This window comes from Melanotaenia boesemani, chromosome 3 (assembly GCF_017639745.1).
Source record: "Melanotaenia boesemani isolate fMelBoe1 chromosome 3, fMelBoe1.pri, whole genome shotgun sequence".
NCBI lineage: Eukaryota > Metazoa > Chordata > Actinopteri > Atheriniformes > Melanotaeniidae > Melanotaenia > Melanotaenia boesemani.
In genome coordinates this window covers 22,873,875-22,980,395 of record NC_055684.1, presented here as the reverse complement: position 1 = coordinate 22,980,395, position 106,521 = coordinate 22,873,875, and the positions used below count along the sequence as shown (strand labels likewise).

Here is a 106,521-nt window from a genome sequence, read left to right as displayed (position 1 = left end):
AGTTTTTTTTATTTTATTTTCTCCACATTTGTTTGTTCATTGATTCATTTGTTTTGCGTTGACTCTCTTCTGGTTTATATAATAGAAAAAGAAAATTAGGAAAAAAAAAAAAAAAAGATAATCCGACACACCGCATTAATGTCGTGTAGTGAAAGACACTGAACCCCGACATGGTTGTCATCCAGGTTTCATTTGATCTCCATCAGCAACACCTGCAAACATCTTCAAAAGGTGTCAGTTTGTGCAAAGTGGTGGGTGTTAACCTTTTATTTTAGCTTTAACGCCTTTGAAGAAGAGGGAAATATCCAGTTGCAAAACATTGCTTGTTTCTACATAAACCAAATTCTTTTTGCTTAAACAAAAGGAAACAGCTGTATTAGTGTTTGGTTCATTCTCAGGCCTGTCAGACCCTCATCTTTAGTTCGCATCAAACATGGTTTTTAGGCATAGTTGAGTTAATGCAGTCTAGCAAAACAGTTCAGGAAAAAAAATCCTTCTTTCAAAAAGGTTAGTGTTAAATGGTCAGCTGTCTTTTGTAGCCTCTGCAGCCTGTTTATACTGATTGGGCTTGACAAGTGTATTCATTTAATATTTACAAATGCAACTTCAGAGGAACAACACATGACATGTAGGTCGTCATTATGTATTTGATTAAAAATTTATCCACAAAGTGAAAGCAGTGTGTGAAAAACAAATCCTTCCCTTATAGCTTCCACAGGAATAAAGAGGGTAAGTTGCAGCCAGGTAATGCCAAACAAACACACTTAATAAACTGATCATCAGCAGGTGTGTGTTATGGCTCCAGTACGGAGCTTTCAGGTTTGTGTTGATGTCAAGAGGAAATGCAGCTATGAAGATAGAGAAAAAAATGTGGCTGCCCATTAATCTGGGAAGGGTTATAAACATGTTTCCAAATAATGTTGAGTCCATTCTACAGTGAAAAAGGTTATTCACAACTGGATAACATTTAAGACGTTAAAGCGAAGGTCTGACTGTAGCTCTTAAGAGAAATTGCAAAAACACAAATGCTACATCTCAGACTCTGCAGGCCTCGGGTAGCATGCTAAATGTTGAAGTTCATGTCAGTACAGCAACAAAAAAATTAATAAGTATGACTTGTTTGGAAAGGTTGCAAGGACTAAGAGCAAGACAGCACAGTTTAGGTTTTCCAAATGACTGTACATCTACAGTACTAACACCCAAGGCCTGGTACCTTGCAGCCATCTGTATATCAAAGTAATATCTGTCTGGCAACTAAAGCTTGGCCACATTAGCTCATGCAACAAGACATTTATCCCAAACACAGCCGCAAACCTGTATTAGAGTGGCTGAAAAGGAGAATCAAGATGTTGCAGAGACCTAATTGATGTCCAAACCTCAACTAGATTAAAATGATGTGATAGAACTTTATGAAAGCTGTGCATTAATGAATACTCTCAGAACTTCAGTGGACTGAATAAATGTGAAGAAGAGTGGGGCAAAATTCTTTCACAACAATGTTATAGATTATTATATAATTATGGGGTGTGTATAGTTTTTCACATGCTGCTTCTGGGTTTGATTATTTTTGCCAACAATGATACAGTATAATGTCTTGTGTTGTTCATATTCATCTCTTTTACTAACTGGAAAGAACTAAATCATTTATTATCAGGATAACTTTTTAAATTATTATTATGCCCTGATAAAAAGAAAAAATTAAAAATCTTAGAACAGAAAGAGAGTAAACTTTGTTTCCCATGTTTGTAAAACAGTTCTGCACTTAACCATTACATGAATTATTAAATCAATCTCAATACAAATAAGGACTCAAACTAAATCAGGTCCTGAAGTCTTGGTGCCACAATCTGCAATTGAGTCAAAAACATTTTAACCTTCCCTGGATTTTCTTCAGAGGCTGGCGATCGCAGCGGTTTAAAATAGGTGAACAGTCAACAAGGTGTCAGATATTCTGTTTTGACACCCACCAGTCAGATTTTATCTTCTAAGTTTTCACCAAAGTCATGTCCTGCACAATAGCTCATATGTTTGTTTGTTTAACATGTTGGCTAGATTTAAATCAAGCATACTGAAGCGGTTCAGGCAGCAATGTTCAGTATGTGCTGATTGTTTTTTTTTTCCTCAAGCAGATGATTTATGGCAGTTTTCATTAGCAATACAAGTATGACCGCCAATTTAACAATGAAGACAGCAGCAGAGGGTTATCTCTCAAGTCTGAGTGGTATTATCATTTTCTCTCAACTGTAAGGCAACCCTGTGTACAATTTTCTGAGCTGACAACTGACAAGGCCAGAGTGTAATATACAGCAAGCTAATATGTGTCCCTGGAGTGTATTATAATTGTAATATTCACGTATGAAATTTTTTAAACTTGCTTTCAGAGCACCGCAGGCCCTCAGGGTTGCTTCTGTGTTTTAATCCAGTGAGACTGTGTGAAACGTGACATATGCCTTTTGTTTTTATGTCAGCAAACTCACTTGTGTTCTTAAATTCACACAGGCTGCATTGGTGAGTGAGACCACTTTAATTCAATTTCAGCAAGAAACTGGATTATTTTCAGCATTTACCTCTTATGTTTTAAAGAACTATGAGACAGGTAATTGAGGTTCAGTAGATTTTAACTGATAGCTTTTGCTAATTTTTCCAAGTGTTTTAAAGAGCTCAAACAAACTAAATCCAGTCTGCACATCCATTGTTTACTGATGACAGCATGCAGTAAAGTACAAAAAGAGTAACCCAACTTAAAGAAGAACAGAACATTTACAAAAGATATTTGATATTTTATTTTCATGTTAGAGGATTATGAGATAAAGCTTGTAGTTCTTCCTTCAATGACACTTCCATGGTGATGGTATGTGCAGACTGATGTTCAGGCCTCAATAAGAAGCATTACTGTTTAACTCAATCATAGTGTAATATTACTGTTGCCTATGCAAATGCATACAGGTATGGGAATTCAGAAATGAAAGTTCAAGCACTGCTGGAAAAACACCTGAATCATACTAACATGCATGACTGCTGCACAACTCACTCGTATAAACATTCGAACAGGATTTAACATATTGCATCAGTCCTCTGGGAACACTGATTCTGGATTTTGACCATCTGGAACAACACCACCACCAGGAGCTGGGAAGGTCACTTCTTTTATTTAATTGTTTGTTTGTTTTGTTTGGGGGGGGGGGGGGGGGGGTATCATTATGGTAAGACATGATAAGAGTTGGTTCAAATAAGCCTAAAATATTAAGATTGTGTCCACATAAGAGTAAAGCAGATAAGTATAGTATAGTAAGTATGCTTGGAATATCTTTTTTTTTTGTCATATAATGCATATTTGGTTTATTTCCACAGTCTGTTAAAGGCATAACAAGAATAACAAGATAAAAGACAACAGGGCAAAGTTTAGCCACGCATTTACCCACTTAAACAATTTATCTGCTACAGCTTATAAAATTTAGGCGCAACTCACTATGGAAATGTAGTTTCCCTTCTATAGTAGGTCTGACAGTTATTTTCCCCCGTACCACAAGAGGGAGCCAGAGTTTAACAACAAAGCCATATGGGGGAGGGGAACACGTGGCCTGAACCGGACGACTGAGACTGAACGGGCTTCCTCCAGCAAAACCCCGCCTCCGCTTTTCCATGCATTGGCGCGCTTCGCCGCTCTGTGTTCGTGTGTTTCTGCTCCTCCCCGAGTGGTGGTGGATTCACTATAGCGGGCTGCGAAAGGAAACACAGCAGGCATGAGTGCGGCGGGTAACGCTCAGCCCGGTTCGGCCGCCGGTCTCGTCCAGCAAGGACTGAAAGAAGCTCTTATCGAGACGCTGACAGCCATCCTGTCCCCAGTCCAAGAAGTGCGCGCTGCCGCGGAGGAGCAGATCAAAGTGCTGGAAGTAACTGAAGGTAAAGGATAGTCCATGTTTTTAACGTTATTTTCAGAAGTTTACGATCATAAGCTACACGCTGTTGTCACTTTTTAAAGACTTGGGCCCCTGTACAGATTAGCAGCATGTGCACAGCTGACTGCTGTTTACGGTGTTGACTAAGCTAACAGTCAAAACGTTAGCATGGTAACTGCGCCGAGTCTCTTTAGCTAACGTTAGGCCATAATTTCGGAAGTTATTAGTGGCCAAGTTAGCTCGCAAGCTCGTGAAAAGGCGCACTGTTCTCTCTTGTTTTGTTGTGGTTTAATTGCTTTTAGCCCGATGGGACCCGCTAAGTCGCAGCTAGTAATATTGTAGGTGTAATAAGTAGAGGTAACCTAGCTCTGAAGTTACATCCAGCACATGGAGAATGTGTGGACCCCCGGCCTCAGCAGCCCAACCGCAGTGTAAAAATCTTCTTCACTTTAAAACACCCTGATGCGAGTTGTCCGTCTTGTGTGCGCGGAAATCCCGGTTTTACGTTGTTACAGTACAGCCATAAAGAAGCAACATTTGCTACTTTTATCTAGAGCGCATCGGAATCTAAAAATGTCACTTGAAAAAGGTGGAATGTCGACATCAACGTAACAGCATCTTAAGTACCAAACGATTCCAGAAGAAGCTTTTAGAAAGAGCCATTCTTAAGACTCAATGATAGATTCCGTGGTCGCCATGGCAACCGCCGAACGCCCAGTTGACAGATTTTCCCGCTAAGTTGTCCCTCAGGGGGCTTCTCTCGCGGATCCCGCCGAACAAGCTGCCAGTTTTCCGCATCATGTGGACTACTAACGCCAGAGAGGGAAGGGGAAGGCAAGGAGGAAGACTACAGCCTCAAGTTGCCATCTGTGTCACACTGTGGTTGTTGCACTAATTAATAGCCCAAAAAGAGTTAGCTGTCAAAGCACAGCTGCATCCAGACTGAAGATGACACTCAATCAAGAATTATATTTAATGTTTAAGAGTGCAAGTAAAATGGCAGAAACTGTGTATTTTGGATTTGTCAGTACTGAAAAATACTGAGATGTCTAACTGTAAATTCTGTATACTGTGGAAATGGGGCTGAAATGGTCCTCTATACTATGAGATAAAACTTTTTGACACTGGATTAAACAATATTTTAGTAATCCTAAAGTCAAATTAGATTACTGTAGTTGTGTGATTCATAAATACTATTTCATTCAGCATCACATTTTCCTGTTCATAATCTACAGATGGACAATAATTTGATCTCTGCAACAAACATGGTTCATTTTCTGATTTGAAAATATAGTCATCAACTTTGCAGACACTCTGATGTATCTATTAATTAAAAATTGGCGTTCTGGGAGGATTATGACATTTGAATAAAGACATGATACGGTGTAAATGTATACAGTGGCTGTAGTTAATATGCTCCACCAGACTTTTCATTGTCCTGAAGTCCTCACGCCAGTGATGAAAAGCTAATTGTACACACTGTCTGTCAGCCATGCAACAGCATCACAGCGAGGCCAACCCTTTTCACTGGCCCCTCTCTAAGGCAGCTGTTCTGTAGGATTGTCAGCAATAACATTGTCTTCTGGCGCCTGATGTCACTCTTGGTAAAACCCAGTTACAGGGCCAGATGGTGATCCTGAATTGTGTTCATCTCACATTCCACAATGCCTGGCACATCAGGTTCAAACGAGTCTGTTAATTCTGGGCAGTGTTTTCAGTCATTTATCAAATTATGTTAATGTATGCAGGAACACTAGAATTCTTCTTTCTGTTGCCTCTTCTGCCTTTATGTTGTATTTAGCCATTTTTCTTTCTGAAACCTCACAGCATTTTTTTCTATCATCATGTGTCAGTTGCTGTTTTATAAACTACAAAAAAGAACGTTGAGTTATATTATTTTTTTAACAAACTTTTGTGACAGTGAAAATAAATGTTGGAACCTTAATGATTAGGTTCAGCTGAGTCAAGTCAGTGCTTAGAGTGGCATGGAAATGACTCCTCCATTTATTATACCTCCTCTCTCCATGCTCTCACCCTACTTTTGTGTAATTCTGTGTACTATGACGATTAAACGTTCATTTCTGTCTTCTCCAATGTTCATGTTATAGAGTTTGGCGTCCACCTGGCAGAACTCACGGTTGACCCTCAGGGAGCACTCGCTATCCGTCAGGTTAGCAGATGTATAGTAAAACAGAAATTTTTGGGACATGAAGTCCATTCCACTGCAGTTCTGGTCTAAAGTTTTTCTTCTTTTTTTTTTGCTATTGTCCGTTTCCCTCACTGTGACTCCATGCATCACTTATGTGCTGTTTTACACATATCTGCCTGTTTGTGCTTGCAGTTAGCATCTGTCATCCTAAAGCAGTATGTGGAGACTCATTGGTGTTCCCAGTCAGAGAAGTTCAGACCTCCTGAAACCTCAGAACAGGTACGCCATCCCTGCTGGATATGATTGATCTAAAAAAAAAAATATTTTTTCACTTTGTACATAAGTTGATGTATGTGAATTTTTAGAGAACTACTTCTGGGATAAAATTAGCTTTGATAATTATTACAGCGTGAAGGGGGTGACGAATGTGCCAAATAGATTTACTTTTCAGACAGTCTTGGCTCATCTTTTTTTTTAAATTACATACTTAATTTGTTATTTACTGAAATAGGGGTTTCGGGGGTTTTGTTTTTGTTTTTACCTTCTAGGCTAAAGCTGCCATCAGGGAGCTACTGCCGAGTGGTTTGCAAGAATCAATGAGCAAAGTTCGCTCCAGTGTTGCGTATGCTGTTTCAGCCATCGCCCACTGGGACTGGCCTGAGGCTTGGCCGCAGCTCTTCACGCTCCTCATGGAGATGCTGGTCAGTGGAGACGTCAGTGCCGTACACGGAGCCATGAGGGTCCTCACAGGTGTGTAAAATGATAAACATGAAGATTGACGTGGCATAAATAACAGATAATAGCCAGGATTTTTTTTTATTTATTTATTTTTTATTGGTTGGAATGTACATTTCATCAGCTCTCAAATGCATTTGTTTGCACTCACAACCAAACTTCCTCAGTTAAATAGGTTTTTTATTTAAACTTAATTTAGTTCTTATGCACAGATCTTATTCTGGACATGATTTTCACTCCATTAAACCAGCATAATTAATATTTGCACAGCCTAAAAAATCGTACTTTGTTTTCTGGGTTGTGGCTGCAATTCTCCGTGCAGGTGATAAAAACTGGGTCGCTGGGAGTGGTGTTTTGTTGCAAAAGTAGGGAACTTCAAAGGATATAGCAGCAAACTTAAGTTATTTTTTTTCCCATTTTAATTAGAAAGTCTCAATCTGTGATTGATTTTGTTTCATGTTCACACTCATGTAACAACCTCTTGTGTCCAGAGTTCACTCGAGAAGTGACAGATACCCAGATGCCCCTGGTGGCTCCAGTCATCTTACCTGAGATGTACAAAATTTTCACCATGGCTGAGGTACTGTCATACTATTACTGATTTACAGCAGTGATGCTGCAGTGGTCGCTCACTTAAGGGATTATTTTTATTTGATTTTTGTTGCACAATGCAGTATTTTAGTACTGATGATGCACATGACAGAGAGTTGTGACATCTGTGTTCTTTCTCTGTGATACTTGTATATCTCCCAGACAAGCTGCATTCATTTGTAACATGATGCCTGTTTTACTGATATTTATTTCCTGTTGTAGGTTTATAGTATTCGTACCCGCTCCAGAGCAGTGGAGATATTTACCACCTGTGCCAACCTCATTTGTGCTATTGAAGAGCTTGAAAAGGTGAAGCAATATAATCAGATTTGTTTGAATTGTCTGGTTTCACTTTTGATTAAACCTTATATCTGACTATCAAAAGAAATTTATAAAGATTTGTAATGTTCTGCTCTTTAATCCAGTATCATGTCACAGAAGAGGAAGACGCATTGAGAATTTACCTGTCTGTATTATGGTCTGTCATTTTTCTATTTTTGTATGTATCAATAACTTCTTGCTCATCATAATCTGTGTTTAGGGTGCAGCCAAAGCATTAATCTTCCCAGTGGTCCAGCAGTTCACAGAGGCGTTTGTGCAGGCTCTACAGATGCCGGATGGACCCTCATCAGATAGTGGCCTCAAGATGGAAGTTCTCAAGGTGAGAGTAGTTAGTTAGATGAGAGCCTCAAATTTCTTAAACAATGGGCAGAAACTGGTCGGTTAAGCTGAGTAGATTAGATCTTGGTGAAGTTGTTTCATGCTAGAGTTGTTAGTCTTACACACGAATTTAGAGATATGTGTAGTTTCCATATGTATAGCAGATATAATTGAGGTTTAAACAGGGCTTAAAGTATTCGAGCATCGGCCTGCTAATTAGCCTGCTGAGTTTTTGCATCTAAAAAAATTAGAAAAAGACTATTTAATGATTTAATGTGCACAAATGTGGACTATTGTTACATTGTGTTCATCTATCAACGGTGAGAGTTGAACGCAGCTTTGCTCTCAAACACATGAACAACCGATCAGAAGCTGAGCTGGGTCTTGGAAAACATGTGGTTGTGGGACCCAGCTGCAATTTAAATCTTTGCTAGACCACAGATTGATAAGATAGAGCAGAGACGTTGATGAATAGCTGTAAGGGTTAAATAAAACTACGGTACATCAGTTTCCCAACACACTGTCTGCTGGTGTGTGTGCTCGCCTGTGTGTGCACATGTGTCTTTGCACATCGGGGCAGAGGAGAATTGTGAACGTGCGACCAGGTAGAGTCAGAAAGGACACGCCATCATTGACATAAGGTAAATAACATCACGCTGAATAGGTTTTAAACGCCAGTGTTGAGCGTGAAATGAAGACATTTTTAGAGAAGCAGCCTGACGTTGCTGAAGTTAGCTTCTGATGTGTGATTTTAAAAGACCTTTTCCCCCACTCTTTGGGGACTTTGGCCACATTAGACCAGGTCCTGGTGAAAAACTACATGTCTTTGGATGTTCAAATCTACATATTCTGCAGAGCATGAAGATTTGTTAACACGCAGTTCAGTTTATGATTTGTGAAACCTTTTATTTGTGAAAATGCAAATAGGAGTTTTTTTTTTTTTTTTTTTTATTTGCATCAAGAGTACCTTAGCCCAAGTCCTTCTGAAAACCTGCAAGACTTCAGATGTTCATATAGACTAAATTATTCTACAAAGCTGACAGATTCATTAAAACACAGTTCCTGATTTTAGAAACCTTAATTCTATTTATGAAAATACATAAGGCCCATTTATTTATTTCTGTATTGTTTGCACATCGACCATCCAGGGGCAGTTCCTGAAAGCTGCCCCCCCCCTCCCCCCTCCTCTTTTTTAAATTTTTTTTTAAATCTGTATTTCTTCTTATTTCTCTCGCAGGCAGTAACAGCTTTAGTGAAAAATTTTCCCAAACCCATGGTGTCCTCCATGCAGCAGATCTTACCCATCGTATGGAACACACTGACTGAAAGTGCAGCTTTATATCCTTTTTAATGCCTTCTGTGTATTCACTAGTTATGTGTAAACCCTTTTGTCAGTAAGCGTTACTGCAGCAGCTAATTCTGCTGTATGGGTCATAACACTGTTATGTGTTTAAGATGTTGCCGCAAGAGATGATGTAATGGCTCATATTTATACTGTATTTTACACAAGCTGTTAATCTTCTGACAGAAATGCAAAAATTAAAAGGAAATACAAAAAGCTAAGGGACTGTTATTCCTTAGCTTCTTGCTTACTTATGTAAGAACAGAAGTCAACTACACAGAGGAAGTGGAGGATCCTGTTGACTCAGATGGTAAGCAGAATTTAAATTATCTTCCTCTCACTGCAGCACGTCTGGTGTCAGTGATCGTGTTCTGAATTAATTGGTTTTCTTGTGGTTTTTGTTTCTTTTTTTTAAGGGGAAGTTTTGGGTTTTGAGAATCTGGTGTTCAGCATTTTTGAGTTTGTCCACACGCTGCTAGAGAACAACAAGTTTAAGAGCACAGTGAAGAAAGCTCTGCCTGAACTGATCTACTACATCATTCTGTATATGCAGATCACAGAAGACCAGGTAAGAAACAACTGAAACATGTCAACAATGCTGTTGAAAGGGTGGATGTATAAAGGGCAAAGAGAAATGTAAATTCTTTTTCTTTCTTTTTTTTTAAAGATCAAAGTGTGGACGGCTAACCCTCAGCAGTTTGTAGAGGATGAGGATGATGACACCTTTTCCTACTCTGTCAGGATCTCGGCTCAGGACCTTCTGCTGGTGAGATGGAAACATAGAACTGCAAACCATGCTGAATGAAAACAACAGGCCAGTTTTATCTCGCTGAAGTCCTTTGGCACAGGTAGAATGATTAGCGTTGATAGGTTGGGTTTTTAAATGCCCACCACAGAGACAGTTTAAGTCGCTTTCCTCACCCATTTTACCCTTTTCCTTGCAGTTTTTTCCACTCTTCATGTAGAGTTAGAAGGACACAGAAACAGTGTTGAACAGTTTTAAGGAACAGCTGGTTGAGGCAACAAGTATAAATATCTATACAACACATTTAGATATATGTAGATTCTGCCCACTGGTCCTTTAACCAATTAAAATTAAAAACTTTTGCCTAAAACGGGTTTTACAAAAGACTGTCGACCAATGAATTTACTAGACTATTTTTACTTGTTACTGATGTAACAGGACCATTGATGCAGTATCATCTGCATAGATATCATTCAGTCTTAGCTTTCCAGTGGTGTATAACGTGTAGGTCCTCTGAGGGGAAACTGAGTTAAATACATATTAATTTGTCGTCCTGCCCACAAGACGTCTGATACCAACGGGTTAACATTATTTTCTGGCCAATATTAGATCATCCTGACTGACCTATGCTGTATGCCTTACCAAAACATAATCATTTTAGGCGTCTTTTTTTTTTTTTTTTTTTCTTCAGATGCAAGTCTTTACTGTAAAGATAGCTGCATAGTGTGTGATGTTAATTGTCTTAAAAGTTGACTTCAAGTTGCTCGGCGCGACAGGCATCTGTTGGATTTGACTCCAGCACCATGTTTTATGTATGCAGACTGTATGATAATGATACCTGCAAAATCGTCACAGGCGCCGTCTGTAAAGAGCAACTCACATTTTAAGTGTTACATTAATGTAAAGTCATTTTTATGAGCCGGCTCTGTTTCCTAGTGGGTGGCGGTAGTTTAGGAGGGAGAATAATTGTCCGCTTCCCCTGACTACATGCCATAGTGTGCTTGGGCAAGAAACTGAACCCCAATTTGTCCCTCAATGTGTCTGTTGGGGTTTGAATTTGTGAGACAGATGATAGATAACAACAGAAGTGCTGTATAAGTGTGTGTTTGAATGTGTAAAATCGTTTTGAGTGGTTAACATGACAAGAAAACCAGATTAGCTTCTTTGTTTGATTTCCACAAGTTAGGTTGGGCTTGTTTGGTTTGTTGGACTTTTGTTTTGGGTTTTTAAAGAATCGACATTATGTTAACACATCATAGAAAAGTTCAGAGCAGTAGTCACGCTGCAGGTCATAATCCTAAATTTTTGACAGTCATTAATCCCTGATTGTCTATCTGTAGTTTCAAGCCTGAGGTCTCAACATCACACACTAAAGTAGGAAAGTTGCTTTTAGTTTTGATAAAAGACATTCATGAGGTACTTTAACACATCGGCCATCTTTCACCTGCGCCTATAAAAACACTGCATCCTGGGCTATAGTCCCTGCTACCCCTCCCTTTATCCAGACTTTACTGACACTGGAAGTGGCAAAAAACAATGTTGTTTGTTTTTTTTGTTTGTTTTTTTTTTTTAAAACAAGACCGTTGTTTACCATGGTCAGCCTGTGTTTTTTGTGCTGTTGGATAGACCTAAGCAATGCTGAAAAATGTAAAACAGGTCAAAATATCTGGATATCATAGTCTTATTTCACTGTGACAGTGAATCTTAATCGTTGGCTCTTTTTTTCAGCTTCTGGTTCTCCCGGCGAGTGTGTTTAGCAATGTTTACTCTTGACCTCTGGTTTCAGGCTGTGGCTGCAGAGTTTCAGAATGAGAGTGCAGCAGCGTTGGCAGCAGCTGCTACCAGACACCTCCAGGAGGCAGAGCAGGACAAAAACAGTGGCAATGAGCACTGGTGAGGATACACTCACACACACTGACAACAGAAGATTGGCACTGTATTGTCTCTATACAGTGTGTACTCATTCTTCTTTTAACTGACGATGATGCTTTTTAATCAGGTGGAAGATCCACGAGGCCTCCATGTTGGCCCTCGGTTCAGTCAAGACAATCATTACAGAGAATGTGAAGAACGGCCGTATCCAGTTTGATATGCATGGTTTTCTGGCTGGTGTCATCCTGGCTGATCTTAACCTGGCAGGTGAGATTTAACAACCATTAATGCTGTAAATATGTAGTTACCGTTCAGGTCAGAGCAGAATAAAATGCTGAACTAAAACACTATAAAGCGCTGTAACGCGTTACCTCTGGATGCACAGCTGCATGAACAACCAGCCCAGGCTTCAACTGAAGTTTTAGCTATACTCAAAGCACTTTAAGCCTGTATCCTTTGCATGTCATGCTAAAAAATAAATAAATTAAAAATTTGATTTTCCATTTTACATATATAGGGTTTAAAGTATTCTGGCGACCTGGTATTCTGGCATGCAGATTGTTTTGCAGCGAAAAAAAGGGAGACAATGTAAAAACTCCCTGTGTGCTCGTATGTGGGCTTTCACCACAATAGACCAGGTCCTGCTGGAAAAACTACATCTTAGGAAAATTTTTTGCTTTAACCCCTGCATATAATGTAAAAGAGTATATTTCTCAGTTATTTTAACATCACTATGTTCATTTTAAAAAGAAGATATTTGGATTAACTAGATCTCTCCATGCTGGAGAGGATGTCTTTGTTTTCATTTTCTTCTTTTTATATGTTTCTCACTTGGCCTTTGTTCCTTTTCCTTGCTCATAGCGGCGTCTCCGTTCCTCCTCGGCCGGGCTCTGTGGGCGGCCAGTCGCTTCACAGCAGCCATGTCTCCTGAACTCATCCAGCAGTTCCTCCAGGCCACTGTCAGTGGCCTCCATGACAGCCAGCCACCATCCGTCCGTATCTCTGCCGTCAGGGCCATCTGGGGGTGAGCTTGCTGTGTTTCTAATTATTTCTGTGTCTCAATCCCACACATGCATCTTTGATTTGCTTTGCTGTTTGTTCCACTATCAAAGCAAATAAATCTTGTAAGCATCTTGTTATAGATTTTTCATCCTTGGCTGATTAAAAATGAGATTTTGGAAGACGGTTGGGCATTCACAGGCTCCCCATATCCCCGTCATTTTTCAGGTACTGTGATCAGTTAAAGCTGTCAGAGAGTACGCATGTCCTTCAGCCCTTCCTACCCAGTATCCTTGAGGGACTGGTCCAACTGGCGGCCCAGTTCAGCTCAGAGGTGCTCACACTCGTCATGGAGACACTGTGCATCGTCTGCACCGTCGACCCAGCCTTTACCACCAGTGCTGAGAATAAGATCTGCCCCCTCACCATTGCCATTTTCCTTAAATATAACAATGGTACTAATGCACATCCTCTGTCTTTATACTCTATACTTCTTGTACGTCGCTCATACCAGTGGGGAGAAATTAATGTTTCTCTTGGCAAAGTTCAGCACTTTTTCAAGTTATACAGGTGAAACTAAATAAAAATTAGACTATCGTGCAGAACTTAATTTATTTCAGTAATTCAACTTAAAAAGGTAAACTAATATTATATAGACTCACTAAATGCAAAGTGAGATGATTATGGCTTACAGCTTATGAAAACCCAAAAATCTAAATCTCAGAAAATTAAAATAGTTTGAAAAGATTCAATGTTGTAGCCTCTAAGTTTCACATACTGATCAGCTAATTAACCCAAGACATCAACAAAGTACTCCTGAGCATTCAAATGGTCTCTCAGTCTATTTCAGTAGAATTCACAATGTTGGGGAAGATTGCTGACCTGACAGTTCTGCAGAAAATCCTCATTAACATCCTCCACAAGCAGGGGAAGTCTCAAAAGATAATTGCAAAAGAAGTTAGATGCGCTCAAAGCACATCAATAAAAAGTTGAGTGGAAGGAAAAAGTGTGGAAGAAAAAGGTGAACAACCAGCAGGGATGAACGCAGCCTGGAGAGGATCATCCGGAAAAGGCCTTTTAAAAATGTGGGGAAGATTCACAAGGATGAGACTGAGGCTGGAGTTAGTGCTTCGAGAGCCACCACACAGACAGATCCTGAACACGGGCTTCAAATGTCGTATAATGTCAAGCTGCTCCTGAACAAAACATGTCAGAAGCATCTTACCTGGGCTAAAGGAAAAAATGAACTGGCCTGTTAAGCAGTGGTCCAGAGTGCTCTTTTCTGATGTGCAAATTTTGCATCTCATTTGGAAATCAAGGTTCCAGAGTCTGGAGGAAGAATAGAGAGGCACACAACCAGTTAAAGTGCAGTGTGAAGTTTCCACAGTCTGTTGATTTGAGGAGCCGTGTCATCTGCCGGTGTTGGTCCACTGTGCTTTAAGTCCAGAGTCAATGCAGCCCTCTACCAGAAGATTTTGGAGCACTTCATGCTTCCTTCAGCAGAAAAGCTTTTTGGAGAAGCTGACTTTATTTTCCAGTAGGACTTGGCACCTGCCCACACTGCCAAAAGAACCAAAACCTGGTTCAATGACCAAGGGATTGCTGTGCTTGACTGGCCATAAAACTCCTGAGCTGAACCCCATAGAAAATCTGTGGGGCATTGTCAAGAGAAAGATGAGACACATGAGACCGAGCAATGCAGAAGAATTGAAGGATTCTGGTCTTCTATTACATCCCAGCAGAGAAACAGGCTGATAACATCCATGCCACGCTGCATTGAGGCTGGACATTTATACAAAAGGGGCTCAAACCAAGAATTGAATTTATATGCATGACTATACTCTTCAGATGGTCAACATTTCTGTGTTCAAAATCCCCCCCCCCCCCCCCCCCCCCCCTTTTTTTTTTCTTTTTTTTGTTTGAGGTAATATTCTATTTTTCTGAGATTTATATTTTTGGGTTTTCATAGGCTGTAAGCCAGAACCATCAAAATGATAAATAAATGCTTGAAATATCTCACTTTGCATGCATGAGTCTATATAGTAATTTACCTTTTTAAGTTGAATTACTGAAATTAATTTTGTGCAGTATTCTTTTTGTTTTTATTTTATTTTTTTGTTTGTTTGTTTCACATGTATTGCTTCAAAAAAGTGCTTCCTAGAAGATTTGAGTAAAGAAAACAAAGATTTGATCCCCTATCTTTTCTCAGGCTGGGTCTCCTCTCTTTCCCTCAGACCCCGTGGTGGCCTCCCTCGCTCAGGACATCTTCAAAGAACTGGCTCAAATCGAAGGTTGCCAGGGACCGATGCAGATGCGTCTCATCCCCACGCTGGTCAGCATTATGCAGGCTCCCTCTGACAAAATCCCCACTGGACTCTGTGCTGTAAGTAAGAAGTCTCTCAAAGAGATCATCTTTCAGAGAAGATGGTGTTAAAACAAATCTGTTTGTTGTCCTTCTGTAAGACTTCTGTAAGACTGCTTTATGATTACTAAACAAGTTTGAATATTTTTTCATAATCTATTGATCAACAACCAGGTCCAATGTGGTTTGAGAGTATCTAAAACAAAATACATTTTTTTACTTAAAAGCAAAAGGAAATGCTGTTTTTTTTCCCCCAGTTCATCCTGTTGTAAACAGCAGTTTGTAAGAAGTTACCATCATCACAAAATGGCAGTAATGCACCAAGCCATAAGCCAACTGCATGAAATTACATGACTATAGAAAACACATTATTATTATTTATTTCTTACACACTGTGACATTGGATGCTAATATTCTAGAGGGATAAACATCCAAAGACAAAGACCGCAGCTGTCACAAAGTTCTGTGTTGAATAATGAATAAAATGAGAGCAAGTGCTAACTCTGCAAGGTGAAGGTAGCACATAAGTCTGCTCTTGCACATCATTTGAGAGCTTAACATCCAGCACATGTATTCGGTGGTAGCTAAAGCAAGATGTACTCAAGATAATGTAATCCTCTTGCTATAGTGGGCAGCAGGATTAATTCAGTGAGCGATTATTTAAGGGGAAAAAGCACTGACCCTAGAAAATATAATCAGCCTTATCCTAACATCTTTTTCACCCCCTTAGGCTCACACTAAACAACATCCCAGGTAGTTTTCCTGAGGCAGTCTGAGGACCATGTTCAAATTAGAATTTGTTTATTGTATTAACTTTTTTCTTCTTCTGTCCTTTAATGGATTTCCTCATGCTTCTCTGTCCAGACTTCCATAGACATCCTGACTACTGTGGTCCGAAACACAAAACCCCCTCTGTCAGAGATGTTGGTGTGTCAGGCATTTCCTGTGGTTGCACAGTGTATCTTACACACTGACGACAACACAATAATGCAGGTAAATTACAACAGGATTTTCTATTTGTGATTTTTTTTTTTTTTTTTTGTTGGACTGATGCTGAAAACTATGTGGTATGAATTTCCTCTTTAGAATGGGGGTGAGTGTCTACGGGCGTACGTCTCTGTCGCCCTCGAGCAGATTGCCCAATGGAGGGACGAGCAGGGAAACGGCGGGCTCTGGTACGTCATGCAGGTGGTCAACCAGCTGCTGGACCCCCGGACCTCAGAATTTACAGCGGCCTTCGTGGGCAGGCTGGTGTCAACGCTGATCTCTCGGGCGGGAACTGAGCTTGGGGAACAACTGGACCAGATCCTCAGAGCGATTCTGAGCAAAATGCAACAAGCTGAGACTCTGAGTGTCATGCAGGTAGAGAGGAAGACAACATGACATGTGATGATGCAAATTTCCCTGAAGCCAAAAAAAAAAAATCTGTTGATAGTTTCATACCTTCTACATCTAACTTTGTCCTCTTGTGTGTTCCTCCTCATCCTCCTCTTTAGTCTCTGATTATGGTTTTTGCCCACCTGGTTCACTCTCAGCTGGAGCCTCTACTGGAGTTTTTATGCAGTCTGCCAGGGCCGACAGGGAAACCCGCCCTGGAGTTTGTTATGACTGAGTGGATGAGCAGGCAACATCTTTTCTACGGACAGTATGAGGGTAAAGTCAGGTCAGGCATTCTTTTTTTTTTAATCATAATTTATTTAAATGCAACAGTTTTAGTGAATTTAATAATATCTGAGGCAGTAATACCTGAACTTTGCTACCAGCTACAGGTAGTATAAAAACCAGGTATAGCTTGAACATTTTAATGGTAACTAACTTGTCTTTGTGGTAAACAGAAGGTAACTAGTGGTAAATCAGTGCAGTGCCATCCAGACGATGTATAAGCAAAGCTTGCATACTTTCCCTAACATTTTATTATATCTTTAAGTGTTTATTTGCAGTTTTTTTCAAACACAAAAATCTATAATTAATCTGTTGTTGTTCATGATACACACAACAGTTCCTATCCCTCTTTGTTGTGTGTAAAAAATGCTACAGTGTCAAAACGTGGTAGCAAAATATTTGCAGTTTCATACTCATGTAAAACAAATGCCCCTCTCCTGCCTCTATAATAGCCAATTTGCAACTTTATTTCGACTGTAAACACTTTATAAATCACTTGTTTCCAGCATAGTTCAGCAGTTCAGCTAAAACTGGCTGTGTCTGCTTTAAGTGCTATATACACACAGTTATCAGGTATTGTTTTATAGTCTTAAGTTTTCTGCTCCAGGTTCACAGCTGAAAAATGCTTCTTTTTTGCGTTTTATACCTGCAGCACTGTGGCTCTTTGTAAGCTGCTGCAGCACGGTCTCAACACCGATGACAAACGCCTTCAAGACATCGTTGTGAAGGGAGAAGAAATCTACAACCCCGACGACGGCATCCGCACACGCTCCAAATCTGCCAAAAGTAAGAAGCAAAAATGTCCTAATTCCTTATTTATATTGTAAATGTCTGGATTTTAAATCATTGGATAAGTAAATGTGTTGCTTTTAGCACAGCAAAATGTTTGTTTTTTTTAAAGGCCTTGACAATGCTTTTCATTTCAACAGACCCAGAGCGCTGGACCAACATTCCTTTGCTCGTTAAGATCTTTAAACTGATCATCAATGAGCTGTCGACTGTGGTGGAGGCAAACGCAAGCAGGGCCAACGCACCAGACTGGAGCCAAGGTGAATAAAAACATGGAAATGCAGAAAAGTCATGTTGTTTTTCAACAGTTATAGCAACTTAATTTATAAATAGTGTTTCTTTTTATATTCCCAATTGCTGTTGAAAACATTTATAAACCCAGTTTATATAGGTGGATATAAATATAATCAATGTTGCAAACACCAATAACTGTTGTTTGCAACTGTTTTTCTAAATGACACCTAGAAATGGCAAGATTATAAACCATAAATGTCAATAAATACTCTGCTGTTAGGGTTTCTAAATCTGCTGTTTCTGTGTGGCTCAGATTCCAGTGGCATGTGGGAGGAGCAGGAGGATGAAGAAGGGGATGATGACGATGAGGATGAAGGGCTGGCAGGACAGTTGCTCTCTGATCTTATTGCCTCAAATAAATATGGTAAAAATACCTTTTGAATATCTCTGAACTTTTTCTCTCGTTAGTCTAGAACACAGTGTGATCTGACCTTGCTGGTTTTTTTTAAACTTACAGATGATGATTATTATGAGGATGATGAAGAGGACGATCCAGATGCCTTGAAAGACCCTATATATCAGATTGATATGCAGGTAAGCATTAAACTTAATTTTTCTGTCTTATTTTAAGTGTGTTCAGTCAGGTAGGGTCTGATCCTCCTGATGGTGTAGAGAGCAAATCGGCAAGACCCGGTAACCGAGGCAACATGGTCCTTAAAGAGCAGCTGACAACTTATTCATCGTGCCTTGTTATGCAGCATTGTACAAATGGAAAACTGGAATGGTTCCTATTTTTCATAACTAATCCACAAGTAGAGTTCATTACAAGCCTTTACTCATGCTTTTTGATGTGCTAGGGTTGTTTTGTCGCTGTTGAGTGAAGCTGTATTTATAACCGCGCAGCATCTGCGTACGGTATGGCCGGCATAGCTGACGCTGGTGAAGTGTGCTCTCGCACTCAAGCATCGGGGTACGATGTTGTGTTGCAGTTTCTCTTCCAGTTATGGCAGAAATTCAGCAAGAAGGTCCAGAAATCCAGGAAACGTGTAATCACGAACTGATCAATCATAAAGGAGTACTTCCCTGTAACTGTACTGCATTACAGGTGCATGTGTGGTCTGGAAGAGGTGCGCGTCAAGGCTCTGCAGAGCCTATGCCGATGGTGCCGTAACTGCTCTTACACAGATGCTGTGCGAGTATAAATCCAATTTAAGATTGAGCCTCCGCATGCAAGTTGATTATGACTAAGGAATGGGTGAAATATGCTGTGATTGAATATTGGGTTGCAAAAAATAATTTTTCACCTGCATGTTAGCTGGATGTGACCGGATTGTACTACCTGACTTTATACCTGCAGCAGGCTTGGCAATCTACCAATATTCTGATTAAGCCCCATGCAGGATTTGATCACTTTTTACCCCTTAATTTGTCTTTAATCTTTCCTTTTCAGGCATACCTGACAGACTTCCTGACACAGTTTGCCCAGCAGCCATGTTATAGTATGTTCTCAGGCCACCTCAACAACACTGAGAGACAAACTCTGCAATCTATAGGCCTCTAGCCCCATTGTATACCCCTCCAACGCATCATCTTCCATCAGCAACACCTTGAAAGGTTCCTCTATTGCCCTGTCACTTAACTGTCACGATGAATTTATAAAATGATGAAAGAACAGAAGAAAACTGGCAGCAGAGGGGAACCAGGTGGGAACAGACTTGTGCACTTACCCCTGTTTCTACATAAGAGTGACAGGATGAAGCACGTAAGAACTTTTCAGATGTTAAAGTGAGGATGAGGAGGTAAGAGACTGCAGGTCTCTTGCTGATGAAGGTTCGATGTCCCTTGGATTTGGAGAAACTTCAAACTGGACAAGAAGATTAAAGTCTCTTCATAGACTGGGACAGGTGAATGAAGACATGAACTATTTTGCCATGTCCTGTTTGTAAATTAGCTGGTCATATTTGTGTTTCTGTATAAACAGTGAAAGGCAACATGGAAAACGATTCCAGGAGACGTAAAACATCAATTGAAGAGGAAAAAAAAACCTTAATATGATGTTTAATGGAGAAAATTTTCAGCGGCCTTATATTCCAGAAAACAATGACTGCTTCCGACGGGAAATGACAAGCTCTTAGACCAGCTGTCATGTCTCTGGTTATGGTGGGTATTTGGGAATACACACTGACGCCATGGTGACTCAGTTTTGTCATTTCCTTTTATCAATTACTGGAAAAATTTCTAAATAAAAATCTTAAAATGAGATTTCCAGATTTTTATTTATTTTATGTATGTGTGTGTCATTTAACTAAACCCTAAAAGTTGTAAAAATCACGGTGCTTCCTTTCAGGGGGACAAGATCCGTGCTCATTCAGCTTCAGACTGGCTTGTTATTGTCCTGGATGCATTTTATAAACGATACTGATCCCAAGTGAAACCTTTTAACAAACTTATTAACGTATTATTGAGGTTGCACTGCAAATTCTTCAGTTCAAAATAATCCTAACTGAACAGACATATTTTTCTTAAGCTAGAAATGTGAAATGGTGAAATGAAAGTAATTTACACAACTGCTTAATAATTCCGAAATATCTCAAAAGCAACAAAAGAAAAGAAAGAATTTTCTGCATGATCTATAAATATGTAGAGCATTGAATCGATTTTTTTCTATTTACACTCCCCTTTATGTGCACAGTTCTGCCTTTCATTAGTGGTTAAACAAATACACAGATATATCCTGTCCATTGTCTAACACTGAGTAGTCTTCCCCATGCCACCAAAAGCGCTCTTATCAATAAGGGAGTGGACGGAGTGGAATGAGGCTACAGAAACACTGGCAAGAGAGGAGCAAACTCTGCCCTCTGGTGTCAAAACCAACAAGACAAAATCCTTCCAGGGCATGGCTCACCATGGTTCTTGGGAGTCACAGAGCTGGAACGGAACAAGAGCCGCAATGCTCCCAGCACACAACTGTTCATGGCATTTAACGCTCTTCTACCTTCACCTCACTGTTCACTGCAGAAACGTTTGCTTCCTACTTCAATGGAAAGGTTGCTACCATCACTAACCAATTCCCTGAGCCTGACCAACTCCGCCTACCCCAACCAGCTACTGGTGCCTCTTTCCGCTCTCTAAATGGGGATGAAGTCTCTAAACTTCTAGTTAACTCAAAACTCACGACATGTCCTCCTAATCCTGTCCCTACCGACATCCTGCAGAGCATTCTCTCTACAATCAAATCTGCAGTAACCCATATTAACTCCTCTTAAATATGGTATCTTTCCCTCTTTCTTCAAGCAAGCTCGGGTTACACCACACTCAACGCAGCCCAGGTTGAAAACTACCGGCCAGTCTCACAGCTTCCATTCATGTCTAAACTACTAGAGCGTGCCGTCTTCAGTCAGGTCTCACAGTTCCTCCAAGACTTGTTTGATCCATATCAGTCTGGCTATAGGCAAGGCCCCTCTACTGAAATTGCTCTCCTGTCAGTTACTGATTCCCTATGGCTTGCCAGATCCGCTGGTCAATCCTCAGTCCTTATTCTGCTGAACCTGTCCGCTGCCTCTCTGAGCTTGGCATCTCAGGATCTGGCCTCTCGTGGTTCATGTCCTACCTCACATGAAGATCCTTCAGAGTATCTTGGTGTGGAGGAGTGTCCAGATCACACAGGCTGATAACAGGGTTGCCTCAGGGGTCAGGGCTTGGCCCTCTTCTCTTTTCACATTACACCTCCTCACTCGGTGCAGTCATTAACTCTCATGGCATCTCCTAACTACTATGCAGATGACTCTCAGCTTTTCCTTCCCTTCCCACCTGACGACACAACCGTCTCAATGCCAATATCGGCATACCTTGCTGATATCTCCACATGGATGAAGGATCGCCACCTTCAGCTAAATCTGTCCAAGATCCAGCTTGTTGTCTGTCCAGCCAATCCTTCCTTACCTCCACAGATAAGCGTGCAGCTTGACTCTATCACACTTGTGCCTACATCTTCTACCAGGAATCTTGGTGTCATGGTAGACAACCAGATTTTTAAGGACCATGTTGCCTCTGTTGCCTGGTCTTGCTGATTTGCTCTCTACAACATCAAGAGAATCAGACCCTACCTGACTGAACATGTGGTACAGCTCTTGGTCCAGGCTCTGGTCATTTCATGCATTGACTACTACAACGCCTTACTGGCAGGCCTCCCTGCATGCTCAGTAAAACCTCTGCAGATGATTCAGAATGCAGCAGCACGTCTGGTAAAGCTAAAGACTCACCTGTTTAAGGAGCATTTCCACACTTAGCATAACTCTTCTACTCTTCTAAATGAGTTAGATTTGTCCAGTTCTTTGGCACAACTCAGTACTAAATAAGCTGTGCGTACTTACGCCCACGATGACATTGTGTCACGAAATCGTGACCTTGTAATTAAACAAAAGACTATTATAGAGAGGAGAAGAAAAAAAACACTGCCTCTAATCCTGTTTGAATTCTTGCTTGCTTGTGTTGTTCTTACTCTCGGGTGTGATTGTGTCTTGAGCTGTCTAGTACAAGGATGCTGGTCTTGTGGGTTGTGCTTGCTACTCGTCAGACCCTCGCTGCTGTCTAGGAGCATATAAGAAGTGAATAATTTTCATTTCATGTTGCTCACAAGAGGAAGCTGTTAGCTACGGAAGCCGAGAGCGAGCCCTTATGTCGTCATTTAAAACCGTTATCACGAGATCACGTTATTCCGTAATCTCGAGAACACGAAACTCGTTTTCACATAATTCAAAATTCTGCTAAAGAAAAAAATATATATATTATTTTTGCGACATCACGAGATGGCCACGGTCAGCTAAATGTTCTTTTTCCAAGTATAGCTGCTTTTGGCTTCTGTACAGTTTAGTTAGGTTTAGTGGCATTTTTATATTTATAATTAGGCTCTGGTTTTATAGTTTGACATTCAAGCGTTTTTTTTTTATTATTTATTTATTTTTTGTTTGTTTTTTGAGTGGTCAAATTGAGACTGGCTAAATCCTATGTGGAGTGAAATGGGGGAGATGCATTCAGTGTTACTCGAAAACCTAAGCAACACAACAAGATATTAAGAAAATAGATTACTGTTCATATTCATAATCAACTATTAAAATAATGACATGCATAATTCTGAATGAGCACTTAAAAATGATATATACACATGTATATAGCGTGTAAATCAGTTAAACGTAGGATGCCAAATTAAATTTTGTTGGAAGATTTTATTTATTTTTATAATAAAGTAGCTTGGTACTTTGAATTCACATTACTAACAATTAATTTACTTAATAATATTTAGCTGTTACTTAATAGAAATGGTTTGTATTATACATATAAGGATTGATTCCGATGTTTTTTTCTAGGACGTAAAGGTAGCATCCTTCTCATTTTGGCTGAACGGCGTCACAGTCGCAGTGTGTCATTTCAAGGCATAAATAACAGACGCTCAAGCCCGTCCCGTCTCCCATGCCGTTCCGACGCCAGGATAATGCCTGACAGCCACCACTCGATGAAAACACTCGTTTTTTAAACCCCTTCCCCAAAGCTTGGTACAAATTCAGGATGGAAATTGTTGCTACGGGCAACATGTCCCTCCTGTCGTTGACTTTGGCGCTTCTCGCCGTCGTCCTCTGCACTTCTCCGGGTAAGATTACGGCTCTCCATCCGGGCCTAGCAGCTAGCTAACAATAACGGTTTATCGTTAGAGCTCGGCTACAGTTTTCTGTGTGCGATTGTCATGTATCCCATCTGTTACCCGCAGACCGCTAGCATGGACTCGGCTAAGCCTCCGTAGCTGTGGGCATGATGTTCTTATGCCTTCTGGCCGTTTACTTGTGAGATCCAAAACTCGATGTTTATTATATGCCTGGATAACTAAAACCCTGTTAGGTCTCCAGTCACAGTTCATATCAGTTAGTGCAGTCTAATTGGAGTTAGTCTGACTGGTTTTAGTGTTTTTAAAACTCTCATTTATACAATGAAGCTTATATTAACTATGGCTAGCTACATGCCAATTTACATATTGTACAGCAGTTGCTCTTTTCAAGCACTGCAGAAATAACTATTTACCACATAAATAATTAACATTATGCAGGCTATAAAAGGTGTTGGCTTGATATTACTAAGTTATTCCTGAGCAAAGTATACACTGGAAGAAAGTCACAGCACAAGCCTAAATCTAAGTTTAGTTTGTACCTCCCTAATAATTAACCTGCAATGAATGCCACCTTCACGACAGGCATTATGTTCTCCTGTGTTTTGATGCTTCAGCTTATATGAATTGGCATATTAACATTTTTCTTTCTGCTATCCAGGCTTCCCATATTGATTCTAAAAGGATGAAATGGATAATAATGTACCTGCCAGTTTGATGCATTACACTATGATTTTACAACAAACTGCGGTAGTTATTATTTCTTTAAAACAATTTTATAACAAAACTATAATCTTAAGGTCAGTTTATTGTACATCCTGTTGCTCAACAAGGACAGACATTTGACAAAAAGAGCAACATGTGAGACAAATTCTCAAATATAGGCAGTGCTGCAGAGTAATAAGAGTTTGTTCAAATTAAAGCTTATATAAAAGTGCAGAATGTGCACTGTCAATGCCACCATCTAGAGGCCATAGTCCAAATTTAGTCTCAACATTTTCAAGAGCCAAGGCTAGATTAGTATTGTTTTGACGCTTTACTTCAGGCCACCTCAGTTGGAGTTGTCTGACGCTTTAATATGCTCAGGTCAAGACAGAAACGCAGCTCTCTGGGAATAAATATGTGGTTCAATTTGCATACAGAATATACTTAGATTGTGTGGTATAAGATAGTTAAAACTATGTGTCTGTTTTTCCCCCACCTCAATGAGTACCTAAGCTTTTAGCAGCCTACACCCATTGGCGGCTGTTGTGTCCAGCTATAATCTGATTTTATCTTAAATTATATGTTGCTGAAAGCATAATCATGTGTGGACTTTAAAGCTTTACTTACAAGGGCTTACAAGAACTCTTACTCTCCAAGTTCATGGAATATCATAATTTGGGTGTTTTGGATAACTCAAAAGAAAAAGTAATCAGTAGTTAACATTCTCTTTAGACATTGGAAATTAAATATATCCCTGACCTTTTTGTTCTTTCGTCATCATCAGTCACTTGGTATGAAATTAATTGGTAGGTATTTGAGTCTGAAAGTTATATTAAGTTGTATTTGTAGAAGTATCTTTAAATCTTTTCAGTAAGTTTTAGTACTTGAGCTTGAATCATTTTCATCCTCTGCCACAGAGAAGTGTTGAATAATGCACTGTGTCTCTGACTGGTCTGGAATAAGAATGATGTAAAAAAAAAAAAAAAGTCAGTAAAGGTTTGAAAGACGTGGGTTCTTTTTTAAGATTCGGCTCAGAAAGTGAACATTCACAGCTTCTCCTGCTGTGAAAAAACAAACCTCATGTCTATAAAGAAAATAAGAAAGAACACAGAGCACACTGGAACTTTGTTTTCTTCATTATTTCTTAACTGTATTCCTATTTTTTTTTTCTTGTCTTTTTTTAATCAGCATGCCTGTTATGTCATTCTCACTCACGTTTTGCATTGCTTTTGCTTTGCAGTCAGCGGGAACGAAGACTGTCTGTGGTATGTGGACAAAAACGGCACCTGGCACAACGGCTTCGACTGCCCTCTCATCACATTCTGCTGCGGGAACTGCCACCGGCGTTACTGCTGTCTGGACGCCTTCAAGATGATTACGGAGAGGGAGCAGAAACGCTGCATGCTCTTCCAGTTCAGGTGGGGGCAAGAAGCAGAAACAGGGGATTCATTTATTTGCTGATCCCAGGGGTGCCCAAGTCCAGTCCTTGAGGGATACTATCCTGCAACTTATAGATGCATTCCTTTTCTAACACACCTGACTCAAATGGCTGAATTACCTCATCCACATGTCATTCAGCTCTGCAGAAGCCTGGTAACAACCCATTCATTTGATTCACATGTGTTGCAGGACTTGGGCACCCCTGGCTTTGTTGTCTGTGATTTAAGGCTATTGCTTCACAAACACATACCATTTAGTTTCTTTTGGCAGTCTGGTTCTTTGTTGTTTTTCAGGAGGATATTTGAACTCAAATGTCTTTGCTAAAAGATAAAAACATTTGTTTCACAGCAAATCACTGCATTGAATATATAAAAACACACCTTGTTTATAAATAAAGATATAAAGCAATAGAGGTGGTAGATTTTTTTATACTTAGTTAAAAAACTAATTCTCTTTATATCGACAAAGTGTTTAAAAAAATTTTTTGATTATAAAAAGGAAATTACATCTTGATGGCTGCGCACACACACCAGTCCCCAAAGTACAGTGGCTGCACATGGTGAAGTTACTCTAATATCTTCTCATTAGTGGTTCTGTCACATCAGCTATCTGTGTGTTCACTGATGTTTAATGCCAGAGTCCCACAAAAGTGATTGTAATAATGCTAGACTACGCAAGCTTGTACCTGAGAGGCTGCAACATAGCACTTTTCTTCCACATTACCGAAAATCATCCATCACTCTCCAGCAGCGAGCAGACAACCTGCAGCTCATTGAGCCCTGTGGGAGATCAGATCAGTGGGCGTCAGAGGCTGAGATGAAATGGAGGGCTTTGTTGTTTCACTGAGATTATGAGGTAATGGAATCTGGATTCAGACAAAGAAACTGAGGGTGCACATCATTTACTGAGACTATATCAGGGTCAGTCTTTGGTTAAGAGTTTTGTCTGAATCTAAAGCTTCTCATCTCAGCCATCTCTACTTTAATCCTTTCTAAATGAGTTGTAATTAGCCAGATACAGGAGCAGGAGCAACACAAGTCTAGATGATCAAAGTGAGAAGGAGAATTCTTTGTGACTTAAGTTTTCCTCTTCCTCCTCTCTTAGCCCCACCACTTTAGCTGGCATTGCGTCCTCCATCCTCCTCTTTGTGGCCATTATTGCGACCATGGTCTGCTGCTTCATGTGTTCCTGCTGTTACCTCTATCAGAGAAGGCAGCAAAGGGGCAGAACACCTTATGATGGTAAGACCCTTGTTCTTTATGTCCAGGTTTGTGCAGATGACTACTGAGTTAAAATTTCCTTTTTATAGCTCTTGGTGTGTTTTTTCAACCCACAGCTCAGCAGATCCCCATGGCCAGCTACCCAGTAGAGCCCATGTATGATGCTTATGGAAAACCACTTGGACCCTCAGAGTATCCACATGCAGGTTATCCTATGGCACCTCAGTATCCTGGCATGCCCCCACAGTACGCCATGATGCAGCCGGGACCTTACCCACCACACATGATGGATCCTGCATTCAGCCAGGGTAAGAAAAATAAAAACATCAGTTAAACAACGCTGAAGTCTCGTACAATCTGGGCTGTGGAGTTTCCTGGCCATGATTTATGTCCATGTTACTTGATAACCATTACAAGGGAAAGAAATATGTTCACACACTGTTTCTAACAGTAATTGTGTTGGTAATTGTGGGAAATAGAGTAGCTACAGTATATTTATTATAGTATTCTGAGGAATAAGGATAATGTTTTCATGATTTTTACTGTTAATATAGTTTGTTGGACCCCTCATCTTTCCTGTTACACTAACAACAGAAACCAGCGGGTATTTCATCATGAGGTGGATTGAATCATTTTGCTCAGCATATGACTGTTTTCAGTTTGGAAAATATTCTTCCTTGTTGATCTTTTATCAGTAAGTGGACAAAATGCCATGAAATCGTTCAATGCCAATAAGTCTCCATTGTTTCTACAAACTTATCTTTGAGACAAATACATGTTTTAGGTGCTCATTCTAACTTGGACAGAATCTTGATAATGAATCTTACTGAATATGGTAGTTTTCTGGCAGTGTGTCTTTCCTCTTGCTTTACTATAAGACTAACATTTAGGGTTTTTTATGTTTTTGACTGCTCCAGACTCCCCCTTATCTCCACATAATAATAGGCTTCACCATCACTAAAATTGTCTGTGTTTTCTTTATGCAATCAGCCACATCATTAAAACCAACTTTAATAAATATGTTGTATATGTACCCAGAAGGACTCTCAATCACTCTGGGCTATTCTGAAGTGTCTTTCACTTGATGTTGACATCAGATCCTTTTCTTCTGTGGGCTGTGGATTGAAGCCTCTGTACTTTGTGGGAGAAGCTCGGTTGCAGGTGAAGCTTTGGCCTAGCTGACCTAAGAGATAGTATGTACAGGACCATGTGCACATGTGCAGAGTCCCAGTTGGTTTGTTCATGTGGACACTGAAACCATAAACACAGCTTCAAATGCCTTGGGCTGTTTGTCCTGCTGGGGAAGGCAGTCACTGGGAGTACTGTTGATGATGGGTATGTGCTTGGTCTGCACAGTGTTTGGGTTCAGTTAACAACTAAATGAATGTGGGAACCAAGGCTTCCCTGCAGGGCATTGCACTGAAATAGGATAATCAACATCATTAATATTGTGGCTGATCAGTGTTATATGATATGTTCCTGAACTATTTTAAATCTGTATGGTTATTTATGACTTATGTGAATCTAGAAGGGGTTTCTTTTGTAAATATATATAAAAGTCATTGGTATAACACACATTTTGGGCAAAAGATTCTAGCACCACAAAAAATTCAACATAAAAATTACATTAGACTTTATATTCTTAACAAAAAAAAGTTGTTTACTGATTTAATTTTGTTTTTGTCTCCCTGTTTCTTTTTAGCCCCACCACCTTACTCACCACCTCAGTATCCTGGCCACTGATGGATTCATCTTCACACACAATTAAAAGGAAACATCTGCAAATGAGAGGAATGACTGTTTGAAAAAGAGAAGGCAGCAACACTCGTACACACATGTACAGTCTAACACATTCAAAACTACTAAGTTGACAAACAGGTTATTCAAAGGAGGGAAACCAGAGACACTTTTAAGTTTTTTTTCTTTTTGTTTTACCTTGTTTATTTACAGCACTATCCTACTTTCCCACAGTACTAACGCAAATCAGATTCTATCCTACAGCCTGACTCTTGATGGCTCCAGGCATGATTCACAGCAGGTGTCACATCATCCTTTAAACGAAAAGAAGTGTGTGTCAAGATACTTCCACTTTTCTGACGCACTCACCTCAATGACAGGGTGTCATCTAAAGACAGGGTCCATTGGTTGGTGTGTCTGAGGGGTGTGCAAAAACCATAATGCATTCCTTTATTTGTTGAAGAGAACAATGCTTTGCTTCCTCATGTTTGTTAGAATTGAATAAATTGACTGTCATTACATTCCATATATTCTCCATCTCTCAAACAAATTCTGCAGCTATAATACGACATCTTTATGTCTTTATCTGTGTTTTTCTCACGTTGTGGTAGAGGCTGAAGTTGAAAAAAAAAAACTAGAAATGAGCTGAATTTTTTTCTTTTTTTATGATGATCTGTTTGGATCAAAGTGAGATGCGTTAACTTATTTTATTAAAATTTCTGTTTTGTCTAAGAAGCCATTTGTTACCTGTTACTTTGAACTTTGTTTAATCTTGTTTTGGTATTTAACTCAAACAATGAATTCTCTGTAGTTTTCTCTAGTGGCACCCTTCTCGTGTATCACCTTAGCATCAGCATGCTGAGCAGTCAGTGCCCTGTCCTCCTCTGCTTCTTTTCTGGTTTGAAATAATAAGGAATTTATAATAAGATAAGAGTCACACTGCCACAATGAAATCCATGAAGAAAAAAGTATATTTCTTGTAACATATCAGTTCAAGGGAGTTGCAGGTGTCGCTGCTTGATTGAACCTAATGTCCCGCCTTACAATTACTAACCATGGAAAAGAAGAGATTTAACTATTTAAATACATATTTTGTAAATCTGCTCTTCAGTTTAATAATTTATGACATTGTAATAAGTTGTTTAAAAAGCAGTGTACTGTTATTGTAACATGAGATGTAATTTGATGTTTTGACATCTTCCATTTAATATTTATTTTTACTGAGGTTACCTCTGTCTGAATGGCTTTAACTGACTGGACTAAGCTACAAAGCCAAAAATGAAAACTATTGAACACTTTTAATGAGATGTTTGACATGATTGGAAATTGGTTTATTTGTTTTCTTTTCTTTTTTTTTGTAGCTAAAATTTGGATGAGAACATTGATACCACTCTTATATCTTTAAAGTACAGTTTTTATATTCAAACGTTTTAGCAGCAAAATGGCAAAACTTGAGTTACTGCACCTTGGGCCATTGTAGAATTTCTTTTATGTTATATTTTAATTAATTAATTAGTGTGTATTAATGGTTATAATATGTTATAGCTAAAGTAGACTGAAAAAGGTAATGGTAAGTAGTTAAGGTTTGAGATTAAAACCAGAGACTTACTTCTGATTCATACTCTGTGAGTCCACAGCCATCTGTTGCCGCCTGTAACCGCTTGTTTGATCAATAGAAAGAAATAAAAACCTCCTATCAGAATCTATAGAACAGAAGTGAAACTGAAGCATAAACAGAATGTTGCACAGAAATTTAAGATAAGTCGGCTGTAGCGTTGAAGGTGATCCGTTTCTCCTTTCAGCTTGTAGTGACTAAGCTAGTACTCGGTGCAAAACAAAGGGGTTTCCTTTAATAATGCTAAAATTATGACTCATCTGTTTTCTAGGACATTATGACTTTCATTGCTACCAATATTATAGTTGGGAGTTCTGCAAAAAGAAAGTGAATGCGAGTGGATTTTGTTTCTCTCAGCCAGACTCAGATGCCTGAATTAAGCTGGATGATGTTAGTTTCCAAGGAAGGCAAAATTTGTTTCCTCTGCCAACATGAATTTCTCTGGAACGTAACCTCAGGCTGTCCCGATCGATACGTAATTCTAATTCATCTGTCTAATGGTGCTTTAACAAATGGTGCAGTCTTCTCATCTAGTCTTTTTTTTTTTTTTTTTTTTGACAAGAAAGCAAATGAATCGATTTCCCAAAATGTCAAACTGTTCTGTTAAATTTAAATTAGCAAGTTTTATCTACAGGTACGTTGTAAGCTGAAATCTTGGGTTGAAGTATTTAGCAACTAAAACTTAATGTCACATGAGGCACATATTCAGTATGTTAAAAAAAAAAAAAAAGGATACTGCTGATAAAGTTGACTATTAAACCGGAGACCGGCTGCTGCATCTTGTCTCTCTGCTAATGAATCAGACTGGGACCATTAATGCTCTTTACAACAAATGATTCGCTCCCACAGCGACGTCCACTTGTACAGATTTGTTGAGACTTCTTAAAGCACAAGGAGAACGCTGGGATTTTCTTGGTGTGATACTTTCATATGTAGTTGAATTTTAACATTTGTTCAATGATGTTTCTGTTTATTTGTGCTTCTAAGTCATTTCCATGAGTGTGTTTTAATGAAACTGACATCAGGTGGAGAAGTAACACGTCTAGATATGGCTTTTGTCTGTTGTCACTTGAATGGTATGACATTGTAAAATAAAGTGGAAAAAGAGATTTCTATTAACATAAAATTTAACTTTGGAATGTAAAATAGTTGTGCTTGTTGTTTTTTTTTTTTTAAAGCATCTATTGCCCAAACATTCATCCATTCACTAATTTTGTGTGTAAAATCTGTAAAGCAGGGTTAGAATGTGTTTTTGGCCACTAGATGTCCATATTACCATCCAGGCAGTTCAATGTTCAAATGTTTGAACTGATTCGCTGAAAACCATCTCCTCTTTCATGTGTAATGCAGTTGTTTGAAATAAGGTTAGGGATAGGGGCTACACAAAACAAAACCAAAAAAAAAAAAAACATGGCAAGATTGTATAATACTAAAGCAATCACCTGATGGAACAAGTTACAACTAATGATATATTTATCTACTCCAGGTAGGTGACACACAGTGATGCTTTAAAGCTAATCTGACCAACTCCGATAAAGTGGTTTAGCAATTTAAGAATAATCAACATTAAGCTGTAATTAGTTCAGCCATCATTTTTATCTTCCATGATTCTTAAAATATTCACAAAATATGAGAATGAAAGTTAGTAATACAGAGAAAAATCAAATATCGGGATTTACAGATCCTGTCACAGCATATCGCATAACTTTTTAAAAATCTGTTCCCAGCAAAACAATTGTAAAATTAACATTTTTTTAATGACTTAAAAAATTTAATATAGGGATGTTTACAAATCAATTCATTCTATTCCTTTTTACATTTTACAGTTTCCCAACATTTTTCGCAGTATTACAACAATACAAATAAATTTGTTTTAAAATTGGCATCAATAAGCTTTTTTTGCACATCAATCTTTCAGATTTAAACTCATATTTTAGAGTGACTACATCAGTTTTTTTGTATCCCATTCATTTGTTTTCACACTGGCTTTAAACCGTAGTCTTGTCAAATAAAACTACAGATTTTGCTTGTATGCTTTGCTCAAAATTATTAAGACAGTTTTCAGAAAACGTCCTAAATGAACTAGAAAAATAAACAGCAACTGGTCTCTGTAAACACAAAATGTGTACTAGGAAGTCTGTGTGAGTCTGCTCTGTAAACTTCAGCCCTTCCCATTACCTTTAAAGGAGTGTGTACCCTGAACTAAATATGGACATGCACTTTAACAAGATTTCAAAGAATGTCCCAGCCTCACAGTCCGCTTTCATGATGTGAGCTTCTTGCAGTTCGTCACTGGTACCCCTCACTGCAAGACTGAGCGCAGCCTGTTTGCACCAGGATTGATGCCTTTGGTGGGTTTTTGGTGAGGGGGGTGCAGCAGGACATAAGGATTACTAGATTTTTCCTCATAGGAAAGAAGTGTTTAGATTGAACATCAAAGGTTAACACCATTAGCTCCCCAGAAGAAGACACAAGCATCCTTATGTCTAGGCGAAAGGTGAGAGGCCTGACCCGTACGGGTCGTCAGGTCAGCGAGGACCCAGACCTGGACAACCTGCTGTCCACCCTCTCCCCGGAGGAGATGGAGGAGCTGGATAAGGATTTGATGAATGTGCCAGACATCAACCCAGATGATGGGAAGATCATCGTCCAAGGGGAGAACCAGGCTGTGCAGCCACCTCTGAGCAACAATGTGACGACCCGAAGCGACACCAAAGGGAGGCTCAGTCAGAGGGAACAGTCGTTTGAGGTTAGTAAGAAAACATCCCTTCAAGTTTCGTGGTGAGTTTAAAGCGAGATCTGCATGCTTCTATGGTGCATTGCATTCTTCTTATGTTTGTATTTGAGCTCCTTGTATCAGTTTTTACTGAAAAATCTGAAGCTAGAGGATTTTAAATTAGCGAGAGTGTGAGCTATAGATGACAGCATTGCATAATATCCATTATCACTGGGTATTTTAATGATAGCTGCTTTTCATTTAGCTTGAAGCAGCTGGACCTTGTTCACCCAGAGTCCATCTGTTCAAAAATAGTGGTCCCCAGAGTTGACTCCTCTGCCAGGAAAAAACATTGTTGTCCCACTGAGGCTTGCCTATATCCACTCCACACTCCTTAATCATAACCACTAGCAGAAAAAACAGCCTCTCAGACATGTAGAGTCATTTTCACTATTCCACTTACAAGCTTTAATGGTTTTTAGTCATCAAATACAGAAAGGGCCCCTTATATGATTAGAATTTCTAGCAGTTTGTGTATTTAAAAGAGACACTTCTATTGGTGGAGTGGCGGCTCTTCTGAGTGTCTTCGGAGCTTTAATCCTGGCCTGATAGAATTCCTTGGTTGATTGCTTCTACGCTCACTGCCTTTTAAGGATACATCTGCCAGGGCTACAGCCTCACATAGCAAAACAGATGGAGGCTCACAAATCAAACACTTAGCAAGCTATTTGCTGCAAATGTATCTCTGCACTGTAAAAAGTGGCCTGCTGTCCTTTTCCTGACTGCTAACACACTTGCCATGTTGTGCCTGAGAAAGTTTGTGTTTATCGTGAACAGTTCATAGTGAATTATGCATCACACACACTGTACACACCAAATGACACAAATGTAAAAGTGCAGACTCTACTCTTTTAAGACAATAAATAGTTTGAATATTGAGACATAAATATAAACAGAACGATTGTGAATTTTTTTATGTTGTGGTTTATTTTCGTCTTTGGTCTTGTCACATTCACATATGTAATTTATTGCTTTACTTTCTGTGTAAATTCCATGTTTCACTGCTTGTTTTCATTCTCCTGCAGAGTGAGCCAAAGAAAGAGAGCCGGAAGCAGGAATACCTGAGGAAGATGGGCCTCAGTCAGGAGGGAAATGATGACATGAAAGTAGGAGTGCGGAGACAGTCTAGTGTCTCAAGAGAAAGAGATAACAAGGTGGAAGATAGAAACAGCAAAGGTCCAGAAAGTTTAAAAGAGGAGAGAAGTTGGTGCTCAAGTAGAAACAAGAAACAGCTTGGTAGAGAGGGTGATATGAAGGAGGAGAGGAATGAGAAAGAGAAATACGAGGACAATAGGTTAAGAGACAGAAGAGACAACAGAGAGAGCACGGGTAGCAAAACAAAAGATATGATTTCCAGGTTACAGGAAAAAAAGGATGACAGCAAAGAGAAGGAAAGGAAAGAAGATTGCAGGAGAAGTTATGAGAGCAAAACCAAAGACATTATCTCAAAGCTGCGGGAAAAAGGCGAGAAGGATGTGGTAAAGGAAAGGGAGAGAAAAAGCGAGGGCATCAGGACACAAGGGCTCGTCTCCAAAATGGTTGAGAAGCAGAGCAAAACACAGGAGAGCCAGGCTCAAGAGAGTAAAACAGAAGAGAAGAAACCCAAAGTGGAGGACAAAAACAAACCTGATGTCAAACTCCAGCATCAACCATCTGAGAAGGGTGAGGTGAGGGTAAAATGTGACAAGGCAGAAAACAGACCTGATAGGGAAGAGCTGTTTAACCACAGTGACCATGTGAAAGAGAAAGACATGAAGATTAGCACAGAAAAGAAAGCAGAGGAGAAAAAGAAAAGAGAGGATCGTTCAGCAAAACCTGTAAAAGCTGAGGAGAAGGAGAAACTTGGTAACTGCGTGGCCAAAAACAGTCCAAACAGCAAGGCAAAGCAGGAGGAAGAGGAGGATGAAGACTCAAGCATGTTCGATGAACTGATGCAACAGGTTCGAAGCAATGACCCCACCCTAACTGAGCTCATTGTCAACAACTCAGAGGTCATCAAGACCAAAACACTCATCGAGTTCGCAGAGGCTTTGCAAAATAACACCAGTGTTAAGATATTTGCTCTGGCCAACTGCCGTGCGGATGATCACGTGGCGTATGCCATCGCTGGCACGCTACGCAGCAACAAGGCCATCACCAGCATCAACCTTGACTCCAACCATCTAACTGGCAAGGGAATCCTGTCTCTTATTCAGGCGCTGCAGCACAACTCCACACTGACCGAGCTCCGCTTTCAAAACCAGCGCCACATCTGTGGAGGGAAGACCGAGATGGAGATGGTTAAGATCTTGAAAGAAAACACTACTCTGCTCAAGCTGGGCTACCACTTTGAGTTAGCAGGACCCAGGATGACCACCACAAACATACTAAGTCGGAACATGGACAGGCAGAGGCAGAGGCGCCTGCAGGAGCAGAAGCAGGCCCAGGCTAATGGGGAGAAGAAGGGGACACTGGAGGTGCCCAAGACAGGAAGTGGGGGGTCTTTGAGGAGCTCACCCAAGTCCTCCCCCAAACCGTCTCCCATTCCTTCTCCTATGCCTTCACCAAAGCTGAATCCTAAAAGAGGAGCTGGTGGTCTAGCTCCACCACCACCTCCACCTCCTCCTGGGGGTGGACCTCCACCTCCACCACCTCCTGTACTGGATGGAGACCGCTCATACAAAAGCAGGAACTCAAGGGACCAACTGCTAGCCTCAATCCGAGGAAGTAATATTAAACAGCTGAAGAAGGTAGGTACAGGGCAGAGTAGATGGAAAAGTTAGCTCCACCAGGCTGCATTTAGATATCCCCACATCTTTGTTTCCCCACAGGTGCCGGTGCCGAAGTGGCTGCAGTAATGCTTCCTGATGGAAAAACAAAGTGGACAAGAAGCAAGGGACAACAGACATCTCACCACAGGGTTTTTAGGAGAGGAACTCTACAGAAACAGGAGACTGACTTGCCTTTACTACGAGTTCTCCTCTCTAACACTGGACCAAAAGGACTCTGTGGAGGAGTGATGCAGTGCTCTCTATAAGCTGACGGCAGGGGGCACAATGAGTTTTGTGGCTGTCTGTCTTTAGTTCATATTGACGCTTTTGCACTAGATAATATGAAGTCGATCATATAACATGTTGGCTTGCATATGCGTATGAATGTGAGTGTTGAGAGTGCATGTGATGTGCTTAGATTCACATAACTATAAAAATCTCTTTTAAGACAAAAAATACATTAATTTGACCATTTATTTATTAGTGGAGAGGGACTCCGCATTAAACTGGTCAACTAAGTCTGTTCAGACTGGGTGGAAATATCAGGGAATCAACAAATATGGTGGCCTGACAATAGACAATCTGGGTACTTTAAAAAAAAAAAAGGTTAAGGTAGCTTTTGATTGTGTGTCATATTATCAAATCTCAAGACATCTCAGGCAGTCATGGAAATCAGCCCAGTGACATGCTAGTGCAAGATGAAGGATTTTCTTTTTTTATTCAGAAATATTTACATAATACAGTTGATCAGGAAGAGCAAATGGATGTACTTCAGTGCCTGTTGTTGGGTTTTGTACTAAATCATTCTAGCCTGGGTGTTTGATTATATTACATAACTTTTATGTAATAAAGCTACACGTCTTAACTTTACCAGGAGGATTTATAAAACCATTACAGGATTATTTCAGCACTCCTGTTTATCTCTTGTGTGTTAATGCTGCAATTTTAAGTGAATGTCATGCTGAGAGATACTACAATGTGATGAACAAAAATCAGAGGGGTATAAAGAGGGAAACACATGTCTTGTTCTACACACAGCCTGTATGTCTTCAATAAAAAAAATTCTGGTATGTTTTCAAATGTAATGCTATGCCTGGATGATAACATTAAGTATATTGTGCTCAGCATACACATGGTTAAATAAGAATGACACTGAATAAATCACCTCTCAGTATATGTTGAGCTGGTTTATGGTCAAGATCAAATCACATGTTGAATAATACACTCATTTATTTCCACTGTGTACATTCCACTTCACTCTAGCTGTTGCTAGGGAATCATAATAGCCATGTCCCAACAGCAAACAACTGAAATCCAGTACTGATCATATTGAAGGGCGTGACTACATATGAACCCTGAGTTGCTTTAAATGTGTTTTTTCATGTAATTCTTGTGTTGCTGAGTTTGACCTGCTCACAGTTTTATCTTCTGGAGCAAAACATATCAGTTAGTCCAGTCTACATATGCTGAAATGAGACTTCCTTGTGAAGCAGGAGACCTATTGTGTCTAGTACTTCTGAAATGAACAATATTAGCATATTTCTCAACTCTTGACTATTCTTTTTTTATTGATTGATTGATTGACAGAACAGATCTAGTTTAAATGATGCCATTTCCCCTTTCTTGGAGAAAAAAACCTTAACATAGACTAACTATATCCAGCACAGCATTTTTTATGTCTTATAAATTGTGTGGTAGGTTCTTTATCATCTATGAATCTGCTGCAGTGATAAGGAAACAGTTGGAGCTGTTTAGTGTCTACCAACTAGCTGAAAAGGTAACCATCACCCTGACTGCTATGAGGAGAGGGGAGCGGCTCCAACAACAGGCCAGTTTATCCCTCTGTGTCCATGAAATGTCCGTATTTGGTCATTTCTCAATGAAGGCTTGCTCTGCAAGTCATTCCTTTCCCCTTTCTAATAATGGGCTGTGTGCCAGCTGTCTGTCTCTGGGCTGTAGTTGCTCCTCTGACCAGAAGAAAACAGTCATCATTTGAGTGCAGAAAAGTACTCAGCCAACACTATAATGTCATATATTTCTGGTTTACCTCAGGTTTAATATGAGGTATATTAAGATTCCTTCCTCTCTGTAGCTTGGCTACTCTATAATAATCCAAGTACTCACACTTCCAAATGAAACACACAATAATTTAATCAGCTTATATAATTTTTAACCAGATAACAAAGGAGGTACATTAATTGCTGTGAGATTATTTCTCTAAACAGTTTTACATTTGTTTAACACTACCACAAACAGCCTGCCATACATCAAAATTGCAGCAAATTCAACTCCTGCTTTAGTGTTTTCAGAATGACTGTCATGGGATGTTTCAGTCTAACAGTCTTGCTCAGGTTTCAGCTGTAAGATGATTTGTTAATGCTGCTCCAGTATTGTTGCATGCTGGTTCAGTGTTTTAGTTGGAAATGTTAATCACACTTGTGCCTTCCCCACTATTACATGTAAGAAATGTTAATTGTGCAAAAGATCAGTCTAATTAAGCTTTTTAGATACTGGACCTCCATTCAGGTGTACAGATGAATCACTATTCAGATGAGTCACAGGTCTATAATCCAAAAATATGGTCTTTGTCATTAGTTTGAATACTATACTTTATCACCAATTATTACAGTCTGACATCTACGGAAGCTCCACGCTTCCGTAGACATCAGATCCATCCATCCATTTTTAATATTTCAATGCAGGGTCGCGGGGTTTAAAGTCTTGTTGGTAAATTACAACTGCACGCAAGGTGTGATTCCACAGCTTGACTTGACAGGTGGCGGTATTAACATATAAAGTTGGTTAGTGACCAGCCAATAGACAAGAAGAAGAAGAAGAAGGAACAACTTACGTCACGTGGTTAAAACGTTACGTTAGGGGGAACAGCGAAAGAACAAAATGGAGGAGTATGCCAGAGAGCCATGGTGAGTCTTAAAGCAAGATGAAAATGTTTTTTCGCGAAATGTTGAAGAGGTTCTTACAGTGTCTCAAGTTTATGTTACTCCCACGTTCAATGTGTGTTTTCAATTTTATGTCGCGTTATGTGGAACATTTCAAAATAGCTTAAATAACACCGGCTAACCAGCTTACGTTAGCTGAAATGCTAAAATTGCCTTAGAAATGTATTGGAGACTTGGGCTAACAGTGGACCGTCACTGCTAAATCACGTTGTGACCTTGTCGGCTTTTTTGCCCACATGGCAATACAGTGACTTGTCTGATGACAGTAACTGAGTAGAAACAAAGTGGCAGTCAACATTTTAAACTAACTGCTGATATTAACTTAAGTGTTTTCCGGGGAAGTTAAATTACGTACAAAAATTATGTTAGCCGCTGGCTTAGTTAGCTTCTTCTCTGCTATGTTTGGGCTGCCTCAAGATTTCACAACAAATCGAGACGTGTACCTCGAGACCAATTGCACACAAATATATAACATTAATATAACATTAACACACACACACATTATATACACACACACACACACACACATATATATATATATATATATATATATATATATATATATATATATATAAATAAATAAATTAGTGTGTGTGTATACTTTAATTGGCACGTTTCAAATATATGCCTAGTTTATTGACCTGATGGGACTAATAGTGAAAAATACCTTTTAAAGGAACTTTCCCAAAGTATTTTATGGCCTTGTATATGTCCGCTTTATAGATTTTTTAAAATGAAGTGAAAAGTGAATACACAAAATTTAGAAGAAGAAGTAATGTATAAAGTGTTATAATGCATTACAATAACATGCTGACATTTGTTAAACAGGAGACAGGATTGTTTTTCTCATTAATTTGCTATAGCCTATGAACTTTGATGAATTCCTGTGTCTTTTTTTTCTTTTTCTTTATTTTTGTCGTATTGCATTCTTATTTTCTGCAGTATTGGCTGCAGGATTAGTGTCAACTTCAACTTTTATCTTTAACCTCATTTGTGATTAAACCTATGCCACCTAGTGAACTGAAATATAAAAAATACTTAAAATTTTTTTTTTCTTATCTTATGTGTCATATTTTACATTTAACTGGCATTTTGCATAAAAATGTATTTCATCCAAAACTTTTTCACACTTTTTCACTTGTCTGCACCAACATTTTGTTTCTCAAAATTGGGAATTTGAAGACATTAATGTGGATTTTTTATTTGTAATCGCTACATTAACAATATTAGATGCCTGTTTCTTCAAAATCATTCTAAAAAGCATTTATGGTGGAACCAGGTTTCATACTGGGTGATGTGAAAACACCTCACACTTTGAATGCAATGTGAGATTAAGTTTTGTTAAATTATTTGTTCTACTCCTAGCCCCTGGAGGATTGTGGATGACTGTGGTGGAGCTTTCACCATGGGAGCTATTGGAGGTGGAATATTTCAGGCAGTGAAGGGCTTCAGAAATGCTCCCTCAGTAAGTTCATTCGCTTGTCAGCACTTTCATAATATCTGTAGAAAATTACATTTATTACAATTTTATAAGAACTGAACTACACTTACATGCCAGGGGTGGCACAGCTGCCATTTAAATAATTGGCCTTGTGGGGGAACATGTTGCTCAAGGACACTGATATATAGACCAAGGCCTAAGTTTGTCTCAGTAGAAAAAGTATTAGCTGAAATTTGACTCATAGATATTTTGAGCTGATAAATCAGTGTTCACAAATGACTTGTTGTGTGTGTTATAAATGAAGCTTTGTCACCTGGATAAATAAATTTGGAAGTGCCTCTGAGAGCATTTGAAATGCAAGTCAAACTTGATGAATTAAGTTCCCATACTGCAAGTGATAGAAGTTATGGGTGTTCATTTTTAGCCTGTATTTATTTCTCAGACTGATTTGGATTGATTACATATCAACCTCTCCCTGTCAGAGGACAGATTATTTCGTTGTCTTCTACTACTGTCAGAGGTCCTACAAATTATGTAGATTTAAAAGCTTGGCAATCCTGCCAGTCCCTCTCATATATGGGTGAATTCTGCTTTGTGATGTGATGGAAATTAAAGGTAGTGTTTTAAACTAAACAGCTACCTAAGATATTCAGGTTTCTCACAGAGAAAATTAGACATTTACTTTGCACAGTGACAAAACTTCATTTGCAACTACAACCTCTACAATCATTTGTTAACATTCATATACAAGCTACTGATATGCATAGATAAAAATATGAGCTTGATTTGATCCTTTAGAGGAGCAGTTTTAGGAGCAGACTCCTCTCTGTCTGAAGGAACGATGCAGGACGTTGTTCCTACCTGCTGCTGTCAGGCTTTACAACAGTGGAGTCCAAGCCTCGTCCTCAAGGTCTACCATCCTGCAACTTTTAGATGCAACCCTCCTCCAACAGACCTGGATCAAATGTCATCTGCACGTTATTCAGTGCTGCCGTGGCCTGGTAACGAGCCAGTCATTTGATTCAGGTGTGTTGGAGAAGGGTTGCATCTAAAAGTTGCAGGATGGTAGACCTTGAGGCCGGACTTGGACACCCCTGTTTTACAACACTCCTAACACCACCCACCCTGGATAGAGACACATTCAGGACTATGTATGTGTTTATATATGTATAAAATGCACCGAAAATATGTTGCTGCACGGTCGTGTGGTGGTTAGCATTGTGGCCTCACAGCAAGAAGGTCTTCTGGTTCGCTTGTGTATGCGTGGGTTGTCCCAGGGTACCCCAGCTTCCTCCCACCATCCAAAGACATGCATGTCAGGTTGATTGGTCACTAGGAGAAAATGAGAGCATGCATGCATATATTCTAGAGGTGTCTATTAACACACTTCAAATTTTGGTGTTTGACTTCACCAAGAAAATACAAATCCTGAGCTGACAATTAATTTCCACTGCTGTTTTTGATATTGTGATCTGTAGGGAATGAGCCACAGAATGAGGGGTAGTTTGACAGCCATCAAGACGAGGGCCCCTCAGCTTGGAGGTAAAAAAAAAAAAAAAATACTGAAAAGCATGAAAGTTCATGATTTCTTCTTTTGTAGTAAACATTGGCTGTTATCAGTTTGGCATCATGTTGTTTAGTGTTCATCTTTTTAATGTTAAGTTCATCTCGTTTGCTAAGATGTCTTCTGCTTCAGTATGATACACTCGTGCACTATTTATTAATTGCAATCAATCATCATTGTGCATTGATCTGCCCTATGAGCCTTTCTTCAAGTAAAGGCGTTGACATATTCAGATGCTTCACACTGAGGAAAGTAAACATGAATCCTCTCCTACAAATAACTGGAGAATGTGGCCTTTTCAGATCTTACAGTGTTTTTTTTTTCTGCTCCAACCTGTTTGAATGTTTGTGGGGATGGGTGTGTTGCAGGTAGCTTTGCAGTGTGGGGAGGACTCTTCTCCATGATTGACTGTGGTCTAGTAAAAGTACGAGGGAAGGAGGATCCCTGGAATTCAATAACAAGTGGGGCAATGACAGGAGCTATCCTTGCTGCAAGAAGTGAGTATGCTTGGAAGGAGGTGGGATTCAACTTCCAACAGAAAGCACACACACACGCTTTATGCAAACACTTGTTAGAGTAATTAATATTTAAGTCTACAATTAATTTGTTATAATTCTCTTTTTTTTTAACTTGTCTTGTCCAGCATCATAGCAAGCAGGATGGCTGTGGTGTTGTTAAATTTGTTTTGCCAAGACAAGCTTTATTGATATAAGGCCCCTCTTGATAATTAAGTATTATTCTTTGTTTTTAAATGTGTTTATTGCTAAATTTACATATTGACCTAACAAGAAGGTTAGGGGCTAAAAGAAAGGGGAGCGTAAAGAGAAGAAAAAAGGAGACATGGAGATACTAAGTAGAAAGTAACAGCATTAGCTGTTTAAACAGAAAAACCCAGAGCACCAGCTGTTACACCTGTAAAGAAACAGAGAACCATCTGCAACATCTTCCAAGAAAAAAATGCTGACAATCATCAGGAGCCCCTTTTAAAAACACAAACAAGCTGAAAAAAATCACAAATTTCAGCAACACAAATAACATGAACATAACTGTAGTTATTGTTGATTAAACCCACAAGACAACACAATGACTATCAGCATGCAGGTTAGTAAATGTGGGGGCAAAATATCAGGCATCAAGTGTGATCAGTGATCATGCAAATGCAACCGGGCCCCTGCACAGATCAAAGGCAGACCAGGAGGCCCCGCCTAGGACGTGAGAGACCAGCTACCACCCCAGCACAAAACTCCCAGCCATCTAGCCCATTACAGAGATGACTATGCATCTGCCCAGAAGGCAGCAGAGGAATGCACCGCAGCCATGAAGCATAGGCCCCAGAAGGCCAGGGGACAAGTCACAGTGGTCTGAAAGCGGTTGTCCCCTTCCTGATATTTTTTTGCATGTTTGTTACACTTAAATGTTTCAGATCAAATTAATTTAAATATTAGTCAAAGACAGCCCAGGTAAACGCAAAATCTAGTTTTTAAATGAAAAGGTTTTAATTATTAAGGGAGAAAAAATCTAAACCTACATGGCCCTGTGTGAAAAAGTGTATGCCCCCTAACCCTAATAAGTGGTTGGGCCACCCTTACAAGCAACAACTGCATGTAAGAGTTTGCTATAACTTGCGAGTAGTCAATTATAGCACTGTGGAGTAGTGATGGTTTAATGAAGCCCCGTGAATGTGTTGAATCTTTCTGGCCAATTGCATCGCCAAATGTCTCATTACTCGAGGCCCCATTTAACAGCTCACTTGGTAGTACTGACATCTGCTGGTCATTTGATGCCCAGCAGTCCACCTGTCAAATTAAATGTTATCCACACACCAGTTGATATGTAAACTGTATTGTAAATTAATCTATATATATATATATATATATATATATATATATATATATATATATATATATATATATATATATATATATATATATATATATATATGTTGTTTTTCTCTCCTATATATACAGACCGCCATGTTCATGCATTTATATATGTATATATGTGTATATATACATATATATATATATATATGTATATATATATACACACACACACACACATTATATATATATATATATATATATATATATATATTCACATACTCAGTACATTTTCTCAATTTCCCGCGGCTTTTTCAGCGTCTCTACGCACACAACGAGGCACTCACGTGATTTACGACAAGCGGGGCCTCGTTTGTCTTTGGTCACGTGATATTCAGGAAACTGATACGGGCCTCGCTACAGGCCTCATTTGGACACGCCCCCTTTACTCGATGCAGTCCTCGGGGCTTTGGTGTCAGACGTAACATCATTACTGTGGAGGAATTTTGGCCCACTCATTTTGCAGAATTGTTGTAATTCAGCCACATTGGTTGGTTTGAGCATGAACGGCCTTTTTAAGGTCATGCCACAGCATCACAATAGGATTCGGGTCAAGACTTTGCCCAAGCAGATTTTTTTTTCCCCAGCCATTCAGTGGTGGACTTGGTGTTTTTTGGATCAGAGTCCTGCTACAGAATCCAAAGTTGTTTCAGCTTGAGGTCACGAACAAATGGCCAGACATTTTCCTTCATGATTTTTCGGTAGATGGAATTTATGACTCCATTTATCACAGCAAGTCTTCCAGGTCCTGAAGAGCAACACAGCCCCAGACCATCACACAACCACTACCGCCATATTTAACTGTTGGTATGTTCTTTTTCTGAAATGCAGTGTTACCATTTAGAAATGGCTTTATAAAGCTTTTCCAGACTGATAGATCTCAATTACTTTTTTTCTCATTTGTTCCTCAATTTCTTTGTATCTCGGCATGAGGTCAAGGTTTTGAGGATCTTTTGGTCTACTTCACTTTGTCAGGCAGGTCCAATTTAAGTGATTTCTTGATTGAGAGCAGGTGTGGCGGTAATCAGGCCTAGAGAAATTGAACTCAGGTGTGATTACCCACAGTTATGTTTCAACAGGGAGGGGCAATCACTTTTTCACACAAGGACATGTTAGTTTGGATTATTTTCTCCCTTAATAATAAAAACCTTCATTTAAAAACTGGATTTTGTGTGTACTTGTGTTGTCTTTGACTATTTAAATTTGTTCTGATTTAAGTTTGACAAACATGCAAGGGAATAAGTAATCAGGAAGGGGGCAAATACTTTTTCACACCACTGTATGAGAACCTGATGCACCATATGGAAGCTGTTATGGGAACATTAAGTTGTCCATATTCACTCCCACAACCATCTATGTGTAGCCTGTTAAAAACATGACAAAGGACAGTTGGACATATTTAACATTGGAAAATAATCTTAGCTTTCCTGTTGAATCTTTTATATGAGTTGTTGATATTAATGTTCTGTGTGTGTGTATTACTTTGTAGATGGACCTGTAGCCATGGTTGGCTCTGCAGCCATGGGAGGTATTCTCCTGGCTTTGATAGAGGGCGCTGGAATCCTGCTTACGAGGTTTGCCTCCTCACAGTTCCCAACTGGTGAGTAATACCAGTATTTTGAGCCTTTAAAGTGACTGATAGGCACTGTAGAATGTTATATGTAAAGAAAAAACATAAATCTCCCTCCTGTAAACTATTAAGGCCATCTGTTAAGTTGTGTGGATAATGTAAGATTTAACACTATCCACAGACTTTTTTTATATGTGGACTACTTGTTATGCCACCATTTAAAATCACTCAAAGACCAGGTATGCATTTGATAGGCTTGGTCTCAGTGTTTTTTTTTCTTCTTCACATTATAGATGGCAGCATAACAAGTAAATAAAACACAAAAACCTCCTTGCTTAAAGGATAACATGTGCTGTGGCATGAGAAAAATCTTTGCTGTAGACCAGCTTTACCTCTGGTTGCCCAACATCTGACATGTTTGTTTACTGTACTGTAGACATATTCATCACCTCCCTACCTGCTAGTTTGCTTTGCACAAAAATGGCATCCAGCCATTAGGCACATGGGAATATGCGTTATAAATAGCAGTCCTAATGTATTCTTTATGTCAAACTTAAGGGGTGAGAATCAGATTTTAAAGTTCATTTAGTAAGTTAAGCTGGTGGCTTTGAAGCTGTATAAAAACTATAGGCAACATAAGATCAAATTAAACAGCAAAAAAAACATTACAAGGTTTTTGACTGAGAATAATGTCAAAGATGTTATCATTTATGATATTAGCTGTGCAAAATTAAAATTTGTCCGCTTCAGTATCAATCACGTGTCCTAGTTACAAAGTACATGCTAATTATAGCTCAGTTCATGCTATAAAAGAATTGTATAACACTATTTGATTTGGAAAAAAAAAAAGTCTTGTGGTACTCAGAATTTTCCCCAAGATCTAAAACTTTTGTCAGTGTTTGTTCAAACTGAAGGTGAAATGATGAAAGTAAGACAAGAATCTTGGCTCATACATAATTATGGACATAGTCCATAATTGGACTAAACAGGCTGTGTGAACTTGCGATAGTAACATAATTACAATACATCCTGAGAGTTGAGTCCTGGTTTAGTATGCTGCCATATGTGTTGCTGTAGACCAGGGTAGGCAACTCTGGTCCTTGAGAGCTGCAGTTCTGGAAGTTTTAGATGTTTTCCTATTTCAACACACGTGATTAAAATTATTGAGCCACTGAGCAACACATGATAAGATGTTGGAGCCATTTAATTAAAATCGAATGTGTTAGAGCAGTAAAACATCTAAAACTTGCAGGACTGTGGCTCTTGAGGACTGCAGTTGCAAACCCCTGCTTTACTCTGTTGTTCAGCTTTTAACTCGTTCCAATGCTGTTTTTTTATTTTTTCTCTCTCTCCAGGGCCCCAGTTTGCTGAGGAACCTGCCCCAGCTTCTATGCCCAGTGCTCCCTTTGGAGACTACAGACAATATCAGTGAGAGGGCTTCCCACTCCTTCATCCTATAGACCTTTTTGAATTCCTTGCTGAAGTTACAAAGAAGAAATGGAGGTGCAGAATTCCATCGTATCACACAGTAGAAACTCTACTAAACTTTATGAACTGTTTCAGAGAAGGACAGAACTCATCTTCATTTTCCTCTTCTAAGAGCCATGTACAGATCTGCCTTTTGCCATTCTCAGCCTTTTTATGTGCATCTGTGTCACCCAATACTGGCTCAGGGCAGATATGTGGTGGGAGCAGTTTGACATTTGTGGAGACATGATGTGCTTTTTCAGTTCACCTACACCATGTATTGCACATATCCTGGCAGATGAACTCTTGATAGTGTTGAATCTCAGAAAACATGTCAAAGATTAAACATAAATAATTATATGAATATACAGTAAATACGTTCCACTTGTATACACCTATCTTAGTCTTTATTTGCCATTAATGTGTCACATGCTTGGGTTGGCCAACAACACTTGGCTGGCCTTTTAATTTGCTTTTGTTCACAGTTATGAAGGCAAACTTCTATCGGAAACTATTCCATTCCTGGGATTTTAGATTATTTTAAAGTGGTTTATTTATTTTAGATTGTGAAGAGTTGTATCGGGTTGTTCTGTTTAATGTGACAGTGATTTTACATTCAGCACGCAGGTGTGGAAGAGACTGCTAACGACGAAGGATGGCACAGGCAGTTCAAATGAATGGAGAAACTGAAGCAAGGGATTGATGCATATTGTATTAAATATGTATAACAGAATGTACTAAGGTACAATAAAGACGTAAAGTTGTAAAGTGTGTCTGTTTGAGCTGTTAAATGCAGTCATACCAGTTATATCAGTCCATCCTCCCTGAATATAATTATTTCCCCACTAGAGGGAACTCCTTGCAAAAACATCTCGATGAGTTCATATCTCACTGCACAACTTCCTCTTCAAGATGTACATGAGGGACTACTTTCCTTTTACATTCTTTTATGTTTGTGTCACACACCTCATGTCTCTTTAAAGCCATGCATTTTGTACTGAAGGATTCAGGATGGAAAAATGGATGTAAAAGCATTATGAGGCAACTATCATGGCATATAAGCTGTTTGATTTGTGATTGGGCTCAGTGATTATTACTGGGAAATCTATGCTGGGAGCTTAAACCATGAAAGTTAGACATTAGATGTTGGAGTGTTTCATCAATCTTTTTTTGTCTGCACCTGACGCTTGTATCAAAAGGAACTGGACCTCACTTTGTCTAAGAATCCTCTGTTGTCTGAGATACAGGGCCATCCAGCCCTCGCAAAAAAATTCTATATGCTTACATAAAGACAGCAGCAAATATAGAATTGGGATTTCAAGTATTGTTCCCTCTTAGGGAGGATATGGTTTTATGTATAGTCAAATTAATATTGAGCTTTCAATGGAAATATCTATGAGAATATGTAAAAATGTGATTTGTTACTCTACATCTGTAGTGTATATATATAACAAATATATTTGAAAAGCTGAAACTAACAGGTGATTGGTATTCTGCTTATGAGAGGGCATTTCTTGTTAAAACCCTGCCTAGACTATTGATGGATACACATTTTGTAACAGTGGTATTTCAAGTAAAAAATTCAAATGATGTTTGTTCCCTTGGGTGCTTAAAACTTAATTTAGTGTTGTTCTATAACACCTAAAACTGCTGCAACTTGGTGAACTGGGTGACAGGAAATGGTCTCAGATCAGTGGATAAAGAAGTATTTTGATCCCATGGCAAAATCTGTAGCTGGAAGTGGATTTGAGTTTAACTACTTTATATTCAGAGAAATTGGATAATACTGAGCTGATAATTAGGAGAGGACAGTAAAACAAAAAAATCACAAAAAGTGGACAAGTGTTCACATTTTGGACTCTTCTCAGATCTTTGATTTTGACTTAAATAATGGATCATTAGAACATATATTTGAAACCTTGAAAAAATCTATTTGTGTTCTATTTGTATTTTAAATGCTATTAGAGTCCTATCTGTTGTGGAGAGTATTAAAAAATATCTAAACCTTTCAAGTACATGCCATAAAGGATAGCAGGTCCTATAGTGTAATGGAGTGCAACCATGATGTAGCTACCTCAAAATGTTATTACTGTATTTTTGAACATCTTTGAGTAATGTTTTAATGGGAACAAGGGAAATGTGTAATTGCTTTGCAAAATAGGATGAATAAATCCACTTGTATGCGTGTGTAATACTGTTGACAGTCATCGTTAATATGCAGCCCGTTGTCATGCAAACGATGCGCTCCATGTGTCATGGCCTTTTAAGAAAAACGTGAAACAGCCGGAGTGACGTCCGCTGCGCACAGACGCTGCTGGAGGCGAACTGACGAACTGACACTTGCGGAGCTGCGAGAGACAGCGAGCCAGAAACGGTGAGTGCAATGCCAAACTTTACTACATGCTAAACGCGGTCAAATAAGTCATTTGCGTGTTAACTCTTGGCGTGGACACTTGCCGGACAGTAGGCAAACAAAGCAAAGTGCACGGCGATAGCTTTACTTATCGGGTTAATATAAATAATTGTCCTCAAGTAAAAACCAGAGTGTGCACTCCCATTTTAGTCAAGGCCAGGCGGAAGGGCAGGTAACGTTAGCTATCGGTTGTGTCTTTCTTAATAAACTACATTGTAATATGACTTAATTTAAGGTCTGCCGTGTCTGGTTGGTGTTTGAATTATGACACGGGCTTGGTTGCAGCACGTTTCAGACAGGCTAGCTGTGTTTTGAAAACACACATTAAAAGGAATGTGTCGGCTAGTTAGCTAGCCTGCTAACGAGCCGCAGCTAACGGTGTGTGAAGTGTCGGCGGCCCGTAGCAGGCATTTAAGCTAGCTAGTTAGCGGAATTTAGCTAACAAGCTTCATAACGGTACTTATGGTTGCTGCTTTGCCGAATTTAGATTGATTGTTTGTGAGCAGATGTTGTCCTGGATTGCCTGGATTATAGATTTGTGATATTGTAAGGATTAATCTGTAAGCAGGCTTAAGATTTGTACAGAATTTGATTAATGTTATGGAAAAAATGTTGTAATGATAACACATCGATGCCGCGTTGGTCATCGCTCTGTGGTGTAGTTAGAGCCACAGATTGCAGGGACTTAGCATGACCTGGAGTGATAACCATATGCTACTGCCGTAAGCAAATTAGGTAGAATCACAGTGAGATAACCCAAGAGCTCAAGTGACTTTCCCTTGTCCAAGCCTTATGCCAGCCTGAGACATGTTATTATTTTATGCTACATGGACAGTGTTTTGATACAGGAAAGTGCACTCCATCATCAAATTATAAAGCAGGCCAGTAGTGTTATATATTTGTTAACACGATTTTCTAGCGAAGTAGCCCTTTCTACAAAGATGCTAATTGTAAATGATCCCCCATTTGATTGATTTTGTTCTTTGTATCTCACATTAGCCAGTTTTTGAAATCGTAATATAGTTTATCAACCCCTTTACTTGCGTTTGGAGTTTTGAACAGGAACAGAGATTGACAGGGGTTATTTTAGTTGGTAGCTACTCCTTTTCCATCCTATCAGCATGAAGCCTTCTTGCGCTTTGGAAAGAGGATGTGGTTACAAGTCAAGGGCCCCGTGAGACAGATGCATTTGGCTGACAGTGTTTGTCAGTTACAGGTCTTTGTCAGAATTAAGTCACAGTGAAGTTTTTGGTGCTTAGTTGCAGTTTTGATCTGACTCATGGGGGTATTTCGGGATTGCAGTGGATCTGAAAGAGATGCAAGACTTAGAGAAAGGGATAAGTAGGTTCTTTAGCATCATATTTCGTATATAAGTGTTATTTTGATGAAGAGACTGACTTCAGAGAGTTGAACTAATGTCTGAATTTATCTTGTCTATCTAAGGTCAATGGCAAATACAGATTGTTAACCAAGAAACCTTAATTTCCATATTACTTAAAGGGACTCTATGTTCAGTCACAAATGTGAATACATCATCCCTCACCCCTGGAGTTGGCTCTGGTGGTGTATTTTCTAAGCTTGTAAATTCCTAATTTCCTGGAGAAGTTTACAAGGAAAAACCATGGAAGTAATTATAGTAAATTGGAGGAAGGGTTCAGTTGTTAAGACTACAAATTAATTAATCCAGTTATTGGCATAATTAGTCAGACTTTTTTAAATCAGAACACAAAAAGCCCATTTTCTGTACAGCCAAATATTCAATTTAACATTTTTAAAGACAAAAATTTGAACAATGAAGATTTTATTTCTCTTTACATGGGAGACTTTGTTCAGTAAACCTTTTCTGTACAGTTCACACATTAAATTAAAAAGAATTAGGATACTGGTACAAAAAATGTTTTGATGTTTTTCTGTTAGTAGCAAGTTAATCCCCCTACGTTTAGCTTAAACTTGGCTTGAACAAGTGGTAAGAACTGTGGTCTTTGCATAGGTAATGAATAACTAGATGCTTATCAGCATAAAAAAAAAACAAACAAAAAAAAAAACCCACACTGCTCTACCACCACTGTCTCACAATTTTTTTTCTTTGTTTTTCTTCTGTCACTCAACCTTAAATGGATGTATTTTAACCAGCATAGCTCCTGTAAGTTACATGTGGGTTAACAACTAAGAATATTCACACAAAAGTTGGTATCGTTGGTGCTAGTTTAACCAGCGGATGTGTGCAGTTTCACTATTTGCAATAGCTGGAAGATACAGAGGAAGGCTGTCAGTCATGTCCTGCTGAGTCAGTTAATGTGACATCTTCTTCGCTGTCCGATTAGCCTCTGTAGACCAGGAAATAGTGGATTGTGGGTTTGTCACAAAACATTCCATTAAATAGGTTTTGCAGTTCATCCAGACTTGCATTCGCTGCTTGTTCTTGCTACCAGTGAGACCTAATCCAATTTCCAGCCTTAGATGGATACATACCTTTGGCTTTAGTGGGTGAGTGATGCTGTGATGTCATGGTGGGGCATGTTTTCTGTGGCATGTGGCTTTCCCTCATTCCTTATTTGCTGTCATTACTATGAGAGAAACGGCAGCAGTGTGTTTGTTTTGCTGGAAATTACAGTGTGTAGTTGAAGGGTAGAGAAGAGAGGGTGAGATTTTTGTTTTAAAAACTGATGTCCTTAAATGGCTTTGGGGCTGTGTATATGTGGTGAGTGTGTTGGCGTGGAGGTGATGGCATACAGTGTAGTGTGTAGTTTTCCTGGTATGGTAGTTTGTATACACGATGAAGTCAAAACAAGGACTTCCTATTCACTCATGCTATATTCACATGTAGGAGAGGCTTTTCTTATGGGTGGAAGCTAAGTAAGAGAGAGGGTGAAGCTTTACTGGCCAACTGTAAGTAGAGTTTATTAAGCTGTAATCGATAAGGTCATTTAAACTGGTCGTATAAGTTTCTAGAAGAGCAAGCATCCTACATTATGTCTGAAGCAATTGCATTATAATCCAACTCCCCCTGTCAGAGAGTAGCCTCCTGACATCGTCTGCCTTAACAAGAGTCAGGCCACAGCTTTCATACAAGAAACGTGACGTGCAGATAGCTGACAAGTGAATCCTAGCCTAAATCTAAGTATGACATTGTCTGGATGACATTTGTATATGTGACACTGTGCACACACTTGACTTTGAGCTTGAAAGTTTACATGAAGGAACAGCCATGTGTGTTTGCATAGCACTCATGCAGTCCTGTTCTTTTTCCTTCTGTGTTCACTGGCTTCTCCCAAACTGTGCAAGGAGAATTTCTGTTTCTGTGAAAAGGATTAGAGAAAATGAATTATTCACAGTCCAGGCTTCATATTCCAGTGGCCACTGCTTGTGATTGAAGATGGAGGTCTTAGTCCTTTGTGCCCACCCCCCTGAGAATTTTGATGAATTGAGCTTTAAAATGAATGATGTGGGAGAGGATAATCATCCTCCCAGAATGACTGATGATTAGCTTTTGATAGTTGACAAAAATGGTTGATTATTAAATGAGGCTATACTTTGGGACCCTGACTGGAGCACAAGCTACTTTCTGATTATCTACACAGCCTTGATGTCTCTGAGCTGCACTTTTCATCTCATCACCACAAAGTACAAGTCTGTACTTTCACGGCTAAGGTGGTGTAAAACCTAATTTTGTCAAGCCTCAGATATCAGCTTGACCATGCAAATATTATTAACAGGAAAAATGTTGATGAGTATGGCACAATCATGCGCAGAGTTAAAACTGTTTCTTGTTTGGGAAGGAAAACTGAAACAAAACAAACAAAAAGCAGAATCTTGTTTTTGGCTTTGATTTGATCCCAGCTTCTGTGGGGCTCTGCAGCCTAGCTTGTAGTGACCCAGTTGGCAAGCCCAACTGACTTTAGACTCCAGTGTGCCAGTGAATCCTTCACATCGCTTAAAGGGGTATTCCAGTGAATTCACAATTTCCTCCCGTCCCAGTTTTCCCTTCCCTCAGCTGTTTTCTGTCAGTTGACAAGGAGATAGACAACATAATGGTTCCATTACAAACACCAAAATTTAGTGAATGTTTGACTGTTCTGACAGCAGAGTGTGTTTTGGTGTGTGAACGCCAAATGATTGCGTCATTTGGAGAAGAATCTTGCCAGGTTCTTGTATCATCTCCCGTTCGGATCCCTCTTTACTCATATTCACCACAGCTGGTTTGTGTTAGAGAAGGGTCACATACGCTTCACCTCCTCCACCCTGAAGCAGCTCCACTTATGGGTGTTCCCTCCATTGTTGTGCTCCTTCTTGTCCATAACCTCCAGGAATGGCTAGAATCCTTCCTTTCTGGAGTGAAAAAACTTGGAGATCAGACCTTTATTTCATATGAAAACAAAGTTTCTTTGAGCAGTCTGTGTTTTTTTTATATATAATTTTTATCCCAGTCTTTATATTTCACAGTTATTCTTTTTTCTTTGTTCTGTTTTGCTTCTTCCTGTTTGTCCAGTGCAGACTGTTGGGCTGTCCCGTGAAGCAATCCCGCCATGCGTGAATACAAGCTAGTGGTGTTAGGCTCTGGAGGTGTGGGCAAGTCCGCTCTGGTGAGTATGGCCTCCTGATCCCCTTCCTGTCCACCCTACATCTAATTCCCCTGCAGAGAGTTTCCCAAATACTTTGTAGATAATTGCCAGTTAAACAGCAAGACATTTGACCAACTTTTGAAGGAAACTAATTGGTTAAATAAGTGAAAAAAGAAAGTTAGGCAGATCAAAGCAAATTATGTTAATGAAGAACTACAGTGATGGAACTATCATTCTTGTAAATTACCAACTTATTTTTGCTTGTGTTTACTGACAAGTGTTAATGTCTTCCTTTTTGCTAGTGTCTTGACACAGCTATATTTTTGTGTGTTTGTGCCTGTCGTCAGCTAAAATTGGACAACTGCAACAACTCTCCAATTGTTGCTTAAGAAAGGATTGATAATTGAAACAAAAACTCAGTAAGACCAGATTTTAACCACTGGTTATCTCATTTGTGATATAAAACAAACTGACCTTGAGCATTAATGTATAGTTTTGTCATTACAAGATTCTCAAGAGACCATGTGTAAAATGTTGCTTTCTCCCACTAGCTAACTTTGACCAGGTGTCTGAGTCAGTTTAATCCCTTGAACTGGCAGGATTAGCTTGTTATCAGGTTTAACTGGTCGACACCCCTCGATGCAAACGTGCCACTCGGCACTGAGCTTTATATAGCACAGTTCACACTTTGTGCAGTTACACATCAGTAAAATGGGAACTATGGGCTTTAGTCTTCTGTAACCATCATGACTATAATGCCCATCACTTCATGGACATCCTTGTTCCACATGTCCTGCTTTGTTGCAGTGATTGTAGATGGACTGTGTGCCAGTAGAGATATTTGAATAGGGATGTGACATTTTCTTTCTCTGTAACTTCTCTTACAGACAGTTCAGTTTGTACAAGGAATCTTTGTGGAAAAATATGACCCTACAATAGAAGACTCGTACAGAAAGGTGAGTTGCCTCTCGAGGAGGGAAGAGGCAGATTGCTGGATCTGAAATGAGACTGATTGTTTGCAGCTGCTCTGCAGATTCACATCATGGTAATGGGCTTGTGAATGCTTCAGTTTAACCCTACTCACTACTTCATGCATTATCCTTTACTGTGCACACTATCTTAGCCCATTTAGAATGGATTAAGCACATCTCTGTATAAACAACAAAAGGTCTCAGTGTCCTCAAATTAAGCTTCACACAAGTGCAATTTTTAATTTTTTTTTTCTCTTACAGCAAGTGGAGGTAGATGGGCAGCAATGTATGCTTGAAATTCTCGACACAGCCGGCACAGTAAGTGAACTTTGTGCTATTGAAATACCCATCCTACTGCTCTTAGATGAAATTATTGAACACGAGTAGCATTGAACCTGATTCAAGAAATTCTCTTCCAGAGTAGTACGTTTAGCAAAATAAAAAACTGTCAGATAAATTACACCAAATTATTACGTAAGAAAGTTTAATGAAATATATCCTAAAACAAGCAGTTTAATCACACTATGGGCTAAATGAACTGGAATTGCATTCAGAGATTTTTACAACAAGGGATCATGATGACTTCACTGCAATACAGTCAATAAATGCCCTTCTCATACCTCTACAGTATGATGTGCTATCATTATTATTCTTATTGTTGTTATTATTATTAAAGGTGGACAAGCAGTTCAAATGCTGACATTAGGTTTTAGATGAAAATTAAATTACGTTTTTGTGTTTGTTTGCAGCGTGCTAATGTAAAAAAAACAAAACCAAATGAAACAAAGGACAAAAAGAACTTGAGTCCCGTCTATTATGATATGAACTAGCCCATATACTTAAGTTATTATTTGGTTTGTAAAACATCTCAAAATGGTTAAATATTAGTATGTTGTTTTTACACAGTCTAATTCAGGGATCTCCATCTCTGGTCCTTGCGAGCTCATGTCCTGCATGTTTTAGGTGTTTCCCTGCTGCAACACACCTGACTCAAATAAGTGGGTCATTAACATCTAAACAGTGCAGGGCAATAGCTCTCGAGGACTGGAGTTTGACGTCCCTGGTCTAATCCAATGTTCTCAGTTTTTATTTTTTTATTTAACTTTTATTTATGCCGGTAGTCACATTGAGAGACACATTATTACAAGATTATTATTAATTATTTACAAGAGAAACATGTTTTAGATACACAAAACAATATTTAGTTACAGTTACAGAAAGTTCTCTTTTTTTCTGTAGCAAATGGTACATGTAGTCCACACAGCTCCAAAAAGATTTTTATATTGTAAAACAAACTAATGAGAAAAAAAGGAGGCAAAGCTACAAATCCTAACATTACAGAATATGAAGCTTCCAAATATTTTACTTTAGCTTATTTATTATTTCAGTTTAAAGCTGGTTCCACAAATGCAAATTTCATAGAATGTGGAAGGAAATTGTTCATTGGTACAAGTGATTTCTAAAAAGGCAGAAAGTTGATAGGGTGTATGCAACTGTTTTTATTAATTTTTTTTCCCATCCCCTTCCCATTTAGGAACAATTCACAGCAATGAGGGACTTGTACATGAAGAATGGCCAAGGTTTTGCCCTGGTATACTCCATCACAGCACAGTCCACCTTCAATGACCTCCAAGATCTGAGAGAACAGATTCTACGAGTAAAGGACACAGAGGATGTAAGAAAACTGTTTTCATGTGTAATCGACTAAGCATTTTTGTTTAAACACAGAACATGGATACTCTCAACTAAAAATCTAGTAAAATGTACTATAATTTTGCATACACTTTCTCTTGGTATTATCAGATGCAGTGCAGGTTTCTTCTTTAAAACTGCCCCTAGTCTGGATCTGTAACACAGAGAAAAGGAAAAAGAAAAAAGGTGTCATCTCATTATTTTTCTAAAGTTACTGTTTGTCGGCAGCACATTTCCATCTCTGTTCCTCTGGCAAATTGTGAAGCTGTTGAAGTGAGTAAGCACTCCATCCCCTTTCTGGTGGAGCAGATAATGCGTCAGCAGGATCTAAGATGCCCTTTTTTGGTGATCTCTGAAGGGAGGGAATGTTGCCATAACCCTCTCTCTTGCTTCCCCCCTCCACACTCTCCCAATCAATCATCCATATTACCCCTCTGTAGCCCACATTGTACCACCCTTTTCTGTCCTTTTAGCTTCTGTTGCTCTCTATCTGTGCCAATATTCTATGCCCTTTTTTTCTTTTGACTAGGCTTACCCAAGCCTTTGTGCACCCTGCTCTCTTCTTTATGGCTTTCCTTGTGGTCTTACTGTGGCCTGGCACTTTGTTCGGGTGATTGGACATTCAGGGGTGATGTGCAAGGAAAGCCTCAGCTCATCAAAAGCACACTGGATTGTTAGGCTGTGGTGCTTCATTAGAGCCTCTGTGGTTTAGGGACTGAGGTTAGCCTCAGGCTAACAGCTGGATTGCAGGATCAGTGGCTTCTCCACATGCAAGGAATCAGTTCATGTTCCTTTTCTACTGGAAATGTGTTTCTTTTGATTACATAGTTCAGTTCCAACAGTTTTGCTTACCTTGCTGTTACGGATACTCTATCAGCCATCAACTCCGGGGTGATTTAAGCTTTTACCTATAATAGCCGTGACATCTGTTTATCTTTCTTTGCCCCTTGCAGGAATGCACAAGCAAAGGAAATGTTAAGCACATTTTCCTTTAATCATCTACAAAGACTGATTTTTCTTATTTGGAGAAAATTTCCAAGCTTTTTCAGAGCTAAAGCAGAGAATGTGGTTGTTGCTACAGCTGCTCTTTTCTCAGCTCTGCCATGCACCATTTACTGCAAAGCTAGCAAAATGCACAGATGCGTTTATTGCAAAGCTGAATAAAAAAACAAATCCTTTTTAAGAACTCGAGGCTGAACATGATATGGTCAAAATCCAACACTTTACAGAAATCATTAGGAGAGAAAAATAAAGTAAGCAGTCACCAGGATATTAAAAGCTTGCTTCCTTTACTTCCTTCCACAGTTCTTATGTAAGAGCGGTCTTATGACTTTTCTGGGCCATTCCTATCTCTGCTTGTGTGACTGGCATAGTACTAACTCAATGCATAGATAGCTAGATTACTTTATTGTCATTCAAAAACAGTAAACCAGAGATGCACTGCAGAATGAAATTACATTGCAAGTGCCACATAAAAACACTGTAAAAGAAAAAAGTAAAAAGCTAAAAGTAAACAATAGTTATGAGAATATAAAAGCCATTTAAAAAGAAATTGATACTTGTGACTCACTGCTACATTTGGAAGGACTATCTCCATCAGTTGGCACTATTTTATATGCTTCTGTATTCCCTGCTATCCGTTCTTTAGCATGCTGTTGTGAGCGTGATAGGACTTGTCTGTACTATGTTAACAGTGTCTGAACAGATTGTCTGTGGGCTGTGTGGATTCTTCAAGTAGGTTGCTGCCTTGTGTGCTGCTGACACTGAACATTTTTTTTCTTCACTGCATACCTCCATCCATCCAACCATTTTGCCATACTTTGTATTCCCAGCTTGGCTTACAGTTTGTGTTAGCAGAGCATACCACTGGTTCTCCCAGGACCCCTGGGAGAAATGTCACTCGGCAGTCCAGTGTGAGGGCTTGTTTGGATATCAAACATCAAGAACCAACCTCTGTGGGATTAATCTAAACATCTCAGTTTCCTGTCGTCTGCCTCTTGGACAAAGCAACAGAAATACAGGGGGAAAAAAGGGATCTCCTGGACATTCTTTATTCAGGGAGTGTGACCACACTACTTGAAAAGCAACCCATGACAGTAGACCTGTGGATACGGAAAATGGCTGACGTATGAGCAAGTTTAAGCATGCCAGGATATGAACATATTCCTAATAAATTTCTAGTGCTTCCTCATCTACAAGACACGTCTGGTGGCCATTTGTCAACCTGATGAAGGCTGTGAAAGCATGATTTCTCAAGCATAAATCTATTTATTTTGGGCTTCAACTAATACCTTATGGGTGCCTCTTGTCCTGAATGCAAAACTTTCCATCATCTGATTGTTGCTAAGTTATAGCACAAACAGATATATCACATGAACTCTGTGACAAAGTCTTCTGTAAACTTGACTCTTAAGCCCTTTCGTCACTATAATTTTCCAGTAAGTGTTTTTAGAAGCTAAGTTAAACTGTGAAACTACAATGCATACCAGGAAAAAAAAGTGCACGCACACAAACAGTTTTACACTATCATAATTCCTGAGAGCAGCTGGAGCATGGAATCCAGCTGATATGTTTGAAAATATTCAGGAAGGAAGGCGATGTTATCCTGGCTGGGCGGGGCTGCCATGACTTCCTCCGGGCCAGCATTCTCCCTAGATAGCTGGTCAGGAAACAGCAGGCAGGATGAGACGCATCCCGACACCCTCTCTGCTCTGTCTTTGCTGACTGTGACGGTCAGGGCAGGAATTAAGCCAAAAATATTCTCTCTTCCTTCAAACATTTGTTTTGATGATCTGCTAAATCATTTCAATGCACAAAAGAAGTGTTGGTAGATTCTGCAACTAGCTGCACTTTCATTTTTTCTCAAGAATTTTCTTTTAGAAAAAAAGTTGACTATGAAAAAAGACTATGGAATGAATTATTTAAACTTCATTATGCCTTCGGAAAGCACCTGCAAAGTGCAAGTATTTGTTTTCTCTTTAGTTGTTAGTACACTAGGATGGAATACAACTTTCATCCCTTTGAGTATTTTCATATGCTAAGATGTGACCTGAAGAGGGTTGTTCAGTCTAGACACACAAAATGTAGCTGAACATTTAATAGTTTTGTAGGTTGCAATCAAGAGTGTTGATTCTCTAATATCTTTGTTCAAATGTGTTCTCTAATTTATCCTTGAATTGCAAGTCTTGCTGTTTTTGCACTTGCAGAATGCTTAATTTGTTTATTTGACAAATATACTGTCACATCTGTCCCAAGCCTCTTTTAGCATGTAACTTTTTTCATGATCTTTATGCTTAATAAGAATGTGTTTTTAGGGCTTTTAGTAGTTTTACGGAGATTGAGGCAGCATGAAACTTTTGCCATTTATGGAAAGTTGTCTGATAAAATATGCATCTTACTGTATGAATGTTGGAGTGATTTCAAGAGGTTGAAGGAACTGCAAATCTTTCTTGTAAAAGTTTGAAGTATCAACAGAGGTTTTAGCAAAAGCTCACTCCCCTACAGAAAATAGCTGGAGTTTCTGTTGCAGCAGTCAAGGATAGAACACAACATTGTGTTACGACTGCTGTGGGTGAGGTTCGTTATGGACGTGTGATGCGCTGTTGTACTTTGTTCATCAGCTACAAAGTCCACACATGGCCCTCCACCGGATGAACATTGATGTCAGGAATGAGTGACATACATCTTTATAGTCTTTCATCCTGCCATTATTGACAAATATACTAAAGCTAGAGTACAGTGTACAGTATGTAAACCAATTTACTGTATATATTCTTTAAGTGCAATCATCACTAGATGTGCTATGAGGGAATTTGCATTTTGTAGTATTTTGCTTATCACTGATGTGAATTTGGGGCTGCACCTAATTAGAGCAATAACTGATTTGTGCATAATTTTTATGTAAATCATTTTAAAACATCTTGCAGGATACACTGGGTTTTAAGGAATCTTAACTTAAAACTTTAGATATGGTGTCATGTATGTTTACATTTGACTGTATTTATAATTTTTTTTTAAAAAAAAGTGCCAACATACAAGATATTTTACAGCATTAGAAGTTTAGATGCAACATTCATACAGATTTATTTGCTCTTGTGTGTCTCAGGTGCCGATGATCTTGGTAGGGAACAAGTGCGACTTGGAAGATGAGCGTGTGGTGGGGAAGGAGCAGGGCCAGAATCTGGCCAGACAGTGGAACAACTGTGCCTTTTTAGAGTCCTCTGCTAAGTCAAAGATCAACGTCCTTGATGTGAGTAAACACGCAGAAAATGGTGACATCAACCACAATACTATTATTGTTAATGAAGTTCATTGAAAGGGAGGGGATGTCGATAATTTATGTCATTACTTTTAATAAATATTATATTCATCAGTAGAATTATATTTAGCAAAGACAACTACAGCTTAGTCAGATGCTCTATGGCCTTGTTAAACCCTTTGACTCATGTAACCACTTAAAGCTACAACAGTGTGGTAGGTCTGCGTTGTGTAAAGGGTACACATTTACTAGTGTTACTTAACCGATTCTGGTCACCTTTTATCTCTTTTAGATCTTCTATGACCTGGTCAGACAGATAAATAGGAAAACACCAGTGGAAAAGAAGAAGGCAAAAAAGAAATCTAACTGTGTCCTGCTTTAAAAATCCCCCCACCTCCAGCCCCTGCAGCAGCTCTGAGCCAGGTGAGTGTGCCCACAATTTAAAAAGAATTAGTCATGAACACCCACGCTGCTAGCATATTAATGAGGTCATGATTCATAGACTGTCAGGTTAATGAATGTTATGTAATAGTTTTGATCTTTCTCTGCTGTCTAATGATATTGCTTCCTAGCTTAGTTGTAGTTAATCATTGATCACGGTCTGTCACGGGTTTCATTACTGCAGCTAAGTTAGATTTGTTCAGTGTAAATAAGTTGTGTAAACAGTGGTTAGTCTCCCTCCTGAACAACCTGAGCAGACAGAATTTCAGAAACGAGAGATGCAGTTTAGAGAGAGAGCTCCCTCTATAGGTAGCTAAAGGCATAGCAGAGGTTTCAAGAAGAGACAATTACTATAAAAATAGAAGTAGCAAACAAACCTACAGTAATACAAGCTTAGAAACACCTGACCTAACCCGGATTCATCTAACGGGACACGGGGAAATTCATTTCATGTGGCTTGTGATGTGATGCAGAACTTCTGTTTGGTTAAACTGATTGAACTGGAACTTTATCATGTCACATTAGAAATTTGAGGTATATGTTATGTTATTTCTGTCAAAAGCTACCACCAGTGGTCCTGCAGTAAATGTTTTTAGATATGCTAACATTCATGAGTTACTCTTGAAAATCTCTGAAATGCTCTCATTAGCACTTTTTTTGCACTACTCTTGAATGAATGAGCCACAGTCTGTTTGCTTGATATAAATTGCAGACATCAGCAGATTGCAGCAGCTGATCATGTCTGAGGAAGTCCTGAGCTGCTGTCATGCGATTTCCCCCCAAAAACCAAAACCATTCTCTTTTTATAAACATTTTTCCGAGCATTTCTCTTCTTTTGTCAGTCTGGTCGGATATAAGTAAAGGAGGAAGTCTGAAACCAGACACACTCACTAAACCAATCTATTACTTCTGCAGATCCTTCTAAATAGACACACATATTTAATTATTTTAGCTGCAATGCTCTTTCATTCATGATGCATTAAATGGTGGGTCGAAGCTTGGAAGAAAAGCTGGAGTGATTAATACTGGCTCTCTGTGGGAATGTTGAACATACACATACGATGTCAGATTGTTTCTAATTTTAACTCCCAATACTTTTCTAGGCCCGAGTTCACGTTCACTACGAACTCCTGATAAGACCAAATTTTACTAAACTCATCCAACACTAATATAAAGTCAAAGGAAAGAATGTTTCCACCCCAATGTGGAAAATTTCCTTCAGCTGACTCCAGGTTTGATCAGTTGAGTAAATCTTTTGAGATCTGGCATGTATCACCCACACATAGAGATTACTGAGTTGGGTCTCCGTGTTTCCAAACACTGAAGGGAATAAAGTCTAAAGGAGGCAGAATATTTGAAACACACTAGGCTGCATAACATGTAATTAGGCCTTCTATTAAAGGCCAAAGTATTTGTGGCTTCTTGTCTTTAAAGTGTTGAATGGTTGACAGTCTCAGAGTATTTCCTTGAGGCTCTAAAAGTGAAAGCGTGAGCAGTGTTAAGAATAAAAGACTGACAGAAAAGGTCATTCAGGACCAGGGATCGTGAAGGGAAGAGTCAGTTGCTGCGTTTACATGGAGCACTTTTAATCCGATTGAACGTCCAGTCAGAATAAAAATGTGTCATGTAAACACGTCAGCTGTACCAGTCAGCCTCAATCAGAAAGAATTGTCAGTCTGATCGAGGTTTAAACCTTTTCACGATCGGATCGGCAGGAAAAAACAACCATGCTTGAACCACGTGGGGGGTTATGTGACGTAATGAGTTTGGGGAAGACTTGAAAAATGGCGGCAGCAAAACAGAACAGGACTGTGGTGGACACAATGCTTTTGCTAGAAACTGAAAGAGTTGAGGATGATTAAGCATTTCGACAGTCAAAAGGAGAAAAAGAAACAAAAAGAAAACGGTTCTTCTGAAGTAGTAGGCACTGTCACATTAAATCTGTCCATGATGTAAATACAACTGATCAGATCACTTCATCTGGCGCCATGTAAACATGTCAGCTGGAATCTCTGATTAGATTGATTTTAATTGGATAGATTAAATATTTGTCCATGTAATGTAGCTAGTGTTTGTAATGTTAGAAATCATGTAATGGGTTTTAAATATTTTTTGTTTTTAGTTACTGGTTAGCCTTGTTTGTTGACAAGCTATGAGCTTTTTTCCCCTCAAAGGGCTATCGTGACTTAATTAAAGCAATAAAAGGGTCAGACATTGAATTGAATTGAAACTTGAATTGTAGTTTGCTTCAATCTTGCAGACTGAAATGTAAGTGAACTTTCCTAGTGAATTACATTTGAACATAGACCCAGTTTACTTGCTTTGTCTTCAGAGTGCCTTGAGATGAGTTGTGAATTGGCTTTATATAAATAAACCGAACCGATTCTATTCCACTTGTATGTTGCTAATTTTCATTGCAGATTTTTTGATCGGTCACTTATTTGTAAAAAAAGGTGTTTTGCTTTTCAGTCATGTTAAAATAAAGGGCTTTTTCTTATTTCTTGCTCTGCTATTAGTTAAAAATAAACAGGTTTTTGGTTCTTTCAGCACAAAGGCTCACCACAATGTTCAAGTCCCTGTTTAAACTGCTCAGTACTTTGTTACTGCCATTGCAGTTAAACTATTTGACCAAAATTCTCTCATCATTCTCCATGAAACATACAGGTCAGAAGAAGGAATTTCACATTGGGCTGTCATCTTTGAGTCATTGTTTTAGCAATGAATCATTTGTAATGCAAAAATAAATATATAAAAAAGTTATTTGCAAGAATAGTTAAAACACTGATATGAGTAAAAGTTGATATACTGGGTAGTACCAATTAAAACTGACCTGCCTTATAAAAATATCAATATTATGAGACTGTTGTTTCGAATTTAAAAAGGTGTTGCTAAACAAACCTTTCCAGTGTAGGAAGAGCCCCTCTGTATACACAATTAAACTAAAGTTGTCACAGCAAAACCTCAGAGTTCCCAGACCAACACACCACAACCCACTGCAGAGATTTTACATTTACCTTCTAAAATTATCATTAACTTTCAGAATAGGATTTAAAAAAAAACAAAAAACAAACAACCTTTAAATTGCAGATAACGTTGGATTAGTAAAACAGACAGTGCCATTATGCCCAGCCCAGACATCAGGGTCACTAAAGCACCCACTGCTTTCCATTCTGAATCCATCTGTGTTGGTCAGTTAGAAGTCCAGAGTGTGTGAGAGTGGGGCCTCTTGTCAGCATGCCCGGGGCGGTGTCTGCACCCCTACCAAATCCAGCTCACATGCCGGCCAGCCCAGTGAACCAGCACTAACAGGATTTTAGATTCACTGTTCTGCTGCTCACAGCACACCAGTTCATGCTCTGTCTGTGGCAGGCACTGTAACGCCTCCATCTCTTGCAAACACAGTTGATGGAACTTTTCACTTGGTGGCTGTTTTCCATCACGCTGACCTCATGCGCTCTGAACCACGAGTCTCTTTTTTTTTTTTTTAGTTATCGCTGGGACAGAAATGTTCATGGAGCTGATAGAATGGTATATTGGTATAATGGTATATATTTATGTGTGTGTGTATATATATATATATATATATATATATATATATATATATATATATATATATATATGTGTGTATATGTATAAAACCAGTTACATTAATATGGCTGATATCCATGTATGCCCCTCAGTAAGTCATGTCAGGGAACATATGGCATGGCCCTGGGCAACACCTAAATTAAATACACACATCTTTTTTTTTTTATAGAACTTTTTTTCTCTATAAAATTTAATTTAAAAGAGATTATTTTAAAAAAGGGAATTTCATTTGTTGTGTTTCACTAGTTATCACAGTCTACAAACCATTAGGTGGCATTTCTGTGCCTACATCAGTTTTTTTTCTGTTTTCTTGTTCATGGTAAGTCTTTACATCTCAAAACCAGTCAAATTTTGTGATTTTTTTTTTCCCTTCTTTTGGATAGTGTCATGCTGTACGAAATGGATTTATAAACTCAGCCAATCAGGTTGTCAGATGGGCATGAACTTGGCATTCTGCTTTCTTAGTGCTCTAAACCCAAAGCCATTAGAACTGCCTCCCAGCAACTCTGTGTCAAGCCACACAAACTTTTCAATTACAAAAAAGCCTGATGCACAACCTGAATTAAGCGAGCACTTTCTGTGAAAAGCACTAAATGAAGACTCAGATTTCACTGCCACATTAGAACCAGACAGATCTTTTTTCTTTTTTCAGTGCAACATGTTAACAGTCTCTGTATACTTTTAAATTGTCCCACCAAACATATATTTTTTTAAGTACCGGCATCTGCATCAGTATGGACAAGTAGGGCCCTGGCAGCTGGTCAGAAATTTTGAACTAGGTATATGATCTCTTCTCCTCACTTTTTACTCTCTAAGACAGTAGATGTCAAATGGAAAACTGGGATGAAATTCATTGTGATGTTTTTTATTGTTTGCTTGTTGCAATACATGTCATATTTTGAAGATTGCTATAGCAGGGGTAAGCACATTGATCATAAATGCTGTATCCTGTCTTGCAGAAATGCTGTAATGAAGAACTGTTGCCCTGATTGGAACGTGCCAGCATTCCAACAGCCCCGCCCCCTCCCTCCATCAGCCATAAACAGTGAATCAGCTGACTGAACTGCTCCTATCAAAGCCGAGGATGACCTACAGGAGAGAGTAAAGAAAGACAGTAAGAGAGAGAGAAGACTCTAGTCTCTCACCTCTGAGGACCTTCCTCTGTGTCAGTATCAGTGTGAACCCTGAATGGACAGTCTCCACTTCTGCACCAACAAACAGCACCACAAACTGATGATGTTAAGATGCAGCAAAGTCTGAAAGTAAAACAAAGTCCATGAGCCGCCTACATGGCCAGAGAGCAGCCCCTTATTTTTATTTTTATTTTTTTCTTTATCTTTTGACAGTTTAAAAAAAAAAACAGCATCTAAGAAGGAAAACAAAGTTAGAACATGGATTCAGTATTTCATCTTTTTCAATATTGTATTTGGAAGATATGGAAGTCGACCTCCTTTAGTTGTATGATTATAAATATTCTTCAAAAACAAGCATGAAAAAATTACGTGTAGATGTTTTCAAGTGAAATCAAGTGGAAAAGTGAGAATTTTTTTTATAGCCATACACCTATTCTCCATGCCTGTCATGTCAGTGATGATAGATCAAGGTCTATAATATGTGTTATTATTTTTATTATATATTTTTTCTTTGTTCGCCCTGTTGTTCATGGACTTCTCTTCTGCAAATCTCTCTCTCTGATGTGACTTAATTTTATACTCAGTCACGGGGATTTCATAGTTCCCATAATATATTCTAATGCCATTTTTTGCATAATACTTCAGAAAATGGATCTTTTATAGAAGAAATATGGGGAAAAATAAGGATTGATTTCTATGTCTCTTGAAGCTGAAATATATTATACTAAACCAACTCTAATATTGCTTCTTGTGTTTTTTCTGTCAATGATGTTTCAGCTTTTATGGATTATTAAAGTACATTTTAGTACATTTTTTCATTATACTGGTCAATGTATTTTTGTGAATTAAACTTTTATTCAAAATGTATTTGACTTATTTGAGAAAAATTATATTTTTTTAGGTTAAACTTTACATTTAATAGGAAATTGGGAAGTTGGTAAGTACGGATTCTACTCAGCGTTGAGTAGTAGTAGGTATTTTACAGTTACGCTGCAATACCCTTAATGACCATTAGATGTCAGTATATGAACAGACATGACTGTGTCTCTAGAACCTGAGCGTATTTAAAAGCCTGCTTCCTATATTACCTTACATAATGTGGCTCGCTGGGATAGTCCATAAAGTGGGACACAGTGCAATCTGAAGATGAAGAGAAATGGTGCAGAGGAAAGGTTGAGAGTGTAACCCTGAAGAAAAAGAATGTGTCAACACTAACCATTGAAAAATGATTTCCTTGAATGTTTTATGTTACTGTAATAAATCTTGGAATTGAAAATTCAATATAACCTAAAACAATTTAAAATGATCAAAGCTGATAGAATGACGCTTCAAAGTACAGATAGCCAATTTCTGAATATTCTGCGAAAGCAACTCAGGATTTTTAAAGGGTAGAACAGTGGAATATGGTCAAGTTGTTCTGAAGCTGCAATTTATCTGCTGAAGATGAATTACAGATAAATGCAGAAAGACACAATAGCAAAGATCTACTCGAGTCTTGGGACATCCTTGTAAACTTCAGACTTCAGGTAGTCATTACCTGCAAAGATTTTGCAGCAAAGTATTGAAATTTAAGATTTTATTTATGGATATGTTTTCCTGTCGGGGTTTTGAAAAAGAGGGTTTATGTATTGAAGAGCTGTGACCCTTTGTTCAAACAAGGCTTTTGATGTACATGTAAAACCTGAATCTTCACACCAAGCCCACATTTATTGATTCAGTCTGAGAAAAACAGACTAAAACAGTAACATTGCAAAACAATTACCTAAATATTTCTCTAGCTAACAGTCTGAGATGCTTCGATTAACATGTTAGCAGAGATATGATGGGAAAGTTTACCACTGGGTTGTATCTCTATTTCTTTTAAACTGTTTAAATGAGTCAGAGATCAGCTGCTGTCATTTAAAAAATGACAAATTTTCCATCTTCAGTCCATATAGATTTTCAGCAGGTTTTTGGTTCAGGACCCTTTTTTCTGTTGTAAATGAGTTACAGGTCTAGACAGCAGGAAGACCAGTTCAGACTTTTAGCCATACTTGGACAAAGTAGTTCAGTATTGCATTGCTGACATAAGCAAGACCTTCAATGCAAATCTGTCTGTCTTAATGTCAAGATGGCAGTTCATGATGCTCCTAACATGGAAATAAAAACATACTCTTCAGAGAAGATTCAGTGAGATAGAAACCCAACTCTTGTCTTTTTGCTTTTAAGTATACAGCCCGATAAGGGATCGTTTCCAGAACCATCTATGCTTAACAATAAGGAAAGTCCTGGAGAAGTGATAAAAGCAATACTATACTGAATAGGCCAAGTTAACATAACAAGCCAGCGACAGCTCCCAATCTTATTCCACACCACTAAATCCTCATCAACTCCGCCACCTGCTGCTCGATTACCATTTTCGGCTGCATACTTTACTACTTGCAGTTTGTAAACTGCAGAATAGAATTTCTTTTAAGGGGCATTCGTTTGTGCTCAGGCTTTCTGAGTTGTCTATGTTTAAGTTTTTATTTTTTTCCGATGGTACAGAGGCATACTGTAGTTATCACAAGCTCAGAGTGTCCTCTCACGGCTGTAGACGGTAATGCTTACTCCTGTGTTCATGCCAGTCTGAATTAACATTTACAACATGTTAAATGGTATATAATGCACCTAACTATAAGTTGCAAGACCAGCCAAACTATGAAAAAATTGCGACTTATAGTCCGGGAAATACAGTAACCTTGGTTACCATGGTTTCAGACAGTACATTAACCAAACAAGACCGACTGGGGCCAGAGATACAAATTTAGAATCTAGGAGTGTAAAAGAGAGTGGTCACTTACCTGCTTGATAGGATGACACATATTAATTCAAGGAATAAACTCTAATAAAGTGTCTATTTTCCTTAACAGCACCATCACCTGTTTTTATCATTAATTACTAAAAGTGCCTTCACATGCCATGTGCACTGCTGCTCCTGTATAACATCACTGATGCTGGCTTTGGAGCTGTGCACTGCTGGTGGTCTATTTGTTTAACTTGTTTATTTTCTTTGTTTGCATGGTAACTTGTATTTGTGGATGCAATGAACAACTGTGTTTATTGACAACGTTTTTCCGAAATGTAACTGAACTCATGCATTGATTTCCACCACAGAATCATGGTTTAAATGCAGTGCCTACAGCTTGAGGATGATGGCTAATCAGTTTAGGTGGGAATATTGAACTACTTGCCAGCACAGCCTGTCCCATTTCAAAACCAGACTATAACAAAAGTTCTCAATTACCATATTTGATTGATTGCCTCTGTGCGACGCTGAATTAAATACAGAGTTAAAATGATTTGCAAATTATGGCAAAAATCCTCAGCTTCCTCAAACTCAAAAAGATGTCTTGAAATTATGTGTTGAGCTTAATATAACAGAATTTAGGCTTTTAAATGACCAAAATGATCAGTTAATGAGGTTAAATATATTTACATATACTAAAATTTTGAATCAGCCTTGCAAATTAATACCTGAAAAACAAATCAAGCAGACTGCAGTCTCTGAGTGCAAGTATTTCTTCAACTATTTTAGTGAAAGGGAAAGGTATGCTGCATTATTTAAGCTCCTTATGTCCCAGAGGGGGACGTGTGTGTCAAGCAGAGAGGGATGCTAAGAGTCCACTGGCGAGGACGGTGGTGAAGGGATTAGAGTGTGTGACTCACTTTTATTCTTGTTTTTGACTCTTATCAATTACACTACAGCCTTGATCAGGGCTTTAATCCTTTTAGTGGGTGAGAAGCAGAGGAAAACCAAAAGCACGTTTGCATTCATCACTCTCTTGTGAAATAATGCCTTCTGTCATCCTGATTCCTCAGCTTCACTGGTTCCCCTTGGAAAAGTAGGAGGACTGTGTGGTACCAGGTGGGTATGAATCAGAGCACTCTCTTTCTGTTACTTCTAAATGTTGTCATCCTCACTTTTTGAGAACTGGTATAGCAGTATAGAAGCAGGATCCTCCTCCTATTAGTTGAACATGAGTTGGAATGTATGCTTATTTATCTTTTTTAATGTATATGGCTCTCCTACATGTGTGCCTAATGGTAGCGCTGCTCCTTTAATTGGCTTATCTTTTCAGGGACAGTCCGTCCGACTTAGTTCTTTGAACGAAGTTGTATAAATAAATGCACAAATCCAATATAACATTCACATATGTTTTTGCATGTCATCATACTTTGCTATTAAATGCCTCATGAAGGGCCTCATTTGTGTAACAAAGTACTATGGCCTTCACTGTATTGGTCTTCCGCAGTTGATAATAATAGAAAGCACAATAAGCATACACATTCATGTGTCTTAACATGTCTCCCTCATACCTATTAGTATAAAGTGCAGTTCAAAACACTAGTAAAACAGCTTTTAAATATGCAAAGATAACTGAATAAATGTACTTTACATTATATATCTGTTTTAAGTGGTGTTTACACTGATACAGTGAACATTTGGCAACAGGAAACCAATTATAATAATAATAATAATAATAATAATAATAATAATAATAATAATAATAATAATAATAATAATAATGCATTTTATTTCTTGGCGCCTTTCAAACACCCAAGGTCACCGTACACAAAAATAAAAATAAATAAAAAGACAATAAAAACATAAATTACATAAGAGTTAAAAGAGATAACGGACATTGATATAAAAATAAAAAAATATATATATATATAATATATATATAAAGATATATAATATATAATTATATGTTATGCAGTAAAAAAGATGCTAAAACACAGGGATGCAGCAAAATTTTTATTGAAATATTTATGCAGTACAATTATGCATACATTTATACTTACTTGTAAGCTTCAATAATGACATGCCTCTTCCTAGTAAACAATGAAGGATTGGCTGCCTGCATGTAAATAAGGGCCCTGGTGTCCTTGTAGGTCCTTGCAACATTGAAAATACCTCAATATAAATATATATATATATATATATATATATATATATATATATATATATATATATATATATATATATAAAAAATAAATAAATAAAAAATAAACCTGGCGGAGCCAAGTAGAAGAAAAATACACACATCAGTCTTTGCACATTAGCAATTTACAACAGTTATTAATCAAACAATGTTTTAGTCATTGTAAAAGCTGTATGTTTTATATCTCTTTTTTTCAGCTCAGTCTGGGTTGCGAAGCACGGAAGCAACCGTTCTCCGCTTTGCGCCGGACGGTTTACACCTCCGCGTCATCCATCAATTTATGATAATGGACACCTTGAAGGGCTTTATCCCGCTTATACCATAGTCACTTACGAAAGAAATAAATATTAAATCAATTATTATTACGTTAATGTTGTTTTTCATCGTTAAAATGCTTCGTTATTTTACAAGAAGTCCACTGAGTGGATTATTTTGTTGTGATGCGTTGTCAGGGTAACCGGCTCTGACACAGAACCTGCAGCTCGGTCGGTCGCAGCTGTTGTATTAGACCTGATCAATCAAGCAAGAAAGACAGGCGACAAACAATTTAAAATGAAATGAAACACTGCCGTTGATTGTGACATTTCATAAATATACTGGCATGTCCATAGTGGCGTTTGAAGGACAGAGACAATGTTTGTGGACCCTGACCACTGCTGGTTGGGATGACAAAATGTTGCTCAATTCTTGTCTCTCCTGGACTAACGGAGCCCAATAAGCCTGCAAACTGCTTTCACAGCAATGCGCCATCACAGACATGATCTGTGCCTCCAGCCCGGTGTCTGAGTTTCTGTTGGGATGGTTACCAACTAGTGTCTAGTCAGTGCAATTTGCAACAAGGCTATTTGACCGGAACTTCTTTTATAGATGCCCATTATCACTTTTTAATGGACACCCTACAGCCAATCAGAATAAATTATTCACCCAGACCATAGTATAAAATTAAATAACTTCATACTTCCACATCTACGAAACAGCCTCAGCCTGCACTGGCTATTTTTTACTGCTATTTATTTATACAGTGTTTTTATTATTTCTTAGTATTTGTGTTTTTTAGGCTTGTGTTTCATATGTTTTGTCTAATTAAATGTTGACAGTGCACTTGAGCTTGTTGCAACTGTTTTCTAATGTGGTTTTTTTATACTGCAAATGGTAAATAAACTGAACTGAACTGAACTAAACTGAGTTGTTGGGCGCCGTTTTTCAGCTCTGGAAAAGAGGCGAAAGGCCCTCCCCTTCCTCTATGTTGGCAAAATGGCATCCGTTTAGTATGTGTAGTGTTAATTTTTCCCCACTGGATTTTTTGCCGATTTCAGGGCAGCATTTGGGTACTTTTAGAGCATTGTGTTTTTGTTTAAATGTTAGTGTGAACGCATCATACACTTAAACTCTCTCTTGACTTAACTGTCTCCCTCGGGACTTAGCTTAACTGTCAACAGACATGAGGGAAGAACTCACACAAGTGCTTTGTTCTGGGTTTGCACAGTGTTTCAGAGAGGTGATTCCGTTCACTAGCCTGTTGCAAAACAGCGGTGTGAACTACTAACTGCTATAGGTAGCAATAAATGTTGTTGTTAGTTGACTCAAAAAATAATTCTGTTGGTAGCAATACCACAATTAGTAATACTCTTTGCAGCAATATTATATTTGCATTACGAGTAGCAATACTTACCCAGAGCTAATGCCAGCCCCTACAGGTGATCATTGGTGGAATCCAAACTCTCACTGTACTAGCTACCCACAGAGAAGCAGCAATGCTCCTCTCACCTAGCCACACCAGGTTAGCTGTGGTAAGATCCATTTATGTTCGATGGACGATATGCAGATGGATGGACAGTTTTGTCTGTTTTCTGTGTTGGTTACATACATAATTTGGTGGATTTTCAGGGAGCTTAGCTATCCATTGCTTGATGCAGAAGACTCACTCGAAATCGTAGGGGCAGTGCTGAGCCAATTAACTGACTTGACCAGCGAAGGAAACAAACCAGAGAAAAAAGAAGAGGATCAGGAAGGGAAGAATGAAGACAAGGACAACAACTGTATAAATTGCGCAAGCTTTTAAAGAAAGACTATATGTGAATGTTTATTGCGTGTTGGGTGTTTGGGAACAACTTTATAGTTGTGCATTTCCCCTGCTAAACAATGTCAGAAACTGACAATGGCTCGCTATCACGAGTGCTAGCACTACCCACCAGTGGAGGAATTGACTTAACAACCATGGCAATGCAAAAGACGCATGGAAATATGAGGATGGTGACATATGTTTGAACGTTTCAAACGGACATTGCTATTAAACATAAGGCAGCAAAAATGGGCCTTTAGTTGTCACTGAACGTGCTGTTAGTCAAGAGCCAGTGGATCATGCAGTAACGCTGACCCCTGATGCAGAACCTGGAACAAGCTGGGGTGAAATATTCAACACTGTTGACCCAATGACTGGATTTAGTTGCCCATGGCCTAGTGGCTGGTTCTCTGGCTTTCTCTATGGCGGGGGTTGAGAGTTCAGAGATTCTCATCTCTGATGAAGATGAAGAAGATTACCCACCTTTAAGACCCTCTAGTTGGACTGTAAGTGTTGGTCAGGCTGGTGATCGACAATCATCTTCAGCCCCTCTGGATTTAGACCCACAGGATGTGTGGAAACACACCAAACTGAAACTCGACATCCAGTGGCCTGAAGTGCAAGCTGAGGCTAGCTGGTCCCATTATGATGGGAAGAACCTGCCAAAAGCTAAGAGAATTGGGAAACAGCTTCTACCATTTTCCCCAGAACTGCTGGAGGTGTTTGCCTACTCCTGGTGGAGCAAGCCCTACAGGGAAAAGTAGGAGCTCTGTGCTTGACTGTAAGGGAATGGAAACGTGTGGCATCCGCCAGATGCCCCCAGTCAAGCCTTCAGTGGCAATACACGTTCACCCCTACCCTCCAGTGCGGATTGTTTTCAATCCAACCTGACAGATAAATCCTATAAGGGAACTGGTCTCACATTTCCCAAAATGGAGTGAGACCTCTATCCTACACAACTGGTCATGTGGAGGGCCAAAGTCCCCAAGCATGCAGGTTGCAGAACAATGTGTTTTGCGCCACAGTGCCAAAAGATGATCTTACCCCACAAATCACTGGACTGGTCTGTCAGCCCCCTGTCACTTAGAGTGGAAGGTGGTAAGACTGCACAGACTCAAAATGGATTCTGAACACAATAAGCAGAGGTTACAGGCTGCAATTTGCCATTTCCCCCCCACATTTTTGGGGAATGATCCAATCACGAGCCGAAGGGCAAACTGCTCGCTTCCTACAGAAGGAAAATTCTTCACTATAATTCCTCAGAATGTCATTAAGACAATCCAAAGTGCAAGAGCACCTTCCACAAGGTCTATGTATTAATACAAATGGTCCATCTTTGGAAAATGGTGCTCTGATTTGCAGGAAATACCATTTCAGTGCTCTGTGGCTGTGACTCTAGCTTTCCTTCAGGATTTGGTGAATCAAGGAAAAGCTTTTTTAACCATCAAGGTATATTTAGCTGTGATCTCATTATACCACACTGGTTTTAAGGGGAAAACTATGGGACAGTACTCTGTGGTGCGTCAATTCATGAGGGAAGATTGCCACAAGCTGCCAGTCTCAAAGCCCTTGGTCCTCCATGGGACTTCCCCATGGTGTTAGGTGCTTTCACTGTTCCACCTTTTGAGCAGCTGGAACAGGTGGATCTAAAGGTGGCAGATTAAAGAAACACTGTTGTTGGCACTTGCCTCAGCCAATCCTGCATTCTTGTCTAAAGTGGTGGGGTCTGCATGACAGCAGGTTACCCATGACCTTTTGCTTATGCAATCTGGGAGTCAGTATTTTCTGTGAGATGGGGAACAAATCCTTTGAAAGAGAACTTTAGGTTACTTGCGTGACCCCAGTTCTCTAAGTAGCATCAACGAGTTTTCTTATAGTGAGTCACTGAGCTTTAAGCAAGTAACCTAATGTTCAATATTTCACTCCATTTTTACATTTATCTACATTTGTAGGCAGAGTTAATCAATATTGATGAGATTACACAGACTTATTCAAAATGATCATTAAAGTTTATTAAGCATTTAACACAAGTGGTAAAATCACACTTCTTTGTTTAGACGAAAATCTGGTTTTTCATTTTATTTGACTTTTTAAGGAGGTGCATTACATCTTACACCACTTGAAATTTCCATTGCACAATGAATTAGTGTAAATAATAAAATAGCATGGTTGCTCCAGACATCTTAGTCTCTCAAGATTTCTGAACCCATTATTGGCATTTATATGTTGTATTTCCTTATTTTATGTCATCCTTTATGCTCACACACACGCACACACACACACACACACACACACACAGCCACACACACGCTTTCTTTGCTTTTGTGTTGCCAGATCAATTAACAGATTAGTGGTTGTGTGGAATAGATTGAAGGTCCAGGATGTTGTCTGTGTCTAATGCATTTTCTGAAGAGAGAGTGAACATGAGCTCAGCTGTCAGGGGAATATCGACAATCTGGAGTGCAAGGTTACGTTCACTCTCTAAGGATTCATCCTGTGCCATTTTTCATCTGTAATTGAGTTTACTTTACTAATCCTGACATCATTCTCTAATATAACACTTTCTAATACAGGTATTCATTTCCAATGTGTACAGTAAAAATGCACATTTGCATCTGTAAAAAATTCTGTCAAATATGATGTGTGCTTTGAAGAAAGTGCTCTGTGTATTTAGTGTTTACGATCCTTTGTATTTAATTTTTCTTGAAGTACTCTGAACAAACCATATTGTGTTTACTTTCCTCCCCACATTGCTATTTTTATTTAGATATTTCCTTCAGGGATAGATAGTCTTTCTGCCTGTGATCATGTAGTTGTATAATTGAAATTAAGGCTTAAGTTTTTATTACCAGTAGACCCTAATTGAAAATGGATGATGTTTTCCCCTGTGGTGTTGCTTTTTGTTTGCATAAAAGCAGAGGTCATTTGTTCACAGTAATTCCACCTGTATTTACACAGATGGCCAAGCTCACTGTGCATCTTTGAGGACACACAAGTTTGTGTCTCGTTTGTTTTGTCAGATGTGTGCACCAAGTCCAGGCAGCTGGTCTACTTTTTGTTACGAGTAGACCATTGGGGGTACTGTAATTAATTCCCAAAGGCACCCTGTGGTGTTTGGACCTCTTTATGTGGATATATGTAGGATGTATGCAAGTTTAATGCACCCCCCCCCCCCCCCCCAAAAAAACAAAAACAAAAACAATGTGGTCATAATTAATTGTAATCATAATCACAATCACAGCATATCTAAAGTTACAAATTTTACAGCCTTTTTAAAGGTGAAGTGTGATCCAATGATGACCATTTCTGAACAGGAACACACAGACTGCTGTGGGCCCTACATCAGCCGTACTGACTCACATGGATAGGTCTGAAGGCCCATTTATCATCCATTTTCCCCAATGTACGTAATAGGTACATTTGTTTCAAGTGTTGTCATAAGTTGTCACCCTTCATACTTCCATGCAAATTCTACGTTGCTAAATTCTTCACTTCTTTTTTTGGACACTGGTTGGTGACAGTAATGCACCGCTATAAAGTTGTTTGCAACTGCCCAACACACTCACACAGCCCTTCTTCAAAAGCTCCCACCATCTATAAAGTTGTTGTCCTTGTTGTCATCTTCTTTTTCTTCTTTAGCCTCCTCCTGTTCCTCTTCTTCTTCTCTGATTTATTTCTTTCGCTGGTCGCATGTCAGTTATACAGCTCAACATTGACCCCATGGTTTCCGGTGGTATTGCTCCGTTTGCTGCGTCAACCGACAGATCCGTCAGGCCCCTGAATACACACACATTAAGCTTGTAAACGACGTGTATCCATCTTCTGTGTCGAGCACAAATGGACCTTGAAACTGACTGACATACATGGAAACACGAAGAGAACCGCCCGCCTTAACTTTCAACCAATCAGAAATGTTATGAAATGAAGACAGAAATGAGACAAACTATTGATCACTGTACTGCTGATATGTTGAATATCATTCTGTAAATGTCACTACAACAGTAGACTGATTTAGTTAGCATAGTAACAATTTTGACATGACAGTTACATGCAATATGTAATATGTGTATCTGTTAGAATATGAACTATATTGACCCATATAAACAATACAAAACTAATATATTAAATCAGTTGCTGTGGTTGGTCCTTTGGGGTGTGTTTGTTTGTATATTTCCCATCATGCTGCACAGTCAGTTAAGGGTATGTGTGATTCCTTAAAAATCTCCCTGAGTAACAAAACACACTTCTACCATTGCTTCCTGTGAAATGATTAGAGTAGATCAGATAAACTTTGTGTAATATAACATAGCAAATGCCGGTTATGATGTCCCAAGATGACTGGCTTTTTTAAAATAGTCAGTCATTATCAAATTAGTCTCAAATCTATTCTCTTTTTTTCTTCAATTTTTGTCATTATTGGTGTGTTTTTTTTTTTTTTTATTTTAAAACACCAAACAGCACAGAACTGGTCACACATAAAACTTTGTATGACAGCACAAAACAAAAATGCTCAAAATAAAGACAGTTCCTTCTTGCATCCAACCACTTATTAAGTCAGCTACATAATGTCCATTAATACAAGTTAAAGTTTAGTCCAAAAGCTTCCAATGGTTTCGTCCATTTCAGAAGAAAAACATCAGACCTTCCATCATCATAATACCTTAGCTTTAACACATATAGGACTTCCAGAATTATTGATTTCCATGTGGGAACACAGGGAGGTTTGTCCCTGACCCACTTAATCATTATAGTTTTCCTTGCTTACATTAAAAGTGTTTGAGTAACTTTATGTTGTGTCAATGATTCAGGAACCTTTTTAAACAAACATATCAGTGGATCTACTGACACATGTTTACCTGTTGCTTGTTTACCTTTTGTACTGTAACTCTTTAAATCTATATTTATATTGAGATTCTGGAAGGCAGCAGCAACATTTAATCCAAAACATAATTTGGTGTTACACATTTGAGCAGAGTACACCAATATTTTCTTAACCATGCAAGTTTATATATCTCAGGGGAAAAGGGTTTACAAAGTACCAACTCAAACCAGGGACATTGTGCTTGTTAAATTACTCAGGAAGAGAGAATCCTGGTCAGAATGGTCATTATATTGTTTTCTACATTTAGCAGATCCCACCCACCCTGGTTCTTTGGTAATTGTGTCTCTAGTTTAACTTTAGGTTTCCTGCCAGCCCAAACAAAGTCTGACATGGCTTTATTAATCATTTAGATATCCTCTGATTTTAAAATCACAAAATAGCAAATAGGATATATAATTTTTGGAAGAACCAACAGCTTAATAAGATTAAATGATTTAGGAAGACTCTTCCATCTGGTTAGGTTTTCTTTAAGCAGTTTTATCCAGGATTCAGTCTTCTCTACATATACTACTGACTGTAAATTTTACTACTAAGTACATGAATTCTGACGGAACCCAGCGGAAAGGTTTGACATACAGAGGTTCAGTGTTTCTACTTTTGCCTAGTAGCATAATCTCTGATTTGTTAATCTTGTAACCAGGTATTAAGACCAACTCCTTGACAGACTCAATCACAACTGGCAATGATTTTGCTGGCTGTGTTAATGTCAACAGGACGTCATCTACATACAACAGAATTTAATGTTGTTGTATACCAACAGTTACTCCCTGAATATTTGGATTTTGTCTTATGTTCATTGCTAAGGGCTCAAAAGCCAGAGCAAACAGGAGGGGGGATAGTGGACTCCCATGTGCTGTGCATTTAAAGGGAGCTGACAGGAGGCCATTTGTTAAAACTAAAGCAGTAGGAGCTCTATATAGATGTTTGATCCAAGCTAAATAATTTGGTCCAAAACAGAATCTTTTCATTACTTCAAACATTCAATTCTATCAGACGCCAGACAATTGCCCCAGGAGTCTGGTTGAAGTTCAAGTAGTGAACACTATTAACAAGTCGTCTTGTGTTATAGTATGAGTTTCTGCCTTTAATAAAGCCCGCCTGATCCACATCTAGAATGGAAGTCAAAACCTGCTCTAATCTGGTAGCTAGTATTTCAGACAATACATTATTTTGTTGTCCATGCCAAGAAGGCTAATCTGTCAGTATAAGGCAATAACCTGAGTATTTTCCATTAGACTCTTTCTTTTTTTTTTTTTTAATAATACTAAGACCAAGGAAGTGAAAGAGGATGAACTTTCTGTTTCACATGAGTGTAAGACATTACTTTTTTGTCTGGTAAAATAGGCTGCATTCAGCACAGTCCCCTGATTCATGATCTGTACAGTCTGTGATGACACAAGCACTAAAAATCAATGTTAATGTGTTTAAGGACCAGAGAGGCAGCAAATCTTCAGGGACCTTCCAACTGTCTGTTGGCTCCAGTTCCAGTCAATTACTCTTTGGTATCAGCACACTGTGCCTGACTGGAAATTGAGCTGATGGATCACAACCTCAGATGGACAGTGGATGAAAAATGACTTGCATCATGCCACCACCCTGAGGTGGTTTCACCACTTGTATGACAACAGATAGATGCAGACATTATTCAATGTAAATGCCTATCTAATATAAACAACTTTTCAATTTTTAATCTGACAAGCAGTTTTGCTTCTGAGGACTTGTTACATATGTTCAGCAATCAGATTTCATTATGGAAGCATGTGCTTCAAATTTCTTCTAGCAGCAGCATAACATATTTGCAGTTCAGCCATTAAACCAGCTTTGTCTTGAATGTTTCCTCTCAGTTTGTTTTGAAGAAGCTCTCTCTCACGCTCAGTAAATTTTTAGTTATTACTTCCTTCCTAAAACTTGAACCCCATGACCACTCTAAAACAGCATATGTGACTGCAAATTACAGAAATTGTTGGAAAATTGCTCCAGAAGGAGAACTTTTAATTGGGACTTCTTTGAAATGTCTGTCATGAAAAGCCTTCCTTACTCTAAAAAGAAGAAAAAAAAATCACATATAGCCATATTTGGGTTTTTCTGGTCCCCAATTTATGTGTTTACTTTTAAAAGTATTGAGCAGCACAGAGCAGCAGAACTGAGCTGACCAGGTCCAGGACCTGCAGGAACAGCAGCCAGCTAAAACCAAGCCAGACTCCTCCAACAGCCACTAGGGTTCCTCACCAGCTTCCTCACTAGCTCACAAGCTAGTCCCACCAGGCTTCATTGCAACTACCAAGCTAGTTTCAGGAACCCTTAGCTGCCACTCTGCCTTCCCTGCTACTGGAGAATCTAATCACCAACAGCTTCCAGGCCCAGGTTTCACCAGCATGCCACCAAAGAAACCCGAGGCCAAACCTGAAGATGCGTCACTTGTCCAGGTAAATGATCTGCTACAACAACAGAGAGAAATGTTTGCATCACTGCTATAATGGCACAGCAACAGCAAGAACATTTCTTAGGATTTGTAAACATAATTATGGAGTCATCTAATGCTAGATTGGATGTGATGGAAAAAGATGTGTAAGACATTAAAACAAGTCTCCAAATTACTGAATGAAAACTAGACAAACAGATCATGGTAAATCTATGCAAATGGATATCTTGAAGATATGTGACAGCCTACTAGCTGTTATGGACAAACTGGAGTATCTGGAAGGACAATCAAAGAGGAATAATCTAATATTTGAGGGAGTTGTACAATCACCAGGAGAAACATGGGCTAATTCTGAGGAGAAGGTGAAACAAAACATTAAGGAGAAGTTGCAGCTTTCAAGAAAAATTGAGTTGGAAAAAACACACTGCACAGCCTGAACTCAGCAATAACAGACCTCGACCGATTATGGTAAAATTCCTCCGGTTCAAGGACAGGTCACTGGTATTACAGAGAGCTAGAAAAGGACCAAATGGGACCAAAATGTACATAAATAATGACTATACAGAGGTTGTAAGACAAAAGAGAAAAGAACTGATGCCCAAACGGAAAGCTACACGGGACAGAGGGGACATTGCATTTTTAAGACATGACAAATAAATTATTCACCCCAGAAATAGCACTCAAAAACTCTCCAGAGATATTAAGATTTGGGAAAGGATGCACCATCACATCATCAGGAACAATATAACTATCACATGTCAGACAGGCTTGACTCTGCCAACAATGAACTAAGAATAGCACAAATTAATATTACCAGCATCTGGAACAAAAATAATAAGTTAAATGTTCATGGATATAATATATTTAGAAGAGATAGAAACAAATTTGGTGATGGAGTTGCCTATTACATTCAGGATCCTATACCAGTTCAAATGAGGAAAACTAGTAAAATATGACATCAAAATACTTTGGTTGCAAATGTATTTGGTTGCAACCATACTTTAAACCAGTGTTGATTGGTTGCTATTACAGACCATCTGGTTCAAAATCCAACACTGAATTTGAAAATAAATGACAGTAATTAATTAAGTTCATGAAACTAAGCTTTTGGGCATCATAATTACACTACATTTCTACAATTTGACCTTCTTCATTTGTCTTTGAATAAGATTATCAAACTTTTACGCTGAGGAAATTAGTTTTTTTTCCCCCTGTGTTTAAATGTCAATATTTGGGACATCTTTATAGTTTTAAATGCCAATCATCATTATTTTTCCAGGCATTTTACAATGTTTTTCAGACCAGCAGCCAAGCATTTCTCACCTTACTCATCTATGGAGAATGTCAATAGCTCATTAGAAGAGGCTCTTTCCTCTCCTCTGGCTTTTACATCATTACCTCATTCTCCCTTCAACCCATCAGCTCACAAATGTCTGCAACACATTGTGTGTGTGTTTGTGTGTGTGTGTGTGTTTGTTAGATTCATGTCTATGTGCCTGTTCATTAGAGAGGGGGTGGTGGCTGCAGAGGTGTTAGTGATGTTTCAACATCAATTCATTCCAAAGCTTGACTCTGACGCTCCTCTCCTTTGCTAATTTAACCTTGTCCTCAGCTGTGTGATTGAGCGGCATTGACCTGCATAGTTTTTCACAGAGGTGGAAGAATTGATTATGAACAGTCTTAATGCATATCATCAGCCAGAACATTTATTCATGGATTCATTTCCTTTTTTTCACTGTCATTGGCTGGATTTTCACTCTATTATTCTGTAATTATTAGTAGTAGGATGGTGGTGGTGCAAGAGAAAATTGAATGTAAAATTATACAATTTTTGGTATTTCATATGCAGTTAAACTGTAACATCTTGCTACAACAGTACAGTATGCATACAGTTTCAAAAAATGTCACACAATCCAAATGATTTGATGACATAATCTATAGTAGCTTGACTCTGCAGTTTAAAAATCCACTTTTCATATCTCGCTCACTCGCAATTCCTGACTTTTCAATTTCACTGATTAAGGTTAAGAGTCAAAAGTAAATACTTAGAAGTCAGAACATGGTTTGACTTAAATATTAAAATATACGTTGTGATACAGTTAGAAAAATCTTCCTGGTTATGGCTTAATCATTTCATTATTTATGTGCCACGATTCCCTTCATGTCACATGAACACTACTGGACAGAAAACAATTTAATTTGTCATTTTTTGCCATCTTAAAATTTGCGATCATGGACACCGTGAAACTACATAACAACATTATGTTTTGGACAAATGGACAGATGTACCTACTTCATGTTTTTGAAAATAGTTGTCCAATCTCTTACCAGTTTATGAAACAGTCATAAAATAAGCATTATTGATTGATGTGAATGTAAAATACTTCTCTTTTTTGTAAGTGATGAACACTCTGAGTACATGGGTTGGAGTCAATGTGGGATTCAAGATTTTACTCAAGGATACTTCAATATGTGTACTGGCAAAGTTAGGGCTTGATCCAACAACCTTCCAATAACCAACAATTTAACTAGCAACACTAAATCTCTCTGCTTCATATTTCCTCATACTGCAAATGGGGTTCAGCAGTATTGTAAATGGAAAATAATTTGAAAATAATGTCCAAAAAGTATTTTGATTCTACTTCATAAACTGTAATAAGACCAAGCTTTGGTCTCACATTTTCTACAATATACTATAAATAGATGCTGCTGCTGCTTCTGCTTCCAAAAAAACTTTGCTAAATTAAAGATTACATTATTCAGATGAGCCTAGTGCTACATATTTAAGTAAAATAAAGACAAATGGTTTCAACAAAACCCATAAATTCATGTATTTTTCTAAGTCTGTTTTGTTGTTAAGCAACCAGCCAGGCTCAGTGTGATCTTTAATTGCAACATGATCCTCAACAACATAAACACATTTATCTTGGAACTGTTTACCATATCAGAAACTGAACATATCCTAAATAAGAACACAGGAGAAAAATTGAAGTGACACATAATATTATACACTGCAGGCATAGTACGCTGCAGGTCTGTAGTGCCTGTAATCATTGACTCTGCACCATTATCCACCTTGAACTGCAGTCAGGGCTGCAGAACACAGATTTAAAACCCTCAGAGAGGAGCATAGGGAAGATTATATTATCATGTGGATTTGTAATAATTTGAGAAAGAGGAGCATTTTCTCTGTGGATGAAACACATTAAAGGCACACATGCTGTGGAATAGAGCTCTTGTTTGGTGATGAAACCCTATATTCCCCTTTTAGCATCTTCTGTAGGAGAGGTTCATCCATCTGAGTGTGATGGCCACTTTGTGCCTGCAGTCACATTTAGGGCCGATATTGAGAGGAAAAATGGTGGGACAATGAAAAAACAAGGGTGGGGGTTGGGATGAATGGGTTTCTGCAACCAGGGAAATGCAACTTGGAGCATGAAATCAGAGCCACTGGAGATGTCTGCTCTCTCATTGTATCCTGTTCTGCTGACTTGGATGTTTGTGGCTGTAATGAATACTGTGCCTGGGATTGTGGAGGCTTCCCTGGGCTGCTCTGAATTCAGCTGCAGTTCAACATAAGGTAGACTCTTTGACTCTACAAATGGATGATTGGATTTTTTTCCTTTTTCCTGGTCTACTACTTAATGAAATTCATTGCTTTAGCAAAAAGGGCTTTATTGTGTGCTTGCTTGGTTTCATTGTCTGTTTTCAAGCACAGTGCAGATAAATGTGCCCAGAGAAAATTGTTTTGAGGTATAATTGCTTATACATCAAGATGTGTAATATTAGTTACAGTGTGCCTTTGGTGAAATGAAAACAAAAACAACAACATGTGATGCAATAAAATAAAATCTATATTCTGTGTTTTAACAATTTAATAGTTGTTGTCCTTCAAGATGTAATTTTTCCTCACAAAGCTGACTTTTGTGTGTTTTTTTTCATGCTATAATAGTATTAGAAACTCTTTTGCACACAAATCCTTAATTTCTAGCAGTCTTTAACTGGGTCAGCTATCTAATTTCTAGGGTTTTTTTCCTTAAAAAAATTACATAATATCAGTGTTCATCAACTTTGCTAATGATAGGCAAGAATAATGCTATATTTTATTTAATTTTTAGTTGAATGTGCCCCATGATAGACTGGCAACCTGTCCAGAGTGTACCCTGCCTCACCTAGTAGCAGCTGAAATAAGCTTCAACCCTCTGCAACACTGGAATAAACCAGTTAATAAACAAGCCAGTATTATGCTAAGACCTGATCCTCTGCAATATTCTGCTCCCTTTTTGGCCCATTTAGTAATCAAAGCATTTTCAAAAACATGCAGGAGTATGTTAATGTTTTTTAGCACCCCCTCTCAATAACAAGAAATACTGTGTAACTGCAGTATTTCTTGCTTAAGAAAAAAGTTAAGGTGAAGAAGAAAATTATTTGTTTTAAACACACATTTACAGGGTAAATATAAATAAAAACTCATCCACATCAGGTTTTTACTACACACTCATAGCCAACCCCACTGTAGACTGAGCAGCTTATTGGAGCATGATTACACACCAAAAGACCCCCAGCTAAATATCACCCAGATGAACAGCCATTTTTTCACTACAATAGCTAAATGAATACAGTGCCCTGCTTTTCAAAAGCAGCTTTAAAACCCATTGAAATGGTGGAGGTTTCACAGGAGACTCACAAGAACTGCGTATACACAGCTGCTGTCTGTGTTAAGTGGCTTGAGAGACACAAATTTCCTGCAAGCTAAAGATCCTGAAGAATCGCATAACAATTTTATAGAAGTTATGCCAAAAAACGTTTTTCTTTTTCTAAAAGTATAGGATTATAGCTACAGCTGTGTAAAAACTACCAATGTTCAGGTAAGACTAAATAAACAAAACTAGATTCTTATTACACTGTAAAGAATGCGCCATAAATCTTACACTATGTAGAAATGGCAGAACATTTAATTTGTAAATAATGTAAAAACATAGTTTATTGATCTTTGTGTATGTGGCGACATATTGCTATATTTGTATTTATGGCTTTAGCTTCTCACACTGTGTGTGTGTGTGTGTGTGTTTTCCATTTGACTTCTTTGGAAAGCTTATATTCCATATTTTCAGTATCTGTAAATAACTTAAAGTGCTTCTTGGAGACTTCCTGGCTTTTTCATGGCTGGACACATGTTTTTTTAACCAAATTTTCTTGATCGAGTAATTTACGTTCATATCTCGAGATATATGTTTAATCACTTAAAAAAAGAAGAGGGGCTTTGATAAACTTAAGGAAAGATAGTGGCAGGACAACGCCCCTTAAAACAACAACAACAACAACAACAAAAAACCAAAACAAACCTTGGTGAATTTCTATCAACATGACCAGGGTAAAAGACTTTCCCTCAACCCCAAATATTCCCTAAAACACCCAGTAGAGGCTGTTGACAAAAGTGTTGCAATAAAAAAAGTAATAAAGGCATCAGAAAAACTGAGCTACATATCTTAACAGAATCTAAAAATAAATTATAAATCAATATGTGGAAAATAACTTGCATCAAAATTTTAAAAGCCAAGAAAAAATGTGTTTTAAAATTAAACTTAAAACCCATTTAAAAAAAAATTGCAAGGCCTTTTGAACAAAAATGGGTAATTTGTTCCCTAATTTGGGAGCTACAACAGATAATGCCTGGTCTTCTCTGTGCATCAGCCTCAAATCATTATTGACCCCATTAGCACTTTTAAATTTCCCAATGGTGGACAGTAATGTAGACAAAACATATGCTCAGTTAACCAATAAAATATGATGTATTCTTGGGGTCAGATTGGTGCTATCAGGAAGATTTATCCAACCCAGTCTGGTGATCTTTTATACCAATAAAAATAGTCCTGACTGTTGACTGGTTTGGCTTTGATGTTTCTCAGTGTTTATGGTTTGCTTGACATTCATTCTCATCCCTTGCAGTCGAAGAAATTACCGAACCGAATTTTTCTTTTGCATTTTAACAAGAACAAAATAATTATGATTGAATTTCTCCTTTATAAAACACAGCTGGAAAAGTATTTGAACACTAAGAAATCCCAACAGCTGAAAAACCCCTGCAAATATAGCTGTTTCTACAGGTCTGGCATCTTAATATAGACCCTATAGATGCCCTGGCACACATTAGAACCAGTTGAACATGAGATTATGGGCTAAATAAAAACAACACCAGTGGGATGAAATATTTTCTTACAGGAAAAAAAACACAGATCTTTTTAAAATCATCACAGAATAAACATCTGTGACAACACAATTCTACAATGACAAAGCTCATCTTCGAAGTACTTGTTGCAGTGCTGTTGCACAAGATTGCATAACAGTGATGATGCTGTTAAAGTACCCTGCCATCCTTCTGTAGTTCTCAATTACTAATAGCTGTCTAGCTTTGATAAGAGAACCCAGCACGCTGTCTGGATGTTTAGAAACATTGCACTGAAGCGCAGAAAATCTGCTTCCATGGAGCTAACTTGCAACATCAGTCTCCCTCTCTGAGCATGTAACCGCTCCAAGGATCCCTGCTGTGTAGTCTGTCTGTCTTAGTTTGCCTATATGTGCATCTGGCAGCATGTGTTTGTGTGTGAAAGTAAGACAGAAGGCAGGGAGGAGCAACTGCAGCTTTAAAAGTGTGTTTTATTTGCACAAATCCATTAATGGTTGCAGTGTGCAATAATGTTTATTGAAGAATGTATTCTGTATGTAGATAGATAGATAAATAGTGTGTTCAGGTAAGCTGCTTATATGAAGTTACTTGAAAGCCGAGAGAGGCTGAATTTTGAGCCTCTGACGATTGATGTTAATCTGTCTGCACCAGTCATGTCTTTATCTTTATAATGATGATATCAGCCCTGTGCCGGCTGTAGTGAATCTAATGTATTTACTCATTTTAGCTGATAGACTGGCACTGACTGCACACTCAGATCTGTACAAATTTATAATCAGTGTGTTGTTTACTTTGTCCCATTAAAGGGTCTCCAAATTATGTTTAACTAAGATATTTACATTTTGAAAAAATGTAATAGGACTAAACAGAAATTTAACATTGATCTCTTGGAGAATGGGCACATAACACATAAAGAACAGTCCTCCTAAATGATCTGTTTGTGGAGATTCTTAATGCTGTAAGTGGGAAAAGCTCTGAAAATGGCTAAATCAATGGATTTCAAGTTGCAATGCCACATATTACATTTACAGCCATGTTTTTATCCTTATTTCTAGTTTCATCCTGACTTTAATCATATGTGGTATTTCTATAATGTGCATTATTTAATAGTATCAGGTTTCAGATTGTGTGCAGTGATGCAGTTCTATCTTTGAAAAGCAGTAATTCCAGGAAATGTAATATTCTTAGTGTAACTGTGTAACCATGAAAGATGACGCTTTATTACATTAAAAACTTGAACAATATGTTTCTTTAATGCTGACACCAAAGATGCTCAGCAAACAGGCCCCTTTGCAAAGTTGACTCATAACAGGACAATAGTCTCTTTTCTGTCTGTGTGAAAGGTGCAGAGAGAAAATGGGAGCCAAGGCTGTTGCATCTTTAAACCATTGCGACTGAATCAAGATCAATGTGAAAGTAAGAGCTGACACAGTGGATGTCCAAGCTATTGTGTTACAGGTTATACAACTGATTCTGGATTACCTGAATACTATGTGACAGTTTGAAGTGTGTGAAAGAGCTTCGATGATGAAAGGAGGCTTTACAGCATAATCACTGTGTAAGAGGGGCTTGTGGTTGGAAGCCTTGATGAGGTGTTTAAATGCCACAGTGAACCAATTTTCCATTGAGTTAAAGTTACAAGCGTACGCTTAAATTATGTTTGAATGTGTGAAACCAAAATATTACAGTGCAACAAAGCTGAAAACCACAACAACAATATACTGGAGCTTGTGCTGACTCCTTATTTTAGTCGGCCAGTAAACCTAAATTTTCTGATTAGCGTTAAAATAAAAAAACTAATATAAATATCTTGCAGGTGTTTAGTGCGCAGTGATTTTCTTTATTCATCTTGTGCAAGACAGGATTATTTTATGTCACCTTTTTCTGAAAATCCAGCCATTAGCCATGCAGTGACTCCAGTATTAACTCAGGATCACCATAACTGTGTGCGCCATATTTCTGTGCAGTTCAGATAATGAGTGTTTCAGACCGTACGTGACAATGGCACTGCTCTGCTTGGAAACCCATTATTTCCAATTGCTTGTGCCACACAATGATGATTTGTCAATGTATCATGCAAAGATTAGAGGGACTTGTGTGCGGGCAGCAGTTTAATGCAACCCCCCCACATGGATCCAACCAGGCCTGGAAGTCCTCATACAGGCATTGTTATAAGTTTGGATTTTGAATTTATTTCAAGACTTCAAGAGGATTCTATAGCAGGAAACAGGTTTCCATCTAAGCTAGGACATCAAGTCTATCATACATGTAAATTGTGTAGTGTAAATTTTTGATTTAATGAAGAAGACATCATTGGTGAAAATATTTTGTAACAAGATGCAGGCATGTATAATAAAGAAACCCGGTGGTCATACTCCTATGTTAGCTGTTTTGTATAGCTGGGAGAAAAGGAATCCATATATGGAAGAAATGGAGCGGTGCGAGTAAGACAATTTAAAAGGTAAAATGAAATACTAATAAAAAAAAATGGGGAGTGTTAAGAATTGACTGGCTCCAAGAAATCAGGCAAAAATATTAGCAAATGAATAATTCTGACAGCATGGGGAGGTGGAAGCTTTGAATAGTGTAGACCTGCAGAATTACTCAGAGTTCAAGGATTAGAGAGAAAATGACAAAGCTTCCATATGAAACTTATGCTTTAGCTACATAGCTAAATGACACAGTACTACTGGAAGTTTTTAAATGTCCAAGAACCCAGCAATAAGTGCATTGCAAGCCATGTTTAGTTTAACAGGCCATGAATAGTTGTCCAAATCTTACAAGCTTCTGTGGATATTTTGACAGATTGACTGGCAAAGTGACTCAAATCCATCCAGTGAAGACATCACAATAACATAATGTAAAATAAGTTAAATAATTTGTGCCTTTTAAAGCTTTTTCTTCATTTTGATATTAACTTAATGACACATAAAACATTTAGTGACATTTAAATGTAAACTTCTGTGAGATTTTATTAATAATGTAAACATGTAAGCGGTTTTAAGAGAGGATGTGAACTTTCCCTCTGCCGGGGGAAACCCTTAATTAAAGCATGTGCTGCCGGCTTGTCATGCTTAGAAAAGCAAACTGGCTGCAAAACAAGACTCGATTTCTGTCCTTAAATAAATTTTTGTGTTTGATTTAAGTGGCTGAGAAAAGCATGTAGTATGTGTGCGAGTTTCTGCTAAAGATGCACTGATGTTTGAAACTGTGTCATCACGTAGAATCATCAGAGCCCCGTGAAACGCCGTTGGGATCATCCCCACCACCAACAGAGTTTTAACTCAGCGCTTGAAAGGGAGGAATGCACAATTCAGTTCCTCTTAAATAATGCAGTCTTTGCGAGAATGGCCATCTTCATTTGGTATTTGCCTCGTTAAGGACTAATTTGAGTGAACTTGAAAGAGGTTTAGATGAAAAACAAAGAGTTACACAGACCCCTCATCATTTTCTATGAGCCCCTGGGCTCTGGGTTAATAGCCTGAGTTCCTGCTTTGTAAATAAACATCAAACAGCCATTGCTCTGCTTTTACTTCACCGAGGGGAAAATGCTCACCGTGTTTATGAATGTGGATCTTGTATGCATGCAAGCAAGGTTGAGACCATTTGTGGGTCAGGTTAAATTTTTCGTTGACTCATGTGTATATTAGTGTTTTTAAGCCGTACAAGCATGGAAGCATGTAGGGTTTGCTGTGTGTGTGTGTGTGTGCACGCATGCGTGTGTGTGTGTGTGTGTGAGAGAGAGTGTTTATGTGTTATTGGAGCATAATGGAAGTAATATTTGCAGAACAGCTGCACAGGCTGTCACATTTCAAAGGACTCCCCTTTATCCAAATCAAAATATTAGCAGCAATGATTGCATGTGTTAGTACATTTATAGTATCAGCAAATATAATTTTGCCAAATATTTGTTTTAGGGATTTAAAAATCCATGAATGAATTGACATTTTTAAGAGAGTGTGTGTACCACAATCAGACCTCTGGTTAAGGAACAATGTGTATGTCTGTCTTTTACTTTACAACGTTACGGCTCATCTACAGCTGCAAGGAAGAAGACGGGGCCCATTTTATTCAGGCAGTCAAGCTGGAGGTGCTTGGAGGGGGGATGGGAATAGCCAGAGCATTTTTTTTTCTTTTACACACACTGTCACATGTCCTCTCTCAACCTTGTGCTGCCATCGCCTTGCTCTCCTCCTCCAGTGTTGCTGGAAACCTGACGAGCACTGTAAGCACTCCATCTGCCACCACATCCAAGTATAACTCAGAAATGGCATAGAAATGTCTATTAATGACAAATTCAGTATTTAGATGAACATAGTGAAGCACGAGGAGGGACTATAAATAAGTCTCATCATTCACAAGCTATTTTCACAAATGATCACAGAGGAGTAGAAAGGATGCAGAACATGATGATGTAAACTTCAGAAATCAATGTTTCTTAGACATGGCATTGAAAGAATGGCTTGGACGAGTCTTTCTGTGATTAATATTTTTGTGTGGATATCAGTTCCAGACTGAAGCAAGTTTTTTTTTTTTTTATCAGTGAGCACTCTTTTCTGTAAATGCTATGGTTTCACAGATTTTTTGCTCTTCTTCCCAAATTGGTGATTGAGTAATCTTTGCAAGAAGTCTGGAGCAAGTGTTCTGAACTTCTGGACAGCATGTGTGGAAATGGCTGTACAGTGGGAGAGTGTTGTTTTTATCACTCAGGTGTGGTATTTACTAAATGTTAGCTAACATAAGACTGACAGGTGGCGGGGGTGAGTTTACACATCCCTAAAATGTGAGATAATGTTTCGATTTTACAATTAAGAAAAACATACTTGAGGTAAAAGTAGTCATTGTACAGATGCCAAAATATTGTGAAGACCTATGCAATTATATATATATATATATATATATATATATATATATATATATATATATATATATATATATATATATATATATATATATATATATATATATATATAAATAAATGTTTTTGTTTTTGTATTTTCTGCTATGTGTGGAGTTTGCATGTTCCCCTAATAGTTTCTCACCGGGTACTCCTACTTCCTTCCACGGTCCAAGCACATGCATGCCAGGTTAATTGGTATTTCTAAATTCTCCCTAGGAGTAAGTATGAGTGTGATTGTTTGTCTCCTGATGTTAGCCATGCAATGGACCAGTGACCTGTGTACCCTGCTCTCATCTTGCAACTGGAATAGGCTCCAGGCTCCCCATAATCCTACACTGGAATAAGCTGGTATAGATAATAATTGCGTATGTGCTTAGTCAGTACTGCAAACGTGAGAACAGGCATAAGTTTGATTGAATATCATAAGGGGATTCGTTAAGTGCAGGGTTTTTAAGGTACTGCCACACAATATCTGCAGCATGAAACACTTTATTAACCTAATGGTTGAAATGCTCTTCTGTCAAGGAAACACAAAAGGCAAAGGATAAAATTTCTAAATATGATGAAATATAATGAAATAAAGCTCTTAGCCATTCTGTATTGATGGACCATATTTATTTAAATTTTTTTGACAATTAATGTTAATGAATTAATTTTTATTAAGAAAGTATCAAGTGTGGTTGAACAGGTTTGTTTTTAAAGTACCAATATCTTCAAATTGTATATATTCAATTGCCCAAATAAACAGTTCCTTTACAAAAAACAAATTCTTGTTGACTCTTGCTGACAGATGAGCTCTCAACTTGGGTGTTGTATTGCTCTGTCTGCTGAAAACAAGCTAGACTGTGTTTTCATGTGCCCCTGAGCAGCAACTGGTTAATAAAACCAGTAGGACAGTCTGTTACACTGTGAGCCCCCTGGGGACAGGCTGGCTCCACCAACACATAAACTGACATGAGCATGCAGGCAAACTCACACACAGTCTTATGCATGTGCATTCATAAAGACATATAGCTACAGGCATGAACACAAGTAAGACTCTCTTTCTCTGAAAACACACACAGAGCAGCTGGGTGCATATTAGGGCAGCTGAGGCTTAAATCTTTCTATTTTAGTTTACCTGCTTGAAATAATGTACGAGGGAAAGGAGGAACCCCGCAGAGGGATTTTAATTAGGAAATCTTGAAAGTTGACCCCACAAAGACTTTCTTGTGCACATTAGAAATAAAAATGAGTCTGATACATTGCTAGTTAATGATATTCATACTTTATAGTAGCCATGTGCTGTTATTTTTAGCTATATAAGAGTCTCAGAGCAGCGCAATATGCCCTTAATGTATGATAATTAACCAGCACAAGATATTTGTCTATGGACTCTATAATCATAGCTAAAATGACTGTTTATGTTCAAGATCTTAGTTTATAGCTTTAGCTTTCAAATGTTTGCCAATTAGCACAAAAGACAGAATAAACAGTCATGAGGCTTGATTAAATGTCTGTATAATGTATGATATTAACATAGCAAAGCACAGGTTTTTGTTTTTGGATAGGTAATGTCTATGATTTTCCTTTGACTGAGATAATAGTGCTAGACTAGATAACTTAATTAAGCTATTTTTTAAATGTGCAATTTTAAATACGTTTATTTGTGGCATTAAGCTTGCTGTGATGTGATGCTGGTGGTAGCTGCAGCCATATTTTGCATTGCCCATATTTAATAAATTCTGCCATGAGGAATAACACAGATTTTCTGACTAATTTTCTTCTACAAAAAGGGCAGTAAAAGCCTACAGCTTAGAATAAAAGTGTGTTTGTTGCAGAAATGTATATATCAGCTGGAAAAAACAGCGAGGAAAGTGAATGAGTAACATTCCCCAACATAGAAAAAAACTGGTGCCTTTAAGCCAGTCAGACAACAGTAGAGCACTGTGATGCTGCTGGGCAGCTTCCTTTGCTCAGTGTCTTCAGATGACCTTTTTTTGTTGGTGCCAGAGAATAAAGATACGTACAGCACTGCACTTATCACTGTGGGATATACACTGGTAAACCACAACATGGTCAGTGCAGGTCAATGAAAAGTATTGATCATTTCATGACACTGGAGAATTGGAAAACCTTGTGCCTTGTTATTCCTTTAGATATTAGTCTGGTACTACTCACCTAAACATCTGTAGTATAAGGAGCTTATACTTCAAACACAAGGTCAGTTAATGTCATAATATCTGTATATATGAAAAAAGTGAGGTAAGCAGCAGTCTTGACAATTAATAAATAAATTTGAGCAAAAACAAAATGCCTGCTCACTTCAAAATGAATTGACTCTGGTTTCTCCTTTGCTTTTCATTGAGATATATTATCAGATTGACCTTTAATGCTATAGCCTACCTTGCTCCATAACAAAATGCCACCAAACATAATCCATCCAGTCCTGTCAAAAATAACCTTTCCATGCTAGGAATTAGAACCAGCATACATTGAAAGCAATGTCATGCTACCAGGATTACATTTTCTGCAGATGAAATGCAGAGTTGCCAATTCTCAACCATTGAGCGTGAGACACAATTCACACTTTGTGAACGCACCCACTCAACAAATCTATTTTCTCACATAGTAAAAAACAAATTCATAATCGTTGATGTTGTAGTGCAAAAAGAAGAAAGTATGTAAACAGACACTGACAGGACAGGAGCACAAACATGAAGGTTTTTAGACCAGTTAGAAAGTGAGAAAGATCCAGTAAAATATCCGTTTTGTTTTATTCATTAGCTAGTATCAGATCAGACTGGATCTGAATGCCCTGAAACTTTTATTAGGAATCTTAGTATTTTTTATTTAAAAAAAAAAAAAAAAATAAAAATAAAAATAAATAAATAAATAAATAAATAAAAAAAAAAGGAATCTTAGTATTTGACTTGTCAGCTTTAGCTGCAATAAATCTCTGTTGCTTGTAAGTTTGCCTGTTAACAAGGCACATCAATCTGTTGTTGATGACAACTCAAGCTGAACTGAAAAGCTGTCAACTCTGTAAAGTAATACTAGTAAACATTAACAAAACTTGAAGTAGTTGTTGCCAAAACTTTCCTCTTGCTAATTAATAAAGTTTTACACATTGACTTACTGAATTAAAATATAAACTTTACATTTCGTGACATATTTTGTGTAACCAGTTCCCAGTTTCTGTTTGGGACACACCATTTCTTTCTTTAGGATTAGGCTTAAACCTTTCATAGAGCTTATGGTTTGGGCTGGTTTGAGTGCACCATGGCCATTTCTCTAGTTATACAGGTGCTTGTTGACCCCATTTTCCTGTCCTCTTAACTCCCAACCAGTCAGGCAAATGGCTGCCCTTCCTGAGTCTGGTTCAGCTGGAGGTTTTTATTCATATTAAAAGGGAATTTTCCTTTTTACTGTCACCCATTTGGCCCATTAATGATCTGAATGGGGAATTGAATCGGTAAGATGATTCAGTGTGATCTGTTGGTTTCCTTACCAGGTCATTTTTATAAGGTGGCAATATACAGAGACAATTTTAATTAACTGGAAAAATGTGATTTGACTGGATTATGACTTGATTACACTGAATTTGACTTAATGGTCTTGGGCCTTCTTATTTATCAGACCTTCTTTTATATTATGAACCCTCGCCAACCCTGAGATCCTCTGGTACCTACCTTTTAGTTGTTCAAAGAGTGAGGACCAAAACATACGACGAGGCCTGTTCTCATTATTATGGCCCTCGTCTGTGGAACAGCCTTCCAGAAAACCTTGGGGCTGCAGAGACTGTTGATGTTTTCAAAAAGAGGCTTAAGACCTACCTTGTTAGCTTAGCTTTTAACAAAATTTTATTGATCTTAAGTTATTTTACATAATTTTATTTTTCGTTATTTCATTTTCATTTTACTCAACTGTATAACTTTTTATTTATTTATTCTTAGTTGCTCTTATTATTTCTTAAGGTTATTTAATATTTATTTTAACTCTAGTGTTTTCCTCATGGAGATCCTCCATGCTGGCGGGTTTGCCTGTTCGGTCTGGGGGTTGTTGCCATGGTCTTCTGGGTGGCTGGAGCCCTGCACTGCAGCCTTACGGCTGTGGTGTTAGAAACAAAAATTTGGGAGTCATGTTTGTGCAACTGTGTGAAAGACTTTAATGAGTGTTTCTTTTTTTATTAATTGTTATGTAATCTATTTTGATGTGTGTAAAGGCTTGTTTTATTTTTAATATGCATGAATTTTTTTTTGTCATGTAAAGCACCTTGTCTTGCCTTCAGCATGAAAAGTGCTTTATAAATAAAGTTTGATTAGATTTGATTTGAAACATCCTACTTGTGTTTTCAGTTATACACAGTTTAGTGATCACCTGCATTGAGACATTTATGTGAACAGGAATCGTACTTTAAAAGAAAACACAGTTATGATCAGACAGGCCCACATCACACACAGTAACCTGGAAATGTCTAAACCCTTCAAAAGTAAATCTAGAGTGTGTCCTTTAATGTGTGTGGCCTCTGTTACATCCTGAGTCAGCCCAAAGTTGTCCAGACTGTTACTCAGGTCTTTAGTCCTTTTGTCCTGAGGGTTGTCTACATGGATGTTAAAATCACCAATAATTATTACACAGTCAAAATCTACACAGATTATAGCCAGCAGTGTCTGCGAGGCCTGTAAATATTTAGAAACGTGACTCTGGAAGAGGCCTCCAGCAAAAGACCAACATATTCAAATGAAGGAAAACTTCCAAGAGATAACTGCTTACACTGAAATTATTCATTAAATTAAAACGTAGCCTGCAATGGTACACCCTGGACAGGTCGTCAGTCCATCGCAGGGCCAACACAGAGAGAAAAACAACCATTCACACTCACACTTACTCCTAGATAGAATTTAGGCTTTGTGACCATTTTCCATGCAAAATGCAAATATTTTTCCGTTGCGGTTTTGTAAAAAAAACAAAAAGCATTTGCACTAAAGCGGAATGAAAACTGTCAGTGCAGTAGAAAATGAAGAGGACCAGAAATGGTGTAGTGCGTATGCCAGGCCTCTAGTGGGCAGTGAAACTTTGCAATGACACACCCAGGTGTGTACCGCATCCACACAAAACGGCTAAACAAAGCACAACAACAGAAGCATTATGTGTCAACTGCTTGTTATCTGGTACAGGTAACCTCTGTGTTTTTACTGATGGCAAAAATAATCTACCAGAAACAGGTTTTGCTTCACCAGACCAAATAATTTAAAAAGATGTAGGTGTACAAATATGAGGTCTGCCATTGTTGATGCTGTGCTTTTCTCAGGTTAAGCAGGGTCTGAGTGCGCAAATGCAAGATGACATAAAATACGTAATTGTTGCCCAAAAAATTCCACTTCCTGTTTACACTGACAGGATTTACACTGCAAAGAAATTTCATTCTGGAGGCCGTGACAAAACATGACATGACAAATCTTTGTGTTTTTATCCACCCAAAACTCTGTTATTGTGTAAACAAGCGGCCAGAATGCGAAAAATATTTTACTGTCTCAGCGTAAACAGGGCCTTAGAGTAACCAATTAACCTAACATGCATGTCTTTGGACTGTGGGAGGAAGCCGGAGTACCCGGAGAGAACCCATGCATACACGGGAACATCACAGTGCAGCGTGAACTGACACTATACAAATAAAATTTAAATGAACTGAACTGAATTGACATTAGCTTAAAGCTCTGTTCCACTGTGCCAAACTGCAGTCTCACAGAGCCATTATCCTACATGTAAATGGTTAATCTTTCACACTCACTGCACCAAGTCTTCTCTAAATCATATGGATTAACTATTTAAAACTGTTCAAGTGGTCTTAAATTCCCATAAGTTTAAACTGATCTATATTTAGCTCATGTGCAAAATAATGACAGAAAAAGAAAAAGACAAGTAGCAGACAGTGGGTCACTCCTGCTTTACGTACTTAGAGGAGTTGTTTTGTAAAGTCCTGTCACTGTTGCAGAGTGTTGGACAGCATCAAGCAGCCACTGCAGTGTCAGATAGAATAATATCCCTGGGACAGTCAACCATCTGGGGACTACCACTTTTATTCTAGCTGCGATGACACAGATAAGGAAGCCATGACACTCACACACACACACACACACACACAGATTGTAGCCTAATGGGTTAGTGTGCCTTTCTGCACCAGGAGATGATGTGATGTAAGGCCACACAACAGCATCTTCCAGCCAGCAGTGTAGTCGTGCCCTGGTATGCCTTCACATTGCTCATGCGATGACAGAGTCTTCTTGCATATTCATGGGTTGAGGGAAAAGGATTTTGTTGCAATGAGAAAATAGTAAAAGTTAGATGTTGAATGTTTCATGGCTGCTGCTGTGCTGAACTTTCATGTTGAGGGTGATGGGATAAGGAGCAAGACACAAGATGATAAAAAGAAATTGTGGAAGATTTTTTTTTTACTTAGATGTGACATAAATAGTCTTTTTGAGACCAAATAGCACAAAAATGACAAAGACAGTATAAACAGAAGCTACATTTTGATAGAAGGAAGTTTTCTTCTAGGGTGGCACAGTGTTTTCCCCACATAGGCTTTTTTTTGGCAGTGCGCTGGTTTTGTCCAGCAATCCAAAGACTACATATTAGAATAATTGATAACTGAATGATGATAATGATGAATTAGCTGGTAACTTGTTCAGGGTAAACCTGCTTCTTTGCCCAGCGTCAGCTGGAATAGGCTCCAGTTCTTTTGTGACCTGAACAAGATAAAAAGAGCATAGAGAATGGATAGAAGGGTGCTCATAATCTCATTCATTAGAACGATGACAAACTTGCCCAGCTTTCTGAAGCATGATGTTGGTGTTTAATGTGACAGCTGGAAGTCATCCACATCAAGTCTATGATCTTCATATTCTTGTTAAATGCTTTCTGGATGATTGTGCTTGAGACTCTTGTCAGATCAGATGATTTCTGGGTAAGAAAGTTCATCAAACATTTAAAGTCAAGAACATAGCTTTTGTAACTTGTGATGAAATGCTGTGAAAGCCGAGAACTATGATGTGACAGTTGCCAAGTTGCTGAAACAGTCTTGTAAGCAAGAGTTTGAGGATACTAGTTAAACTTTGTTTCTTCTGCATAGAAATACTAAAACATGCCTATAGTTATTTTGTTTTGTTTTTTTTTCTCTTACTCTATATGCTGCTAGAGCACTAGATGAGTCAAGATAAAAATTGTGGCAACAGAGTAGTCTTTTAAAAAGCAATTTGACCACATGACATGGTGCAACTGCTCTGCTCCAAAACAACTCAAGCCATGACCTCAATAGGATGCAGCTCCACTAAGGAGAAAAGGCCACCATGTAACCACTGTGATATTTTAAAGGTCCTCTCCAGCTGCATCCTTTTCTGACTTTAGTCTCAGTTTCACAACGCTGGATGCCCTCTAATTGCCCGACCACAACAGCTGCATATACTCTGGGCTGGTTTAAGCCATACCAGGCTGCTTCACAGGGGTTAAAGTTGAAACTCACATCTTTAATTTGGGATATATGAGAAGGAGCTAATCACAGAGCTGGGAAACAGTCAACTGAGGACCATTCATTACCCTGTTCTCTGCACACATAGTGCACATGCACATATTGTATGTGCTTTCATGAAAATACAGATGATTTACTCACAACCTATCTATATATTATCCATACATGCATGAGCATTATCTTATGTAGTAACGGACGGTGCACACAAATTTTACGTATTTTATTTAGACTCATTAGAGCCATGAAGTGTGTTTCTAAAATTGGGTGAGGTTTAAAACACTGTGGCATCCAATCACACTCACAAAGTTCACCTCTCATCAGTTTTCTCCATGTACTGCTGTTCTTCCTCAGGGCTTGTAGTGAATGTCTCATCTCATCCCATCACCCCCCCTTATGCTCCTAATCTCACTCCTCATATTCAGACTAAACTAAAGGGCAGATAGGCTTCTATTTTTTTCCTTCCAGTCCTCTTTCACCTTTACCTCTGCTTACACATTCCACTAAAAGACGTAGAATATGGTAGGCTTGAAGAGATGGTAAAATAATAGAGATCACAATATTCTTAATAATACTTTATATTATTTTAACAAATATGTGAAGGCCAAGACAGTGAAGATTTCTCATTTTAACTGATGCAGTTTGATGGTTCCTTAGGCAACAATTCTGTCATCCTCTGACTATCTGCACAAAATTATTGTTTCCTCTCTATGCAATGAGGAATTAAACTTGTATCACGATTGAGAACTTAAAAATTGCACTCACAGATTGCAATAAGTTACCAGCATCTGCTACACAATGGTTGTTGCTAATCCATCTCATAGACACCTTAAGATAAGCTTTCTAAACTTTTTAAAACTTGCAATGTTTGGCAAGGTTATCTGTAAGAGAAGTGTCAGCATGAGCCAACAAAAGCTTAAAGTTTAGTCCTGTTCTTTGCAACACACTTGCACCCTTTACCTCTCTTAAGATTTTTCTTTTTGTAGAGTTAGGCTGGGGCCACATTATCATTTCCACTGCAGCTGTTCTCTAGGCCTGCAGGCAAAAAGCTCTTACAATATGTAATTACATTTCAAATATCCTTTTCAACTCCTCTTGATTAACTATTTAATACTTGACACTAAATATATTTATGATCACATATGCAAGCCTATAGGGGATCATATTAATATGTTAAAAGTTAAAAGGTAACTTTGCAGTATATGGTGTATATATATATATGTCTGTGTGTGTATGTGTGTATTATCTGAATAAAGGTTATAATAAGAATGCAGCAAGAAGTTCTTTGACTAAAAACTAAACTGCATGTTTGATTTTTAAAACTATATTTGCAGTATGATGCAGATTCACAGAAATTCATCGCATTCAATCACACAATTAATAATTAGTTTATTTTATTTTATATTCTGCTGATTATTTACAAAATTAGATGTTTTTATGTGCAAATGTGCATTAATTTGCTCATATGGTCCTGTGTCCCCCTCCTCCTTACTAGTATTTTGCTTCCCTAAAAAGTAAAATGTGATATGGTGTACAGAGTAGTATTAAATCTACTCTGTGACTGACTGGAATGAAGCCTGTATTAATATGGTGTGATAAACCGGTGTGATGCATTCAGATCTCTTATGTCTGGCTAAAACTTAGCAGTGCTCTGGATAAGCTGCAGCTGTTTAATGCTCTTTTCGGAAGTCATCCAGCCTTTTAGAAATAAACACACTGATGAATTTCTCCTGGTCTTTTTCGGAGACAAAATTTTTGTTGTTTTGTTGTTACATGAGACAAAAATTTAGTTGTTTTTCAGTTGGTAAAAAGCTGCTTTGATGACAGCTTTGATGCAACTATTAAGAGTCAGACCCGAGCCTATTAACATACCAAAGTTACAAACCTATAAAGAGACAACATGGTGTATCATCTGCATGACTGTGATAATTGATGTTAAAATTATATTTAACCTAAAGGGAGCATACACATGTTTAATAGAAGAGGTCCAAGAACTGCCTCTTGGGGGCCTCCACAAGTCATAGCCACTCATTTCAATTAATAGCTGCCAATCGTAAGAAAATAACTCCTTCTAAATAGGACTTAAACCAATAAAGGACCACTCCAGAAAGTCCAAAGTTCCAGCCTGTACATCAGGATTCTGTAATTTTCAGTATCAAACGCAGAGCCAGGACTGATCCAGGACTAGAATCAGCCTAATGTCATGGTATGTTTACAATTTTAAATAATACTGAATGATACCCAAAGTGCTTTACATTATACATCTTCATCACACACTGATGGCAGAAGCTGCCATGCAAGGCGCTCAACCACGACCCATCAGGAGCAATTTAGGGTTCGGTGTCTTGTTCATGGACACCTCGACATGAGCTTAACAGGCCAAGGATTGAACCAGCAACCCTCAGGCTACTAGACGACCACTCTATCCACTGATCCACGCTGCCCGTCATTTAACGCTTTGACCAGAACTTTTTCAATCCTGTGTTGAAGTCCGAAGCCTGATTAAAACTTTTCAACATAAAGATCCAGATTTTATAGTTATATATAAAGAAATTAGGGATGGATCAAAATTATTGCAGAGTGCTATAATTAGTCAAAGAGATTTTAGTCAGGCCACGTTGTACTTCCATATCACTGCTTAGTTGATCCAGATGGTAAATGGTAACAGCTACAAATATACAGTAAACCAGAAATCTAACTACTATTGTTAGGAACCGTGCAGAGAAATGACTCATCCAATGGTTCCCTAAATATTACTTTAGCTGCAATGATGCTCTTGACTTCCTTATTAAGATCCTGTCAACAGCTGACAGTGTATTCTTTTGGGATGAATTGCAGCTTAATTTTCTTTCACAGAAAATAAATAAATAAAAAAGCTACCTTCATTATCTTCTTGTTTCCATTATTTAAAGAACAACATTTTGGGCTTATAAAGTTTAGACAAAGAGGAACATGACAAAGCATGTTTTAGGTCTGATCTGGACCTTTGACATGGATTTCTGCATTACACAAACCCCCCTGGCCTCTTTTTAAAAACATTTTTATCCTTCCTGCAAGTGAAAAAAGAGCTAACTCTTAAAAGCTGAAACAAGAAAATAAAAAATTCAGTTGCATTTCCACTACCAGCATATTTATAGGCTTATTGATTATTTATAGCCACTCCTTGAAGGACAACATTGGTGACTTTCTATTTTAAAATGACTAGTCATCAGGATTTGCAAACAAAGCTTCCAGTTCAGGATGCATAAAATGATCGGGAATCTAAAAAGCTTTCATTTCCAGCTTTATTGATTTGTTGTGTGTATTCCAATTTGATTCAGAATCATTTACATGAGAATACTTGGATGCAATAGACCCAGACCTTGAATAAGCAGCACACACACTTTATTGTGCAGCAGAAAACTTCATAACAAAATAAAAATCCAATTTTGTTTTCTATTCAGAGACATAACATGAAGGAAATGATTAACTCGGTGGAAGGCGACCCGTGATATTTCAGCTGTGACTATCACCGTTCATCAGACTGCAGCAAAAACATTGTGTGTTTTGTTTTGACTTGAAATGACTGAGTTAACAAGTACAATGGTCTATGCCAGAGAGAGTAGAAAGAGAGGAGGATGCAAATGAAGATAAAAGTGCACAGGAAATTGAAGGGGTAAAGACAGTAAAAAGTAGGATAAACAGGACTGAGAGTGATATGGGGGATAAAGATAACAAGGTGAGGCAGTGGGTGTGTTGCAGGGCCAAGAAGACACAAATATGAAAGATGGGTGTGTAGTTTTGTCTCCCTTTGCAGTTACATTAATCCATCCTTTGGTTACTTATCCAGGTAGGAGCTAAAACTTTTTTTTTTTTAATCTATCAATTATTAAACCTACATCTCCAGTAGGCTGCTGAGAACTGAATAACCCAATGCAAACGGCTTTGTATTAAGGGCACTTAGAAACAAACTGCTGAGTCAGTGGTAAGAAAAGATACTTTAAGGAAACCAAACACTTCTCCTCAAATAATCAATCTATTTTGTTTTGACCCTTCTTTGTTCACGTTTATCTTTTTGTTATTTACAGTGATTCTACAATGACTTTTAGAAACACATGCACTCCAGCATCTTCTTCCCACAGTCAGTATTGTTTCATGCAAGGATTCAGGACAGAATCACTCTGTCTCCTCTTCTTTGCATTGCTCATCCTTCTCTCTGCAGGGATTCAGTGATGTGGAACAAATTTTCCAGCATGCATGATGAAGAGAAGGACTCAAGATTTTGTGGGCCACACATCCCAGTTGTGATGCTACACAGGATCAGGGTTATGTTTTGTCAGATCTTCTCTTGAGGCTTTGTGCTGGGAGGAAACAGCTAATCAGAAATACTTTATTAATCCCTTGCAGGGAAATTCATGTAAGCTGTAAGAACATTTTTTTTCACGACATTCAAATGATGTATGCATAAAATACTTTGATGTTTAGTGGTAATAAATGTGTGTGGCAGGTGCAGCTCTGTCAAGCAGGAGCTATTTCTTCATCACTGTTTATTATTTATTGTCTCCTTTTAAAAGTCAGTGTCAGCTTCCATCTTATGGGAAAATCCTTTTAGAAAGATTTTTGGCTTTAGGGTAGAAATGTGGCAGTAGTAATAAATAAAAAAATGAATGAATGAGTAAATATTGATGCATTTATTGTAAACAGGAATTTCAGTATTATTTCCAAAATCTGCTAGCACACAACCTGCAGTTTAAGTATTGTACTGAACTGTGTGTTAAAGTCACACTTGAGATGCAAGCAGTTTATTAACAATAAGCAATAAGAAAGCTAACTCTGCATCCACCTTCAGGCTGCTTGTTGTCTCTGAGCCCTCCACAGCAGATGTTTGTTCTTGTTTTGTCTCTTGTTTGTACTTTTTCCTCCGATAGCATTGTCTTGGGTACCTTTTGCTGCAAGGAATTTGTTATTGATGTGTGACATGAAACCATTAAACATCATAATGGCACTGGGCTGCAAACATCCCTTGTGTTTTGCAGGGCACTATTAGGCCCAAAAATGCTTACAATGTCAGTGTACTTCAAAATATATCAGCTGCACATACTTTTAAGGTTCCCCTGCTTCTCAAGGATTGCTTTAATAAAGAATATCATCTAAGAGAAAATTAATAATTTAGTTAAGACTGAAAGTGGATCTGTCTATGAATCTATTGTATGAAACAAACAATAGTTTCTATGTTGACATTATAACATCTGTATGCCAGGTGGCCTGCTGGACCAGGATTATTTTATGTTACTCTGAACTTAGGTATTACTTGCATGGGGGTAGGGTGTTTTTGAGAGAAAATTTTATCTTTTTATATATATTTTTTTTCATTAAAATGAAACTCCAACCCTACAACTTAATAAAGAATCCATTTAGAAGATTGCTATTATTGAAAGGAGACAGTACTTCCTCTTGCAGCACTGGCCATCAGCAGGGAAACACGTTGACTGGAGGAGCAGTACCTCCACTACCAGCATCTTTCTCCCCCATGCTATATGCTGCTTTCTTGAAAATTTGCTTCGGGGAAAGCGAAAGATAAAGAAAAACATGTAGAGAGACAGCAAGGACATCCTGATTGGTCTTGTTCAAAGGGAGTGTTTCAAATGTCAGATAGTGAAGATCAACTTAAGAGTAAATGAAACAGTCATGGCAAGAAGTCATCTAATTTAAAAGATGAAATGGCTGCTGCTTGTGGAAGTCATTTTAATGCATATGGTAATCAATCATATTTACTCATATAATAATCACAAGTGTAATCATTCTTTTATTCATATAATACATTTATTCATTTATTACCTTCAATTACATTTCATAATGTGTATTTTCCTTATATAGAACACTGAAGTTATTATTCTCCTGTTGGGTTCTTGTGTGAGGTCAGGCTGACCACTTTTCTACCAGACGCGTGATATGGGGAAAAGTTGAGACTGGTGGGCACCTGCAAGATAGAAACAGTTGTTTAGAAAATAGCAGCCTGTTTGGGCGAGACAGTAGGAGAGCGGTCTCCCTTTTCCTTTTTATCAGTTAGAGAACTGGCCTTCAGCTAAAGTCAGGTTGAATAAAACTGATTTAAAAAATGCAGCAAGGCACAGTCCTCTTGTCCTCTTCCAACAAGATAGCTCTCGAACTTGCAAGTATTGCCTGTATTTAATACTTCTCCTGTAATAAAACTTCTAATTACTTTTACTCATTCCAGACTCTTGGTAATTTTTCTACAACATATTGCTGTTGGTGACCTATGTTGAGTAACATGATGCAACATTAAATAACTGTCTGTTCTTGTAAGTCAGAGCTGGAGATTTGGATTTAATCTGGATTAATAATGATGAAGAGCCCCCCATTGGTCTACAGTTTATGACTTAATGAAAGGAGAGCCCCCTGGGGTTGTGTGTGTGCCAGTGTGCTGTATGTAGGAATTTCAGAAATGTATGGAGAAATTAATAGAGCGGACAGTGGAGGTGGGGGGAAAGAGTATACATTTGCAAGTGTGTGTGGGCTGTCTCTCCATTGGTGATTCAATTGAGTGCAAACAGACACTTCATGAGAGCAGCACCCTGCAGAGATAAGACTTCCTACATACAAGGCTCAATTATTCACTGTTTGAAGGGTTTAAGAGAATTGGAGGGACTTCATGAAAATGAATGCCTTTGTAGTTGAGGGGGTGGTGAAGTTTAAATGGTGGCTGCTGAGCCATCAGCAGGGGTCACCTCTAGTCTGAGTGCGTGTCGGTCATGTGGGTGATGGAGGAGTTTTTCCTTCTTACTGTGGGCGGCTGCTGCGACTGGTGGGAGGAAAACCAGCACCTGTTTAATGATGACGAACGATTTAATGCTCTTGAGGAAGGAAAGCTCTGCAGGCGCTCCAGTTCAAAGCTGCTGCAGGGAGATGATCTCCTAAATCATCAATGGGAAGCAGCAATTGGAAACAGCCCTTAATGAGATGTTTTGATGCTGTCAGGGTAGGAGACAGGAGGCTTCATGCTGCTTGTGTCTGCAGAAATAGAACAAGTACATTTATGGCTGTCTTTTCCCTCGTTACTGTGGATAAAATGATGTTAGGGGCCAGTGTGGCTTTTGTAAGTGCTGCTAATAAGGTTATCTACTGCTAATTTCTCTGATCTGAAAATTTAAATTCTCAGTTTATAGCAGAAAAACGGGGGTGGGACTACTTAAAGAGCTAAAGTTGGCATGGATGGATTATAGAAAATGTCAAACTTTCAAAAAGCGTTATCATTAATTAATTTCCATTTACTTATTGATCCATCACAATACTAACATCCAAGTTTTATAACAAAATAAACCCCTTACATTGTTTGTTTGTCATGGTGAAACATGTCTGTAATGCTTATCTGTTGATTATATCTTCAAAAGATCTGAAAATTTGCACAGTGTCTAGCAGCCATGGATATGAGTAAATTCAACCTTTCATATGTCAGCTTTTTATGTGTCTTCAAACGCACCAGTCATAGGCTGTACATAAAAAATAGATGTTGTCACCTTTTTGAAGCCTCAGAAGTTGTATTTGGATTTTGCCTCTGTACCTTTTTTTGTAGGATCTTCATTAAAGGATATGAGTTGGTAAAGGCAGTCATTGTATACTGGAACCTGAAGTGTCTGAGGTTTTTAGAAATTTGTGCAGACTATATTTTTCATCTGTGATGGTTGTGTGTAGCATATACTCTCAAATCTCTTTTCA

The 106,521-nt window shown here is 38.4% G+C and overlaps 5 protein-coding genes across 6 annotated transcripts; all 5 read left to right on the top strand.

The window, feature by feature from the left end:
- The first annotated feature begins 3,608 nt into the window (after positions 1-3,608).
- Positions 3,609-20,299, top strand: ipo9 (importin 9). Its single transcript, XM_041980853.1, has 24 exons — positions 3,609-3,903; positions 6,008-6,069; positions 6,241-6,327; positions 6,597-6,798; positions 7,275-7,363; positions 7,597-7,683; positions 7,916-8,035; positions 9,272-9,372; positions 9,628-9,686; positions 9,793-9,944; positions 10,044-10,142; positions 11,908-12,014; positions 12,121-12,260; positions 12,855-13,017; positions 13,221-13,447; positions 15,227-15,375; positions 16,219-16,347; positions 16,441-16,716; positions 16,851-17,017; positions 17,669-17,802; positions 17,946-18,065; positions 18,353-18,463; positions 18,557-18,633; positions 19,490-20,299. Exons 1-24 carry the CDS (start codon positions 3,744-3,746, stop codon positions 19,598-19,600), a joined length of 3,129 nt encoding a protein of 1,042 aa, XP_041836787.1. The 5' UTR covers positions 3,609-3,743; the 3' UTR covers positions 19,601-20,299.
- A 3,133-nt stretch (positions 20,300-23,432) lies between these two features.
- On the top strand, positions 23,433-29,532 carry shisa4 (shisa family member 4). The gene is made up of 5 exons (XM_041981325.1): positions 23,433-23,686; positions 25,641-25,818; positions 26,945-27,081; positions 27,177-27,368; positions 28,763-29,532. Exons 1-5 carry the CDS (start codon positions 23,605-23,607, stop codon positions 28,801-28,803), a joined length of 630 nt encoding a protein of 209 aa, XP_041837259.1. The 5' UTR covers positions 23,433-23,604; the 3' UTR covers positions 28,804-29,532.
- Positions 29,533-32,682: 3,150 nt separating this feature from the next.
- lmod1b (leiomodin 1b (smooth muscle)) lies at positions 32,683-36,611 on the top strand. Its single transcript, XM_041981324.1, has 3 exons — positions 32,683-33,161; positions 34,214-35,917; positions 35,999-36,611. The coding sequence occupies exons 1-3, from the start codon at positions 32,895-32,897 to the stop codon at positions 36,023-36,025; spliced, it is 1,998 nt and encodes a 665-aa protein (XP_041837258.1). The 5' UTR covers positions 32,683-32,894; the 3' UTR covers positions 36,026-36,611.
- A 2,166-nt stretch (positions 36,612-38,777) lies between these two features.
- On the top strand, positions 38,778-48,650 carry timm17a (translocase of inner mitochondrial membrane 17 homolog A (yeast)). The gene is made up of 6 exons (XM_041981329.1): positions 38,778-38,862; positions 40,264-40,363; positions 41,818-41,881; positions 42,272-42,400; positions 45,273-45,383; positions 46,709-48,650. The coding sequence occupies exons 1-6, from the start codon at positions 38,837-38,839 to the stop codon at positions 46,783-46,785; spliced, it is 507 nt and encodes a 168-aa protein (XP_041837263.1). The 5' UTR covers positions 38,778-38,836; the 3' UTR covers positions 46,786-48,650.
- A 411-nt stretch (positions 48,651-49,061) lies between these two features.
- LOC121637282 (ras-related protein Rap-1A-like) lies at positions 49,062-66,617 on the top strand. Of its 2 annotated transcripts, none has more exons than XM_041981327.1 (8): positions 49,062-49,194; positions 53,728-53,816; positions 54,683-54,751; positions 55,028-55,084; positions 56,301-56,441; positions 60,564-60,707; positions 61,009-61,139; positions 65,705-66,617. In XM_041981327.1, the coding sequence occupies exons 2-7, from the start codon at positions 53,760-53,762 to the stop codon at positions 61,096-61,098; spliced, it is 558 nt and encodes a 185-aa protein (XP_041837261.1). In that variant the 5' UTR covers positions 49,062-49,194; positions 53,728-53,759; the 3' UTR covers positions 61,099-61,139; positions 65,705-66,617. The 2 variants fall into 2 exon arrangements, with proteins under 2 accessions (XP_041837261.1, XP_041837262.1); XM_041981328.1 differs by having other exon boundaries at positions 49,140-49,194; positions 53,723-53,816.
- Positions 66,618-106,521: the final 39,904 nt, after the last annotated feature.

Excerpts from the sequence above, each read along its gene's own strand:
- ipo9 (XM_041980853.1), top strand. The coding sequence starts at position 3,744 with ATGAGTGCGGCGGGTAACGCTCAGCCCGGTTCGGCCGCCGGTCTCGTC. Across the intron at positions 9,373-9,627 it reads CTGACTGAAAGTGCAGCTTT|TTATGTAAGAACAGAAGTCA; the intron begins ATATCCTTTTTA and ends CTTCTTGCTTAC. Across the intron at positions 17,018-17,668 it reads CAGTATGAGGGTAAAGTCAG|CACTGTGGCTCTTTGTAAGC; the intron begins GTCAGGCATTCT and ends TTATACCTGCAG.
- shisa4 (XM_041981325.1), top strand. The coding sequence starts at position 23,605 with ATGGAAATTGTTGCTACGGGCAACATGTCCCTCCTGTCGTTGACTTTG. Across the intron at positions 23,687-25,640 it reads CGTCCTCTGCACTTCTCCGG|TCAGCGGGAACGAAGACTGT; the intron begins GTAAGATTACGG and ends TTTGCTTTGCAG. Across the intron at positions 27,369-28,762 it reads GGATCCTGCATTCAGCCAGG|CCCCACCACCTTACTCACCA; the intron begins GTAAGAAAAATA and ends GTTTCTTTTTAG.
- lmod1b (XM_041981324.1), top strand. The coding sequence starts at position 32,895 with ATGTCTAGGCGAAAGGTGAGAGGCCTGACCCGTACGGGTCGTCAGGTC. Across the intron at positions 33,162-34,213 it reads AGAGGGAACAGTCGTTTGAG|AGTGAGCCAAAGAAAGAGAG; the intron begins GTTAGTAAGAAA and ends ATTCTCCTGCAG. Across the intron at positions 35,918-35,998 it reads ATATTAAACAGCTGAAGAAG|GTGCCGGTGCCGAAGTGGCT; the intron begins GTAGGTACAGGG and ends GTTTCCCCACAG.
- timm17a (XM_041981329.1), top strand. The coding sequence starts at position 38,837 with ATGGAGGAGTATGCCAGAGAGCCATG. Across the intron at positions 41,882-42,271 it reads GAGGGCCCCTCAGCTTGGAG|GTAGCTTTGCAGTGTGGGGA; the intron begins GTAAAAAAAAAA and ends GGTGTGTTGCAG. Across the intron at positions 42,401-45,272 it reads AGCTATCCTTGCTGCAAGAA|ATGGACCTGTAGCCATGGTT; the intron begins GTGAGTATGCTT and ends ATTACTTTGTAG.
- LOC121637282 (XM_041981327.1), top strand. The coding sequence starts at position 53,760 with ATGCGTGAATACAAGCTAGTGGTGTTAGGCTCTGGAGGTGTGGGCAAG. Across the intron at positions 55,085-56,300 it reads TTCTCGACACAGCCGGCACA|GAACAATTCACAGCAATGAG; the intron begins GTAAGTGAACTT and ends CTTCCCATTTAG. Across the intron at positions 60,708-61,008 it reads CAAAGATCAACGTCCTTGAT|ATCTTCTATGACCTGGTCAG; the intron begins GTGAGTAAACAC and ends TATCTCTTTTAG.